The following is a 144,179-nucleotide window of genomic DNA, read 5'->3' on the forward strand; positions in this document are numbered from 1 at the left end:
GTGACTATGCATGGATAACAACAAAGAGTAGCAGCAGTGTAAAATAGAGGGGGGGGGCAATTGATTAGATGTTCAGGAGTCTTATGGCTTGGGGTAGAAGCTGTTTAGAAGCCTCTTGGACCTAGACGTGGCGCTCCGGTACGCTTGCCGTGCGGCAAGCAGAGAGAACCATCTATGACTAGGGTGGCTGGAGTCTGACCATTTTTATGGCCTTCCTCTGACACCGCCTGGTATAGAGGTCCTGGATGGCAGGAAGCTTGGCCTCAGTGATGTACTGGGCCGTTCACACTACCCTCTGTAATGCCTTGCGGTCGGAGGCAGAGCAGTTGCCATACCAGGCAGTGATGGAACCAGTCTCGATGGTGCAGCTGTAGAACCTTTTGAGGATCTGACGACCCATACCAAATCTTTTCAGTCTCCTGAGGGGGAATAGGTTTTGTCGTACCCTCTTCAAGACTGTCTTGGTGTGCTTGGACCATGTTAGTTTGTTGGTGATGTGGACACCAAGGATCTTGAAGCTCTCAACCTGCTCCTCTACAGCCCCATCGATGAGAATGGGGCGTGCTCGGTCCTCTTTTTCCTGTAGTCCACAATCATCTCAGTATGTACATATAACTACGAATAAAGTGAGAGATGGTAAATTGTAGCAGCAATGTATGGGATGAGTCAAAGTTTGTGCAAAAAGGGTCAATGCAGATTGTCCGGGAAGCTATTTAATAAACTATTTAGCATTCTTATGGTTTGGGTGTAGAAGCTGTTTGGCCCCAGTGACGTACTTGGCCATACGCACTATCCTCTGCAGCTACTTGCGGTCAGATGCCAGGCAGTTGCCATTCCAAGCAGTCAACATCAATGTCATTTGGCAGACACACTTATCCAGAGCGACTTAGAGGAGCAATTAGGGTTAATTGCCTTGCTCAAGGGCACATTGACAGATTTGTCACCTTTCCTTTACTGGCCCAATGCTCTTAACCGCTAGTCTACCTGCCTCCCAGAAGATGCTCTCAATGGTGCGGCAGTAGATCTTTTTGAGGGTCTGATGGCCCATGCCAAATCTTTTCAGCCTCCAGAGATGGAAGAGGTGTGCTCGACCCTCCGTTTCTTTTTCCATGATCCTTTGTCTTGTTGACGTTGACAACAACCTCGCCCTCAATGTCAACAAGACAAATCAAATTTTATTTGTCACATGCTCCGAAAACAACAGGTGCAGACCTTACCGTGAAATGCTTACTTACAACCCCTTAACCAACAATGCAGTTCAAGAAAGAGTTTAAAAAAATATTTACTAAATAAACTAAAGTTAAAATAGTAAAATACAAATAAAAAGTAACACAAAAATAACGAGGCTATATACAGGGGGTACCGGTACCGAGTCAATGTGCAGGGGTACAGGTTAGTTGAGTTATTTTGTACATGTACTGTAGGTAGGGGAAAGAAATAACTGTAGAAGCAACATTATGTACAAAATAAGTTACAAACAATGTGAAAAAACAAACAAAATAGCACAGTTGGTTAGGAATCCATAAAACGGCAGCCATCACCTCCAGCACCATTATACAAAGGAGCTGATCATGGAGAAAGAAACAGAGGGCCGAGCCTGCCTCTTCCATCTCTGGAGGTTGAAAAGATTTGGCATGGGCTCTCAGTTCCTCAAACAGTTCTACTGCTATAGGCTGTCTCATTGTTGTTTGTGATCAGGCCTAACACTGTCCTGTCGTCAGCAAACTTAATGATGGTGCTGGAGTCGTGCACGGCCACGCAGTCGTGGGTGAACAGGGAGTACAGACGGGGACTAAGTATACACCCCTGAGGGGCCACCGTGTTGCGGGTCAGTGTGGCAGATGTGTTGTTGCCTGCCCTCACCAGCTGGGGGAGTCCCGTCAGGAAGTCCAGGAACCAGTTGCATTGGGAGGTGTCCAGTCCCAGGGTCCTTACCTTAGTGATGGACTTGGAGGGCACTATAGTGTTGAACGCTGAGCTGTAGTCAATGAACAGCATTCTCACGTAGGTGTTCCTTTTGTCCAAGTGGGTAAGTGCAATAGAGATTGCGTCATCTGTGGATCTGTTGGGGCGGTGTGCGAATTTGAGTAGGTCCAGGGATATCTGTGATGATGATGTTTATATGAGCTATGACTAGCCGTTCAAAGCATTTCATGGCTACAGATGTGAGTGCTACGGAGTGATAGTCATTTAGACGGTTACCATGGCTATTTTGCGCACAGGGACTATGGTGGTCTGCTTGAAACATAGGTATTACAGAGAGAGGTTGAAAATGTAAGCGAAGACACTTAGAATAAAAATAATTTTATTTTATATGTTAGTATAGCCAGGAAACCTTTCCTACCTTGGCTGACATTAATCACAGTGATTTAGAACGTTTAAATAATTATAGAACCAGTCTAGAATATCACTGCAGACCAGTCATTTCCCCAGTTCCTTTTTTGTTCCCGCTATGGGTGGCGCTGTTTCCTTGTCTCTGGATTTTGGAGAAGACGAAATGCAACTGAATTGAATCTATCTGAAGGAGGTGGAGTCTGAGGTGGGGAGGGAGAAGAAAGAGTGAGGGAAAAGGAGAAAAAAAGGAGAAAAAGCACACAACAGAAAAGGGGAGGACATCGGTGCAATTGCGTGAATATTGGTTGAATTACATTGAAGAAAATAGTTGCAGAGAGGAAGAAACCAAGATGATAACGCCCTACTTCCTACAGAATTTCTGGGTAGGTTCTGCTTTTGTTTATTTTCTTTAGCCGGGTTAGTAGGCTAAATTGTTTAGCTCAAATCCCCTATCAGTCCCGCAAGTGGATGTGACAACCGGACATTGAGACCTATTCCACAATTCGCTTAAACCCGATTCATGTGGGATCTTGCTGGTGAAATAGAAGTATCTGGGTCAACACAATGTGTTAACCCATTGCCCAGCTACTTTTCTCGGCGAATATTATTTTGCCCCCTGGATTGGGCCTCTGTGAATGCCATTTTACACGAGTGCTGAATTGAATCCACCCCTCGTCCGGTCAATTGGTTGAATGGCTGTCACGGAGTGTCTTGAAATGTTTATGTATTTTCTTCCGTGGAACCCATTGGGGGTTTGTAGTTGTCATTCATAATCTCTACGTGTCAATTTCTTCCGTAATGAAGTTTTAGTGAGAGTCCAGACGTTTTAGCAAGTGTGAGGGGGGGTTTATGCTAGTTGATTGTAACAGTGTTGCAACATTTGCCAGAATAAGAATGGCTACTTGTATTCAGCAACCCAACAGCAGACTAAAAACTATGGGTGACAGGGTTTTCAGTTGTGTGGCTCCTTCCAGTTACTGTCGGGGCTGCTGTCTCTGGCCTCGTTGGAAGCACAGCCTGTGGCACAGCTAAAGACTGAGCTGTTCAGAAAACTTTTAAGGCCATATGCTAATTATGTTCTCTGTCAGATCTTGTTGTGTGCTCTTGTTTTTTGGGGGATTATTTTTAGTATTATTATAATATTTGTTTTTTTCTTCAGTACTTTGGGCGTGAGAAGCGATTTTCAAATTAAATGTAGTATTGTTATTATGTAGACATTTTACTGTAACAATGTTGCAGTTTGCGTTACTGTGGAATGTCAGAACAATCAGAATGCATTCTCTCTTAGTGATCAGTTCTTTGTGGCTAAATTGTGAATGAACCTAGTTCCACTTAATTGATTATGTCATATGAAGATCTTTCCCATAATGTTATTTTGCATGTCAAGTGACATGGTTTAATTAGTCACTTGTTAAAATGTAACCGCATTCTAAATGTTACTGAATTACTAATTTACTCCCACTTTCGAGGCTTACTAGATAAGTAGTTGAAAGGATAGGCCTATTTTCCTTTACTACAACGCTATCTGTGTTCAAGATATTATGATATACAACTGTGTAAATTCAGTCTCTGGGTATTCTATTTTACACCATGGGTCAACCATTTGCCAGATAACTTAAAATCTTGAATCCATATGTTAACTACTATTTGGTATTATAATGACTGCTTAGGCCCTAGGTGTGTACTAGGTGTGCTGCAGCCACCTGCTGCTTTATTGACAGCCTAGTCTTTATTACAATGGACTTTGACAGGTTCTGATTCATGACAAATTTACATCATATACAGTAGGCCTACCATAACATGACGTTTCCCTGACTGAAGGACACAGACAGAAAAGTAGACAGATGGATGGACGGACAGACAGTGCATGTCGGCAGGTAGCCTAGTAGTTGAGTGTTGGACTAGTAACCGAAAGGTTGCAAGATCAAATCCCCGAGCTGACAAGGTCAAAATCTGTCGTTCTGCCCCTGAACTGGCAGTTAACCCACTGTTCCTAGGCCGTCATTGAAAATAATAATTTGTTCTTAACTGACTTGCCTAGATAAATAAAGGTTAAATAGAAAGAAATGTCATGGTGTGTAATCACAGGTGGTTGTTCTTGCATTCCACAGACGTTATCTTGAGATCATACGGAAGTGGCAGCCATGTCATGCCAGTGTTAATGCCCTCTGTTATGTTTCATAACAATCATAACAGTCAGTCAGCTGGACTAACCAGACCCAGAAATGAGGTCCAGCTGAGGTGGAACTGTACAGTGGAGAGGAAGGAGGCCCAAAGTATGGGACACAGCACTGTGATTAGTCTGTGGTACAGTAAGCTATGACTGTAGTTGATCACTATCAATAAGGCTTAATTCATGACAATAGAACTAGGCCTAATCTCGATGAAGATAATGTAGACACAAACCACTGACTTCATGAAGACCTTTTTAAATATATTTATTTCTGTATTAGAGGAACCGGTATATGATACAAGGAAATTATTTTCAGAGAGAAGAGGAGAGCACAAGGTGTATTTTTACTCCTTACCAAGTTACAGTACATGGAAAGGAAGGAGGAAGAGTTCTAACTGTTATTAGCCTAATGTGTAATAGCCTACTACACTGACTGTAGGCTACACAACTGATTGATCACTATCAAGTTTCTTAAGACAGTTGCCCTTATCTTGATGTAGATAAAACAAAAATATATATATATATATTTAGGCTAAATAAATGCCACTGACTTGTTGAAGACCTCTTCTGAAATATATTTGTACTGGACTAGGGAAACCGGTATATGATAGGAGGAAATTAAGTGAAGACAGAAAGCCACAAGGTGTGTTTTTACTCTGACACATCACAAGCACTCTGATGTTCTCAAGTTTATGTTCTCAGGGAGAAAGGATTTGATCATGTCTGGTCACACAATCAAAATAAAAGTCCAGCCTTGATCTCTTCAGAAAACATTAGGCCTAAGCTTGAATGTCTGTGTGTTCTGGTTAGTTGTATTTGTTTACTCTTGAAAGGCTAAAGGTCACAGATGTCTACTATATAATTTAGCCACAGCTAGCCAGTAAAATATAGGGCCTCTTTACCTAGTTTACTGAAATAAGCTCTGTGTCCAGAGAAACGCCTCTTAGTTCATTTTTTTTAATGAAGACTGACTGCACATTAATATAGTGCCTACCTCTTGTATAGTTCATCTAATTTAATAAGAGTGGTATCGTTGCAAAGCTTAAGCCATCTAAGTAAAAAGGGAGAGAAGATGTGATGTAGTGCATGTACTGTATCTTGAAGGCTGAGAGAGACTAAGAGCCCTGCTATCCTCTCATCTCTCAACCTACCCTCTGTTCTTAGATACAAGCCCCAAGATCACAGTGGAAGCAGAGATCAGCTGTGTGGTTAAGATGCAGGACGCACACACCCTCTCATATACACATTTTACTGAATTTCAAATGTGGACACGGCAGCATCTCTTCCCTCAGCTAAATAGTAACGTAGAGCTGTCATGGTACAACAGGATGCGTGAGATAATTAGTTCTAGAATTTTGTAAAGCCCATATACTCTTCGTTCCAGTAACATGGATGGACCCAGAACTTAATTGAGCATCTGACCAATTACACAATACTTTAGTTTTGGGTTAACCTATATTACCCTCAGCTGAACAAACAATTGTTTTAGGAATGAAGGAACACGGTCTCTGTGTGTTGCATCACTTGCTGTGTCACTGCTATGCTTCCCCTTCAATGGATGTGTTACCCACACACAGCAAGGACCTGTGTTTTAATCTGTTACCTCTTTCTATTCTGATTTGTAATCTTTTCTCTATATTCCCAGAAGGTTGGGTTGAGAGAGCACTACAGTGTTGTGTGTAGGCAGGGCCTGTGTGTGTGGTGAACTGTCTGTCCCCCTCAGTGTTTCATGGGAAAATAAGATGGCAGTGTGATAAGCAAATAGAGCGAAGAAGTCCAGCATCCCGGAGTCGCCTCTTCACTGTTGACATTGAGACTGGTGTTTTGCGGGTACTATTTAATGAAGCTAGCTGCCAGTTGATGACTTGTGAGGCGTCTGTTTCTCAAACTAGACGCTCTAATGTACTTGTCCTCTTGCTCAGTTGTGCACCGGGGCCTCCCACTCCTCTTTCTATTCTGGTTAGAGCCAGTATTCTTTGTTCTGTGAAGGGAGTAGTACACAGCTTTGAACGAGATCTTCAGTTTCTTGGCAATTTCTCGCATGGAATAGCCTTCATTTCTCAGAACAAGCATAGACTGATGATTTTCAGAAGAAAGTTATTTGTTTCTTGCCATTTTGAGCCTGTAATTGAACCCACAAATGCTGATGCTCCAGATACTCAACTAGTCTAAAGAAGACCATTTTTATTGCTTCTTTAATCAAATAAGAAAAACCTCCTTCACTCATGCTGCCAAACACCCTCGTAAAACTGACTATCCTACTGATCCTTGACTTCGGCGATGTCATTTACAAAATAGCCTCCAACACTCTACTCAGAAAATTGGATGCAGTCTATCACAGTGCCATCCGTATTTGTCACCAAACCCCATATAATACCCACCACTGCGACCTATATGCTCTCGTTGGCTGGTCCTTGCTACATATTCGTCGCCATACCCACTGGCTCCAGGTCATCTATAAGTCTTTGCTAGGTAAAGCGCCACCGTATCTCAGCTCACTGGTCACCATAGCAACACCCACCCGTAGCACGCGCTCCAGCAGGTATATTTCACTGGTCATCCCCAAAGCCAACACCTCCTTTGTCCGCCTTTCCTTCCAGTTCTCTGCTGCCAATGACTGGAACGAATCGCAAAAATCACTGAAGTTGGAGATTTATATCTCCCTCTCTAACTTTAAACAACAGCTGTCAGAGCAGCTTACCGATCGCCGCAGCTGTACACAGCCCATTTGTTTTGTTTTGTTTGTTTTTCTGCTCTTTTGCACACCAGTATTTCTACTTGCACATCCTCATCTGCACGTACAGTTGAAATCGAGAGTTTACATACACTTAGGTTAGAGTCATTCAAAAAAAATTCAACCACTCCACAAATTTCTTGTTCACAAACTATAGTTTTGGCAATCGGTTAGGACATCTACTTTGTGCATGACACAAGTAATGTTTCCAACAATTGTTTACAGACAGATTATTTCACTTCCAGTGAATTGTATCACAATTCCAGTGGGTCAGAAGTTTATATACACTAAGTTGACTCTGCCTTTAAACAGCTTGGACAATTCCAGAAAATGATGTCATGGCTTTAGAAGCTTCTGATAGGCTAATTGACATAATTTGATTCAATTGGAGGTGTACCTGTGGATGTACAGTGCCTTGCGAAAGTATTCGGCCCCCTTGAACTTTGCGACCTTTTTCCACATTTCAGGCTTCAAACATAAAGATATAAAACTGTATTTTTTTGTGAAGAATCAACAACAAGTGGGACACAATCATGAAGTGGAACGACATTTATTGGATATTTCAAACTTTTTTTAACAAATCAAAAACTGACAAAATTGGGCGTGCAAAATTATTCAGCCCCTTTACTTTCAGTGCAGCAAACTCTCTCCAGAAGTTCAGTGAGGATCTCTGAATGATCCAATGTTGACCTAAATGACTAATGATGATAAATACAATCCACCTGTGTGTAATCAAGTCTCCGTATAAATGCACCTGCACTGTGATAGTCTCAGAGGTCCGTTAAAAGCGCAGAGAGCATCATGAAGAACAAGGAACACACCAGGCAGGTCCGAGATACTGTTGTGAAGAAGTTTAAAGCCGGATTTGGATACAAAAATATTTCCCAAGCTTTAAACATCCCAAGGAGCACTGTGCAAGCGATAATATTGAAATGGAAGGAGTATCAGACCACTGCAAATCTACCAAGACCTGGCCATCCCTCTAAACTTTCAGCTCATACAAGGAGAAGACTGATCAGAGATGCAGCCAAGAGGCCCATGATCACTCTGGATGAACTGCAGAGATCTACAGCTGAGGTGGGAGACTCTGTCCATAGGACAACAATCAGTCGTATACTGCACAAATCTGGCCTTTATGGAAAAGTGGCAAGAAGGCCATTTCTTAAAGATATCCATAAAAAGTGTAGTTTAAAGTTTGCCACAAGCCACCTGGGAGACACACCAAACATGTGGAAGAAGGTGCTCTGGTTAGATGAAACCAAAATTGAACTTTTTGGCAACAATGCAAGACGTTATGTTTGGCGTAAAAGCAACACAGCTCATCATCCTGAACACACCATCCCCACTGTCAAACATGGTGGTGGCAGCATCATCAGGTTTGGGCCTGCTTTTCTTCAGCAGGGACAGGGAAGATGGTTAAAATTGATGGGAAGATGGATGGAGCCAAATACAGGACCATTCTGGAAGAAAACCTGATGGAGTCTGCAAAAGACCTGAGACTGGGACGGAGATTTGTCTTCCAACAAGACAATGATCCAAAACATAAAGCAAAATCTACAATGGAATGGTTCAAAAATAACCATATCCAGGTGTTAGAATGGCCAAGTCAAAGTCCAGACCTTTATCCAATCGAGAATCTGTGGAAAGAACTGAAAACTGCTGTTCACAAATGCTCTCCATCCAACCTCACTGAGCTCGAGCTGTTTTGCAAGGAGGAATGGGAAAAAAATTCAGTCTCTCGATGTGCAAAACTGATAGACATACCCCAAGCGACGTACAGCTGTAATCGCAGCAAAAGGTGGCGCTACAAAGTATTAACTTAAGGGGGCTGAATAATTTTGCACGCCCAATTTTTCCGTTTTTGATTTGTTAAAAAAGTTTGAAATATCCAATAAATGTCGTTCCACTTCATGATTGTGTCCCACTTGTTGTTGATTCTTCACAAAAAAATACAGTTTTATATCTTTATGTTTGAAGCCTGAAATGTGGCAAAAGGTCGCAAAGTTCAAGGGGGCCGAATACTTTCGCAAGGCACTGTATTTCAAGGCCTACCTTCAAACTCAGTGCCTCTGCTTGATATCATGGGAAAATCAAAAGAAATCAGCCAAGACCTCAGAAAAAAATAGTAGACCTCCAGAAGTCTGATTCATCATTTTGGGGCAATTTCCAAACGCCTGAAGGTACCATGTTCATCTGTACAAACAATAGTATGCAAGTATAAACACCATGGGACCACGCAGCTGTCATACCATTCAGGAAGGAGACGCATTCTGTCTCCTAGAGATGAACGTACTTTGGTGCGAAAAGTGCAAATCAATCCCAGAACAACAGCAAAGGACCATGTGAAAATGCTGTAAGAAACAGGTACAAAGTATCCATATCCACAGTAAAATGAGTCCTATATTGACATAACCTGAAAGGCCGCTCGGCAAGGAAGAGGTCACTGCTCCAAAACTGCCATTAAAAAGCCAGACTACGGTCTGAACTGCAAATGGGGACAAAGATTGTACTTTTTGGAGAAATGTCCTCTGGTCTGATGAAACAAAAGTAGAACTGTTTGGCCACCATGGCCATCGTTATGTTTGGAGGAAAAAGGGGTAGGCTTGCAAGCTGAGGGGGGGTGGCTGCGTCATGTTGTGGGGGTGCAATGCTGCAGGAGGGACTGGTGCACTTCACAAAATAGATGGCATCAAGAGAAAAGAAAATTATGTGGATATATTGAAGCAACATCTCAAGCCATCAGTCAGAAATTTTAAAGCTTGGTCGCAAATGCGTCTTCCAAATAGACAATGACACCAAGCGTACTTCCAAAGTTGTGGCAAAATGTCTCAAGGACAACAAAATCAAGGTATTGGAGTGTCCATCACAAAGACCTGACCTGAATCCAAAATAAAATTTGTGGGCAGAACTGAAAAAGCATGTGTGAGCAAGGAGGCCTACAAACCTGACTCAGTTACACCAGGTCTGTCAGGAGGAATGGGCCAAAATTCACCCAACTTATTGTGGGAAGCTTGTGGAAGGATACCCTAAAAGTTTGACCCAAGTTAAACAATGTAAAGGCAACACACTCAATTATTATTTGGTAGCATGTAAACTTCTGACCCACTGGGAATGTGATGGAAGAAATAAAAGCTGAAATAAATCATTCTCTCTATACTGACATTTCACATTTTTTAAATAAAGTGGTGATCCTAACTGACCTAGAACAGAAATTTTACTAGGATTAAATGTCAGGAAAAGCTGCATTTAAATGTATTTGGCTAAGGTGTATGTACATTTCCTACATCAACTGTATATCACTCCAGTGTAAATTGCTAAATTATAATTACTTCGCCACTATTGGCGTATTTATTGCCTTACCTCCTTCACTTGCACACACTGTATATAGATTGTTCTATTGTGTTATTGACTACGTTTGTTTATTCCATGTGTAACTCTGTTGTTTTTTCCGTACTGGTTTGCTTTATCTTGGCCAGGTCGCAGTTGTAAATGTGAACTTGTTCTCAACTGGCCTACCTGGTGAAATAAAAAAATAAATACAAATATTGGTCACATACACATGGTTAGCAGATGTTAATGCGCGTGTAGCGAAATGCTTGTGCTTCTAGTTCCGACAGTGCAGTAATATCTAACAAGTAATCTAACAATTTCACAACAACTACCTTACACACACACACACAAATGTAAAGGGATGAATAAGAATATGTACATATAAATATATGAATGAGTGATGGCCGAACGGCATAGGCAAGATGCAGTAGATGGTATAGAATACAGTATATACATATGAGATGAGTAAATGTAGGTTATGTAATCATTATATAAGGTGGCATTGTTTAAAGTGACTAGTGATACATTTATTACATCCAATTATTAAACTGGCTTGAGATTTGAGTCAGTATGTTGGCAGCAGCCACTCAATGTTAGTGATGGCTGTTTAACAGTCCTGGAGGGCAGGTAGTTTGCCCCCGGTGATGCTTTGTGCAGACCTCACTACTAGAGGTCGGCCGATTATGATTTTTCAACACCGATACCGATTTATTGGAGGACCAAAAAAAACGATTAATCTGACAATTATGTATTTTTTAATTTTTTTAAATGTATTTATTTGTAATAATGACAATTACAACAATACTGAATGAACACTTATTTTAATGTAATACATCAATAAAATCAATTTAGCCTCAAATAAATAATGAAACATGTTGAATTAGCTATAAATAATGCAAAAACAAAGTGTTGGAGAAGTAAAAGTGCAATATGTGCCATGTAAAAAAGCTAACGTTTGAGTTCTTTGCTCAGAACATGAGAACATATGAAAGTTGGTGGTTCCTTTTAACATGAGATATTCCAAGATAAGAGGTTTTAGGTTGTAGTTAACTTAAAGTATAGAGGGCAGCATTTCCACTTGGATAAATAGCGTGCCCAATTTCAACTTCCTGCTACTCATGCCAAGAATATAAGATATGCATATTACTCATAGATTTCGATTGAAAACACTCTGAAGTTTCTAAAACTGTTTGAATCATGTCTGTGAGTATAACAGAACTCATGTAACAGGCAAAACCCCGAGGACTAACCGTTCAGAATTGTTGTTGTTGTTGAGGTGTCTGTCTGTTCAGTGAGTTCTCATTGGGAAACGATATTTCTTATGAACTTGTTTTCAGTTCCTACCGCTTCCACTGGATGTCACCAGTCTTTGGAATTTGGTTGAGGTTATTCCTTTGTGCAAGGAAGAAGTAGGGCCAACTAGGAACTGCGTAACACTGAGAGTTGCACAAGACTTGAAAAGTAGCTTGGTTTCTTGTCTTCCTGTATTGAACACAGATAGACCCGTCTTCAATTTGATCGATTTATTAACGTTTAAAAATACCTAAAGTAGTTTTAAATGTTTTGGCAATGTTTTAAATATTTTGTAGTGACGTTGCGCAGTTTTTTTCTGGATCAAACGCGCCAAATAAATGGACATTTTGGATATATATGGATGGAATTAATCGAACAAAAAGACCAATTGTGATGTTTATGGGAGATATTGGAGTGCCAACAAAAGAAGCTCATCAAAGGTAAGCCATGTTTTATATTTTATTTCTGCGTTGTGTAGCGCCTGCAAGGTTGAAAAATGCTACCCTCTTTGTTTACTGTTGTGCTATCATCAGATAATAGCTTCTTATGCTTTCGCCGAAAAGCCTTTTTAAAATCTGACACGTTGGCTGGATTCACAACGAGTGTAGCTTTAATTTAGTATCTTACATGTGTGATTTAATGAAAGCGCTGCATTTTCCCTGGCTTTTGGCCAAGTGGGACGCAAGCATCCCCTAACCTATAAACAACAGCCACACTCGAAGCAGCGTTACCCATCGCTCCACAAAAGCCGCAGCCCTTGCAGAGCAAGGGGAATAACTACTCCAAGTCTCAAAGCGAGTGACGTTTGAAATGCTATTAGCGCACACCCAGCTAACTAGCTAGCCATTTCACGTCGGTTACACCAGCCATTAGGCTGATAGGCCTGAAGTCATAAACAGCGCTGTGCTTGCGAAGAGCTGCTTGCAAAACGCATGAAAGTGCTGTTTGAATGAATGCTTCCGAGCCTGCTGCTACCTACCATCGCTCAGTCAGACTGCTCTATCAAATCATAGACTTAATTATAACATAATAACACACAGAAATATGAGCCTTTGGTCATTAATATGGTCAAATCCGGAAACTATCATCTCGAAAACAAAACATTTATTTTTTCAGTGAAATACGGAACCGTTCTGTATTTTATCTAACGGGTGGCATCCCTAAGTCTAAATATTCTTGTGACATTGCACAACATTCTTAACAACTTAACATATGTCATAATTATGTAAAATTCGGGCAAATTAGTTCGCAATGAGCAAAGGCAGCCCAAACTGTTGCATATACCCTGACTCTGCGTGCAATGAACGCAGGAGAAATTACACAATTTCACCTGGTTAATATTTCCTGCTAACCTGGATTTCTTTTAGCTAAATATGCAGGTTTAAAAATATATACTTCTGTGTATTAATTTTAAGAAAGGCATTGGTGTTTATGTTTAGGTACATTCGTCCAACGATTGTGCTTTTTTCGCAAATGCATTTTTGTTAAATCATCCCCCAGCATTGCATCGATTTATATGCAATGCAGGACACGCTAGATAAACTTGTAATATCATCAACCATGTGTAGTTATAACTAGTGATTTATATTAGATTTTTTTTTTTATATAAGAAGTTTAATGCTAGCTAGCAACTTACCTTGGCTTCTACTGCATTTGTGTAACAGGCAGGCTCCTCGTGGAGTACAATGAGAGGCAGGTGGTTAGAGCGTTGGACTAGTTAACTGTAAGGTTGCAAGATTGTATCTTCTGAGCTGACAAGGTGAAAATCTGTCATTCTGCCTCTGATCAAGGCAGTTAACCCACCGTTCCTAGGCATTCATTGAAAATAAGAATGTGCTCATAACTGACACTCTAGTTAAATAAAGGTATACAATTGCTGCACAAAAATACCGATTTCCGATTGTTATGAATAATTGGGGCCGATTTCAAGTTATTGGCCATTCCGATTAATTGGTCGACCTCTACTCACTACCCTCTAAGAGATTCCTGCGGTTGTGGGCGGAGCAGTTGCCGTACCAGGTGGTGATACAGCCTGACAGGATGCTCTCAATTGTGCATCTGTAAAAGTTTGAGTGTTTTCTGTGACAAGCCAAATTTCTTCAGTATCTTGAGGTTCAAGAGGCGCTATTGCGCCATCTTCACCACGCTGTCTGTGTGGGTGGACCATTTCAGTTTATCAGTGATGTATATGCCGAGGAACTTTACACCGTCTCCACTACTGTCCCGTCGATGTGGATAGGGGGGTGCTCCCTCTGCTGTTTCCTGAAGTCCACGATCATCTCCTTTGTTTTGTTGACATTGAGTGAGGTTATTTTCCTGACACCACACTCCGAGGGCCCTCACCTCCTCCCTGTAGGCTGTCTTGTCGTTGTTGGTGATCAAGCCTACCACTGTAGTGTCGTCTGCAATCTTGATGATTGAGTTGGAGGCGTGCATGGCCACGCAGTCATGGGTGATCAGGGAGTACAGGAGAGGGCTGAGAACGCACCCTTGTGGGGCCCCAGAGTTGATGATCAGCGGGGTGGAGATGTTGTTTCCTACCCTCACCACCTGGGGGCGGCCCGTCAGGAAGTCCAGGACCCAGTTGCACAGGGCGTGGTCGAGACTCAGGGTCCTATGGTGTTAAATGCTGAGCTGTAGTCAATGAACAGCATTCTTACATAGGTATTCCTCTTGTCCAGATGGGTTAGGGCGGTGTGATTGCATCGTCTGTGGACCTATTGGGGCAGTAAGCAAATTGGAGTGGGTCTAGGGTGTCAGGTAGGGTGGAGGTGATCTGGTCCTTGACTAGTCTCTCAAAGCACTTCATGATGACAGAAGTGAGTGCTATGGGGTGATAGTTGTTTAGCTCAGTTACCTTAGCTTTCTTGAGGACAGGAACAATGGTGGCCCTCTTGAAGCATGTGGGCACACCAGACTGGGACAGGGATTGATTGAATGTCTGTAAACACACCAGCCAGCTGGTCTGCACATGCTCTGAGGACGCAGCTTGGGATGCCGCCTGGGCCAGCAGCCTTGCGAGGGTTAACACGTTTTAAGTGTTTTACTCACGTTGTCCACGGTGAAGTAGAGCCCACAGGTTTTCGTAGCGGGCCGTGTCAGTGGCACTATATTGTCCTGAAAGTGAGCAAAGAAGTTGTTTTAATTTGTCTGGGAGCTCCCGGGTGGCGCAGTGGTTAAGGGCGCTGTACTGCAGCGCCAGCTGTGCCATCAGAGTCCCTGGGTTCGCGCCCAGGCTCTGTCGTAACCGGCCGCGACCGCACAATTGGCCTAGCGTCGTCCGGGTTAGGGAGGGATTGGTCGGTAGGGATCTCCTTGTCTCATCGCGCACCAGCGACTCTGTTGTTATGATTGCACCACGAGTCGTTAATCATAAGGCATACAGAGAGATGATTGTTTCTGGCAGCGGGATGAAACTGGGTGGCTTTATGGATTCTGATAACATATCCCGAGTGAGCCATGTTTCTGTGAAACAAAGAATGTAACGATCTCTCTGGAAGATAACCCTTGCTCGAATTTCGTCTACCTTGTTGTCAAGAGACTGGCGAGTAGTATTCTCGGGAGCGGTGAGCGGTGAGACGGAGCCTGACGAGAAGACCACTCCGTCTGCCCCTTCTGTGGCGCCGTTGTTTTGGGTTGCCTACTGGGATCAGATCTATTGTCCTGGATGGTGGTCCGAACAGAGGATCCGCTTAGGGAAAGTCGAATTCCTGCTCATAATTTTGGTAAGTTGACGTTGCTCTTATATCCAATAGTTCTTCCTGGCTGTATGTAATAATACTTAAGATTTCCTGGGGTAACAATGTAAGAAATAATACATTAAAAAAAACTAAATACTGCATAGTTTCCTGAAGCGAGGCGACCATCTCTGTCGACGCCAACAGTTTTCAGCTGTGCTAACATAATTGCAAAAGGGCTTTCTAATGATCAATTATCCTTTTAAAATGATAAAATTGGATTAGCTAACACGACGTGCCATTGGAACACCAGAGTGATGGTTGCTGATAATGGGCCTCTGTACGCCTATGTAGATATTCCATTTTAACAAATCAGCTGTTTCCAGCTAAAATAGTCATTTACAACATTAACAATGTCTACAATGTACTTCTGATCAATTTAATGTTATTTTAATAGACAAAATAATATGCTTTTCTTTCAAAAACAATGATATTTCTAAGTGACCCCAAAGTTTTGAATGGTAATGTAAATGCAACATGCGTTAACAGAGTTACAGTTCATATAAGGAAATCTGTCAATTGAAATTAATTCATTAGGCCTTAATCTATGGATTTGACATTACTGGGAATACAGATATGCATCTGTTGGTCACAAATACCTTTAAAAAAAAAAGTAGGAACGTGGATCAGAAAACCAGTCAGTATCTGGTGTGACCACCATTTGCCTCATGCAGCTCAACACATCCCCTTCGCATAGAGTTGATCAGACTGTTGATTGTGGCCTGTGGAATGTTGTCCCATTCCTTCAATGGCTGTGCGAAGTTGCTGGATATTGGTGTGAACTGGAACACATGTTGAACACGTCAACCCAGAGCATCCCAAACATGCTCAATGTGTGACATGTCTGGTAAGTATGTAGGCCATGGAAGAACTGGGACATTTTCAGCTTCCAGGAATTGTGTACAGATCCTTGCGACATGGGGCCGTCCATTATCATGCTGAAACATGAGGTGATGGCGGCGGATTAATGGGTCTCAGGACCTCTTCACGGTATGTCTGTGCATTCAAATTGCCATTGATAAAATGCAATTGTGTTTGTTGTCAGTAGCTTATGCCTGCGCATACCCTGACCCCACTACCACCATGTGGCACTCTGTTCACGACATTGAAGTTTCCTAAAATGAGGCTGGAGGCGGCTTATGGTAGAGAAATGAACATTCAATTCTCTCGCAACCGGTGGACATTCCTGCAGTCAGCATGCCAATTGCATGCTCCCTCAACTTGAGACCATCTGTGGCATTGTGTTGAGACAAAACTGCACATTTTAGAGTAACCTTTTTATAGTCCCCAGCATAAGCTGCACCTGTGTAAGGATCATGCTGTTTAATCAGCTTTTTGATAATCCGTCCACCTGACAGGTGTGGCATTTCTTGGCAAAGAAGAAATGCTCACAAACAGGGATGTATACACATTTGTGGCTAAAACTTGAGAGAAATAAGCTCTTTGTGTGTTGGGGAAATTTCTGGGATCTTTTATTTCAGCTCATGAAACATGGGACAAATACTTTAAATGTTGTGTTTTTATATTTTTGTTCAGTGTATTAGACACACACACACACACACAAACAAACAAGGCATAGCTACAGTACCATAGCCTCTGCCCTCTTCCTCTCTGTAAAGAGCCACTGTCCAAATAATAAGGGCTGCCTTTGTTTGTCTTGCCTTTTATTTGTTCTCCTCCACTGAGCATGGACTATGTGGTCATCACAAAATATCATGGCAGACATCGGATAGGATAGCTCCTCTCTCTCCATGCTACTGTATTCGACACATGACAAATAAAATGTGATTTAATCTCTAACTCTGTAGAAAGGAATAGCATGTTTTTGTTTTGGGTTGTAGCCATGAGGTTGAGTTGTGAGGTCAACCGACATGGGGCCTAGCCATGTGAGAGGAGAGCTGGAGGAATCTCTTCACTCTCCCCTGGCATCTGTGGTTGGGAGGTTTAGGTCAACATTGAGTTGGGTAACTTGGGTTACATGGGAAAGGCTACTTTCGGAGTTGAGTCAATTGATATTTTACCTCGTAAGGTCAATAACTAGCCAGAGTTTCTACTGGTCAGGTCACGTTGTTAAGGAAGCTCCTGGCCCAAGACAATTGTATCTGGGAGCACCTTGGAAAATCAGCTATTCATCTAATGACAGAATGGTTGATTTATGGGGGTGTTGTAGAGACGGTGTTAAAATATATAAGCCTAGAATGGAAGGAGCTACATGATCATGTTGTGAATAGAGTACAACGAGGAGGAGGCCTCGCCCATAGACCAGCCTTCTGTTTCAGACAGGGGGGTTAGCTCAGTTTGTTCACAATGCCTGTAGGAGAAGTAGAGATGTCCTGTTTTTGTAGTGTGGCTAGATGGTAGTTGTACTTGCCATGATTATTGTATATGCGTAATAATGTTAATATGCCTCGCAGACATTCTGTCATCACACGACCATCGGCAGGCAGACATTCTGTCATCACACGACCATCGGCAGGCAGACATTCTGTCATCACACGACCATCGGCAGGCAGACATTCTGTCATCACACGACCATCGGCAGGCAGACATTCTGTCATCACATGACCATCGGCAGGCAGACAGACATTCTGACAGTGTTATAAAGGCGTCTTGGTTTACACATGTTGTGAAAAGAGCCGAAGTTGTTAAACAATTTGTATGTTGATGTAGTGCCCATCACTTACTAATGTTTAAACCTCTGTGTTGAGAAGTTGTGTTTTTACTGCTGTCCCAGACACGTTTTTGTTTTTGTCTACTCAACGCTTGTTTCTGACCAGGTTAAAGACTCAATCTGAGGGCTTCTAATCTCATTTTTGAGCAGTCCCAGTTGTTTTCAAACAGGTTTGATTTTATTGACACAATCTGCAATGCTCTTGTGTGAGATGTGCAATGACAAGTTTTCAGAACGTGATCAGCAATAGCCAATGAGAGCTGGCCAGAGAAGAAGCCAGTGAGATGCTGACGTATCACATCACCCAGAATGTGTAGACTCTGGAGAAGGAGCTATGACTACTACTAGTATGTGTATTGTACTTGCCTTTAACCAAAGTGTCAAATCGTTACAGCTCTGAAGTTCACAAGCAATGTTATCCAATTCAAAACATTGGCTAGATCTTTCAACTCTGTATGGCAAGCGTGAATGTCTAACTGAACCTTTATGAGGCTGCTTTGAGCCACAGCTCGTAGCTACGTTAAATCGTATCACATCATTGTTTGGTATAGAGAACCCTCACGACCAAGTGAAGAATCGTATTATGTGTGACACGTCTGTGGCAGATGGTTAGCTTGCGCAACACTATGTTGGCAACACAAAACAACTACAGGAAAGACAGTTGTTCAATGTGAGAGGCTCAGTGATGTTAGGATTTTGAAAGTCCTGCAGTGTACACTGGGCTTTTCTGCCACCACAGAAACTGACCCTGGGCTTGTTCTAACATGAGCACCTGCGAATCTAAGGCCATGCTTGTGCTGCTGTTGTGGGAGTGGTAGCGAAGCAGCCTTTAATTTGCATGAAATTAACATATATTAATATGAGCAATTCCATGTTAACAGAATTACGCTTTGACTCAGCTTTTTCACTTTAAAATGTATACCAAACAAAAGCCATTGATTTCATATAGGGCTGTCCCCTACGTAAAAAATAATTGGTCAACTAAAAGTCGTCTGTTCTTTCTTCGACTAACTTCCTAACAACCAAACAATCGATCAGTTGACTAATTGCAGTCAGCCCTAATTTCAAAGTTTAATTCTATGCTCAAGGACTACCTTTAACAATTTCCACAGAAAAATGTACTATAACTCATTTAGTGGAAGAACTGTGCAGATGCAAACTTTGGAAACGGAATTACGTCAATCTCTCACGTTTTTAGGTGACCACATTTTCCAAAAACTCAGCTCTGAATTAAGATTCAAAGATGTCTTTAAAAGAACGGGGTGTCTACTATGACATGGCACCTTGTGTTTTGAAAAAAAATCTGTTTTGGTTATTAAACTAGGCCTGCAGGAAGTGAAGTGGATTTAAACCTGGTAACAGAATTACATCATGGGTCTGTGATCTGTACAACACAGAAATGCATAAGTATGGATATGAATGTCATTTCTCTTCATGTTTTAATACGTTTGGACATCACATTGCTGCACAGTAGAGTGCGGTACAATACAGAACAATATACTGTACTATACTATATTTGTCTATACTGTACTGTACTCTAATGTGCTCGGCATACTGTACTGTGCTATCCAAACTTGTGAAACGTGTTTATGATGGGTTCAGATTTGGTCCAGTCCGGTCCATCTGTAGACATTAACATCAAGGGTGGACTGACCAAATTTCAATGACTTTTCAATGTCCATGGATGTTAATAAATGGAAGGAGAAGGCTCGTGGGTAGGTGTCAGTAAGAACTGGGAGAGGCTGTCCAGACTGTTTTAAGACAGGAAGAGGGGAAGAACATGTTATGAGCTGAACACTATGCCAGTGGAAGGGAAGACAGTAGCAAGTCACCCAACTGGTTTGTGACTTCCCATAGTAGCCAATTCAGTTGCAGTAATTCCGTAACTGATTTGGTAACATAATTACGAGTTTTAATTACGTAATTCGTAAACAGTAATATCACTATAACTAATTGGTAGGTCTACCATTACTTGTTACTTCTGTGAACTTTCAATATCCTCACTTCTCACGAGGGAGAGACATTCAAAAATATCTTCAAGATATGTGGGGTTTAGGTAAAGAGAAACAATTTCTCCAAAACTAATATGTGTTGATATTAGTTGACATGGGTCTTTACGTCAACATTATTTTGTTGTGATGTATTTCAGATACCGTAAGACTTTAATGTAGATGTTTTCTAATTTCCTAAAAATAAAGACTAATGACTTTCATTTTAAACCCAATTTGATGTGCTCCTATGAACCTCACGTGTTGGTGCTCATGGGTCCTTTTTAAAAAGTTTATTTTTTTTCCATTTCTCCCCAATTTCATTATATCCAATTCTCTTGGCGGAATCGGGAGAGGCGAAGGTTGAGAGCCATGCATCCTCCAAAACATGACCTGCCAAGCTTCACTGCTTCTTGACACACTGCTTGCTTAGCCAGCCGCACCAGTGTGTCGGAGGAAACACTGTCCAACTGACAACCAAGTCAGCTTGCAGGCGCCCGGCACGCCACAAGGAGTCACTACGATGAGACAAGGAAATCCCGGCCGGCCAAACCCTCCCCTAACCCGGACGTTGCTGGGTCAATTGCGATACAGGTGGCATTCTGTCCCTGCTCTTCCAAAGAGAAAGTTTTGCATTTTTTTTGTTCACTGCAGCAATAGAGCGGTGTTTGAACAAGGGCTTCGTACATTTTGTACAGACAAGGATGTTTTCCCATATCCTTCACTTGGTCAGTGTGGGACTGTCCACCTGGGTTTCAAGTACCGTTTGTCAACTGCTCTAAGGCTTCTTTTGGGTTCGTCACTGAATCACTTTCCACTACTGAAGAATCTCTGATCTGATGTTATCTGATCTAAATGTACACAAAAACAAGAATGCTCCTGGCCAAGCTCTAGCCTAGCGAGAGCGAAGAGAACCGGAGATTGCATTCTTGGCCTCTTATGGGGCAATATTTATTTACACAGTGATGGGCATTGATGATTCAGGGAGTTTCCAAGGACTGTAGCGCTATTTATTTTCATGTGAAAAATAAACCATGTTTTGTTTTTCCACATCTTACAAATCAAATCATGAAATTTGGACGAAGATTCATCTTCCGTTCTGCTGGCTAATGTGCTCATTAGTCTGGTTGCTATTGCTAATTTTCTCTTATATTTTAGTTTGTCTGAGTTTCAAAGCTACCCTTTTCTGGTCCGGGGCTATAGTTCTGCTCTGCACAGCAATTTCCTGTTTTCCTTTGTTTTCCTTTGTTTTCACTTGTTTTCACTTGCCAAATCCATTTTATTCGCCATTGTGTACATTTCATGCTTGGCTCAAATGGTTGCTGCTATTGATGCTATTTGATGCTATTTCCCATAAATCAAATTTTGCATCATTTTTCGACCTAAAGCAAACGGAACAATTAACACAATGTTAGTGTTGCTCAGACAGATAATTGCTAAGACCAGAGAGAAAAGCCACAGGCCACCTCTTGTTAACTAAAGCATGTTTTGTGACTGGAATTAGTGTAATCATCAGAGTTCAGTTCTGTACTGTCTCTCTCACAAGGCATTGCCAAACCACTGTACCACCAGGTTTGGTACATACATAGGCGTGCACACACACAGTAGGTAGAGAAAAGGTATACTGTAGCGTTATTGCAGTAGGAGGGGAAAGTGGAATAGACCAGTTCTAATCCCATCAATTTACATAAGCAGCAATTCATCCATAAAGTAATAACTTCCACAGGATATGGAAAGTTGTAGTCTTATTGCTGACTACATGTGGTTATATTGGCATAGAATGGATGCCTCTTATTGGCATAGAACCCTGGCATAGAATGGCCTCTTTTCACAGGACATGGAGCAGCGTGGTGGTTGTTCCTCCCAGCCTTCAGTTAGATTTAGGATTCTGTCATATACCTTAGTGTTGTGGACAGAGTGGTAGGACATTTTGATACACTACCGTTCAAAAGTTTAGGGTCACTTAGAAATGTCCTTGTTTTCCATGACAACATACATGAAATGAGTTACAAAATGAATAGTAAATATAGTCAAGATGTTGACAAGGTTATAAATAATGAGTTTTAATTGAAATATTAATTGTGTCCTTCAAACTTTGCTTTCATCAAAGAATCCTCCATCTGCAGCAATTACAGCCTTGCAGACCTTTTGGCATTCTAGTTGTCAATTTGTTGAGGTAATCTGAAGAAATTTCACCCCATGCTTCCTGAAGCACCTCCCACAAGTTGGACTTGCTTGATGGGTACTTCTTACCTACCATAAGGTCAAGCTGCTCCCACAAAAGGGTTGAGATCCGGTGACTGTGCTGGCCACTCCATTATAGACCGAATACTTTGGTTGCTTTGGTTCATTGTCCTGTTGTAGGAAGAAATTGGCTCCAATTAAACGCCGTCCACAGGGTATGGCATTGCAAAATGGAGTAATAGCCTTCCTTCTTCAAGATCCCTTTTACCTTGTACAAACCTCCCACTTTACCACCACCAAAGAAACCCCCAGGCCATCACATTGCCTCCACCATGCTTGACAGATGGAGTCAGGCGCACCTCCAGCATCTTTTAATTTTTTCTGCGTCTCACGAATTATCTTCTTTGTGATCCTAACACCTCCAACTTAGATTTGTCTGTCCAAAACACTTTTTTCCAATCTTCCTCTGTCCAGTGTCTTTGTTCTTTTGGTCATCTTAATAATTTTCTTTTTATTGCCCAAATAGAGCGAATAAGCAAATAGAGCGAAGAAGGCCAGCATCCCGGAGTCGCCTCTTCACTGTTGATGTTGAGACTGGCGTTTTGCGCATACTATTTAATGAAGCTGCCAGTTTAGGACTTGTGAGGCATCGGTTTCTCAAACTAGACACTGTAATGTACTTGTCCTCTTGCTCAGTCCCACTCTGCTTTCTATTCTGGTTAGAGCCAGTTTGTGCTGTTCTGGGAAGGGAGTAGTACACAGCATTGTACCAGATCTTCAGATTCTTGGCAATTTATGGCATGGAATCGGTGTGTTGGGTCATTGTCCTGTTGAAAAACAAATGATATGCTGGTTAAGTGTGCCTTGAATTTGAAATAAATCACAGACCATGTCACCAGCAAAGCACCCCAAGACCATCGCAACTCCTCCTCCATGCTTCACTGTGGGAACCACACATGTGGAGATCATCCGTTCACCTTCTCTGCGTCTGAAGCATTTATTTGGGCTGCAATTTCTGAGGCTGGTAACTTTAATGAACTTATCCTCTGCAGCAGAGGTAACTCTGGGTCATCCTTTCCTGTAGCGGTCCTCATGAGAGCCAGTTTCATCATAGCACTTGAGGGTTTTTGCGACTGCACTGGAAGAAACTTTCAAAGTTCTTGAAATTTTCCAATTGACTGACCTTCATGTCTTAAAGTAATGATCGACAATATGGACTTGTTTTTTTTACCAAATAGGGCTATCATCTGTATACCCCCCTACCTTGTCACAACACAACTGATTGGCTCAAACGCATTAAGGAAAGAAATTCCACAAATTAACATTTAACAAGGCACACCTGTTAATTGAAATGCATTCCAGGTGACTACCTCATGAAGTTAGTTGAGAATGCCAAGAGTGTGCAATGCTGTCATCAAGGCAAAGGGTTTCTACTTTGAAGAATCTAAAATATATTTTGCTTTATTTAACACTACCATATGTGTAATTTCATTTATGTTTTCACTATTCTACAATGTATAAAATATAAAAAATAAAGAGAAACCTTTGAATAGGTGTGTGCAAACTCTTGACTGGTACTGTGTATTTGCAAACTTTGTGGTTGGAATAATATTGTGAAAGTTATGACAATGCCCTTTTAGTGTAAGAGTTGTTTTAAAAGACCACCTGAAATGTCAGTTTATTTTGTTGGGATGGAGTTTTGGCCTGCATGGTGACATCAACATATATTGGTTAATTGTCCAATAAGAGTTCCTAACCTCTCTGTCAATATCAGTTTTCTCCTCCCCACTAAGACCACTCCCAGACAGCCCTAGCTAAATTCTTTGCTAAGAAGCTATTTTTGACCATTTTAATTGAAAACAATCACAGTAAGGTACTTAATTGTTACATATAAGTAGCATAAAAATAGCATGATGTTGTATTGTGGTATAAAAATAGCATGATGTTGTATTGTCAGTAGTGAGCGATTAACATTTTGACTCCAAGTGATCTTGACTCAGAAAAGGTTGGTGACCACTGCTCTAGAGATATTAAATCCAGAACTATGTGGGACACTGGGTTGAAGGAACTTGTAGTTTTCATTAAGCAAATATTCAACAGTTCAGCGCAGACATGTGGTTATCAACTGTAATGATCATCGATTGCACGTGTTCTTTCCGGCTTCGACCACTAAGGTACAGCATAAGGCTCAGACAGAGACAGATACACTTTTTATGCCCACAATGTTAGGTAAGGTACACTCAGACCGCATGAGAGAGCAATGTACACAACGATGAGAGGGATAGAGACAGTCTGAAAGTATGCCTTATCTACTTTAAAGAAGTAGTAAAATGATTTCGTCAGACAGCTCTGCAGAATACTTAGGCAGGCTGGCTAAATAGGATGAATAAAGACCACACAGTATGGGGAGCACAAAGATAACATTAGATTGGCTGGCTGGCTGGCTGGCTGCTACTGCCTGCTCAGTGATGAGGCGATGGCTTTAAGAAATGAAAAATAGTTTTTATTTGATAACTTTATTAAGTAATGTACACAACTGAAATGTTTGGTAATTTCCTATTTTTCTCTTGATGTCTACCCAATGTGGACAGAGACAATGGAATATTTCCACTGTTTTTGGCTTTGTAATTTCGTTAAAAAAGCTAAAATAATTTTAATATCACTTCATAATGCATTTAATGTAAAACATTTTTTACCGAAATCGAAAACTTTATTTTGTACTAAGGGCCGACTTCAAAAAGCTCACCACTATGTACTGTGGTATACAACTGGCATGTTGTTGTACTGTGGTTGTATTGTGGTATAAAAGTAGCATGTTGTTGTACTGTGGTTGTATTGTGGTATAAAAGTAGCATGTTGTTGTATTGTGGTATAAAAGTAGCATGTTGTTGTGGTATAAAAGTAGCATGTTGTTGTACTGTGGCAGTTGCTAATCATCAACACAACTTAAATAGGCCAATTGATTCTATTTGGGTAAATGAGCACAGTCATTCAGATTCCCATGTAAAATAGCCTTTTAAGTGACTAAAATATCACCCAAAATATTTTGAGGATAGAAATCCTACATTTAAAAAAAATAACTAACAGAAAGTTTGAAAAGTCTGGCTGAGTGGGCCAGCTTATATTCATGAGCACGCCTTGACTGACCGCTCTTTAAAAAGGTCTATGTTAAGAAACTTGGATGCAGTAAAGTCATCTCAAGCTAATTTGGTGATACACAAAGCAACTCAAACAGCAAGGAAATGGCATCAATGATGTCATTTCTTTTTTATACATACTCTTGTGATGCGGTTCACAGCAGCACTGAGGGATGTGTTGAAATGACAACTGCGTCAGAGTTTTGAACGACACTTTCCCTCCCTTTTGTTCCATGCTGGCTGAAGTCCTAGCTAGCCAATAACTAGCTAACACCAGACACAGATGAAGTCCTAGCTAGCCAATAACTAGCTAGCACCAGACACAGATGAAGACCTAGCTAGCCAATAACTAGCTAACACCAGACACAGATGAAGTCCTAGCTAGCCAATAACTAGCTAACACCAGACACAGATGAAGACCTAGCTAGCCAATAACTAGCTAACACCAGACACAGATGAAGACCTAGCTAGCCAGTAACTAGCTAACACCAGACACAGATGAAAGGGGAAACATATGTGTGTTTGCCAGAGATAAATAGTGTAAACTTTTAATTATATTTGCTGACACCCTACAGTCAAATTTCGGCACCCGTCAAGTAGCTATCTAGCTATATAAATCACGCCCCTCTGCAAACAAGCCTTCTCAGATGTTGGTTACAAGGCGGTACTTATTTAAATTGGGTCAGATAATATCATGTTACCAATAATTTCTTAATCTGAGTTAGGGTGACATCACCCTATTTCTTTAGTAATCCCGCCTCCTGAATTCAAGTGTTTGACATGGGAGAAGGGACCAATAACTTCTATGATTAAACTTGATCAATGCAGAAACAGGTCATTTAAATCCTTATACAAACTTCTTGCCACTAACATAATGTTTTATGCCCCATTTCACACACACTCTCTCACACTCACTCACTCACTCACTCACTCACTCACCCACTCTTTCTCACACACACACAGAGCTCGGTCACAGGTTCAGGAATGGTTAAATCACAACATTCACTTAAAATGAACCTTACAAATAGCAGTGTTGTGTGATCTGGAAAGCCATAGTCAGTCAATAAATTATATAATAATACTCGTAGGAAAGGTTTTCATCTTTAGCTCACAATCTGTGGATACAAATGTATGTAAAACAGCACAGTTGAAATATGGCACCAAACGAGATGGGTCTCTGGTGATGGGCTGAGGGTGGTCTCTGGTGATGGGCTGAGGGTGGTCTCTGGTGATGGGCTGAGGGTGGTCTCTGGTGATGGGCTGAGGGTGGTCTCTGGTGATGGGCTGAGGGTGGTCTCTGGTGATGGGCTGAGGGTGGTCTCTGGTGATGGGCTGAGGGTGGTCTCTGGTGATGGGCTGAGGGTGGTCTCTGGTGATGGGCTGAGGGTGGTCTCTGGTGATGGGCTGAGGGTGGGATTAAAGAGTTTATATTCAGTCATGTATTATTATGTGATTTCTTTATATAAAATCATCATAAAAGTATGAAAGTATGTATGGAATATGTAAAATGTATACACAACCATTCCAAAGTTTGGAGTCACTTAGAAATTCCCTTGTTTTTGAAAGAAAATCACTTTTTTTTTTGTTCAATAAAATAACATCAAATTGATCAGAACTACATTGTAGACATTGTTAATGTTGTATGTGACTACTGTAACTGGAAACGGCTGATTTTTAAAAATAAAATAAAAAAATGGAATATCTAAATAGGTGTACAGAGGCCCATTATCAGCAACCATCACTCCAGTGTTCCAATGGCACCTTGTGTTAGCTAATCCAAGTTTATCATTTTAAAAGGCTAATTGATCATAGAAAACCCTTTTGCAATTATGTTAGCACAGCTGAAAACTGTTGTGCTGGTTTTAAAGAAGCAATACAACTGGCCTTCTGTAGACTAGTTGAGTATCTGGAGCATCAGCATTTGTGGGTTCGATTACAGGCTCAAAATGGCTAGAAACAATTTAAGCCTGTAATCGAACCCACTTTGGTTATCATACTTTGATCTGGTTTCAACCAAATTTCATCAAAAACATAATTTTGACTGTTCATGACCTTTAAGTTACCGCTCCCCCTCTCTCTCCGGCTATCTCTCTCTCCGGCTCCCTCTCTCTCGACTTCCGCTCTCGTTTTCTCTCTCTCTCAGCTCTCTCAGTTCTTGGGAAGCTTTGAGCTCTTTCAATTGGACATTGTGAGCATCTCTCGTCTCACTCCACAGAGGAGTGGATTGATATGCTCGCCCAACCCCTCCACATGTTATCTCTCACTGGGGTGGAGGGCACTGCATTCTTAAACAGGCCACTCACTGCCAGGCCAAGAGTAATGACTGACTGGTCTTGAATTTCACAATGTGTGGTTAGAATATTAATCACTTGGTCAATGAATCTCCAAAGGGTGCATTTCAAGTCAAGAGCCATGTGGCACTTCTAGTACCACTCACTTCTTTATACTGTTCCCTTTTCAACTCTGAGTAGTGATATAACACAGCATGGTTGGTTTTCAGACTCAAAACCACGAAAGCTGTTGTCTTGTATAGAATGTGTCTTTATCTGTTCTTCACAAGTTGCTATGGGGCATTGTACTGGTGGGGTGGAAAAAGCCACAACGCCCAGACCTGTTTCCTGCCTTTTTTATTTTTTTATTTAGCTTTTGTATTGAATTTATTTTATATTGCTGCATTCCAAAAGCACAGAATATTAGCCCTTCCTGTTTGGAGTTGTATTTTGTCTCAGACTCTCTGTCTCTATTCCTCTGTCTGTTTCTCTCACTCCGTCTCTCACTCTCTGCAGCTTCCCTGGTATCTAGTTATTGCAGTCAGTGACTGAGGTCTGTGACAGCCATGGTCTGTACAGTAGTTAGCAGACGGGACAGAATTTGCAGCTGTTAGCCTAGGATAGCCTATGTGATGCATGTTGTGTGAGTCATGTGCTAAAGCTTATGTCACACTATTGATTATAGCCACAGAGTTGAGGCATGGGCTGTGTCTGAAATAGAACCCTATTCCCTATAGTGCAATACTATTTAGCAGAGCACTGTGCGGCCCTGGTCAAAAGTAGTGCACTATATAGGGAATAGAGTGCCATTTGGTATTTTTAATTTCGACACAGTCTGGACTGTTTTCTAAATAACCACACTCTGTAATAGGAAGTCTATTCTATACCATTACTGTTCTGTCTGGCTGCAGGAAATGACTTTTCTGCTTTTCCTCTTTCTCTAATAATTTTTTCTTTGCCCTGCAAATATCTATCGTAATTTGCACCAGGCTGTAGGTTTGTTTGGCGTGACCCTCCCCTGACCTCTTGGATGAACCCATGTGTTAAATGAGCACAGCGGGGTGTGATGATGTTGTATGGTACCGATACAAATTGCTGACTGTGGAAGCGACCAGGAAGTGGCTGTGTGGCAGTCACGGGTTGGTTCAGTTGACATGGTGAACCACAGCGTCCTGCCAGGGTTTTGTCCCTTTATTCATCCCGTTGCTATTGTGTATCAAAGCTAGTTTTGTAGGATGTAGCAGTCAGTCATTTGTACTGAAGCTATCATAGTACAGTAATACATTGATTGTTTAATAATACAGTAATAACTATTGATTGTGTTTCATAGTACAGTAATAACTATGGATTGTGTTTCATAGTACAGTAATAACTATGGATTGTGTTTCATAGTACAGTAATAACTATGGATTGTGTTTCATAGTACAGTAATAACTATGGATTGTGTAATTTATTCATGTAAGAGGAACATTTGGTATTTGTTGGCTTGTGATCTCTGTTTCCAGGGCCACATGCTAAAGAGGAAGTCAAAGGTTGAGTAGTTGTGGAATTAGTTTCCTGAGTTTCCCTTGAGTAGGCCTGATAAACCAGGTTGGAACCAGGTCAGTTACTATGCGCTTGCTCATTTCTTCCCCCTGTTGGACATACCTAGGCTCTGCCACAGGGCAGCCCTTTGCTGCTGGAGGAAGTAGCCTCTAGGTATCAGCATGCTTCAGTTGGGCTGGAACTTGGCTAGGCCAACCAAACGAGTGTGCTCGTATACACCCTTAAAATACCTTTGCTTGAAACACGAGAATAGTACTGTTTGTCCATTTTGGGATGCTGTAGCCAGTATACATTTACTCAAAATAATCAGAATTAATCAAATATAACAAGAAATCTCTCATTAATTTTGGCGTTTTTACATCTAAGATTTGGTGCAGTATTTCTCAATGAAAAAACTGTGCATGAAAACAAATCGGGCTTGTGTGCCCGGACAGCAGAAGTCCAAAACGAACAAAAACGTCACAAAATGTCGTCATAATATATGCAAAAATTCTTCTGAACTGTTTCTGGTGGGAAGCATGCGGACACCTAAACTGATCTTAGGTCAGTTTTGTGTTTGACCTCAATGTGTAGGAGTCAGATCAGGGCACTGTAAGGTATTCCTCAAACGACCTTTGAACTTCCCTAACGCATAGCCTACGATTCAAACAGAGAGCCTGAGGTCAGGAAAACGAGTCTGAGTACCAGTCTGTTTAGCTATCATTCCACTCCTGGCCATTCCTGTCATATTAAACAACTTTGGCATGACAAGGAGAACAAGGAGTGGAATGTGTGCTAAAGAGACTGGTACAGAAAAGCTGCTGTTTGTATTGTGGTTTGGTAAAGTTTGTGTATTTTGGCTCTGTGAAGTTTGTTGTGTATGTCTCAGTGAAGTTAATATTTCTAAGGAAGGAGGTGAAGAGTAACAATCTAGTCTCAGTTCCAGTTTCTGTAGAACTAGGACAAGGAGGGATGTGGAACTCAACTCGAGATGAGCTCAACAGTTGAAGAGAAGCAACCTCTGGGAAGGGGCCAGAGGACTTAGGCAGGCTTGACAATACCAGTAATAGGAACAGACTGAGTTCCTGCCTAGCAACAGAGAACGAATGTTTATCTTGGACATGCAAGGAGGTGACTGCCTAGTCAGAAGGTATAAATATGTGCTTGTATGTTGTGCTTGCAGCTGAGGCACCCAGTGGGTTGAATAAACTTGGTTTGGGTTTTTACTTAGGTTCTGAACAAACAAACACTAGCCAAACTTCAGACAGTTTTACACATGTCCATGGCATATGAATTATTGAGTGGTGGGTGGTGTATGCATTTTGTTTAACCCACTGTTGCAACTGGACACCAATCCAGAGTAGTGATGGTTACTGCCACACAAACACACAGAATAGTGGTCTATAGTCAGTACTGTCACAATCTACACAGTCTCTGACTGTTGAAGACCCATCTTCAACCTGCTCCATTAATGTTATTCAGGACATTCTGAGTTGTATAGGGATTGTAGAACTGTTCCAGGGAGCATAGAACCATATAGAGACCGTTGAAACCGTTTTAGGTAGCATAAAACCACATAGGGACCACAGAGAGCATAGAACCGTACATGGATTGTTAGAACCATTGTAGGGACCATAGAAACGTATAGGGAGCATTGTAGAACCTAAACACTATGGCCAGGATGACTATGGTGGACCAGTCGAGGCTGTTGGCGATGCAGACCTTGAGGAGGCTCATAGTGGAGAAGGCCAGGGCAGTAAAGCATGAAGGAAACACTTTCATCCTCGACCGGTTTTTCAGTTGACTAGGCTAATCATCTCTTCTTTTTTCCCCTCAGGGTGAAAAAAACAATGGATTTGATGTTCTCTACCACAACATGAAGCATGGTCAAATCTCCTCCAAGGAACTTACAGAGTTCATCAGAGAAAGGTAAGTTGTTGGTAGCCTGGTTCTGGATCTGTTTGTGCTGTGTCATGTGCTAACTATTATGTTTGTAACCAGGCAATGCCATTTGGTGTTTCCTTAGTTAAACCTCCACTCACCCTTGTTTTGAGGGTTCCGTTTAACCCAACGCTGTTCTCATCATAGAGGTGAATTCGAGACTTACTTTAAAAGTTACTCAACACCAATTTTTCTGGTTAACCTAAAAGTTGACCTTCCATTAAAGGTCATGCACAGTCAAATTGGGTCAGGTGTGGAGGATGCCAGCTGATGGTACAATCGATAAAGTGACACATGCTGGCTCATTGGTAAAGCCCAATGTGAAAATGCCTTGCTTCCCCTTCTGTCAAACCACCACACTTCACAGTAGAGATGGTATTGGCCAGGTAAAGACCAGTGCCTGGTTTCCACCAGTCGTGACCCTTGACATTCAGGCCAAAGAGTTCAATCTTGGTTTCATCAGACCAGAGAATCTTGTTTCTCATGGTCTGAGAGTACTTTAGGTGCCTTTTGGCAAACTCCAAACGGGCTGTCATGTGCCTTTTACTGTGGAGTGGCTTCCGTCTGGCCACTCTACCATAAAGGTCTGATTGGTGGAGTGCTGCAGAGATGGTTGTCTTCTGGAAGATTCTCCCATCTACACAGAGGAACTCTGGACCTCTGTCCGAGTGACTGTCGAGTTGTTGGTCACCTCCCTGATCAAGGCCCTTCTCCCCCGATTGCTCAGAGTGGCCAGTGCTAGGAAGAGTCTTGGTGGTTCCAGACTTCCATTTAGGAATGATGGAGGTCACTTTGTCCTTGGGGACTTCAATGCTGCATAAATGTTTTGGTAACCTTTTGACACAATCCTGTCTATGGAGCTCTATGGAGAATTCCTTTGATCTCATGGCTTGGTTTTTGCCGTGACATGCATTGTCAACTGTGGGACCTTATATAGACAGGTGTGTTGCTTTCCAAATCATGTCCAATCAATTTAATTTTACCACAGGTAGACTCCAATGAAGTTGTAGAAACATCTCAAGGATGATCAATGGAAACAGGATGCACCTGAGCTCAATGTCTAGTCTCATAGCAAAGGGTGTGAATACTTATGTTAGTAAGGTATTTCTGTTTATTTTCTACACTTTTTGTTGCTTTGTCTTTATGGGGTTTTGAATGTAGATTGAGGCATTTTTTAAAATGTTATTTCACAATTTTAGAGTAAGGTTGTAATGTAGCTAATGTGAAGGTCTGAATACTTTCCAAATTCACTCCACAGTATAAAGGGAATCCTTATTTGCCTACCAATCAATGGTCTCCCACGGCATAGGGGTTGGCTCACTGTCTTCCATGCCGATAAGTGTTGCCAATTTAGTCACCTTGTCGCTATATTAAGAACGTTTTCAGACCGCTCCAGTTACTTTTATTGTTTAGTGACAAATTCTACTTTTCAGGCTGCCTTTGGGGAGTTTTGCCACCTAAAGTTTCTGTGATTTTAATAGCATTTAGCAACTTTTCCCACTCAATTCTGCTGCAAATGAGAGTGGGAGTGGGAGAAGTCACAGCAACGGCGCACACACAGGCAGAGAAGCACAAGTTGAGGGGTGTAAGGCGGATGAGGGGGCGAAAATGCTATATATCTCTCTGTGTTTTGAGGATACAGTATCTGGTCTGTAACTGATTGATTGATCTGTTTTGCTCTTCTCAGCTGTATAACTTAGCAAGCTAGTTACAGTAGCACTCACAGCTAGAATTGAAGATAGCTAAGCTAACTAGCACTCCCAGCACACCCAGATTTGAAGACAGGAAGGCTACATCCAGACATAGTATGTGCTTATCAAATCACCAGTTGGCAACCCATCCCTTATGGGATTAATTAACACATAACAAACATTACAATAATTCACTATGATAATTGAGTGTTAAAATTCTGAATCATGATGTTAAATTTGATACATTTGTCAATCTCTTTTTTTTTTTTTATGATTTCTTTTTTAACCTTTATTTAACTAGGCAAGTAAGTTAAGAACAAATTCGTATTTACAATGACGTCCTACCAAGAGACAAAAGGCCTCCTGCGGGGATGGGGGCTCTCCAGCCATAGACCGGGAATCAGGTTCATGCTGAACGGCCTACAAGTAAACACAGGAGTATGTGACGGGGCAATTATGAGCGTGTCAATCAGAGATCATTATAATATGGCACATTTAACATGCTGATAGAAATGAGGTAAAACTGATGAGTTTCCCTGCATTAAAGTCCCCGGCCACTAGGAGCGCCCCCTCTGGATGAGCGTTTTCCTGTTTGCTTATGGCGGAATAAAGCTCATTGAGTGCGGTCTGCGGTGGTACAAAAAATATAGATGTAAACTCTCTTGGTCAATAGTGCGGTCTACAGCTTATTATGAGAGACACTACCTCAGGTGAGGTAAAACCTTGAGACTTCCTTAGATTTCGTGCGCCAGCTGTTTACAAATATGCATATGCCACCGCCCCTTGTCTTACCAGAGGCCACTGTTCTATCCTGCCGAAAAATCTTAAAACCAGCCAGCTGTATGTTAATCATGTCGTTGTTCAGCCACGACTCATAGAAACATAAGATACAGTTTTTAAATGTCCCGTTGGTAGGATATACATGCTCGTAGTTCATCTATTTTATTATCGAGTGATTGTACGTTGTCTAATAGGACCGATGGTAAAAGTAGATTACCCACTCGGCGACGGATCCTTACAAGGCACCTGGACCCTCGTCCACGATATCGCTGTCTTTTCCTCCTGCAAATGATGGGGTTGAGGGCCTTGTCAGGTGTCTGGAGCAAATCCTTCCCGTCTGACTCGTTGAAGAAGAATTCCTCCAGTACGGGGTGAGTTATCGCTGCCCTGATATCAAGAAGCAATGTTTGGTCATAAGACCAGAGAGAGACATTATATACAAAATAAGTTACAAATAACACAAAAAAACATGCACAATTGATTATGGGATCGTAAAACGGCAGCCATCTCCTTCGGCGCAATTATTATACCAGGAGCCAACAGTTTGATTAATCCAACCTAAGGAAATCCTGTCCTCTTTCAGCCCTCCTTAACAGAGAGAATTAACTGTGGAACGAGCATGTGGTGTAGCCTACTCTCCCAGGCTTAGGCCTGATTAGCACACCTGAACACTCCATAGACTGTAAAACTCCTTGGCAGTAGACTGCATACCTGTAGCCTCTCAGCCATAATAAGGAGCTTAATCATACCTCCTTTAGAATTCCTCTCACGCCTTGATGTCTTTCATTGTGTTTGAGGTCTATTTTTGTAACCTCGTCTGCTCAAGGTCTCCTGTTGGAATTCAGGATGGGCTGGCCCACACAAAAATGTGCTCATCACTCAAACAGACACTGCATTTACCACACTATGCTTTGCCACAGACTGTAAATATTAGGCTACCACACAAACAGTAACGTTTCCACAGCTTGCAGTTTGCTTTGACACTGTGGGTAAGGAAGCTCCTGTTAGTGGAGGCGTAGACTTGTCCTATAGCGTATTTTTTTCCAGTCTGTGGTGTAGATGGGTCACAGGTAGCTTACTAGCTTACATCTCAGGGTTAGGCCTATATCGTTACTGTTCGCTGTAACTGACACTCAACTTGCACACCTACCTACCCATCAGAGGCGCAGCGGTCTAACGCACTGCATCTCAGTGCTAGAGGCGTCACTACAGACCTGGTTCGATTCCAGGCTGTATCACAACAGGCCGTGATTGGGAGTCCCATAGGGCAGTGCACCATTGGCCTAGCGGTTGCCGGGGTTGGCCATCATTGTAATTAATAATTTGTTCTTAACTAACTTGCCAAGTTAAATAAATGTTCAATAAAATGTAAAAAATCTGAATCTCTGTTCCCATGGTTTTCTGTGTCCCTTTTGAGGAAGTCTCTCATACCGCAGAAACGTTGCATTGTGGCTCCCTCTGGTGGCCAGAAACGGACCATGCACCTACAGTACTGTACCATGTGTTTTATATAGGCCTAATGTAACACACAGCCAATATTCGTCCTGCAGGCAGTTGTTCACTAGCATCTATATAAGTCAAATAGAAATAGATTTGAGCTGCGTTTCGTCTGTAACGTTGAATCTGTGAGTGTTTTGAGTGTGAAGCGGAGCAGGCAGGTCTGTGTTAGTTAGGAGAGGAGAGCTGTCTCGGCCCAGAGTGTATTTACACACTTGGAGAGCTTTTACTCTCTGGAGTTATGGCTGTGTGTGTGTGTGTGTGTGTGTTCAGGGGGAGAAGCCTATTGGCCGAATGAACCACGTCACCTGTTCAGAAATGTGCATATACCAATGCGAATCCTTATTTGCCTTTAGTTGTGGTTTTGGGAACTGGACGATGTAATTTTCCTGTGATGAGGGTGTTACAAATGATGATGACAAACCATGGTAACTTGCCATGGTAACCTGTCAAGAAGAACTTATACAAACCTTTGGTAGAGTTCCGCTGCATCTACACTGATATCAGTTAGTAAAGTGAGCTAGAACCCATGTGTACATGTAAGTTACACTGATAGAACCCATGTGTACATGTAAGTTACACTGATAGAACCCATGTGTACATGTAAGTTACACTGATAGAACCCATGTGTACATGTAAGTTACACTGATAGAACCCATGTGTACATGTAAGTTACACTGATATCAGTTAGTAAAGTGAGATAGAACCCATGTGTACATGTAAGTTACACTGATATCAGTTAGTAAAGTGAGATAGAACCCATGTGTACATGTAAGTTACACTGATAGAACCCATGTGTACATGTAAGTTACACTGATAGAACCCATGTGTACATGTAAGTTACACTGATAGAACCCATGTGTACATGTAAGTTACACTGATAGAACCCATGTGTACATGTAAGTTACACTGATAGAACCCATGTGTACATGTAAGTTACACTGATAGAACCCATGTGTACATGTAAGTTACACTGATAGAACCCATGTGTACATGTAAGTTACACTGATATCAGTTAGTAAAGTGAGATTGTGCGTTCATTCTGTATTTGATTGTGCTTGTGCCTCCCTGTGAATGCGTGAGTGTGTGTGCTTGCCCCTGGTTGTCCCTGCCTGACCCTCCTGTGGTGACCTGACTGCAGTGGGAGGTTAAGTAAATCATATGCATTATTCAGGCCTCCACTAAAACAGTGTTTTAAGATTTTACTTCTGTCACTTCCATGCAGGAGAATGTGGGGATGACGAGGGATGGGATGGCGAGGGATGACGAGTGATGGGATGGCGAGGGATGACGAGTGATGGGATGGCGAGGGATGACGAGTGATGGGATGACGAGGGATGACGAGTGATGGGATGACGAGGGATGGGATGACGAGGGATGGGATGACGGGGGATGGGATGACGAGGGATGGGATGACGAGGGATGGGATGACGAGGGATGGGATGACGAGGGATGGGATGACGAGGGATGGGATGACAAGGGATGGGAAGGAATCTCTTCTCTGTGCTTCGACATTACACTAAATGGGAGACCTTGATGAACAGAGCTCTCCACTTGGTTGGGCTTTGCTTTGACTAATACTCAAACGTTTATGTTCCAAGTGTTTGTGAGTGTTCAGTGGGTGTGGAGTTGTCTTGGGCCTTGACTTACATGTATAGTACTTGTTGTAAACACTCAATGGAACCCCTTCCAACCGGTAGATGATTTGAGGGTTTTAGTGCTGTGTTGATGGATTTATTATGGTTGACCTGATTCACTAGAGGAAAGTTGAATCACAAATGTCCCTCGTCAAAAGTAGTGTGCTATATAGAGAATAGGGTGTCATTTGGAATGCATAATGAATGAGGTTACTGATTCAATAGGTAAAAATTATTAAGGTAATGACGTTCTGTGCTTTGACCCTCTAGGGCTACCATAGAAGAGGTCTATGCCAGGTCAATGACCAAACTTGCCAAGTCAGCTGGCAACTTCTCTCAGCTCGGGTAAGACACACACACACACACACACACACACGCTCGTGCGTCAGGTGAAAAGAGAAGTTTGTGTCCCATATCAACCCTCCCTATTTAATGATAAGACCAGTCTTCACAGAATGAATGATCTACTGATCTCCAGTTAATAAAGTCTGTGCTGCAGGACGTTTGCCCCGGTGTGGGATGTGTTTAAGACGTCCACAGAGAAGCTGGCCAGCTGCCACCTGGAGCTGGTGAGGAAGCTACAGGAGCTTATCAAAGACGTGCAGAAGTACGTGGATGACCAGGCCAAGGCCCACAAAAAGGTGCGGGACGGAGAACCAGACACCACACATCACATTGTTTCCTTATAACAAGCCCCACAAACAGCCCGGCAGGCAGAATCACACAACACAACACGCCACTTTGTTCCTGTAGGCATTACATTTGACATTTGAGTTATTTAGCAGATCCTCTTATCCAGAGCGACTTACAAGAGCCATTAGGGTTAAGTACCTCGCTCAATGGCACATCGACAGATTTTTCACCGTCAGCTCGGGGATTCCAACCAGCGTCATTTTGGTTACTGGCCAAACACTCTTAACCACTAGGTTACCTGCTGCATCAACTAGTCTGTCCTTGCTGGTGTTTGTGCTCTGCCTGTGTAGGCTGCTGCTAGTGATAACCTATATATATACCCTCTGGAGCTCAATAAAGTAGACTTCTTTCAGTCACTGCTATGGGGAAGAGTTTCTGTAGAGTGATTCTACTGATGGATTCTGGAGAGAATGTGTGTGTTCTCTATCCTGCCTGCAGTAACCAGCGGAGCCTCACCTCCTATGGCATGTATGTGTCAGCAGGTCTAACTAACCAAACACTACCTGGGAATTAGAGTTGGGTTTGAGCTTTCAGCATAACAAAAAACGCTTCCACACAACACTGTCTCACTCACTCACACTTACACACACACACACACCTACACACAGCTAAGCTACTTTCTACCATTATAATGATCTTTGCTTCCATTTAGTGGTTTAAATCATGGGCTTTTCATACGAGGACAGTAAAATGAATGTGTTTGTTTCAATGGTTGCTGTCTTCCTCTGTCCTACTCAGACCAAGGAGGAGGTGGCGTCCACACTGGAATCAGTCCAGACCATACAGACCACCGGAGTAGCCTTACAGAAGTCCAAGGAGAATTACAACGCCAAAACTGTGGAGCAGGAGAGACTCCGCAAGGAGGGAGCAACACAGAGAGATGTGGACAAGGTACTGTACACTAGACTAAACTACACTAGGAGAGAGCAACACAGAGAGATGTGGACAAGGTACTGTACACTAGACTAAACTACACTAGGAGAGAGCAACACAGAGAGATGTGGACAAGGTACTGTACACTAGACTAAACTACACTAGGAGAGAGCAACACAGAGAGATGTGGACAAGGTACTGTACACTAGACTAAACTACACTAGGAGAGAGCAACACAGAGAGATGTGAGGTGGGAGATCACAGGTACAGCTGTAGATGACCTATCACTATCCCGTTCTCTATCTCCATATCTTACCACCCATATCACCTGTCTGTCATTACGTAGATGAGTAGTAGTACTTCATGCCAGAATAAATGTATATTTTTTCCTCAATCTGTTTCTGAATCACATGGGTGTCTGCTCGGGTGAGATCTGGTGCTCCATAGAGGACTGTGTGACTGAGGCTGATGGTGACACGTGAAAACAGATGGCCATTTTCCTGTTGTCTGTCTGTCTCTGATCTCTGCAGGCTGGAGTGAAGGCCAAGAAAGCCACGGAAACCTACAAGGGCTTTGTGGAAAAATATGCCACAGCCAAGTCCGAGTTTGAACAGAAGATGGCTGAAACTGCACAGGTGTGGGTTTGTGTGTTGGTATTCCATCCACTTTCTAGTACCACAGGACAATGTGTTTCTGTGTTGGTATTCCATCCACTTTCTAGTACCACAGGACAATGTGTTTCTGTGTTGGTATTCCATCCACTTTCTAGTACCACAGGACAATGTGTTTCTGTGTTGGTATTCCATCCACTTTCTAGTACCACAGGACAATGTGTTTCTGTGTTGGTATTCCATCCACTTTCTAGTACCACAGGACAATGTGTTTCTGTATTGGTATTCCATCCACTTTCTAGTACCACAGGACAATGTGTTTCTGTGTTGGTATTCCATCCACTTTCTAGTACCACAGGACAATGTGTTTCTGTGTTGGTATTCCATCCACTTTCTAGTACCACAGGACAATGTGTTTCTGTGTTGGAATTCCATCCACTTTCTAGTACCACAGGACAATGTGTTTCTGTGTTGGTATTCCATCCACTTTCTAGTACCACAGGACAATGTGTTTCTGTGTTGGTATTCCATCCACTTTCTAGTACCACAGGACAATGTGTTTCTGTGTTGGTATTCCATCCACTTTCTAGTACCACAGGACAATGTGTTTCTGTGTTGGTATTCCATCCACTTTCTAGTACCACAGGACAATGTGTTTCTGTGTTGGTATTCCATCCACTTTCTAGTACCACAGGACAATGTGTTTCTGTGTTGGTATTCCATCCACTTTCTAGTACCACAGGACAATGTGTTTCTGTGTTGGTATTCCATCCACTTTCTAGTACCACAGGACAATGTGTTTCTAGCTTTGTGTGCATGTTTTAAGGCTCTTGTGTGTGCGTGTTTACTGCTCAGTATTCCATGCTGTGTGTGTTCTGTGCTCGGCATCGTCTCAGCTTGTGTTATTTCCTCACCAACGGAATCATTGTGGAAAACTCTGATTGGAACCATCTGAACGACTGATTAGATAAACTCTAAATGCAAATCAGACAACAGAATTTGACCGTTCGTATCCTGCACTGTAGCGAGCCACACGGACAAACTGGTTTGAGTTAGGATTTTCTGTTTTCCCCCAGAGACAACAGCAGTCTATGGCTCCTCTCAAATTCAGCATATGTGAACATGAGTTTTAAACATGGCACAGGTGCACGTGTCTTCTGTGAAATCACTTGTGTGTGTTTCAAGTTTGTGTATTGGCCTGGCGGTTGGCCGGGCGGTTGGCCTGGGGGTTGGCCTGGCGGTTGGCTGATGTGAATGTTGAGGTTTACGCAAGTGTGCTCGCCTGTGAATGTACTCTGTGTGTCTCGTGTTTGAGTGTGTACACTAGCTGTGGTAGTGTTTGTTGGAGCAATCATGGATGTTTGTGTGTAAGAGATTGCCTATATCCGTGTGTGTGTTTATGCAGTCAGTCACACTCCTCTTCCTCTCTATCCACGCTGTGATTTTCCAGCTTGTGATTATTTATAGTCCTTCTCCTTGGTTTACCCAAAACTCTCCCCAGCCAAGGCCAGCCTTGGATGGGAGTAAACATCATCGTTTAGAGCCCAGACACACACACACAGACCGCTCCAGAGCCCAGAGATGAGCCCTGTTCTGTGTATCTCATGGCTGGCCCACCCTGGATAATTAGCACCTTGTGCTGCAGTGGGATCTGTGTGCTGGTGTGCCTTCGTTTCTAGACCACCCAAATAGAGACGACACACAGGAAGGAAGTGGTTAGGGCACAAAGGAGAAGTTTTTCTCTTTTAGGGAAATGTATACATGTGTTTTTATCAATCCAAGACGGATCTTTCCGCCCAGTGTTTCTCCTACATCGGACACGGTGCACATGTTCTGTTGTACACATTGGACTCTCTGAAATCCTTCCCCATGATAGAGCCCAGAGGTTTCCTGGCCTGACCAGAAACTCTTTGTCCTGGTTCAATAGATGACAGCTTATGTCCAGAGTTGTTCCTGATCAGCTCAGGGAAAACTCCAGGTCCTAAGTCTACTACTGGCATATTTGTTTTGCTCTGGTTAATGTCTCCTCAGGGGAAATGGATTATGTGCTGCATATGTACTCCTGTATGTTTTCTCTCTGTGTTCCAGAAGTTTCAGGACATCGAGGAGAGCCACATCGTCCACATGAAGGATATAATTCAGTCATACACACAGTCTGTTGACGAGACGCACGTTCAGATCGGAGAGGTGAGTCGGCGCACACACACACTGCACGAATGCACACGCAGACGCTCACACACGCACACACACACTGCACGAATGCACACGCAGACGCGCACACACACACACACACACACACACACACACACACTGCACGAATGCACACGCAGACGCTCACACGCACACACACACTGCACGAATGCACACGCAGACGCTCACACGCGCACGCACACACACACACATGGGGTGGGGCGTGTGTCCTGTCCCAGTGCTCAGTGGGTTCACTGTGTGTCAGATGAATTAGTGTAGTCTTTGATCACTCTAATAGTTTCACTGAGAACCAGGAAGCCTTCCATTCAGCCGTTTTATAGCAACCAATTAAAAACTGATCAAAACTCCCTCTCGACCAATCGAAAACACCTTCAACATACAATCAGAGGCACAGCATGCCAACTGACTAGGCATCTCGCTCTGTGTGGATATGTTACTGGACTTTACTATGTTCTGCTGTACATAACTCACTGATCATTACAATGTTCATCTTCCCACTTCCATCATTATATTATCACTTTTTTTTTTTTTTACATCTTCAGTGTATATATAGATATTGTTCTCTCATAGATATTGTTCTGTTACAAATATTCTAGATGTTCTAGATGTTTTACTACATGACAGAATAGACAACGAAAAAGAAACTCTGCTCCACTGTGTGTAGTTGCTGCTGCAGTCCCAGCAGTGTCCACAGGGGGAGCCACAGCCCCACTCTCTGCTCTAAAGCTCCAGTGTTACCATGCATCTGAACAGGAGAAAGACCTCACTGCCTGTCTCTGTCTCAAAGGGTACCCTATTTCCTACAATATGCCCTGGTTTTGACCAGGACCCATAGGGCTCTCTATAGGGAATAGGGTTCCATTTGGGACGCATCCTATGGTTTAGTGTTAGCCTGGCTGGGCTTTAGTAAAATAGAGCCTAAAGGTGGGTGAGTGCTCTCCCAAACAGCTGGCAAAGTGTGCGCAGGAAGCCCACGTAGTGATGAATACCCTTTTAAACCAGGCTGTGTGAGCAAGCGAGCACCATGCCAAGTAGTAGGGAGGGAGGGGTTACACTGCTTCATCAGTTAGACCACAGACATGCAAACTCGGCCCATACACACACACCGTACACCTAATGTACCAGCACTATAGACTAACAAATATACACACTGTCAATGTACTGTACACACTCCGACATTGCACTGTACACACACTGTCACTTAAAATAATCCATATTGTCCAAGCACATCAACACACTTACATCTGTCTATCCATATCAAATCAAATTTGATTTGTCACATGTACTGAATACAACAGGTAGACCTTACAATACAAATAGTCTGGGTAGCCATTTGATTAGCTGTTCAGGAGTCTTATAACTTGGGGGTAGAAGCTGTTTAGAAGCCTTTTGGATCTAGACTTGGCACTCTCGTACCGCTTACCGTGCGTTAGCAGAGAGAACGATCTATGGCTAGGATGGTTGGAGTCTTTGACAATTTTTAGGGCCTTCCTCTGACACCTCCTGGTATAGAGGTCCTGAATGGCAGGAAGCTTGGACCCAGTGATGTACTGGGCCGTACGCACTACCCTCTGTAGTTCCTTGCGGTCAGAGGCCGAGCAGTTCCCATACCAGGCAGTGATGCAACCCGTCAGGATGCTCTCGATGGTGCAGCTGTAAAACCTTTTGAGGATCTGAGGACCCATGCCAAATCTTTTCAGTCTCCTGAGGGAGAATAGGTTTTGTCATGCCCTCTTCACGACTGTCTTGGTGTGCTTGGACCATGTTAGTTTGTTGGTGATGTGGACGCCAAGGAACTTAAAGCTCTCAACCTGCTCCACTACAGCCTCGTCGATGAGAATGGATGCGTGCTCGGTCCTCCTTTTCCTGTAGTCCGCAATCATCTCCTTTGTCTTGATCACGTTGAGGGAGAGGTTGTTCTTGCACCATACTGTCACGTCTCTGACCTCCAACTTATAGGCTGTTTCATCGCTGTCGGTGATCAGGCCTACCACTGTTGGGTCATCAGCAAACTTAATGATGGCGTTGGAGTTGTGCCTGGCCGTGCAGTCACGAGTCAACAGGAAGTACAGGAGGGGACTGAGCACTCACCTCTGAGGGGCCCCAGTGTTGAGGATCAGCGTGAAGGATGTGTTGTTAGCTACCCTTACCACCTGAGGTGTTGTCCCAGGGTCCTTAGCTTAATGATGAGCTTGGAGGGTACTGTGGTGTTGAACGCTGAGCTGTAGTCAATGAATAGCATTCTCACATAGGTGTTCCTTTTGTTCAGGTGGGAAAGGGCAGTGTTGAGTGCAATAGAGATTGCATCATCTGTAATTTAGCTCGTCTGGTAGGCTCGTGTCACTGGGCATCTCTCGGCTGTGCTTCCCTTTGTAGTCTGTAATAGTTTGCACACCCTGCCACATCCGACGAGCGTCGAAGCCGTGTAGTACGATTCGATCTTAGTCCTGTATTGACACTGCCTGTTTGTTTCATCGGGGGACATACCAGGATTTCTTATAAGCTTCTGGGTTAGTCCTGCTCCTTGAAAGCGGCAGTTCTACCCTTTAGCTCAGTGCGAATGTTGCCTGTAATCCATGGCTTCTGGTTTGGGTATGTACGTACAGTCACTGTGGGGAAGACGTCATCGATGCACTTATTGATGAAGCCAGTGACTGATGTGGCGTACTCGTCAATGCCATCGGAAGAATCCCGGACCATGTTCCAGTCTGTGATAGAAAAACAGTCCTGTAGTTTAGCATCTGCTTCGTCTGACCACTTTTTTATAGCCCGAGTCACTGATACTTCCTGCTTTAATTGTTGCTTGTAAGCAGGAATCAGGAGGAGAGAATTATGGTCAGATTTGCCAAATGGAGGGCGAGGAAGAGCTTTGTACATGTCTCTGTGTGCAGTAAAGGTGGTCTAGAATTGTTTTCCCTCTGGTTGCACATTAACATGCTGATAGAAATTAGGTAAAACTGATTTAAGTTTCCCTGCATTAAAGTCCTCAGCCACTAGGAGCGACACCTCTGGATGAGCGTTTTCCTGTTTTTAAAAAAAAAAATATTTCACCTTTATTTAACCAGGTAGGCAAGTTGAGAACAAGTTCTCATTTACAATTGCGACCTGGCCAAGATAAAGCAAAGCAGTTCGACACATACAACGACACAGAGTTACACATGGAGTAAAACAAACATACAGTCAATAATACAGTATAAACAAGTCTATATACAATGATACTATATATAGTATATACAATGTTTGCTTATGGCGGAATACAGCTCATTGAGTGTGGTCTTAGTGCCAGCATCTGACTGTGGTGGTATGTAGACAGCTACGAAAAATACAGATGAAAACTCTCTAGGTAGATAGTGTGGTCTACAGCTTATCATGAGATACTCTACCTCCTGCGAGCAAAACCGTCAAACTGTCTATTCAAACACACACACACACACACATAGATACATTATCCGGCCAGGCAAACACACTGTTTGGCTATTGGGCATTGAAGTGTAGTTTTATGTTAAGCTGGGACTGAGGATGGGCCTGGGGCTGGGTTTAGGTCTGGGTCTAGGACTGGGCCTGGGTCTAGGGTCTAAACAGTGGCTTGGCAGTCTGCATGGCTCTGCCGTTATCTAGTTAGCCTAGCTCTCTTCTCTCTTGTGTTCTTTCTGCTCTAGTCTGGACATGAATGGAAACCACTAAAGACCACAGCATGAGGGAGGAGAGGACATTTAGGGAGAGAGACCTGCGTGGGAGTGAGGGAAGAGAACAGGAGGTATAGAGAGACTGCGTTGGGAGACGGGAGGAAGGCGGGAAAAGAGAGCGAAGGGAGAAAGATGAGGGAAGACTGGGGGGGAGAGAGGGGAGGAAGAGGAGAGGGGGGTGACGGGAGGAAGAGGAGAGGGGGGTGACGGGAGGAAGAGGAGAGGGGGGTGACGGGAGGAAGAGGGGAGGGGGGTGACGGGAGGAAGAGGGGAGGGGGATGACGGGAGGAAGAGGGGAGGGGGATGACGGGAGGAAGAGGGGAGGGGGATGACGGGAGGAAGAGGGGAGGGGGATGACGGGAGGAAGAGGGGAGGGGGATGACGGGAGGAAGAGGGGAGGGGGATGACGGGAGGAAGAGGGGAGGGGGATGACGGGAGGAAGAGGGGAGGGGGATGACGGGAGGAAGAGGGGAGGGGGATGACGGGAGGAAGAGGGGAGGGGGATGACGGGAGGAAGAGGGGGATGACGGGAGGCAGAGGGGAGGGGGAAGACGGGAGGCAGAGGGGAAGACGGGAGCAGGGGGTGGAGAGGGGGGAAAGAGGAGGAACAGGAGGGAGGAGGTATGAAAGGGGTGGCGAGAGGTATGAGAGGGGTGGGGAGAGGTATGAGAGGTGGTGGAGAGGGGGATGAGCGAGGGATGAGCGAGGTGGAAAGAGGTGGGGGGGTAGAGGTGGGGGAGGAACAGGAGAGGGGGGAAAGAGGTGGGGGAGGGGGAGGAACGGGAGAGGGGGGAAAGAGGTGGGGGAGGAACAGGAGAGGGAGGAAGAACAGGAGAGGGGGGAAAGAGGTGGGGGAGGAGGAGGAACAGGAGAGGGGGGAAAGAGGTGGGGGAGGAGGAGGAACAGGAGAGGGGGGAAAGAGGTGGGGGGGAAGAGGAGCAGGTGGTGGAGAGAGGGAAAGTAAAGAGACTGCATGTAGCCAAGAGAGGTTATCTAAATGCATTCTCCTCTGAGAGGAGTATGTGGTTGTCTTTAGCTCAGCTGGTGAGGCATGGTACTTGCAACGCCAGGATAGTGGGTTTGATTCCTGGGACCACCCTTAGTGCAGAATGTGGATCAAAACATCTTCTAAATGACATATATTATTATATTATATTAATTTATATTAGAATGTATATAATTTATTAACTGAAAGTAATATTATTATTATTATTATTATTATTCTGGTTTAAAATCTTTACGACAATATGCCTGCATGCTGTGCAGAGTCACTGCAGGTTGTGTGTGTGTGTGTGTGTGTTTGTGCATCTGTAAAAAATCACTGCGGGTTGGAGCAGTTGTGTGTGTCTGGGTGTGCGTGAGACACGCAGGCAGGTGTGTCTGTCTGGGTGTGTGTGAGACACACAGGCAGGTGTGTCTGTCTGGGTGTGTGTGAGACATGCAGGCAGGTGATGACATCACAGCACGTTCCCTCATGGCAGCAGGATGCAGCAAGCGGCTGGCTGGCTGCAGCCACTGACAGATTGCGTGTGCTGGAGTGAGCATTCTACCTTGCCACGGCAGCCCACGCCCAACCCCCACCCCCATCCCCCCGCGAGGCGTAGGGGGCTAATGCACCTTGCCTTGCTGGAGGGGTCGGGGGAGCTGCCACAGTGTGTTTTTATGATAGTGAGTGGACATACTGTAAACACAACAGCGTATCACGCACATCTGAATCGTTTGGCGAGATGGCACAGCCAGTCGGTCCCTGTTTGTCATCTATCTGGACCCTCTCCCCCGACAGACACACACTCACACTCTGACACACACGCCACTAACATCCAAAGTAAACAAACACCATCCTTCCCGTGATAGCACCCAGAGGGCATCAGGAGACCGCTCTGTCCACAACAATAAAACCATACCATTATGTAAGCCAGTCTCCACAGGCCTTAGAGACACATTGTACAGAGAATAGTTTTAAACGAGAGATAATTAACTGTTGGGTAGTCCAGTCCTTTAGAGGGAGAATTGTAGTAAAGTAGTCTAGTCCTTTAGGGGCTCCTGAGTGGCGCAGTGGTCTAAGGCACTGCATCTCAGTGCTAGAGGCATCACTACAGACCCTGGTTTGATTCCAGGCAGTATCACAACCGGCTGTGATTGGGAGTCCCATAGGGTGGCGCACAATTGGCCCAGCGTCGTCCGGGTTTGGCCGGGGTAGGCCGTCATTGTAAATAAGAATTTGTTCTTAAGTGAAAAGCACAAAGCCATATTGCATTTGTCAGTCCTCCTGAGTATTCTAAAAACGAGGCACCCAGAGAGCAGTCCCCAAGGACATGAGCTGTCACTCTCACAAGCTATCACACACACAGCAGACACACACACACCCACACACACACACTGCGCCATGTTTTAATCACAGAAGTACCTCCCAGTGGTCCTACCACATTGTGATTCCTCAATGGACTCAATGACTGTCCAGCAGCTCAGCTCAGCCCAGCAGCTCAGCCCAGCCCAGTGACTGTCAGACCAGCCCACAGCACCAGAGAGAAGGGAGAGGGCCCTAGGCGCACCAGTTAAAGTGTGTCTGAATCCAAGTGTCTGCCACTCTGCCATCAGTTCTTCTTTCTTTAATGTAGGCTAATCCATTCTGATGCCTCACTGTACTGATGCCAGACCTGGGTCAAATACGTCAGAATGCTTGAGCTGCACTTGATTTACAGCAGTTTGCCCTGTACAATGGAACCAATGGAATCGTCCCAAAAGTGCAACCCCAAGTTAAACGAAGCGCACCTCATGACCCTGTGAGTTTGTTGTCCCTCTGCAGGTCCGTATAGAGTTTGAGAGGAACATGGAGAACACCTCTGTTGAGGGCTTGATACAGAAACTGTCTGACAGTAAAGGAACGGGCAAAGAGAGACCAGGTAAGATTCCCCATACGCAGACACACCTGCCATGATAGGCAAATCACGTCTACAGATCAATGTATTACACATATGCTAGTGTGTATGACTGGTGAAGCACTTCAGTGGTTAGTGGCAACTTATGTAACTGTAAATCACATTGTAGGATTTTTTATGAATTTTTTTGCAATAAGTATTTGGTCAATAACAAAAGTTTATCTCAATACTTTGTTATATACCCTTTGTTGGCAATGACAGAGGTCAAACGTTTTCAGTCTTCACAAGGTTTTCACACACTGTTGCTGGTATTTTGGCCCATTCCTCCATGCAGATCTCCTCTAGAGCAGTGATATTTTGGAGCAGTTGCTGGGCAACACGGACTTTCAACTCCCTCCAAAGATTTTCTATGGGGTTGAGATCTGGAGACTAGCTAGGCCACTCCAGGACCTTGAAATGCTTCTTACAAAGCCACTCCTTTGTTGCCTGGGCGGTGTGTTTGGGATCATTGTCATGCCGAAAGACCCAGCCACGTTTCATCTTCAATGCCCTTGCTGATGGAAGGAGGTTTTCAAAATCTCACGATACATGGCCCCATTCATTCTTTCCTTTACACGGATCAGTCGTCCTGGTCCCTTTGCAGAAAAACAGCCCCAAAGCATGATGTTTCCACCGCCATGCTTCACAGTAGGTATGGTGTTCTTTGGATGCAACTCAGCATTCTTTGTCCTCCAAACATGACAAGTTGCGTTTTTACCAAAAAGTTATATTTTGGTTTCATCTGACCATATGACATTCTCCCAATCTTCTTCTGGATGATCCAGATGCTCTCTAGCAAACTTCAGACGGGCCTGGACATGTACTGGCTTAAGCAGGGGGACACGTCTGGCACTGCAGGATTTGAGTCCCTGGCGGCGTAGTGTGTTACTGATGGTAGGCTTTGTTACTTTGGTCCCAGCTCTCTGCAGGTCATTCACTAGGTCCCCCTGTGTGGTTCTGGGATTTTTGCTCACCGTTCTTGTGATCATTTTGCGTGGAGCCCCAGATCGAGGGAGATTGTCTTTCATTTCCTAATAATTGCTCCCACAGTTGATTTCTTCAAACCAAGCTGCTTACCTATTGCAGATTCAGTCTTCCCAGCCTGGTGCAGGTCTACAATTTTGTTTCTGGTGTCCTTTGACAGCTCTTTGGTCTTGGCCATAGTGGAGTTTGGAGTGTGACTGAGGTTGTGGACAGGTAAGTTACAGGTCTGTGAGAGCCAGAAGTCTTGCTTGTTTGTAGGTGACCAAATACTTATTTTCCACCATAATTTGCAAATAAATTTATAAAAAATACTACAATGTGATTTTCTAGATTTTTTTGTCATTTTGTCTGTCATAGTTGAAGTGTACCAATGATGAAAAGTACAGGCCTCTCTCATCTTGTTAAGTGGGAGAACTTGCACAATTGGTGGCTGACTAAATACTTTTTTGCCCCACTGTACCTACTCCCTAAATATGCCTGAATCTGACCCTGTATCAGTGGTTACTTAGGGTAACTTTCTTTAAAGTTACTTCTTGTCTTTAAGATGGGGACAGGCCTATAAGAGAGATTTAGCCAATGAGAGAGCAGTAACAAAAGGTGGTAGAAGGCCATCAGACTCAGTAGCTGTAATCTGCTGTAAAGGTAGGCAGGTCAGGCCGGACATTCCAGTTAGCATGTGACACCATGCAGGCCAGTACAGGGTCAGGGTGGCTTTGCTATACGCACGCACATGCATACACACTCACGCATACACACTCACGCGCATGCATACACACACACGCATACACACTCCCGCGCATGCATACACACTCCCGCGCATGCATACACACACACACGCGCATGCATACACACGCACGTGCATACACACACACGCATACACACACAAACACACTCTTTGCTGTGTTTAGGCTACAGACTGAACTAAGCAGCCAGAAGCGAGCTCTTTTGGGGATGAAGAGCTCAACAGTGACTGTGTAAACTATGACATGCTACGGTAAGCAAGGGAAATCTTACAATATATATAGTGTTTTCCATTGTGGCTTTCCCTGGGGCTCGCACCCCATCACATCAGGTAGGCGACACAAAGGGGTGTGTTTGTGTGTATACAAACGGTGACCCCTGACCCCTGTGTCCAGATGGGGCGTCTGAACAGCGCCGGCCTTCATTTGTTTTGACAGCAGAATTAATTGAGGGCTGAAAGCAGTTGTAGAATTCCTCCCCGTATCAAGCTGTTCATTAGAGATCTCACCGCGGCCTAGGCCATGTCATAACAATAACCTGCCTGTCCCTTGATGAAATAGCTGAACGGATGGCCGATCCTGCGCCTTTAGAGAGAGAGAGGTTGAATAAACTTTCTACCACAGAAACAGTCTCAAAGTGACACGCTGCTAGGCAGGGGGGTTCGTAGTGTTCACTGATATCCAGCTGAGCTGTCAACTGGCAGCGAGCCAGACACGCAAACCCCTTCGTTCCTCTTCCTCCCTCTTTCCCGCTCTGAGCTCCATGTGAAGCATATGCAATTGAAAAAGCCATCCTCCGCTCATGCGTGACTGCTTCCCTCACAGAGAGAGGAATGAGATAAAATAACCTCTACATAAACAGTCATCTGTCTGTTTATGAAATGTTTAAACAGATCCTAATGCCAACTGTGCAGGTTTAGGTAAGATTGGCATGTCTGGTGTAGGTTTTCTGCTGTAGTCAGTGTGTGTAAATATTGTCAGCTGTAGGATGCTGTCAGCGAAAGGTTCCTGCCCTGTGCTTACATTTTTGTTGCCCGTTTTGGTCAGTCTTCATGTGGAGGAGCCTAAGTATGGTCTTCAGACATTATTACTCAAATATGTTTATTATTATTGTTTTAGAATTGGTGATTATGGGGATTTAGCAACACCAGCAACTGCTGACTACTGTAGGAGGTTATGGTTCCCTCTTCACTTAGTTAACTATACCTGCTTGTTGTCAATGCTGTGTGGATTAGGGATGGCGCAGTGGGCAGGTCTCTCTCTCGCTCGATCTCCTTCTCTCTCGTGAACTAGTTATTTGATGAGCGTGGAATTCTTTTTTAATTGGAACGGAACACGCACACACAAACAGCAGTCACATCAGTGTGTGTTCGCCGGCGGTGAAAAGCTAACCAGAGAGGGCCTGATATTGCACAGTAGAGTAGATTGGTGTACTTCATCGACGTCACTTTGTGTACTTTTTCGACGTCACTTGGCGTGATGCGTGCCTCTCGTGACTTACCGCTTCCCTGAGCTTCTCCAAGCGCTGCGCATGTCGAACGATGCATTTTGCCCACAACTGACATTCTCTGGGACTGCATCGAACTGCTGTTGCCATATACACTGCACTAATATATCATTAGCTTTGTTTTTTCAGGTCAAGACATTTTAGTGCCAAGGAAATAAAATCTTGCCCGAGGCTGGCCTACTCTCTTCTCTCCCTCCATGGTCTGCCATGGAGGGAGACGTCGTGTCCTGGTCGTGTCCTGGTCGTGCCCTGGTCGTGCCCTGGTCGTGTCGTGTCCTGGTCGTGTCGTGCCCTGGTCGTGTCCTGGTCGTGCATTAGCTTTTAAGAAGATAAACGCTCAAAAGGGAACTTGGAACAGATCTGTGTTGTGATGAAGAGGCTGTGTATTCACAGAACCCCTAGCTTTCTATATCAACAGACAGAATAAATAACGTAGTTAACAAAATAATATTCATTCCATGTATTATAGACGCTACCACTCTAACCGTGTATTCAGAGGAATTTATTTATTACTCATTGATTATTCATCTATTTTTATGTTTTCACTTAAAACAAAGTAAAAGTCCTAATTTCCCCGCTCATCGTCTTACTATCTTTACTTAATAACCATAAGACAATCTCTTTTCTAACCGTAGAGATCTCTTTTCTAACCGTTGACTCTAAAATCATATGGGGTCCATTGATTGACACGTATATTTTCCGCTGCTTTTTCAGTAGCGTGTTTGTGTGTGTGTGTGTGTGTGTGTGTGTGTGTGTGTGTGTGTGTTTGCGTGTGTGTGATAATGCATATCCGACCTTATGAAAACCCCTCGTTAATGTGTTCTCCAGACGCTCTCGAAGCGAGGCATTCCAAGTGCAAGAGCTCGGAGGTAAATATGTAGAATTGATGAACATTAAATTAAGCATGATCTTTGTTGTTTTTCTTTAGGTTCTTTCTCAATTTCTATATAAATAATTGCTGTTGTTCTTGTGAAAATCAGCGTCTGGTTCGGCTCCAGATTAGACCAAGGGCATTCCTCCCAGCAGATTTGGCAATTTCTTGTTTTTAAAACATAGCCTAGTGTATGGGTGTAGTGTAGCCTAGTGTGTGTGTGTTTTTACTCAGTGTGTGTTTACTCAGTGTAGTGTAGCCTAGTGTGTGTGTGGCCTTATGAGCCATTCTGTGTGTACTGAAGGGCAGGTCAGGTCAGTGGGTTCTGTCTGTCCACCTTAGTTGATTGGTTGTTTTAGAGCGGTTTGGTCTCTGTTGTGCAGGTTTACAGTAGGCCTATGTAGAACTTAAATTCTGTCTCTGAGATCTGTGTCCGTCCATGAGAAAGTGTATGTGAGAGAGAGGAATAGTTTGTGTGTGGAACATGCTGTAGTGTGTGTGTGTGTGTGTGTGTGAGTGAGAGAGAGAGGAAGTGACTGAGGAATAGTTTGTGTGTGGAACATGCTGTAGTGTGTGTGTGAGAGGAAGTGACAGGAATAGTTTGTGTGTGGAACATGCTGTAGTGTGTGTGTGTGTGTGTGTGAGAGAGAGGAAGTGACAGGAATAGTTTGTGTGTGGAACATGCTGTAGTGTGTGTGTGTGTGTGTGTGTGAGGAAGTGACTGAGGAATAGTTTGTGTGTGGAACATGCTGTAGTGTCTGTGTGTGAGAAAGGAAGTGACTGAGGAATAGTTTGTGTGTGGAACATGCTGTAGTGTGTGTGTGTGAGAGAGAGAGAGGAAGTGAATGAGGAATAGTTTGTGTGAGGAACATGCTGTAGTGTGTGTGTGTGTGTGGAACATGCTGTTGTGTGTGTGTGTGAGAGAGGAAGTGACTGAGGAGTAGTTTGTGTGTGGAACATGCTGTAGTGTGTGTGTGTGTGCTACACTACACTACAGTGTATCTTGTGTGCTGTAGTATTTTCCCCTGGTTCAGGATAGAGTCACATCTTGCTGATGGCTACCAGACACTGTGTTGACTCTGCCATTGACCATGTCTGCCCTCTGGGTTCAGCAGAGACCACTTAGTTTAACATGTGTGTGTGCCAAGCTGGACCCTCTGTTCCTGCCAAGTCGTGTGTGTGTGATAGGTTGTGTGTGTGCGATGCGTTTAGGGCACTGCCAGCAAATGAACCTAAATTAGGTTTTCTGTATTATCAGGTCCTATTGAGTTTGAAGAATGCAACACTGCCATCGCCACTGAAGGTAAGTCACACACACACACACACACACACACCGCGCTTGTGCACTTATTTTCTATAGTTTATTCTCTCCTCAATGGAAAAAAACAGACCAACAGAAAACAGTGTGAAATTTCATAAAAGTCGGACTTGATATTTTTCACACCTAAATGTGTGGGAACATTTTAAGTCTAAACGTTTTAAGTTGTCTGGCCACTTCTCCAGCTCTGCTGCAGAACATCTAAAGAAGTCTAAACGTTTTAAGTTGTCTGGCCACTTCTCCAGCTCTGCTGCAGAACATCTAAAGAAGTCTAAACGTTTTAAGTTGTCTGGCCACTTCTCCAGCTCTGCTGCAGAACATCTAAAGAAGTAAAAGTGTTTCATAAAGGGATTTGATTTATCCGATTTTCTTTTTGGTTTGGAGTTGTCATATTTGTCTAATAAAATTGAAGAAATCTATCAGACATTTCTCACATACTTCTCTGGTGTGTTACTAGGAGCCAAACCCAGAAAGAGGAAAACATTTGCCATCCGCCGGAAAGACAACAAGGACACAGACTCGACGTTAGTAGCTTCTACTTTTAAACTTGATTTATAAAGGACGTATAAGTAGTTTATAAACTGTCCATTTTAATGATTTACTTTCCACTGCCTGGAACTCATTTAAGATGGCTTAATGAACAGTCTCTAAATTCGGTTTCAAATCATCTAAGATTAGTATAAATCATGTTTAGTTTTATTAGGGTTGTCTTGATGATAAATATTAATTCTGCATCATTGGCCTGAATTCAGAGAATATTAAATTAGTCTGAAATGAAACGTTGTTTCTTTTGGTGGGTCTCAGGGAGTCGACAGAAGTTGAACCTGCTGTGAGTATATTTCTAGTTACATTTATTTGAATCATATTAATTTAATACTATAATGTGAATCCCAATTTTATTGGGAATTACTTTGTAATATTATGCAATAGTATTGCAATTATTATTCTCAAGTACAAGTAAAACAGTATGATAGCTAAACTGCCATGTTTCCTTTCTCTCTCTCTCTCTCTGTTTCTCTCTCTCTCTGTTTCTCTCTCTCTCTGTCTCTGTTTCTCTGTCTGTTTCTCTGTCTGTTTCTCTGTCTGTTTCTCTGTCTGTTTCTCTGTCTGTTTCTCTGTCTGTTTCTCTGTCTGTTTCTCTGTCTGTTTCTCTGTCTGTTTCTCTGTCTGTCTCTCTGTCTGTCTGTCTGTCTGTCTGTCTCTGTCTGTCTGTCTCTCTCTCTCTGTGTGTCTGTCTCGGTCTCTCTGTGTGTCTGTCTCGGTCTCTCTGTGTGTCTGTCTCGGTCTCTCTGTGTGTCTGTCTCGGTCTCTCTGTGTGTCTGTCTCGGTCTCTCTGTGTGTCTGTCTCGGTCTCTCTGTGTGTCTGTCTCGGTCTCTCTGTGTGTCTGTCTCGGTCTCTCTGTGTGTCTGTCTCGGTCTCTCTGTGTGTCTGTCTCGGTCTCTCTGTGTGTCTGTCTCGGTCTCTCTGTGTGTCTGTCTCGGTCTCTCTGTGTGTCTGTCTCGGTCTCTCTGTGTGTCTGTCTCGGTCTCTCTGTGTGTCTGTGTCTCGGTCTCTCTGTGTGTCTGTGTCTCGGTCTCTCTGTGTGTCTGTGTCTCGGTCTCTCTGTGTGTCTGTGTCTCGGTCTCTCTGTGTGTCTGTCTCGGTCTCTCTGTGTGTCTGTCTCGGTCTCTCTGTGTGTCTGTCTCGGTCTCTCTGTGTGTCTGTCTCGGTCTCTCTGTGTGTCTGTCTCGGTCTCTCTGTGTGTCTGTCTCGGTCTCTCTGTGTGTCTGTCTCGGTCTCTCTGTGTGTCTGTCTCGGTCTCTCTGTGTGTCTGTCTCGGTCTCTCTGTGTGTCTGTCTCTCGGTCTCTCTGTGTGTCTGTCTCTCGGTCTCTGTGTCTCTACTCTCTCTGTGTGTGTCTCTCTGTGTGTCTCTACTCTCTCTCTGTGTCTCTCTCTCTGTGTCTCTCTGTGTCTCCTCTGGGCTGTAGAACAATACCAATGGAGTTCCTCCTGGATACTATGGCACCATAGACTTCCAAAACGCTGTGAGTCTCACACACACAGCAGGAAATGCTTAAGTGCATTACTAAGTGATGCATTACTGTTGTTGTGTTTGTTCTAGAATGTCCCCACGGTTGATGAAGATGGCTTCTGCATCAGACCGGAAGACCGCAACCAAAATGATATCCTTCCTCAATACTCACACTTTAACACTGTTAACCTTCCAACACTGTCTTCAAACTCTTCTTATCATTCCTTCATCTGCTGGGGTTGTGATGTCCTCTGTTGGCCTTGTTACCATATTGCCATACTGTATAGCCACTAATCTGGCATGGTGTTATAATCAGTTCTGCTTCCTTAATCCGTGATCCACATGCCAAAGAGAACTCGTTCTATTCGTCGAGTGACTCGGAGGACGAGGATGAACCCAGGAAGTTCCGTGTGGAAATCAAGCCGGTGGCGCCCAACAACAGGACGCAACAAAGCCGAGCCACCATCGACCAACTCAAGGCCTCCATTGGAAACATCAGCCTATCGCCACCAACCTCGGTACTTCAACTCCGTACGACTTAATTTGATAGAAACCTGTTGCTCCACAATTCTGTCAGATTGCCAGAGATTCCAAGCACACATTGGAGAGTAGACCAGACACACAAACTATCTGATCAATATAACAATCAATACTTCCTCACCTCCCACCTTGGTGGAGGAGTCCTTCACACTTGTATATTGGATACACACTTGGATAAGGTTCAAATCCTGTATCCTACAACATTAATATAGAAAGTTGCATAAACATCACTACCACAGAAATACATCTGTAAGCATGTAGAAAGAGATCAACGTTCTGATGTATTCTGTCTCTAAAGATGTTTCCTCCGTACACTTCAGCTACACCCATTCACTAACCTTAGTCTACTCTCTCTCTCTCTGTTTGTCTGAGCGGCAGTTCCCCGTCAGTCTGTCTGTCCCTTCTCCTCTCTAACACTAGAGGGCAATAGTACATTGAATTTCCACTGTAAGATCTGGGAATGGGTACTTGGTCATAAAGCCCTCTACCAGAATCATTAGACGGTATCATACATATTTGAATGTCATTTTTGCCTTATTCTGTTCTTTAGCCTGTTTGAACCATTGTCTCAACTGTCTAAGATGAGTCACTGTGGACAGTAGGAGTGAGTGAGCTCATTCAGAAGGTTCAGTTGGGAGTTTTTCTTTAAAGATGGAGATTTCAATGCATGAGTCATAATTCAAACATCATTTTGTATTTGTTTTTCTGTGTTTGACCGGTAGGGTAAAAATGTATCACAAATAGTCTTCGGTTTTGGTCACTTGTTTTCTCTCTTGCTGTACTTGAACACAACGGTTGGCGCAGGTGGAATGGCCTTGTCTCTAGGTTCTGAACCGTCTGTTTAAAAGCGGTGGTACCACTGCTGTACAACTAGTTGCATGGTGTTACAGTAGAGTCAGTAGTCACACCCCAGTTCACCCTGCTGTCACGTAATGGGATGAGATGGCATGCAGAGCCTGTCAGAGCTCCAGCACGCAGAGCCTGGCCTGACCTTTAGGCCTGGAGTTGACCTCTCCATTCAACTTTGACTGACTGACTGACTGGCCATATCATCTCTAAATCTCTGAGCCGCGCTCTCTGTCTGCCTGCTCAGGGTGGAAATAGCGCCTGCCGTTAAACTTTAAAACAGTAGTGTGTGTGAACAGTCCGTGTGCTGCTTCAGGAGGTGGTTGTGTGAGCTCCCCCATTTCAGCTAGAGGAGTCCTACCACTCTAAAGGGCTCTCCCCCTCGGTCTACCATGCTCTCTCTATCTCTCTATTGGTATTTACTCTTGTTTTATTAGGGCATTTTGCTGCTGGGTTTGGACATTACTTGTATGTGATTCTTTATGGGGTTAGTCGACCATTACATTATGGAGAATTTCTTTGTCCTTTTTGAAGGATTAAGAAGTTTCTTGAGGAAAAACATTCTCTGGCTTTTCCAAGGCCTGAAATTCGGATTTGGTTCATTACAAATGAGTTTTTTCTCGACAGCAGGACTTAACATTTCAAATATTTTCTCAGTCCAACGACAAACAGCAGCAACCTCTACTGTTTCTTCTGTTTGGACTTTCACCTAAGTACCGGAATATTCCCTCCGTTTTAGTTTATTGCTCCCTCCTTCAAATCTTAAGTATTTTATTTCCACCTTAATATTGACAGAAATGTTCTGCGCTAAATGTTCTCTAGTTAAAAAATCTAGGCGATAATGAACGTTGCATCAATTTCTTGCCATTTTGTCTTTCTCCTTATCAGTTCCCTCCTGTGCTGTTAGTTCCTTTATTGAAACAGCAGTGGAAGCCGGAATGGTTTATGTGTGACTGTGTGTGGAGATCTGTAGTGTGTGTGTGTGTGTGTGTGTGGAGATCTGTAGTGTGTGTGTGTGTGGAGATCTGTAGTGTGTGTGGCGATCTGTAGTGTGTGTGTGTGTGTGTGGAGATCTGTAGTGTGTGTGTGTGGAGATCTGTAGTGTGACTGTGTGTGTGGCGGGCTACAGCCGTAATTGAACCCATTTGTTGCTTAGTGCCTGTGGGACTAAACCCAGGCCTCACAGCACCACGGCGCTTTGACGCTTCAGCTGCCTCCCTCTAAACCCCTTCTGTTCCTCTCCTCCTTCTTTCTCCCTCTCCTTTTTCAGTGTGTCAATAAAGGCTTTATTGGAATTGATGGTCTTAGTTTCCATTGGGTCACACAGAAGTACATCAGATCTTCTGTTGGTTGCCTCTGTTAGTGTTTGAATATCTCTCTCCCTCTCCTCTCTCCTCTCTCGCTCATACCTGATTGATGGCAGTGCGGGGTTAGATACTGTGTCCTGTCTGTTCTGTGCGGCTGCATTTTTCACCCTAGGTTTAATGTCTGGTATGTGTCTGAGAAGCTTAATCCTGTGATTTACTGTCTCTTTAAAATTGATGTGGAAAAGGCCTCTCCTCAGGGAATAGTTAATAATACGCTTTTCAACATTTCCATGTATCAATTCTATTTTAGTTCGGGACAGTTTTTTGGTATTGTGAGTACCGTACCCCACCTGATAAATGTAGCCTGTATTGTGAGTACCGTACCCCACCTGATAAATGTAGCCTGTATTGTGAGTACCGTACCCCACCTGATAAATGTAGCCTGTATTGTGAGTACCGTACCCCACCTGATAAATATAGCCTGTATTGTGAGTACCGTACCCCACCTGATAAATATAGCCTGTATTGTGAGTACCGTACCCCACCTGATAAATATAGCCTGTATTGTGAGTTCCGTACCCCACCTGATAAATATCGCCTGTATTGTGAGTACCGTACCCCACCTGATAAATATCGGCTGTATTGTGAGTACCGTACCCCACCTGATAAATATTGCCTATATTGAGAGTACCGTACCCCACCTGATAAATATCGCCTGTATTGTGAGTACCGTACCCCACCTGATAAATATCGTCTGTATTGTGAGTACCGTACCCCACCTGATAAATATTGCCTGTATTGTGAGTACCGTACCCCACCTGATAAATATTGCCTGTATTGTGAGTACCGTACCTCACCTGATAAATATCGCCTGTATTGTGCATATCTCTGTTTTTAGAAAGTGTTATTCAGGAAGTAAGTTATTACACAAGTGTTGATTCTGAAAGAGTAACACATTGAGGAATGTTGAGCTGTCATCTTAAATAGGTGTAGTTCGAGATACTGTGTACAGGCAGAAGTGAATTGACCCTGCACTACTGAAGATTGGTTCCATCTAGGACCTATGCCAAATCACCTACTGTCTGTTATAATAAAGGCATCCAAGTACTGACGAACATTCCAGATACAACCATGTTTTACATACATTTACTTCAAATGTACTTTTCTCTGATATTCATTTTGTCTTTGTACAGTAAAGTATGTTTTGGGATTGTGGAGGATGAGGGCTGAAGTTCTGTGTGTCTTATCCTATCTGTAGTTAATTAATGTGTGTTTATATTCTCAGGGTCAGATGCGAAGGAACCAATCCAGTGAGTATTTTATTTGACACCCCCTCCCCCACCTCTCCTCCTCCTCTGTTTGATGGCTGCGACCATTTCTGACTTTTTAACTTCATTTTTCTTGCCTCAGGTCATTCTTAAAGAAAATAAAAAATCCTAGCAACCTCGCCAAAACCAACATATCCCCAGCTAAAGTAAACTTAGTTAGTTTTTTATATGTGTGTATTTGAGAGGGGACTCCTGTTCCTCCTCTAAGCTATGAGTAAGATTGATTGCTTAATTGCTTGTTTTTATTTTGCATGTCAGAAATTATATTTTTCCTCCTGAGTTTTTGGCTACAATTTGAATATTTTGCTGTGTTTGATTTTCTGCTCGAACAAATGAATTAGTTGTCTATAAAGGAATGCAACAAGTCACGGAACTGTCTCAAACTGTGAACTACTAGTGGATGTTAGCAAGTAAACCATGAAGAAATAAATATATCACAAATATATTAAGTAGCATTATACACAGTTTAAATAACATCACTTTATTATCCTTTGATATTCATATTACCATCATATCAAGTTATAGTTTTAAAGTATTTTATCAATTTGATAGAGCTAATACTGATAATGCAACTTTTTGATAGAGTTTAAGGCTGATACTATGTATATTTGGTAGAGTTAAGAGATTCATAGCCATGTGTTTTAAACATGCTCAGGGCTGTCAGGAATGCATTCCCACTCAGCGATAGGCTCTCAGGTGCTAGGTGAGTACTATACGTACCTCTCTAGTCAGTCTGCCCCCCCCAAAACCACCACCACACCCACCAAACATGCCATGCCAAGTAGACCTCCACACCCCCACCTCAGCTCCCTGTGGTTAATACTGTACTCTACAGCTAAAGCTAACACAAACGAACATGCAAGCTAATAAAGCAGTGCTTAAAAACAATGATCTTCAGCATTTAACAAAGCTTTTCTAACACTATCTGTTTGCCACAGTCGCAAGGAGCTACGTAGTTTAATGTAGATCTGAAAATAAAATGGGTTATATTTGGGACCAATCGAGGAATGTCTTGCTGGGTGGGGAACCTCTGCTACTGTACAAATAACACATTAACACACTAGTGTGAGCCACACAGAGAGCACTGCAGCCCTATCCTGTAGCATGTGCTCTCTTGCTCCCTACAGTGTGTGTTTAAACGCCTGTCTGGGTGGTGGGGGGGTATGGGACAGGATGTTCCCTCCACCTATGTAACCTTGCTGAGGTTAAGGTTGTTATTTGTATGTTCTCTTCTCAACCAGGTGATGAGTTGGGAAAGGCCAGGATGTCAACATATTTCAATGAGTAAGTACAGGATAAAGATTCTCCTAACTATTACAGATACAAATTGGCTCAGAAACACTTGATACACACACTTGATTGCCCTACTCTCACTGTTTAGTAATTGCTCTCATTTCCACATCACTTTCTCCCCCTTTCTCTATCCATCCCTCCTCTCTCTCTCGCTCTCTCAGCAGTAGACCTGCTCTCAATAATGACCTTCTCTCACTGGATCCGTTCTGTCCCGCCCCCACCCTAAGAGGCTCCTCCTCCTCAGTGTCCTCATCAACAGGTAAGCCCCGCCCTTCAAGCGTAACAGAGTGTTTCAATGTATTCCTATGGGTGGCTGAGTGAGGTCGGTGCCGACCATGATGGGGTTCTGTCTGGATAATGAACTCTCTTTATAAATGGCTTTGGTTTTCACTATTACCTCAAACTACTACTGATACAGACATGACCCCACATAGTTAAATAAAGGTTAAATGATATTAAAATTGTAAAAAGCTCCACATGTAGGCCAGGTAGTCCCCTGCACAGCTCAACAACAGTAGTAAGCTCCTACTGTACACATTGACAAGAAAATAAATGGTATTTTATTACATTGAGACACTCACATATGTCTATTTTATCTGTGGGAATATTTTGGAACAGATTTCCTAAATCAAACCCATTTTTTGCAGAATTCATGGTAATTTTACTGTTTACTTTATTTTTGCGGGCTGGTTTTGGATGCTCACTCCCAACCTAAACGGAACGTGTGTGTCTGTGTCACTGAACATGTTTTGTTTGTGTGTTTATTGTTGATATGACTTTCTAATAGGTCATGTAACCTGTAACCTTTTTGCTTATTTTTTTGCAAGTTTGACATCAAGTGTCGTGTGGGTTTTGCCCATTTACTTTATTTTATTTACAGTTTATTTTATTTACAGTTTTGTTATTTGTTATTTATGTCTTTTAAGCTTTGTTCTTTTATTTGATGAAGAATTATTGTTACAGTTTGATTAGTATGCATTTGGCTGTGTGTGTGTGTGTGTGTGTGGGGGGGGGGGGGGGGGGGCTTTATTTGCATTTGGCTGTGTGTGTGGGGGGCTTTATTTGCATTTGGCTGTGCGTGTGTGTGGGGGGGGGCTTTATTTGCATTTGGCTGTGTGTGTGGGGGGGGGCTTTATTTGCATTTGGCTGTGTGTGTATGTGGGGGGGGGGGCTTTATTTGCATTTGGCTGTGTGTGTGAGGGGGGGGCTTTATTTGCATTTGGCTGTGTGTGGGGGGGGGCTTTATTTGCATTTGGCTGTGTGTGTGTGGGGGGGGCTTATTTGCATTTGGCTGTGTGTGTGGGGGGGGGGCTTTATTTGCATTTGGCTGTGTGTGTGTGGGGGGGGGGCTTTATTTGCATTTGGCTGTGTGTGTGTGTGGGGGGGGGGGGGCTTTATTTGCATTTGGCTGTGTGTGTGTGTGTGTGGGGGGGGGGGGGCTTTATTTGCATTTGGCTGTGTGTGTGGGGGGGGGGGGCTTTATTTGCATTTGTAAGTACACGTGTGTTTAGTTTATTTTCATTTCCTTTACATCCCTCTTTCTCTCGTTCACACTGTCCTGCCTCTCACTCCAGTACAGATATGTGAGAAGATGGTTTCAGTGCCAAGGGTTATGTAGTGTGGAGTCTCTGTGTGACTGACTGACTGACTGACTGTGTGTTGAAATAGTTACGTTAGCACTGACCCATTGCCTGGGTTAATCGTAATCCACAGTTAATTGGCACCTAGTTTGGGTCAGAGGGTTGGTGATAAGGCCTATTGGCATGTATGTTGTCAAACACTATCTCGTTATTGTCAAAAGTTCCTCCTTAAAAGCCAAAAAATCAGTGTAAAGTCCTCTGGTTAGGATACTGTGATGACTCTTAAGTCCTTTAAAGACCTGTTTAAGCTCTCTGTAAAATACAGGCATTACCAGCCATTAATACACACATACAACACATTCATCTGGCCCTGACTGAACTGCAAACATGCATCTGCTTTGGAGTCAGTCATTTGGCAAGCCTGAAAGAGATGATTAGGCTCTAGTTTTGTGATTATGTAGGGCTTTCTGACTTTGTTCTTTTGCAGGTAGTTATTTTAGCCTATCTCTGTGTGTTAACCCTCCTTTCTCCCCCTTTCCCCCCGCCTCCTCCTCCAGACATCGACTCTCTTTTCCTCTCCATTCCTCTATGTCCTCTACACATTAACGAGTCCCCTGTGTTTCTGCCAGGGGAGGCAGGTAAAATGTTTGCCCTAGCTGCACCCATTTACACCAGTGTTTTCTGTGCGGTTGCGCTGTACTGAATCAGTGTCCAACTATCTAACCTCCGTTACAAAAACCCTTAACATTGCATCCAATGTCTTATTCAGTTGCTTGTTGGTGTTTGGTGATTATTTTACTCCAATCCACTCTTTTATTGTAGGATTTCAGTGATGGACTGTTAGTTGTAGTTGTGTATACTTTGTTCAACCAATCCAATGAGGAAGATGGATAACTGAATTAGTGTTGGATTGAGAGCCCTGCCTAGATAAGCTGAGAGCGCTGTGTGGCTCTGCGTGTCTGCGTGGTGTGAGGACCTAACACTCCAAGTCAGAGTAGCTGATATCCTCTCAACCAGCTGTAATCCTCTAACACTATTTATTACCAGTTAAGACTGAAACATGCCAGGCATTCATTCCTGTCACAGCCCGACACTCGCATTGCCTAATGTTGCTCAGAGATTGCATAGGATTGCAGTTCACAGTGAACTATGCCTACACCTGGCTGTTCCATAGATGGAAACTATAGTTTCATTATAGTAGATGGGCATCCCCAAGCCTTGTTCTTTGAGTGAAGAAAAAAAAAATTACTAGTTCAGTATAATGCAACAAAAATCATTATATGACGTAGGAATGTAAAGATGTTTGCATGAGTATCTTTGTAAATGTTAGCTAGTATGGTTCCTCCTTACTCTGTGGTATAGGTTCATCACTCTGCCCTGCCCTGGACTATCATGTGCCATCAACAGATGAGGGGGTGTTACAGCAGGAGTTCTCCTCTCCCCCACTGGCAGACGGCCTGCAGCAGGCCAAAGGAGAGGTCACCCCTCTACCTTCCTCCACCACCACTACTACCACCACTACTACCACCACCACCTTCTCTCCATGGAACTCACCAGCTGACCCCTTTCTGGCCCTGAAGCCCATCCCAGCCCGGGCCCAGAGGACCCCCATCACCCGGCAGGATGAGCCCATAGAACCAACCCCAGGCCCAGACCCAACCAGCGTGCCTCAGGGAGAGAACCAGTCTGCCTTTACCAGGTCCCAGAGCCAGTGGATCGACGTCAACCACGACTTTGTGCCAGTCCGACGCCAGCAGAGCTGCTGTCCGGGTACAGGTCCGGTCAACCGCGACCGGACCCAGTCTAACCCTCCTACCGGCAGGCCTCAGTCTTGCCGGTCCATCTGTTTCTTCTCTGATGACCCCGCTGATCCCTATAATAAGATGGTGCTGAGCAGTGGGGTTGTGGAGGTCAGCACCTCCTCTGTCCCTGAGGTCTTTTCAGCACTGACAGTGGGGGTGGCAGCAGCAGCTAGCCAAGCACACAATGGTAACCTCTAGCATGGCATAAACTAGTAGTGTCAAGTTCTGCCTTTGCCATTTTTCTCTTTTGTACTACTTTTTAAAACCATTTTTTTCAGTTTCCAGCTTTTATAACTATTATTTTATTTCAACCTTATTTACAATATGTTTGGTTGTATAATGTATTTTTTATTTAATGTGTGTTTTTGTTTTGAGGGGCATATGCTTGTCTGCCTTAGAGAATTGTTAACACAGTTTTGTGAGTGATCGGAATTTTGTTCTGTATTTTATGTTTCAGAATTTGTGCATGTCTTGACTTCTGTGTTGATGAGTGATGTTTAAAAAGTAAAAAATGCACGGAACCTGTTAAGAATTGTATCAGAAGTATATTACATATAGTGCAGCATGTTTTACCTTATCATACCCTGGATTCTTAGTCCTTTCCTTTTTGTCTCCCCTCCTCCCTGCAGTGCCTGCCCTGGCCAGACCCACTACCCCTCAAACTGGGGCCATGGTGGCTCCTCCACGACCCTCTTCCAGACCCAAACTACCCACAGGAAAACTCACAGGAATCAATGAAATTGTGAGTACCCTCCCAGTATCAATCTCAATTCAGAGTACCTGCCCAGCGTCAATCTCAATTCAGAGTACCTGCCCAGCGTCAATCTCAATTCAGAGTACCTGCCCAGCGTCAATCTCAATTCAGAGTACCTGCCCAGCGTCAATCTCAATTCAGAGTACCTGCCCAGCGTCAATCTCCACCGAGAGTACCTGCCCAGCGTCAATCTCCACCGAGAGTACCTGCCCAGCGTCAATCTCCACCGAGAGTACCTGACCATCGTCAATCTCCACCGAGAGTACCTACCTGCCCATCGTCAATCTCCACCGAGAGTACCTACCTGCCCATCGTCAATCTCCACCGAGAGTACCTACCTGCCCATCGTCAATCTCCACCGAGAGTACCTACCTGCCCATCGTCAATCTCCACCGAGAGTACCTACCTGCCCATCGTCAATCTCCACCGAGAGTACCTGCCCAGCGTCAATCTCCACCGAGAGTACCTGCCCAGCGTCAATCTCCACCGAGAGTACCTGACCATCGTCAATCTCCACCGAGAGTACCTACCTGCCCATCGTCAATCTCCACCGAGAGTACCTACCTGCCCATCGTCAATCTCCACCGAGAGTACCTACCTGCCCATCGTCAATCTCCACCGAGAGTACCTACCTGCCCATCGTCAATCTCCACCGAGAGTACCTACCTGCCCATCGTCAATCTCCACCGAGAGTACCTACCTGCCCATCGTCAATCTCCACCGAGAGTACCTACCTGCCCATCGTCAATCTCCACCGAGAGTACCTACCTGCCCATCGTCAATCTCCACCGAGAGTACCTACCTGCCCATCGTCAATCTCCACCGAGATTACCTACCTGCCCATCGTCAATCTCCACCGAGAGTACCTACCTGCCCATCGTCAATCTCCACCGAGAGTACCTACCTGCCCATCGTCAATCTCCACCGAGAGTACCTACCTGCCCATCGTCAATCTCCACCGAGAGTACCTACCTGCCCATCGTCAATCTCCACCGAGAGTACCTACCTGCCCATCGTCAATCTCCACCGAGAGTACCTACCTGCCCATCGTCAATCTCCACCGAGAGTACCTACCTGCCCAGCGTCAATCTCCACCGAGAGTACCTACCTGCCCAGCGTCAATCTCCACCGAGAGTACCTACCTGCCCATCGTCAATCTCCACCGAGAGTACCTACCTGCCCATCGTCAATCTCCACCGAGAGTACCTACCTGCCCATCGTCAATCTCCACCGAGAGTACCTACCTGCCCATCGTCAATCTCCACCGAGAGTACCTGCCAACTATCTGATAGAGAATCTGCAGTATCTTCACTAGACTTAGAGAACCTAAACTGTGGGCATCAGAGTATTGATTTGTGGAACCATTCTCTATTGATTCATGATAATGGACTACATTTATTTTTTTGCTCTTGTTATTTACACTGTATGGGGTTAATTAGTGGAACCCATTACCATTGGTTGATTTCTGGGTTTGTGCTGTCCAACCAACCAGGTGCAGCCGTTCAGCCCGACCAAGATGTTGTCCAACGCCAGTCCTCCTCCGGCTGCTCCCCTGGCCCGGGCAGAGAGCTCCTCCTCCCTGTCCTCTACCGCCTCTCTCAGTGCCTCCAACACACCCACAGTGGGTAAGGATTAAGGACATAACCAAGCTCCATCACCTCCTCTCTCTATGGTCATCTCTTCACTTCTCCTCTTTTACAGTCTTCTTCTCTCCATTCCCCTCTTCTCCTTTCACCCCGTCTCCCTCAATTCATATTTCTTTACTACTTCCTCTCATCCCTCTTCTCCCTTGTATTCCCTTTCCTCTCCTCCTTCCTCTTTTATATAGTCCCTCTCCTCCCTCTCGTATTTCCTTTCCTCTCCTCCCTTATATATTTCCTCCCCTCTCACCTAACCTAAACCCACTTCTTGTCTTTAAACCTTATTGGGTTTCTCTCCTTCTCTCACTCCCCTCCTCCTCACAGGGCCTGAGCGTATCTTCCGTCCCTCCCTCTCCTCTCCGGAACCAGAGTTCCTCCTTTCTCCCTGTCCTCTGTTTCTCCTCAGCCAAAGTGAGTCTCCTCTCTTCCTCCTTCTCCCTCTTCTGCAGTGGTTCCTAACCAGGGGTACTAGGACCTGGGGGTACTTGGTCTATCCACAGGGGTACTAGGACCTGGGGGTACTTGGTCTATCCACAGGGGTACTAGGACCCCTGGGGGTACTAGGTCTATCCACATGGGTACTAGGACACCTGGGGGTACTAGGGCTATCCACAGGGGTAATAGGACCCCTCGGGGTACTAGGTCTATCCACATGGGTACTAGGACACCTGGGGGTACTAGGTCTATCCACAGGGGTAATAGGACCATCTCACCTGCCCAGTACCATCTCACCTGCCCAGTACCATCAATCTCACCTCATCTCACCTGCCCAGTACCATCAATCTCACCTCATCTCACCTGCCCAGTACCATCTCACCTGCCCAGTACCATCTCACCTGCCCAGTACCATCTCACCTGCCCAGTACCATCAATCTCACCTCATCTCACCTGCCCAGTACCATCTCACCTGCCCAGTACCATCAATCTCACCTCATCTCACCTGCCCAGTACCATCTCACCTGCCCAGTACCATCTCACCTGCCCAGTACCATCAATCTCACCTCATCTCACCTGCCCAGTACCATCTCACCTGCCCAGTACCATCTCACCTGCCCAGTACCATCAATCTCACCTCATCTCACCTGCCCAGTACCATCTCACCTGCCCAGTACCATCTCACCTGCCCAGTACCATCAATCTCACCTCATCTCACCTGCCCAGTACCATCAATCTCACCTCATCTCACCTGCCCAGTACCATCTCACCTGCCCAGTACCATCTCACCTGCCCAGTACCATCAATCTCACCTCATCTCACCTGCCCAGTACCATCAATCTCACCTCATCTCACCTGCCCAGTACCATCTCACCTGCCCAGTACCATCTCACCTGCCCAGTACCATCAATCTCACCTCATCTCACCTGCCCAGTACCATCTCACCTGCCCAGTACCATCTCACCTGCCCAGTACCATCTCACCTGCCCAGTACCATCTCACCTGCCCAGTACCATCTCACCTGCCCAGTACCATCAATCTCACCTCATCTCACCTGCCCAGTACCATCTCACCTGCCCAGTACCATCTCACCTGCCCAGTACCATCTCACCTGCCCAGTACCATCAATCTCACCTCATCTCACCTGCCCAGTACCATCTCACCTGCCCAGTACCATCTCACCTGCCCAGTACCATCAATCTCACCTCATCTCACCTGCCCAGTACCATCTCACCTGCCCAGTACCATCAATCTCACCTCATCTCACCTGCCCAGTACCATCAATCTCACCTCATCTCACCTGCCCAGTACCATCAATCTCACCTCATCTCACCTGCCCAGTACCATCAATCTCACTGCTTTCTGTGACTTTTTGGTTTCTTTCCTATTTTTCTTTCGTTGGGCCTTTTAAAGAGGATGATGGTTTCATCGGGAAGCTGCCCACCTTTGAGAAGTGCTGTGAAACGCCTGCAGGTAGGGCGTGTGGTCAATCAGCCCGGACACGCGCCTATTTGTGACACACTAACAACGGCCACTCGGATTTGCTGTGTGCTCGCCAATGTCTGCCTGCTCATGAAAAATATATCTTGTTAAAGTGTCTCTGTCAGCGTAATCAACATAATAACGAGTTCAGCATGGTCGTGTTCTGTTCAATAACAAATAACAAGTTGGAAGGTAGGAAGTTCATTCCAGTATTTAACGTTCTTACTCAAAGATCCCTAACAGTTATTCATTCAAGTGATGAATGGTAACCTGACTTAGTAATACCTCCTCTTTTATTCAAACAAAATGTAATTCCTAGACAGGTTTGATTATTTTTGCATGTAATGCCTTGGATATTTTGAAATGGAATTGTTCCTCATTTTCTTCGTAATGACTGACCTTATTTGGTAACTTAACTGTGTGATGCTTTTGATGTTGAATTTATGTACTCTTCAGTAATAATAACAGTACACTCATTCCATCTCGTTTGGTCTTACTCTCTCTTCCTCTCAACCTGTCCCGCTCCCTCTTTACCTCCCTCTCTCTCTACCTCACTCCATTTCACCCCCCCCCCCCCCTCATTCTCTCCCACTCTCAGGGACGTCTCGCGGTCCCAGCCCAGTGACCCTGGCGTCCCAGGATGCCTTGCCCATTGCTGTGGCCTTCACAGAGTCTGTTAATGCCTACTTCAAAGGAGCTGATCCCGCTAAGTGAGTCTCACATGACCACGTACAGCTCAGAGAGCTGGCCCCAGCCTGGGTCTGACACACTGCACGCAAGCCAACATACACCTCACACGTACAGTACCAGTCAACATTTTGGACACACCTACTCATTCAAGGTTTTTTTTCTTTTTTTCTTCCTGTTTTATACATTGTAGAATAATAGTGAAGATGTCAAAACCATTAAATAACACATATGGTATCATGTGGTAGCCAAAAAAGTGTTAAACTAATAAAAATATATTTGAGATTCTTCAGAGTAGCCACCTTTTGCCTTGATGACAGCTTTGCACACTCTTGGCATTCTCTCAACCAGCTTCACCTGGAATGTTTTTCTAACAGTCTTGAAGGAGTTCCCACATATGCTGAGCACTTGTTGGCTGCTTTTCCTTCACTCTGCATTCCAACTCATCCCAAACCATATCAATTGGGTTGAGGTTGGTGATTGTGGAGGCCAGGTCATCTGATGCAGCATTCTATCACTCTCCTTCTTGGTCAAATAGCCCTTACACAGCCTGGAGGTGTGTGTTTGGTCATTGTCCTGTTGAAAAACAAATTAACTAAGCTCAAACCAGATGGGATGGTGTGTGCCTTGAATGATGTGTGCCTTGGGATGATTAAGTGTGCCTTGAATTCTAAATAAATCACAGACAGTGTCACCAGCAATGCACCATCACACCTCCTTCTCCATGCTTCACGGTGGGAACCACACGTGCGGTTGGAACCACGTGGTTTCTTTGCAGCAATTTGACCATGAAGGCCTGATTCCTGCAGTCTCCTCTGAACAGTTGATGATGAGATGTGTCTGTTACTTGAACTCTGTGAAGCATTTATTTGGGCTGCAATCTGAGACTGGTAACTAATGAACTTATACTCTGCAGCAGAGGTAACTCTGGGTCTTCCTTACCTGTGGCGGTCCTCATTAGAGCCAGTTTCATCATAGCGCTTGATGGTTGTTGCGACTGCATTGACTGACCTTCATGTCTTAAAGTAATGGACTGGCATTTCGATTTTCTTATTTGAGCTGTTCTTGCCATAATATGGACTTGGTCTTCTACTAAATAGGGCTAAATTCCACAAATTAACTTTTAACAAGGCAGGGTTGATTACTTTTTTGGTTACTACATGATTTCATATGTGTTATTTCATAGTGTTGATGTCTTCACTATTATTCTACAATGTAGAAAATAGTAAGAAATAAAGAAAAACACAGGAATGAGGTGGTGTGTCCAAACCTTTGACTGGTACTGTAAACACACATACCACTACACACACACCGTGAACAGCCATTGGGGCATACACTGGGCATATACTAGAAACACCTTCCTAATATTGAGTTGCACCCCCTTTTTCCCTCAGAACAGCCTCAATTTGTCAGGGCATGGACTCCTGTCTCCTATTCCTGTCAAGCATTCCACAGGGATGCTGGCCCATGTGACTCCAGTAATTCTGACAGTTGTGTCAAGTTGGCTGGATGTCCTTTGGGTGGTGGACCATTCTTGATACATACGGGAATCTTGAGTGTGTTGCAGTTATTGACACACTCAAACCGGTTCGCCTGGCACCTACTACTATACCCCATTCAGGCACCTAAATCTTTTGTCTTGCCTATTCACCCTCTGAATGGCACACACATACAATCCATGTTTCAATGGATTAAAAGGCTTAAAAATCCTTCTTTAGGCCTCCCGAGTGGCGCAGCGATCAAAGGTGTCATTACAGACCTGGGTTCGATCCCGGGGTCTATCACAACAATAAGGCATCATAGTATTCACCTGGTCAGTCTGTCATGGAAAGAGCAGTTCTTAATGTTTTGTAAACTCATACTGCATACTGGTATTCAACTCGTCCATACACATAATATGTTTCACAAATAATTACACAGGCTAAACTTTGCTCCATATTTCACACTTATCTTACCCAAGCCTGACGAGCCGCTGGCCCTCTCTGTCTCTCGGTCTCTCTGTGTGTGTGTGTGTGTGTGTGTGTCAGGGTTTCCGTTAGGAAAATGTGGTGCTGGACATTTAACCGGCAGCATTTTAATTTACCAGACATTTAAGAAATGTACTGGACCCATGTGCATTGGCTGAGTAACCTGATTAGGACGTCCCCCCCACAGGACTCAGAATGACAGAAATCACATTTACTTTATGGTATTTCATCTTAACACAACATGCAACTCAACGATGGAATGGTTTGCGTCCTCCTTACTGATTTCCAAAGCGCAGTTTGAAGATGTAAGAATAACTGTCCACATATACTTTTCCTCAGCCAACAAGATGAGTAGCGAACAGCAAAATCACTGCCCTATGTCAATCTACTATCCCCCGTAGTAAAAACGTTGACATATCCTATTGGTCATCTTGCCATTCTGTGTGAGAAAATATATATTTATAAGTGCAGCAATGTGCACAATGCAGTAGACTACGCGCACATGTGAGCGGTTTCATGAGATGAAAATATCTGAGAAATTTAGAGAGAGGGAGAGATCTAAAGACTAGCATGGATTACGAATATGACTAGGATTGTGCCTTTGGCTACTGGCCAATTAAATACATTTGATTTGAAAAGCAATAGAATGTGAGAAATAGGCTACTGGTTTCAATGGCACATGGAAGTCTTTATAAAAGAATTGCCTGCGTGTTTGGTGGGATTTTTGCTAGGCTATTTTGAAGCAAGGTAAGAAATTCCACGTAATATGTAGTAAAATGTTCAAGTTTAAAGTAATTAAAGCATATGTTTTTCAAAATGCATACTACCTCCAGCTCATTGAAAAGTGGTGTGTGATGCGCTGAAGCCTGCCTAGTTGCCTATGCACTTGAATGGGAAGTACACTTAAATGACCAGAAAAAAAAAAAAATAGTAGCTCTTTTTAATCGTGGCCATTGTTTTTAACACGCAATTGCATTTAGAATTGCTGCTCAATTATTGGGCTTATAAAAGTTTCACTCCAGCAGCAACAAACAGCTGTTTGATGAGCTGTAGCAGCTCTCGTGCTACATCGTATTTCAATCAATTAATAGGCTGAAATGCCCCTTTTCTTTTCTCCCTGACAATTGGCTGGCGCCAATTTGATTTGTTTCATTTTATATTTGGGGGGTCAAAATCCATCTATTAGCGGTTAGCGGAAACCCTGGTGTGTTCATGTGTGTGTCTGCCTGTGTGGAATGTTTTAGATTTTGGTAGGCCGACACCATTCTTTCAGAGTGGATAACCCACACGGGGTAGATTATAGTCTGGGGCAGAGAAAACATACACCCCTTTATTGGTTAACTGCTGTTAAATTGCTGCTGTGCAAAAGGCTTATTTTTGCAGGGATTAGCGAAGGGAACATTTCATAAGCACTGCAGCAGACACACAGGGCAGGGTTACAGCTTGCACATGGACCACACTGCAGCAGACACACAGGGCAGGGTTACAGCTTGCACATGGACCACACTGCAGCAGACACACAGGGCAGGGTTACAGCTTGCACATGGACCACACTGCAGCAGACACACAGGGCAGGGTTACAGCTTGCACATGGACCACACTGCAGCAGACACACAGGGCAGGGTTACAGCTTGCACATGGACCACACTGCAGCAGACACACAGGGCAGGGTTACAGCTTGCACATGGACCACACTGCAGCAGACACACAGGGCAGGGTTACAGCTTGCACATGGACCACACTGCAGCAGACACACAGGGCAGGGTTACAGCTTGCACATGGACCACACTGCAGCAGACACACAGGGCAGGGTTACAGCTTGCACATGGACCACACTGCAGCAGACACACAGGGCAGGGTTACAGCTTGCACATGGACCACACTGCAGCAGACACACAGGGCAGGGTTACAGCTTGCACATGGACCACACTGCAGCAGACACACAGGGCAGGGTTACAGCTTGCACATGGACCACACTGCAGCAGACACACAGGGCAGGGTTACAGCTTGCACATGGACCACACTGCAGCAGACACACAGGGCAGGGTTACGGCTTGCACATGGACCACACTGCAGCAGACACACAGGGCAGGGTTACAGCTTGCACATGGACCACACTGCAGCAGACACACAGGGCAGGGTTACGGCTTGCACATGGACCACACTGCAGCAGACACACAGGGCAGGGTTACAGCTTGCACATGGACCACACTGCAGCAGACACACAGGGCAGGGTTACAGCTTGCACATGGACCACACTGCAGCAGACACACAGGGCAGGGTTACAGCTTGCACATGGACCACACTGCAGCAGACACACAGGGCAGGGTTACAGCTTGCACATGGACCACACTGCAGCAGACACACAGGGCAGGGTTACAGCTTGCACATGGACCACACTGCAGCAGACACACAGGGCAGGGTTACAGCTTGCACATGGACCACACTGCAGCAGACACACAGGGCAGGGTTACAGCTTGCACATGGACCACACTGCAGCAGACACACAGGGCAGGGTTACAGCTTGCACATGGACCACACTGCAGCAGACACACAGGGCAGGGTTACAGCTTGCACATGGACCACACTGCAGCAGACACACAGGGCAGGGTTACAGCTTGCACATGGACCACACTGCAGCAGACACACAGGGCAGGGTTACAGCTTGCACATGGACCACACTGCAGCAGACTGGGATGGACTTAGACCAGTTGGGCTTGTTTAGATCTGGACTAAGGTAGCCTTGGACTCGGTCTAATTTAGACTTTGGGCTCTATTTAATAGATGTAAAGGTAATTTCGAATTTGAGCTGATAATGATTTAATAGAGCTCTTGGACTGAGTTGAACTGGCTCTAATTTAGACTTGGACTGAGTTCTATCTGGATTTCTATCACTGGACTAACTAAAACTGAGACTGTGTGAACTGCTTCAGGCTATAGCACTCTGTGGTAGACTGGACTAGTGGACAGAGGTTTAAAAACCCTTTGTGTGCTGCTGTGCCCCGGCATAGGGAATGTCACGTTTAACCCTTAATGTGCTGTCACTCCTTTACTCTATAGGTGCATAGTGAAGATCACAGGTGACATGACCCTGTCCTTCCCCATGGGTATCATCAAGGTGTTCACCAGTAACCCCTCCCCTGCTATGCTCACCTTCAAACTGAAGAACACCTCCAAGCTGGAGCAGATCCTCCCCAACCAGACACTACTGTTCAGGTGAGTGGAGAAATTAAAATGTTCAATTAATGTTTTATTCACAGTTGAATGGTTAAACACTCAGACAATGTTTGAATTAACCTGATGGATGTGTAGTTACCATACAGGTGTGTAGGACCACAGAGAAACATTCAGCTAATGATTAGTACTTATTCTATATCAGTAAAGACCGTGTGTGTGTGTGTGTGTGTGTGTGTGTGTGACGAACCTAAGGAAGTCAAACACTGTTTGAAAACCAAACTGGAGCATGTCAGTCTATCAGGGAGCCAGCCAGTAGGGAGAGATGGGATGAGAGGGACAGAACGGAGGGTGGGGGGGATTTCATCAGTCATAAAGCTATCATTTTCCTGACAGGGAACTATTTTCCACCATTCCTCCTCAGACATTAGTTTCATAACAAGAGTGTTGCATCAACTTTAAACAAGCTATCACCTCATTCTCCACACGCTATCACCTCATTCCCCACACGCTATCACCTCATTCCCCACACGCTATCACCTCATTCCCCACACGCTATCACCTCATTCCCCACACGCTATCACCTCATTCCACACACGCTATCACCTCATTCCACACACGCTATCACCTCATTCCACACACGCTATCACCTCATTCCACACACGCTATCACCTCATTCCACACACGCTATCACCTCATTCCACACACGCTATCACCTCTCAGTTAAAGCTTCTTGTTGTGTTTTCTCTGGGATATCCAGCATGTATCTTGCCATATCCATCTGTATTAGCAGTGAATTGTCAGTGTGAAAGTTTGAGACGTCCACCTAAGTTAGACTCTCTTTGAAGAATGGATTCCTTTTCTTCCCTCTTTTCTTTCTCTCCTTCTTGTTCTGCTTTCTCTGGGTAACCCTGAAACCACATAGCTGGACTAATTGAATCAAATTGAATTCATGATTTAATAGCTGGGTGGCAATAAAAGGGCAATTCTTTCTGAACTATTGGAGCTCTGTACACACACAGAGCCACCAAGCAGAGCAATGAATAATTGAGTCATCGTTTTCCCATGTGTGTGATCCAGTGATCCCTCGCAAAGTGATGCTCATACCAAGGACTTTTGGTTCAACATGCAAGCTCTCACATCGTACCTCAGGAAAGCCTCAGAGCAGAACCCTGCTGCATCCTACTACAACGTTGACATCCTCAAATACCAGGTTGGTCCCAGACTAAACGAAACCATCGTTAGTATACTGTGACCCCTATACCATACACTTACTATTGTAGTAATAATGCAAAAGTAAAATGTTTTTTGACTCCAAATATGACACACTTATTACCATCACTTTTGAATTTGTGAATGTATTTAATGTATTGTGAATGTATTAATTGTTTTTGGTATCACATCTTCCTTTCAATCATATTGTCATGTTGGTATGAATGATTTGGGAGACAGGCACAGGAATGTGTAATAGTTTTTTTTATTTCTTACCCAAATTACGGCGTGCCGTGTAAAGGCACGGGGACGATGACCAAACAAACACCGTACAAAACACAGGGTAGGAACCCAAACAAACACCGTACAAAACACAGGGTAGAAACCCAAACAAACACCGTACAAAACACAGGGTAGGAACCCTAACAAACACCATACAAAACACAGGGTAGGAACCCAAACAAACACCGTACAAAACACAGGGTAGAACCCAAACAAACACCGTACAAAACACAGGGTAGGAACCCAAACAAACACCATACAAAACACAGGGTAGGAACCCAAACAAACACCGTACAAAACACAGGGTAGAACCCAAACAAACACCGTACAAAACACAGGGTAGAACCCAAACAAACACCGTACAAAACACAGGGTAGGAACCCAAACAAACACCATACAAAACACAGGGTAGGAACCCAAACAAACACCATACAAAACACAGGGTAGGAACCCAAACAAACACCGTACAAAACACAGGGTAGAACCCAAACAAACACCGTACAAAACACAGGGTAGGAACCCAAACAAACACCATACAAAACACAGGGTAGGAACACAAACAAACACCATACAAAACACAGGGTAGGACCCAAACAAACACCATACAAAACACAGGGTAGAACCCAAACAAACACCATACAAAACACAGGGTAGGAACACAAACACTGTACAAAACACAGGGTAGAACCCAAACAAACACCATACAAAACACAGGGTAGGAACCCAAACAAACACCGTACAAAACACAGGGTAGGAACCCAAACAAACACTGTACAAAACACAGGGTAGGAACCCAAACAAACACTGTACAAAACACAGGGTAGGAACCCAAACAAACACTGTACAAAACACAGGGTAGGAACCCAAACAAACACTGTACAAAACACAGGGTAGAAACCCAAACAAAAGAGCGAGGAGTACCTCAAATAAATAACACAAGCGCACAATGATTAACACACGGGACGAGACCCCTAATTATCTGCGCAATCCACAATGGCATGAAATCCACAGCACAAGTACTCACATGAACCAACGGACATTGTAACAATAATCGACAGCACAATGGTAAACCAAGGTCACACTATACAATTACTAATCACTGGGAATAGGGGCCAGGTGGTAATGAAAGTTCCGGAGGGATCCGTGACACATGATATTTGCCATTTACCCTCTGACCTCATGCTGTGTCCCTGTGTGTGCAGGTGTCCTCTAAAGGAATCGCATCGACCCCTCTGAACCTGGCAGTGTACTGGAAGTGTGACCCCGCCACCACTGACCTGAGGCTGGACTACCACTACAACCCAGAGTCCATGCTCTGTCCCGGCCCTCTCTCCAACGTACAGGTCCTAGTGCATGTAGATGGAGGGGTCACCAACATGCAGTCCCTGCCTAATGCTATCTGGTGAGAGAAACAACCAGAGAACATGTGGACATCAGTACTTTTTAGTTATTGATGCTTTGAATGATTGATTGACTCGTATCGACTGATTGATATGTATATTTCCATTACTAAAGTAGTGATAGTGTATCTATGATTTACATGTCTCTGCGACAGAGAGTGGTAGTACAACTACTTGTGTAAGCTACATATTCACAAGTCTTCTTTTGTCTCTTTCCACCAGGAACTCAGAGCTGAACAAGTTTCTCTGGAAGCTGAACGATATCTCTGAGAAGTCTGATAATGAGGGCTCGGGGTCTCTGAGGGCTAAGTTTGAGCTCTCCGACGGCCCGTCCACCCCAACCACCCTGGCTGTGCAGTTTATGAGTGAGGGGAGCACGCTGTCTGGGGTGGACATAGAGCTGTTGGGAACCGGGTACAGACTGTCCCTCAACAAGAAGAGGTTTGCCACAGGTAGGACCAAAACCTAGACACAAAATCTGACAACTGATGAAGGCTTGTGCAGCTGAAACATATGGGTGCAGGAATGAAGCAGAGCAGTATAAACTGTGAATGGGGTTTATTTTTCCCTACTCGCCACACGATCTTTTGTTACCTAGGTAGACGTGATGAGCTACAGATAATACATATGAACTTGTCACCTGTTGTTTCAATGTTCATGTTGTGGCTTGAGGTGAAAATACTTTTCCCTTTTGGTTAGTCAAATGTGAATGATGTGGTCTGTATTGTTGTCTAACCTGAGTGGTCCATGTTTGTGTTCCTTCTCCTAGGTCGTTACATGGCAGACTGTTGAGGGCATACCGTCCTGGACCCCCAAGCACAACGACTTTATAGAACATTTATTTTCAATATTTGAGTCCTTTTTGTCTTATTTATTAAAGGGGAGGTGGAGACGTGACGCATCCAAACACTTTGCATTATGTCCCAATGTACCCTGTCTGTCTCGAGCAGAGATCTCCTCAGTACAGTAAAGCAGCGCTGAGTATTGAACACTGTTTAAAAAGAATAATAATACATTAAATAAAAAATTAAGTTGAGCTGTCAGGAAATGGAAATGTATAGATGTTGAGAAGTGTAATGCTTTCTGATCAATTCAGACTTTTATAAAGTCAGGACCGTAGTGTTTCGTTATGTAACAATGTATGGATTATATATAAATACATATTATATACAAAAAAAAATGTACAAATGAAAACAATCTGCACTAACAATCTAAAAATATATTTGTTCTCTCCTTTGTAAATTGTGTATGTATTCCACTGAAGCTCTTGTAGTAACAAAGATTCTGGGTAAAACAGTGAGAAAAGAGAAGAAAGAGGAGAGGAAATGCCACACTATCCTCCCTCATCCCGCTCTCCTTCTCTTCTCAATTGCAAGTACGATCACTGAGTATTTTACTTTGTGAGACTCAAGTCGTGTTTTTTTCTGATTTACCTTTATTTCCTGGGTTATTTTTATTCTGATCATGTGCAATGAAGAAATGAAGGTATAAGCTGTGTTTTTTTTTTTTTTAACTAAACAGATTCTCTAAAATGTTATCATGGCACAACATTAATCGGTTGTCCTGTCGCTTCTGACAACTGGTAATAACAAAAGGTCAGCTCTCTTTCAAAAGCAAAAAAACTCAACTTAACTGACCTCAGTGCCTCTTTCTTTCTGTGGATAAATTGATTGAAAACGTAGCTACTTTTCTCTAAGCCCTTTTGTATGTTCAAAAGGCACCGCTAACAAAAAGAAAAAACACCAACCTTGTGCAAGTTGTTGTTTTATAATCTTGTTTTTGGATGTTGAAGGGAAAATGCGTCCAGTTTCTACACCAGTCAATCCAAAAGGCATCTGTCTTCCAGAAACTGCTGATCCAGTGGACTCACTGTCTCAGTTCTGTGTCTTTGCTATGATGTTGTCTTTTCTACTGGGGTATTTTTTCTATATTTGATCCGATAGTGATTTTTGTTCCCAAACCGCCTTCGGTCTATTTGAGAGCACTGGACAGCCTACTAGCCGAGCATCTTTATCACAATCTAGCCAAATCAATTCTAGAAATGCCTTAAGAATATATACCTTGTCATCTTTTGATAATGGTAATAAGATGCTATCCAGTTGTGATAGGCTACATTTCTGCCGTGTTTGCCTGTGAGGAGAGAGACAGACAACAGTTTTTGGTGCTGACTCGATTTCATACAGAGAGGTTCATTCTTGCCTTGTATACCAATGGAGGACCAGTATCTAGAAGGGCTACATATCCTAGATGGAGAGATGCCTACACCTTATGTAGCAGTTCTATCAATATCACTAACGCGTGTTTTTGACAACCTTTTCCAATGCCTTCTCCCCAAAACCACAGTTTTGATAGTATAGATAATGATCACTGTACTGTATTTTCATTACAAACATTGATATGGGCACACCAGTAACACTGTGATTGTGGACTGTTAGTGTTCCATCATGTATGTGGCCATCTGAACACTGTATGCTTGTAAACTCCTGGCCCATATCCACAAAGCGTCTCCGAGTAATAGTGCTGATCTAGGATCTGGCCATATAATACGATCAATTATGAACTAAAAGACAACTGATCCTATATCGGCACTCTTACACTGAGACGCTTTGTGGATAACGGACCCTGGTATTTGGTACAGTTGATACTGTTAACGTTCTCGCTGCTTCTGAAATGGCACCCTATGCCCTACAATATATAGCGCAATACTTTTGATCAGTAGTAGTGCACTATGGAATAGGATGCCTTTAAAGAGGCACTATTTGTAGATATGGTTAATCGCATCGCTTACTAGTAAACGTGATCTGACCAAACCTCAATATATAACTTTTCAACACAACAAAACACCTAGTCCATGTGGCCAGTCTTCTAGAACTATGAGAAAGCACCTAGACCATGTGGCCAGTCTTCTAGAACTATGAGAAAGCACCTAGACCATGTGGCCAGTCTTCTAGAACTATGAGAAAGCACCTAGACCATGTGGCCAGTCTTCTAGAACTATGAGAGAACACCTAGTTCATGTGGCCAGTCTTCTAGAACTATGAGAAAGTACCTAGTCCATGTGGCCAGTCTTCTAGAACTATGAGAAAGCACCTAGACCATGTGGCCAGTCTTCTAGAACTATGAGAGAACACCTAGACCATGTGGCCAGTCTTCTAGAACTATGAGAAAGCACCTAGACCATGTGGCCAGTCTTCTAGAACTATGAGAAAGCACCTAGTCCATGTGGCCAGTCTTCTAGAACTATGAGAGAACACCTAGACCATGTGGCCAGTCTTCTAGAACTATGAGAAAGCACCTAGTCCATGTGGCCAGTCTTCTAGAACTATGAGAGAACACCTAGACCATGTGGCCAGTCTTCTAGAACTATGAGAGAACACCTAGACCATGTGGCCAGTCTTCTAGAACTATGAGAAAGCACCTAGTCCATGTGGCCAGTCTTCTAGAACTATGAGAGAACACCTAGACCATGTGGCCAGTCTTCTAGAACTATGAGAAAGCACCTAGACCATGTGGCCAGTCTTCTAGAACTATGAGAAAGCACCTAGACCATGTGGCCAGTCTTCTAGAACTGAGAGAACACCTAGACCATGTGGCCAGTCTTCTAGAACTATGAGAAAGCACCTAGACCATGTGGCCAGTCTTCTAGAACTATGAGAGAACACCTAGACCATGTGGCCAGTCTTCTAGAACTATGAGAAAGCACCTAGTCCATGTGGCCAGTCTTCTAGAACTATGAGAAAGCACCTAGACCATGTGGCCAGTCTTCTAGAACTATGAGAAAGCACCTAGTCCATGTGGCCAGTCTTCTAGAACTATGAGAGAACACCTAGACCATGTGGCCAGTCTTCTAGAACTATGAGAAAGCACCTAGACCATGTGGCCAGTCTTCTACGACTATGAGAAATGTGATTATTGTTTAACAATGTTGATCGAGATGTATTTGTGAAGTCAATGTCTAAAATAGGATTTGTTTTGTATACAGTACAATAAATCAGAATTATGTTTTGTAAGGCATGGATTAATCATCACGGTTTGAATTATTGGTCCTGTTTTATTTGTATGTATAAGGTTTTTAAGGATGATATTTGTTGAAGATACAGTTTAAGACTCCACCTTCAGTAGAATTGTAGAGGCAAATACTAACTTTATTTGAATGAGGGGTAAAATTATACACAAATAATATTTTCCAGAACACTTTTTATATGGCCCAACCAAATAATGTGTGACTATCCGAATGGAGTTGGAGTTTACTAAACTAAAGCGTTATCATGGAAATCCAACATAGCATGTAAGGAACGTTTAGAGGGGAACAGCGTATCAAAATCAGATTTTTTTATTTTTATGGAGTTCTCCTTAAAATATCATATCAACAGCGCCGGCTACTCTCGATCCACCCACTAAGATCAGAGAAACCCCCACACAGAAACTGAATATATATGCAAAGTATATTTAGCGAGCTGGTTCTTGCTGTCTCTGCATAGCATCCAGTGATTCTTTTTTTTTTCTTTCTTGGAGCTTGTCATTATGATTTTTGTTTGTTTATATGTCTATGTCAAAAGGAGAGTTTAGTTTAATTTCTCATCAAATGTAAATTTTTACAAATATCTCAGCCACTTTGTTTTTTCTGTTCACTTTATGATCCATCTCAATGTGCCTGTATTAAATGTATAATATATGATTATATACCTATATATAAAAATGACTACTTAAAATTGTCTCCTGTATGTTTTTCTGTCCAGTTTGTTTTTTCTTACTGTGTACCTGTGTGAATCATTTAGATTCTGGATCCTAGATTCTAGGATCATTGCTTCTATTAAATCATGATATAATATTGTCAAGGGGAGATCATTCAGATATCATGGTCTTGTCTAATAATTTTCAGACATGAACCCTATGTCAACTAAAGTTCTTGGCTCCATATTTAGGCCACTATGTGCAAGAACGATCTGTAAGGGACACACTTGCATAGCGTTGCATTTTAAACGATAGAGGTCAATTTCTGGGTCGGATTCTCGAGTTAGGCATGATTTTGTTTGGGGACTGCAACAAGCTCAAGCTCTGAAGGGAAACCCGAGTGTGCGTGCCGAGGCTGAGGAGACTTTGTCACAGTACTATGAACCCTATGTTACAGCAGTGCCGTTTTGCTTCAATAACAAACCCAAGTGGAGAGTTTTACCTATTGACCTCCCAGAGATCTCATTAAATTCAACTGACTGGCTTTTGCCTCTACTCTCCTGGCTCTGCTTCATTCAGCACCACAGAGGTCTATGCGAACTCCTTCAGAGTTAAGTCAACAAATGACAGGTTATGCTTAGGATGACTATATTCTCTTGAGTTGTGTAATTTTTTGCATGGGGGGAAAGGACTTGGTGTGGAGTAAATAGGAGATCCTGGTAGACTCACTGCTCATATGAACGTTCCTGTCTGAGTTAGTTTTTCTTCAGGGAGGCTGCGTTGGCCTTCTGAGACTGACACATCACAATAATTTAATATGAACACACTGGTACACCTTTAGCCTCATTTATACAGATAAAATGTGTTCAATCTTGAGACATAATTGGGATTGAATATTCAATATACTGGTACAGTGTGTACTGTATGCATTGCTTCATTTTCCTCAATGTCTGACCATTTTGTTGAATTATGTTCCATACGGCCACTCTTTTATTCAAGATATATCATTCTGAACATTTCATAACGAGGGCATCGAAGCTATTTCACACGTGATGTAGTGTATAACCAGTGGTGAGGGAGAGAATGTGTCGCGGGAGACTAGACGAGAGTGTCAGGCTTTGAGGCTGAGGTAATGGCGTGTGTGTGCTGGCACTACATCTCCTTGTGCGTATTTACACAGCCGGTCATGCCTTATGTCACAGCTACTCCACTTCCAGACCACCTTGCTAATTGAAATAAAGCTTCTCTGAGCCACCCTGTCAGTCCACAAGCACATGTGAACCATCAGTGTGTTCACTTCCCTCTCTCCCTGTCCACCTCACTCAGACCTCTGGCTGTGGCGTGTGTGTGATCTGGGCATGGGCTCTGTGTGTGTGTGTGCACACATTCAACTCTACTTTTTTGTGGAGCTGTGTGGCTAATCCACTGACAGCATTGATCTGGATGATCAGAGGATCTGGAGTCTATTGAGAGGGTCTAAGAAGGTGGTGTTGGTTGAGAAAATATATTTCAGTTATAGATTGAAAGATGATAGTGTATTCTTAGACTATACTCATGAAGGTCTGTGAATCTGGTATGGATTAAGAGGGTCTGTGTCTGTAGTATTTAAGGATCTGTGTCTGGTATAGATTGAGGTTCAGTGTAGTAAGTGTTCTGGACTTGTTTAGCACCCCCTAGAGGCAGTTTAAGTACAGCAGCTAGAATTGACCTGTTTGTGTCATGTGACAGGAAGCCGTTTCAGAAGAAGTAATGTGTAAGATTTGCAGGTGTGACAGAGTAGTAATGTGCAATGTGTGTAAGTACATTTGTTTATTAACACATGTTTCTATTTCTCCCTATGGACAACTAGCTTAGCAATATCAAGCATACAGTTGCATTCTAGTAACTTTATTTTATTTTTGACTCTAGATTGAGTACTCTTATTGCTCATTTTGTACATTTATTGCAGTTATAGTGGAAGACATTCTGTGCTCTATACTACTGTAACTGAAAACATGTACTTTTGTGTTTGTTGCAGTTTCAGACTGTGATTCAAGTAAACTTCCAAAACGGCACCATGCTTCTCACAGATTATTATTATTTAAATGAATGTTTATCTAACTGGATAAGGGCTACTGTACATTTAGCGAGCCCAATATAGTAAGACTTGTATGCCTCCACTCCTATAGAAATCAGAAAGGAGAAATTAAAACGGTAATACTTTGTCAAAATCAGGCAATACTAGCCAACCATGAATTACTTTACCCTCCTCACATCCCTTTGCAAGACTTTGGCAACTTGCCAGTCAGAGCTCCAGTGGAAGAGGTCCTGGTACAGCCCCAGGAGAGGGTGGAGGAGATGTTAGCTGTCAACAACCAGAGCATCAACAGAACTTTCAAAGTATATCTCTCCCCCCCCCCCCCCCCCCCAGCAGATTATGTTGAAAAATGTGTCTTAAACAGAACCGAACAAAGCGGGGAGGGACCTACCTGAATTTGTTCAATAGAAACTTTAATTTTCATTGCAAAACGCAACTGTTTGGACTACTGATTACACCTCGGGTTCAGGTGGCAGTATGCCCACAAACTATTTCCACACGACATTGACCTCTACATTGCATCGCTGACCTCGTGCCACAGCGGGCTTCTGTGATGATGGTCCCCATGGTTGTGCATCACACAAACAAACAAATACAACAGCCACAACTAATATATCACAACTCCATAATATAGCCATATTCGCAAGCTGACCACAAAACACTCACAAACATAATTTTTGCTTCTGAGTTGGTTATATTCTGAATTGTGTTAATTTGTGAGTTACTCCACCCACTTGTTAGGAGTGGAACGGCCCTGTGGCATTTAGATAAACTCTACTCTCAGGGGAGAGCACAGAAATAGATTGTGTAGAATTCCACATTATAGTGTGGCACCATTAAAGTAAGCAACCACTTATTTGGATTTCTCATACATTCTATTTCTATGGATGATATCTCTGAGCCTTTGTTTATTTTTATTTTTGTCTCCGCTGAGAGGAATCAAGAATCAATTGATTTGATTGAGTTGGAAAATCTCTTGAACTGAAAAAATGCAGGGACAACTTATTTGATCATTTGGTTCCATAAATTACATTTGGCAATAGGGGAGGGATTCTTTTTAATATTAAGGCTGAGTGCAACAATTCAGCCTTATCCAACTAGGCCTAAGTGTAGCTGTGTAAGGAAAATACAATCCCTTCTCGCAAGATTATCTCTACTGGGTCATCCAAAGACAAGTGGGGGTCTAAGTTCTTGTCAGACTGACCCACAAGGTAAAGTAACAATATTTGTCTCATTGCCTGAGACATTCAAATGAATGTACATATTTGGGGTAAACATACTGTACCAGTCAAAGTTGGGACACACCTACTGATTCAAAGTTTTCTTTATGTTTACTATGTTCTACATTGTAGAATAATAGTGGAGACATCAACACTATGAAATGACACATATGGAATCATGTAGTAACCAAAAAAGTATTAAACAAATCAAAATATATTTTATATACTTCAAAGTAGCCACCCTTCGCCTTGATGACAGCTTTGCACATTCTTGGCATTCTCTCAACTAGCTTCACCTGGAATGCTTTTCTAACAGTCTTGAAGGAGTTCCAATGTATGCCGAGCACTTGCTGGCTGCTTTTTCTTCACTCTGTGGTCCAACTCATCCCAAACCATCTCAATTGGGTTGAGGTCAGGTGATTGTGGAGGCCAGGTCATCTGATGCAGCACTCCATCACTCTCCTTCTTAGTAAAATAGCCCTTACACAGCCTGGAGGTGTGTTGGGTCATTGTCCTGTTGAAAAACAAATGATAGTACCACTAAGCGCAAACCAGATGGGATGGCGTATCGCTGCAGAATGCTGTGGTAGTCATGCTGGCTAAGTGTGCCTTGAATTCTAAATAAATCACAGACAGTGTCACCAGTTAATCACCTCCACATCATCATACCTCCTCCTCCATGCCTCACGAAGGGAACCACACATGCAGAGATCCTCTGTTCACCTACTCTGTGTCTCACAAAGACACGGCGGTTGGAACCAAAAATCTGAAATTTGGATTCATCAGACCAAAGGACAGATTTCCACCAGTCTAATGTCCATTGCTCGTGTTTCTTGGGCCAAGCAAGTCTCTTCTTATTGGTGTCCTTTAGTAGTGCTTTCTTTGCAGCTATTTGACCATGAAGGCCTGATTCACAGTCTCCTCTGAACAGTTGATGTTGAGATGTGTCTGTAAACTTGAACTCTGTGAAGCATTTATTTGGGCTGAAATTTCTGAGGCTGGGAACTCTAATGAACTTATCCTCTGCAGCAGAGGTAACTCTGGGTCTTCCTTTCCTGTGGTGGTCCTCATGAGCGCCAGTTTCATCATAGCGCTTGATGTTTTTTTGCGACTGCACTTGAATAAACTTTCAAAGTTCTTGAAATTTTCCGCATTGACTTACCTTCATGTCTTAAAGTAATGATGGACTGTAATTTCTCTTTGCTTATTTGAGCAGTTCTTGCCATAATATGGACTTGGTCTTTTACCAAATAGGGCTATATTCTGTATACCACCACTACCTTGTCAAAACTGTCATGTACTGTCATGTTGTCTTGTCTCTGTCCTTTCCCTTCACCCTGTCTCCCTCTGCTGGTCGTGTTAGGTTACCTTTTCTCCCCCGCTTTCCCCCAGCTGTCCCTTGTCTCCTCTAACTACCCATTCACCCCGTTCCCCACCTGTTCCCTTTTTTCCCTCTGATTAGGTCCCAATATCTCTCTCTGTTTCTGCTCCTGTCCTTGTCGGATTCTTGTTTGTTTGTGTCATTCATGCCTGAACCAGACTGTCGTCATGTTTGCTGTAACCTTGTCCTGTCCTGTCGGAATCTGCCGGTCCATCTGAGCCTACCTATGTTTGGTAATTAAAGAAGCTCTGTTTAAGTTGATTCGCTTTTGGGTCCTCATTCACGCACCGTAACAGAAGAATCCGACCAAGAATGGACCCAGCGACTTCGGATCCTCTCCACTCAGCCGTCGAGATCCAGGGAGCAATGCTAGGCAGACACAAGCAGGAATTGTCTGCTGCTCGACATGCCGTTGAGACCCTGGCCACCCAAGTCTCCAACCTCACAGAACAGGTTCACCATCTCCGCCTCGATCCACCGGCCACTTCCAGGGCTTTCGAATCTCCGGAGCCCAGAATCAATAACCCGCCGTGTTACTCTGGGGAGCCCACTGAATGCCGCTCGTTCCTCACCCAGTGTGATATTGTGTTTTCTCTCCAGCCCAACACTTACTCCAGGAGCACTGCTCGTGTCGCCTACGTCATATCTCTCCTTATTGGACGGGCTCGTGAGTGGGGCACGGCAATCTGGGAGGCAAGGGCTGAGTGTACTAACCAGTATCAAGACTTTAAGGAGGAGATGATACGGGTTTTTGATCGATCTGTTTTTGGGGAGGAGGCTTCCAGGGCCCTGTCTTCCCTATGTCAAGGCAATCGATCCATAACAGACTACTCTATTGAGTTTCGCACTCTTGCTGTCTCCAGTGGCTGGAACGAGCCGGCCTTGCTCGCTCGTCTTCTGGAGGGTTTCCGCGCAGAGGTAAAGGATGAGATTCTCTCCCGGGAGGTTCCTTCCAGCGTGGATTCCTTGATTGAACTCGCTATTCGCATTGAGCGACGGGTTGATCTTCGTCACCGAGCTCGTGGAAAGGAGCTCGCGCTCTCCGTCGCCTCCCTCTCCGCATCACTACCATCTTCCTCTGCCGGCTCGGGTGCTGAGCCCATGCAGCTGGGAGGTATCCGCATCTCGACTGAGGAGAGGGAACGGAGAATCACCAACCGCCTCTGTCTCTATTGCGGTTCCGCTGGTCATTTTGTCACTTCATGTCCAGTAAAAGGCCAGAGCTCGTCAGTAAGCGGAGGGCTACTGGTGAGCGCTACTACTCCTGTCTCTCCTTCAAGATCCTGCACTACCTTGTCGGTCCATCTACGCTGGACCGGTTCGTCAGCTTCCTGCAGTGCCTTAATAGACTCTGGGGCGGAGGGCTGTTTTATGGACGAGACCTGGGCTCGGGAACATGACATTCCTCTCAGACAGTTAAAGGAGCCCACGGCCTTGTTCGCCCTGGATGGTAGTCCTCTCCCCAGGATTCAGCGTGAGACGCTACCTTTAACCCTCACTGTTTCTGGTAATCATAGTGAAACCATTTCTTTTTTAATTTTTCGTTCACCTTTTACACCTGTTGTTTTGGGCCATCCCTGGCTAGTTTGTCATAATCCTTCCATTAATTGGTCTAGTAATTCTATCCTCTCCTGGAACGTCTCTTGTCATGTGAAATGTTTAATGTCTGCTATCCCTCCTGTTTCCTCTGTCTCTTCTTCACAGGAGGAGCCTGGTGATTTGACAGGGGTGCCGGAGGAATATCACGATCTGCGCATGGTGTTCAGTCGGTCCAGGGCCACCTCTCTTCCTCCACACCGGTCGTATGATTGTAGTATTGATCTCCTTCCGGGAACCACCCCCCCCCGGGGTAGACTATACTCTCTGTCGGCTCCCGAACGTAAGGCTCTCGAAGATTATTTGTCTGTAGCTCTTGACGCCGGTACCATAGTCCCCTCCTCCTCTCCCGCCGGAGCGGGGGTTTTTTTTGTCAAGAAGAAGGACGGGTCTCTGCGCCCCTGCATAGATTATCGAGGGCTGAATGACATAACAGTGAAGAATCGTTATCCGCTTCCTCTTATGTCTTCAGCCTTCGAGATCCTGCAGGGAGCCAGGTTTTTCACTAAGTTGGACCTTCGTAACGCTTACCATCTCGTGCGCATCAGGGAGGGGGACGAGTGGAAGACGGCGTTTAACACTCCGTTAGGGCACTTTGAATACCGGGTTCTTCCTTTCGGCCTCGCTAACGCTCCAGCTGTCTTTCAGGCATTAGTCAATGATGTCCTGAGAGACATGCTGAACATCTTTGTTTTCGTTTACCTTGACGATATCCTGATTTTTTCACCGTCACTCCAGATTCATGTTCAGCACGTTCGACGTGTCCTCCAGCGCCTTTTAGAGAATTGTCTTTTTGTGAAGGCTGAGAAGTGCACTTTTCATGCCTCCTCCGTCACATTTCTCGGTTCTGTTATTTCCGCTGAAGGCATTAAGATGGATCCCGCTAAGGTCCAAGCTGTCATTGATTGGCCCGTCCCTAAGTCACGCGTCGAGCTGCAGCGCTTTCTCGGCTTCGCGAACTTCTATCGTCGTTTCATCCTTAATTTCGGTCAGGTGGCAGCTCCTCTCACAGCCCTTACTTCTGTCAAGACGTGCTTTAAGTGGTCCGTTTCCGCCCAGGGAGCTTTTGATCTCCTCAAGAATCGTTTTACATCCGCTCCTATCCTTGTTACACCTGACGTCTCTAGACAGTTCGTTGTCGAGGTTGACGCGTCAGAGGTGGGAGTGGGAGCCATCCTTTCTCAGCGCTCCCTCTCTGACGACAAGGTCCACCCATGCGCGTATTTTTCTCATCGCCTGTCGCCGTCGGAACGTAACTATGATGTGGGTAACCGCGAACTGCTCGCCATCCGGTTAGCCCTAGGCGAATGGCGACAGTGGTTGGAGGGGGCGACCGTTCCTTTTGTCGTTTGGACTGACCATAGGAACCTTGAGTACATCCGTTCTGCCAAACGACTTAATGCGCGTCAGGCGCGTTGGGCGCTGTTTTTCGCTCGTTTCGAGTTCGTGATTTCTTATCGTCCGGGCTCTAAGAACACCAAGCCTGATGCTTTGTCTCGTCTCTTCAGTTCTTCAGTAGCCTCCACTGACCCCGAGGGGATTCTCCCTGAGGGGCGTGTTGTCGGGTTGACTGTCTGGGGAATTGAGAGGCAGGTAAAGCAAGCACTCACTCAAACTCCGTCGCCGCGCGCTTGTCCTAGGAACCTTCTTTTCGTTCCCGTTCCTACTCGTCTGGCCGTTCTTCAGTGGGCTCACTCTGCCAAGTTAGCCGGCCACCCTGGCGTTCGGGGTACGCTTGCTTCCATTCGCCAGCGTTTCTGGTGGCCCACCCGGGAGCATGACACGCGTCGTTTCGTGGCTGCTTGTTCGGTCTGCGCGCAGACTAAGTCCGGTAACTCTCCTCCTGCCGGCCGTCTCAGGCCGCTTCCTATTCCCTCTCGACCGTGGTCTCACATCGCCTTAGATTTTGTCACCGGACTGCCTTCGTCAGCGGGGAAGACTGTTATTCTTACGGTTGTCGATAGGTTCTCTAAGGCGGCTCATTTCATTCCCCTTGCTAAGCTTCCTTCTGCTAAAGAGACGGCACAAATCATCATCGAGAATGTTTTCAGAATTCATGGCCTTCCGTCAGACGTCGTTTCGGACAGAGGTCCGCAATTCACGTCTCAATTTTGGAGGGAGTTTTGCCGTTTGATTGGGGCTTCCGTCAGTCTCTCTTCCGGCTTTCACCCCCAGTCTAACGGTCAAGCAGAACGGGCCAATCAGACTATTGGTCGCATCTTACGCAGTCTTTCTTTTCGCAACCCTGCGTCTTGGTCAGAACAGCTCCCCTGGGCAGAATACGCCCACAACTCGCTTCCTTCGTCTGCGACCGGGCTATCTCCTTTTCAGAGTAGCCTCGGGTACCAGCCTCCGTTGTTCTCATCTCAGTTCGCCGAGTCCAGCGTCCCCTCCGCTCAGGCTTTTGTCCAACGTTGCGAGCGCACCTGGAAGAGGGTCAGGTCTGCACTTTGCCGTTATAGGGCGCAGACTGTGAGAGCTGCTAATAAGCGTAGAACTAAGAGCCCTAGATATTGTCGCGGTCAGAGAGTTTGGCTCTCCACTCAGAACCTTCCCCTTAAGACGGCTTCTCGCAAGTTGACCCCGCGGTTCATTGGTCCATTCCGTATCTCTCAGGTCATTAATCCTGTCGCAGTGCGACTTCTTCTTCCGCGATATCTTCGTCGCGTCCACCCGGTCTTCCATGTCTCCTGTGTTAAGCCCGTTCTTCGCGCCCCCGCTCGTCTTCCCCCCCCCCCCCATCCTTGTCGAGGGCGCACCTATCTACAGGTTCCGTAAAATCTTGGACATGCGTCCTCGGGGCCGTGGTCATCAGTACCTAGTTGACTGGGAGGGGTACGGTCCTGAGGAGAGGAGTTGGGTTCCCTCTCGGGACGTGCTGGACCGTGCGCTGATTGATGATTTCCTCCGTTGCCGCCAGGTTTCCTCCTCGAGTGCGCCAGGAGGCGCTCAGTGAGTGGGGGGGTACTGTCATGTACTGTCATGTTGTCTTGTCTCTGTCCTTTCCCTTCACCCTGTCTCCCTCTGCTGGTCGTGTTAGGTTACCTTTTCTCCCCCGCTTTCCCCCAGCTGTCCCTTGTCTCCTCTAACTACCCATTCACCCCGTTCCCCACCTGTTCCCTTTTTTCCCTCTGATTAGGTCCCAATATCTCTCTCTGTTTCTGCTCCTGTCCTTGTCGGATTCTTGTTTGTTTGTGTCATTCATGCCTGAACCAGACTGTCGTCATGTTTGCTGTAACCTTGTCCTGTCCTGTCGGAATCTGCCGGTCCATCTGAGCCTACCTATGTTTGGTAATTAAAGAAGCTCTGTTTAAGTTGATTCGCTTTTGGGTCCTCATTCACGCACCGTAACAAAAACACAACTGATTGGCTCAAACGCATTTTAACAAGGCACAACTGTTAATTGAAATGCATTACCTCATGAAGCTGGTGGAGTAAATGCCAAGAGTGTGCAAAGCTGTCATGTAAATATAAAATATGTTTATATGTTTAACACTTTTTTGGTTACTATGTGATTCCAGTGATTCCAGTATGTGTTATTTCATAGTTTTGATGTCTTCACTATTATTCTACATTGTGGAAAATAGTAAAAATAAAGAAAAACCCTTGAATGAGTAGGTGTATCCAAACCTTTGACTGGTACTGTACATTGGACATGTATTTTGGAATAAACCTCTTTATTATGTCCTTGTCTAGAGATTAGAGTACATTTTAAAACATGAAGCAACTTTATGTGACATACCACTGACTACAAGAGGACTTCGGCCCTACATACATAATTAACCTGATTTATATTGTCTCTTATATTATATAACAATATGAAAGTTCAGAGTCTACTGAGTCATCAGTGCGTCACCCATACGTATACTGAGTATACAAAACATTAGGAACACCTTACTAATATTGAGTTTCACCCCTTTCTGCCCTCAGAATAACCTCAATTTATCGGGGCATGGACTCTACAAGGTATAGAAAGCGTTCCACAGGAATGCTAGCCCATGTTGACTCCCATGCTTCCCACAGTTGTTTCAAGTTGGCTGGATGTCCTTTGGGTGGTGGATCCTTCTTGATACACACGGGAAACTGTTGAGCGTGAAACACCCAGCAGTATTTCAGTTCTTGACACACTCAAACCAGTGCAACTGGCACCCAACTGGCACCTACTACTATACCACGTTCAAAGGCACTTAAATCTTTTGTCTTGCCCATTCACCTTCTGAATGGCACACATACACAATCCATGTCTCAATGGATTAAAAAGGATTACAAATCCTTCTTCAGCCTGTCTTCTCCTCTTCATCTACACTGATTGAAGTGGATCTATCAAGTGACATCAATAAGGGATCATTCTGTAGCTTTCACCTGATTCACCTGAGCAGGAAAGAGGAAAGAGCAGGTGTCCTTTCATTACTAACCCTCATTACGTACTTGAAATACAAATAAGTGAATAATAATCAGCTTTCCCCAATCATCAACTAATTCTTGAGCCATTTGATCACTCTAGATGAAGTAAGTCTATGCAGAATAACATTATCATTACATGACATCTCTATGATGGCCCATACTGGCCTTTTCTGATGGCTACTTCATTGAGGATAAATGTACGTTCTATGACTGTGATATGTTTATCCCACCTCTTAAGATGAATGCACTAACTAACTGTAAGTCACTCTGAGTAAAGGAATCTGCTAAATGACTTAAATGTAAATGTAAAATATATGGTGTCAGCATGATCACTTGGTCCCCATAACGTGTCCCCAGAGTACTGAGGTTATGATGTGGCAGTAGGAGTGACAGGAGGACATACAACAGGGCACTCAGTCCTGGACTTTGTTCTTCACTCCAACTCACAGCCCCCTATATATACTCCCAGCCCTGACACCTGCAGTACACACCCACTACCAGACACAAGGACAAGACACAAGCTATCTTAAACAGGTAAGTCACTAGCTGACTCTAGTCACATAGGCTACAGTATATCATGAATGAGAAACTGACTTAAATCTTTTCTCCATGAACAGCCTATATAGCCTGGTCATGAAGGTCCTCGTGGTGCTTGCGCTTGCTGTTTTCACTGGTGAGTGGAGAAGAAGTTTTTCAATACAGTCTTTTATTTTTACAGGACTAAAGTAGAAAATTAATCATGTTACATACACTCTAGTGTTATATTAATGACAGGTGCAAACGTTTCATCTCAAACACCGTCTAGACTGTAAATAAAATGATCCACGGTCTCTCCTACAGGCTGCGATGCCAATGTTCTGTGGCAGGACCAGTCTAAGCAACAGCTGGACATTGTGAAAGACGCATTCTGGGACTATGTTGCCAAGGCAACACTCACGGCTGACGATGCCCTGCAGAAGATCAGACAGTCAGAAGTGGCACACGAAGTCAAGTAAGTCTCAATATGTAGAAAATAACACAATATAATAGAGTTTGAAACCTACTCAACCAACTACCTGTTTGTTCACCTGAATGACTTGGCTTCTGTATTGACCTTTCTCTCGCTGTTTCCATAGCACCATGATCACAGAGAGTGCTGATGCTGTGAGCCAGTACACTGTGGCCATGCGTGGTCAGGTGACTCCTCTGACTCAGGACCTGCTGGCCAAGCTTTCCCAGGAGGCTGAGCAGCTGAAGGCTCGTCTGGAGAAAGACCTGAGCGCCTTGACAGCCAAGCTGCAGCCCTACTCTGACGAGCTGAACGCGGACCTCCAGAGGCAGCTTGAGGAGATGAAGAGGGACGTGACCACCTACGCAGAGGCCCTGGACTCCGACGCGCTGAAGGCCTCTCTGCTCCAGAAGAGTGAGGAGCTGAAGGGAAGCCTGGAGAAGAGTGTGCAGCAGCTGCAGGCCCAGCTGGGCCCCTACACTGAGGAGCTGAAGCAGAAAATGGACCAGAACCTGGAGGAGTTCCAGAGGAGCATGATTCCTCTGACCCAAAGCTTCCAGACCCAGCTGACCCAGAGAACCCAGGAGGTCCAGCAGAACCTGGCCCCCTATGGAGAGAAGCTGACGAAGCTGGACCCATTAGCCCAGGACCTGAAGGCCCAACTGGCTGTTCTCTGGGACTCCTTCACCAAGAAGATCCAGTAATCGGACTGATTATACTTGGTCTCCTAGTCATTTTCCATCAAAGTCCAAAAGGGGCAATATGTAAATGTACTGGTACATACCACTACTGGGTTGTTTCACTGTATCAGTTATGGGACTCTCCATCTCCTGACCAATATTGACATGTGACTCAGGACTGTATTACAGTATTAACGAAGATGTTAGAAAAGAAATGTAGGATTCTATCAACAATAGATTATTCACATCTGGTGTTGCTCTCTTGAGAAAGGTCTCAATTTCTTCAAGCAAACTTTCTCATATCTCAGCATATTTATTTATTTATTGTCGGTATTATGTGTGATTTCAATAAATGAAACTCAAGAATCTGAATGTTTTTCATTTCATCAATTGAAACAATTAATTCAGTCAATGTAGGCTACTGTCAACTATGAGTAGAGAATTGAAGCAATAAGACACAAAAGCAATTCTCTCCATGTTTTGTAAGAAATGGCATGTATCCTTTTGCCAATATAAAGTGCATTCGGAAAGTCTTCAGACCCCTTGACGTTTTCCACATGTTTGTTACGTTACAGCCTCTAAAATAGATTTTTAAACATTTAAACTACGCAATCTACACACAATACCCCATCATGACAAAGTGAAAACAGGTTTTTAGATATTTTTGCTAATTTATTCAAAGTAAAAAATAGAAATACTCTATTCAGACCCTTTGCTATGAGACTCGAAATTGATCTCAGTTGCATCCTGTTTCCATTGATTATCCTTGAGATGTTTCCTCTTGATTTGAGTACACCTTTGGTAAATTAAATTGATTGGAATTCAACATGATTTGGAAAGGCCCCACAGTTGACAGTGCATGTCAGAGCAAAAACCAAGCCATGAGGTTGAAGGAATTGTCTGTAGTGCTTCGAGACAGGATTGTGTCGAGGCACAGATCTGGGGAAGGGTACCAAAAAATGTCTGCAGCATTGCAAATCCCCAAGAAAAATCCCAAATCCCCTCCATCATTCTTAAATGGAATAAGTTTGGAACCACCAAGACTCTTCCTAGAGCTGGCTGCCCAGCCAAACTGAGCAATTGGGGTAGAATGGCCTTGGTCAGGGAGGTGGCCAAGAACCCCATGGTGAATCTGAAAGAGCTCTAGAGTTCCTCTGTGGAAATGGGAGAAACTTCTAGAAGGACAACCATCTCTGCAGCACTCCACCAATCAGGCCTTTATGGTAGTGGCCAGACGGAAGCCACTCCTCAGTAAACAGCCCGCTTGGAGTTTGCCAAAAGGTACCTAAAGACTCTGACTTGATGAAATCAAGATAGAACTCTTTGGCCTGAATGCCAAGTGTCACGTCTGGAGGAAACCTGTGACCATCCCTACAGTGAAGCATAGTGGTGGCAGCATCATGCTGTGTGGATGTTTGTCAGCGTCAGGGACTGGGAGACTAGTCAGGATCGAGGCAAAGATGAACGGAGCAAAATACAGAGAGATTCTTGATGAAGTCCTGCTCCAGAGCACTCAGGACCTCAGACTGGGGCGGAGGTTCACCTTCCAACAGGACAATGACCCTAAGCACACAGCCAAGACAATACAGGACTGGCTTCTTTGACACTTCTCTGACACTTGTCTGTTTTCTCAATGCCATTCAAATCCGTTTTGAAAAATGGTGCAAGTTTAAGTTTGTTCCACCTGTGCGAGTCTGACCACAAGTCAGAGACCACTATGATGACACACCAAATGTGTTTGATGAATAGTTTTTGTAGGCTACAGTCCAAGCTATGTCTCAAGATGATCCATCTTGAATAAACGCTTGGAGGTGAGGAGGACAGCAGTGGTGTCGTCTACGGCGATACGGATATCACTTATTATTGATCTACATAGCGCATTGATGTGAATCACACTGCTGCTCTCTCATTTAGCTATCTGCACCTTACGGATTGTGGTTGTTGTGGATGGCTGTTCACACATCTGAATGTGTATTTGAACCCAATAATGGTTGAATTCAAGAAGTTTAAGTTGCCTATCAATCATTGTTTTTCAACCAGTGGACAGCCAGTGAATTATGTGCTCTTGCAACAGCTGCATAGTGCGGATCCCAGCCTATGGAATAAAAGTGGGGCTTTTATTGCTCAATCTAATTCATGCTGATACATTTTTTTTATCCATAGGCCTAATGGAGACATGCTCAAACTCCTACACTTTTGATAGACTTAAAGGGGCAATCTGTAGTTGCTACATAGATTTTTGGATTTATAAATTATAAGTATTAATGTAAGGATATCATTTAATCGTACTCTTATATTTAGTAGGAAGCGTTGGGTTAGAAGAAGCCTACATAACCAACCCATAAAGTTAAATTCAACATCCATATATGGCCAGCTATGTAAACTTTAACATTGATTTATTCTGCAATAGTTAGTTCAATTGGTAACATACATTTTTGTCTTCTTCTAATGCCTCTTAAGGGGAAAGTAATCTTAAAAAGTAACTGAATGTAATCAGATTACGTTACTGACTTTGGGTAATCCAAAGGTTACGTTACTGATTACAATTTTGGACAGTTAACTGTAACGGATTACATTAGCATAAGTATATAAATAACTTTTTTTCTTTGTCATTATGGGCTATTGTGTGTAGATTGATGAGGGGGAAAAAACAATTAAATCCATTTTAGAATAAGGCTGTAACGTAACAAAGTGGAAAAAGTCAAGGGGTCTGAATACTTTCCAAAGGCACTGTATACAGTTGAAGCCGGAAGTTTACATACACCTCAGCCAAATACATTTAAACTCAGTTTTTCACAATACCTGACATTTAATCAGAGTGAAAATATCCTGTTTTAGGTCAATTAGGATCACCACTTTATTTTAAGAATGTGAAATGTCAGAATAATAGTAGAGAGAATGATTTATTTCAGCATTTATTTATTTTATCACATTCCCAGTGGGTCAGAAGTTTACATACACTCAATTAGTATTTGGTAGCATTGCCTTTAAATTGTTTAATTTGGGTCAAACATTTCGGGGAGCCTTCAACAAGCTTCCCACAATAAGCTGAGTGAATTTTGGCCCATTCCTCCTGACAGAGCTGGTGTAACTGAGTCAGGTTTGTAGGCCTCCTTGCTCACACACGCTTTTTCAGTTCTGCACACAGGATCTTTAGGATTGAGGTCAGGGCTTTGTGATGGCCACTCCAATACCTTGACTTTGTGTTCCTTAAGCCATTTTGCTACAACTTTGGAAGTATGCTTGGGGTCATTGTTAATTTGGAAGACCCATTTGCGACCAAGCTTTAACTTCCTGACTGATGTCTTGAGATGTTGCTTCAATATATCCACATAATTTTATTTTCTCATGATGCCATCTATTTTGTGAAGTGCACCAGTCCCACCTGCAGCAAAGCACCCCCACAACATGAAGCTGCCACTCCCGTGCTTCACAGTTGGGATGGTGTACTTTGGCTTGCAAGCCTACCCCTTTTTCCTAAAAAAATGACGATGGACATTTCTCCAAAAAGTACGATGTTTGTCCCCATGTGTAGTTAAAACCGTAGTCTGGCTTTTTAATGGCGGTTTTGGAGCAGTGGCTTCTTCCTTGCTGAGAGGCCTTTCAGGTTATGTCGATATAGGACTCGTTTTACTGTTTTAAATGATATAAACGCTTTAGAAGCTTCCGATAGGCTAATTGACATAATTTGAGTCAATTGGAGGTGTACCTGTGGATGTATTTCAAGGCCTGTTTCCTCCAGCATCTTCACAAGGTCCTTTGCTGTTGTTCTGGGTTTGATTTGCACTTTTCTCACCAAATTATGTTCATCCTGAGTGGTATGAAGGCTGCGTGGTCCCATGGTGTTTATACTTGCGTACTATTGTTTGTACAGATGAACGTGGTACCTTCAGGCATTTGGAAATTGTCCCCAAGGATGAAGGATGAACCAGACTTGTTGAAGTCCACAATTTTTTTTCTGAGGTCTTGGCTGATTTCTTTTGATTTTCCCATGATGTCAAGCAAAGTGGCACTGAGTTTGAACGTAGGCCTTGAAATACATCCACAGGTACACCTCCAATTGACTCAAATTATGTCAATTAGCCTATCGGAAGCTTCTAAAGCGTTTACATTTTCTGGTATTTTCCAAGCTGTTTAAAGACACAGTCAACTTAGTGTATATACTTCTGATCCACTGGAATTGTGATACAGTAAGTGAAAGTGAAATAATATGTCTGTAAACAATTGTTGGAAAAATGACTTGTGTCATTCACAAAGTAGATGTCCTAACCGACTTGCCAGAACTTTAGTTTGTTAACAAGACATTTGTGGAGTGGTTGAAAAACTAGTTTTAATGACTCCATCCTAAGTGTATGTAAACTTCCGACTTCAACTGTATATAAGGTATTATATATGGTTTGCTCCATTATAGAAAAAGATGAGGAAACTGAACAAAACCGATTTATGAGTGACATTTGCCTGCCCTCTGTCTCCCCAAACCTGTTCCTACCCTCAAAACAAACATGAGCACAGACATTTTCCTTTACTTTATTTTTAGACAAACCAAACAGTACAAAAATGAATTTTAAAAATGTAACATTTAACGGAGTTAAACAACAGCTGGCAGACACTGACCTCAAAACAAAAGTACTGTAATTTGATAGCTTCCTAACAACAAATGTGTTTGTCATGTTGTCTTGTCTCTGTCCTTTCCCTTCACCCTGTCTCCCTCTGCTGGTCGTGTCAGGTTACCTTTTCTCCCCTTCTTTCCCCCAGCTGTTCCCTGTCTCCTCCTAACTACCCATTCACCCCTTTCCCCACCTGTTCCCTTTTTCCCTCTGATTAGGTCCCTATATCTCCCTCTGTTTCTGCTCCTGTCCTTGTCGGATTCTTGTTTGTTTGTGTTTCATGCCTGAGCCAGACTATCGTCATGTTTGCTGTAACCTTGTCCTGTCCTGTCGGAATCTGCCGGTCTATCTGAGCCTACCTATGTTTTGTTATTAAAGAAGCTCTGTTTAAGTTAGTTCGCTTTTGGGTCCTCATTCACTCACCATAACAGAAGAATCCGACCAAGAATGGACCCAGCGACTTCGGATCCTCTCCACTCAGCCGTCGGGATCCAGGGAGCGATGCTAGGCAGACACGAGCAGGAAGTGTCTGCTGCTCGACATGCCGTTGAGACCCTGGCCACCCAAGTCTCCAACCTCACAGAACAGGTTCACCATCTCCGCCTCGATCCACCGGCCACTTCCAGGGCTTTCGAATCTCCGGAGCCCAGAATCAATAACCCGCCGTGTTACTCTGGGGAGCCCACTGAATGCCGCTCGTTCCTCACCCAGTGTGATATTGTGTTTTCTCTCCAGCCCAACACTTACTCCAGGAGCACTGCTCGTGTCGCCTACGTCATATCTCTCCTTATTGGACGGGCTCGTGAGTGGGGCACGGCAATCTGGGAGGCAAGGGCTGAGTGTACTAACCAGTATCAGGACTTTAAGGAGGAGATGATACGGGTTTTTGATCGATCTGTTTTTGGGGAGGAGGCTTCCAGGGCCCTGTCTTCCCTATGTCAAGGTAATCGATCCATAACAGACTACTCTATTGAGTTTCGCACTCTTGCTGCCTCCAGTGGCTGGAACGAGCCGGCTTTGCTCGCTCGTTTTCTGGAGGGTCTCCGCGCAGAGGTAAAGGATGAGATTCTCTCCCGGGAGGTCCCTTCCAGCGTGGATTCCCTGATTGAACTCGCTATTCGCATTGAGCGACGGGTTGATCTGCGTCACCAAGCTCGTGGAAAGGAGCTCGCGTTCTCCGTTGTCCCCCTCTCCGCATCACTACCATCTTCCTCTGCCGGCTCGGGAGCTGAGCCTATGCAGCTGGGAGGTATCCGCATCTCGACTAAGGAGAGGGAACGGAGAATCACCAACCGCCTCTGTCTCTATTGCGGTTCTGCTGGTCATTTTGTCACTTCATGTCCAGTAAAAGCCAGAGCTCATCAGTAAGCGGAGGGCTACTGGTGAGCGCTACTACTCCTGTCTCTCCTTCAAGATCCTGCACTACCTTGTCGGTCCATCTACGCTGGACCGGTTCGTCAGCTTCCTGCAGTGCCTTAATAGACTCTGGGGCGGAGGGCTGTTTTATGGACGAGACCTGGGCTCGGGAACATGACATTCCTCTCAGACAGTTAAGGGAGTCCACGGCCTTGTTCGCCCTGGATGGTAGTCCTCTCCCCAGGATTCAGCGTGAGACGCTACCTTTAACCCTCACTGTTTCTGGTAATCATAGCGAAACCATTTCTTTTTTGATTTTTCGTTCACCTTTTACACCTGTTGTTTTGGGCCATCCCTGGCTAGTTTGTCATAATCCTTCCATTAATTGGTCTAGTAATTCTATCCTCTCCTGGAACGTCTCTTGTCATGTGAAATGTTTAATGTCTGCTATCCCTCCTGTTTCCTCTGTCTCTTCTTCACAGGAGGAGCCTGGTGATTTGACAGGGGTGCCGGAGGAATATCACGATCTGCGCACGGTGTTCAGTCGGTCCAGGGCCACCTCTCTTCCTCCACACCGGTCGTATGATTGTAGTATTGATCTCCTTCCGGGAACCACTCCCCCCCGGGGTAGACTATACTCTCTGTCGGCTCCCGAACGTAAGGCTCTCGAGGATTATTTGTCTGTAGCTCTTGACGCCGGTACCATAGTCCCCTCCTCCTCTCCCGCCGGAGCGGGGTTTTTTTTTTGTCAAGAAGAAGGACGGGTCTCTGCGCCCCTGCATAGATTATCGAGGGCTGAATGACATAACAGTTAAGAATCGTTATCCGCTTCCTCTTATGTCTTCAGCCTTCGAGATCCTGCAGGGAGCCAGGTTTTTCACTAAGTTGGACCTTCGTAACGCTTACCATCTCGTGCGCATCAGGGAGGGGGACGAGTGGAAGACGGCGTTTAACACTCCGTTAGGGCACTTTGAATACCGGGTTCTTCCTTTCGGCCTCGCTAACGCTCCAGCTGTCTTTCAGGCATTAGTCAATGATGTCCTGAGAGACATGCTGAACATCTTTGTTTTCGTTTACCTTGACGATATCCTGATTTTTTCACCGTCACTCCAGATTCATGTTCAGCACGTTCGACGTGTCCTCCAGCGCCTTTTAGAGAATTGTCTTTTTGTGAAGGCTGAGAAGTGCACTTTTCATGCCTCCTCCGTCACATTTCTCGGTTCTGTTATTTCCGCTGAAGGCATTAAGATGGATCCCGCTAAAGTCCAAGCTGTCATTGATTGGCCCGTCCCTAAGTCACGCGTCGAGCTGCAGCGCTTTCTCGGCTTCGCGAACTTCTATCGTCGTTTCATCCGTAATTTCGGTCAGGTGGCCGCTCCTCTCACAGCCCTTACTTCTGTCAAGACGTGCTTTAAGTGGTCCGTTTCCGCCCAGGGAGCTTTTGATCTCCTCAAGAATCGTTTTACATCCGCTCCTATCCTTGTTACACCTGACGTCTCTAGACAGTTCGTTGTCGAGGTTGACGCGTCAGAGGTGGGCGTGGGAGCCATTCTTTCTCAGCGCTCCCTCTCTGACGACAAGGTCCACCCATGCGCGTATTTTTCTCATCGCCTGTCGCCGTCGGAACGTAACTATGATGTGGGTAACCGCGAACTGCTCGCCATCCGGTTAGCCCTAGGCGAATGGCGACAGTGGTTGGAGGGGGCGACCGTTCCTTTTGTCGTTTGGACTGACCATAGGAACCTTGAGTACATCCGTTCTGCCAAACGACTTAATGCGCGTCAGGCGCGTTGGGCGCTGTTTTTCGCTCGTTTCGAGTTCGTGATTTCTTATCGTCCGGGCTCTAAGAACACCAAGCCTGATGCTTTGTCTCGTCTCTTCAGTTCTTCAGTAGCCTCCACTGACCCCGAGGGGATTCTCCCTGAGGGGCGTGTTGTCGGGTTGACTGTCTGGGGAATTGAGAGGCAGGTAAAACAAGCGCTCACTCACACTCCGTCGCCGCGCGCTTGTCCTAGGAACCTTCTTTTCGTTCCCGTTCCTACTCGTCTGGCCGTTCTTCAGTGGGCTCACTCTGCCAAGTTAGCCGGCCACCCTGGCGTTCGGGGTACGCTTGCTTCCATTCGCCAGCGTTTTTGGTGGCCCACCCGGGAGCATGACACGCGTCGTTTCGTGGCTGCTTGTTCGGTCTGCGCGCAGACTAAGTCCGGTAACTCTCCTCCTGCCGGCCGTCTCAGGCCGCTTCCTATTCCCTCTCGACCGTGGTCTCACATCGCCTTAGATTTTGTCACCGGACTGCCTTCGTCAGCGGGGAAGACTGTTATTCTTACGGTTGTCGATAGGTTCTCTAAGGCGGCCCATTTCATTCCCCTTGCTAAGCTTCCTTCTGCTAAAGAGACGGCACAAATCATCATCGAGAATGTTTTCAGAATTCATGGCCTTCCGTCAGACGTCGTTTCGGACAGAGGTCCGCAATTCACGTCTCAATTTTGGAGGGAGTTTTGCCGTTTGATTGGGGCTTCCGTCAGTCTCTCTTCCGGCTTTCACCCCCAGTCTAACGGTCAAGCAGAACGGGCCAATCAGACTATTGGTCGCATCTTACGCAGTCTTTCTTTTCGCAACCCTGCGTCTTGGTCAGAACAGCTCCCCTGGGCAGAATACGCCCACAACTCGCTTCCTTCGTCTGCGACCGGGCTATCTCCTTTTCAGAGTAGCCTCGGGTACCAGCCTCCGCTGTTCTCATCTCAGTTCGCCGAGTCCAGCGTCCCCTCCGCTCAGGCTTTTGTCCAACGTTGCGAGCGCACCTGGAAGAGGGTCAGGTCTGCACTTTGCCGTTATAGGACGCAGACTGTGAGGGCTGCTAATAAGCGTAGAACTAAGAGTCCTAGATATTGTCGCGGTCAGAGAGTTTGGCTCTCCACTCAGAACCTTCCCCTTAAGACGGCTTCTCGCAAGTTGACCCCGCGGTTCATTGGTCCGTTCCGTATTTCTCGGGTCATTAATCCTGTCGCAGTTCGACTTCTTCTTCCGCGATACCTTCGTCGCGTCCACCCGGTCTTCCACGTCTCCTGCATTAAGCCCGTTCTTCGCGCCCCCGCTCGTCTTCCCCCCCCCCCCCCCATCCTTGTCGAGGGCGCACCCATCTACAGGGTCCGCAGGATTTTGGACATGCGTCCTCGGGGCCGTGGTCACCAGTACCTTGTCGATTGGGAGGGGTACGGTCCTGAGGAGAGGAGTTGGGTTCCCTCTCGGGACGTGCTGGACCGTGCGCTGATCGAGGATTTCCTCCGTTGCCGCCAGGTTTCCTCCTCGAGTGCGCCAGGAGGCGCTCGGTGAGTGGGGGGGTACTGTCATGTTGTCTTGTCTCTGTCCTTTCCCTTCACCCTGTCTCCCTCTGCTGGTCGTGTCAGGTTACCTTTTCTCCCCTTCTTTCCCCCAGCTGTTCCCTGTCTCCTCCTAACTACCCATTCACCCCGTTCCCCACCTGTTCCCTTTTTCCCTCTGATTAGGTCCCTATATCTCCCTCTGTTTCTGCTCCTGTCCTTGTCGGATTCTTGTTTGTTTGTGTTTCATGCCTGAGCCAGACTATCGTCATGTTTGCTGTAACCTTGTCCTGTCCTGTCGGAATCTGCCGGTCTATCTGAGCCTACCTATGTTTTGTTATTAAAGAAGCTCTGTTTAAGTTAGTTCGCTTTTGGGTCCTCATTCACTCACCATAACAGTGTTTTACTGAGTCCCATTTCTGTCTGTCTATGTTGATCTCTGTAAGTTAGTCTTTGAAATACAGTGCATTCGGAAAGTATTCAGACCTCTTCCCTTTTTCCACATATTGCTACGTTACGGCCTTATTCTAAAATGGATTAAAATATTTTATTTTTGAGATTCTTCAAAGTAGCCACCCTTTGCCTTGATGACATCTTTGCACACTCTTGGCATTCTCTCAACCAGCTTCATGAGGAATGCATTTCAAATAACAGATGTGCCTTGCTAAAAGTTAATTTGTTGGATATCTTTCTTTCTTCATGTGTTTGAGCCAATCAGTTGTGTTGTGACAAGGTAGAGGTGGTATACAGAAGATAGCCCTATTTGGTAAAATACCAAGTCCATATTATGACAAGAACAGCTCAAATAAGCAAAGAGAATCGACAGTCCATCATTACTTGAAGACATGAAGGTCAGTCAATCCGAAAAGTGCAGCCATCAAGCTTTATGATGGAACTGGCTCTCCTGAGGACCGCCACAAGAAATGAAGACCCAAAATTACCTCTGGGGCAGAGGATAAGTTCATTAGGGGCTCCCGAGGGGCACAGCGGTCTAAGCCACTCCATCTCAGTGCTAGAGGCATCACTACAGACCCTGGTTCGATTCTAGGCTGTATCACAACCGGCACTGATTGGGAGTCCCATAGGGCGGCACACAATTGGCCCAGTGTCGTCTGGGTTAGGGTTTGGCTGGGGTAGGCCGTCATTGTAAATAAGAATTTGTTCATAACTGACTTGCCTAGTTAAATAAAGGTTAACAAACAAAAAAAATGGGTTATCAACCTCAGAAATTGCAGGCCAAATAAATGCTTCACAGAGTTCAAGTAACAGACACATCTCAACATCAACTGTTCAGAGGAGACTGTGAGAATCAGGCCTTCATGGTGAAATGTCTGCAAAGAAAGCACCACCAAAGGACACCAATAATAAGAAGAGACTTGCTTGGCCCAAGAAACACGAGCAGTGGATTGGTGGCAATCTTTCCTTTGGTCTGATGAGTTCAAATTTCAGATTTTTGCTTCCAACCGCAGTGTCTTTGAGACGCAGAGTAGTTGAATGGATGTTCTCCACATGTGTGGTTCCCACTGTGAAGCATGGAAGAAGAGGTGTGATGGTGTGGGGTGCTTTGCTGGTGACACTGTCTGTGATTTAGAATTCAAGGCACACGTAACCAGCATGGCTACCACAGCATTCTGCAGCAATACGCCCTTGCATCTGGTTTGCTCTTTGTGGGATTATCATTTGTTTTTCAACAGGACAATGACCCAAAACACACTTCCAGGTTGTGTAAGGGCTATTTGACCAAGAAGAGTGATGGAGTGCTGCATCAGATGACCTGTCCTCCACAATCACCCGACCTCCACCCAATTGATATGGTTTGGGATGAGTTGGACCGCAGAGTGAAGGAAAAGCAGCCAACAAGTGCTCAGCATATGTGGGAACTCCTTCAAGACAGTTGGAAAAGCATTCCTCATGAAGCTGGTTGAGAGAATGCCAAGAGTGTGCAAAGCTATCATCAAGGCAAAGGGTGGCTACTTTGAAGAATCTCAAATATAAAGTATATTTCGATTTGTTTAATAATTTTTTGGTTACTACATGATGTGTAATTTCATAGTTTTGATGTCTTCACTATTATCCTACAAGGAAGAAAATAGTAACAATTAAGAAAAACCCTTGAATGAGTAGGTGTGTCCAAACCTTTGACTGGGACTATATGCAAATGTGATATCTCTGTTTTGTAATTGATTATTTTTTCTTCTTTTTTTTTCTCCAAAAAACGGTTTTTACTTTGACATTGTGCGCTATTGTGTGTAGATTGATGAGGGGGAAAAACAATTTAATCCATTTTTGAGCAAGGCTGTAACGTAACAAAATGTGGAAATAGTCAAGGGGTCTGAATACTTTCCGAATGCACTGTATATATCCACTGTCCAATCTCATCACCACATTGTCCTCAAACTCTGACCCATCATGTTTATTTGATTTATTATTTTAGTCCTAAAGATAACATTTTTATTTACATATCTTTGTTTCACCTTTCTATAATTCTATAATTTAAGAACATATTATTTAGGAAATGTGATACTTTGAAAACCAACAACAACAATTAACTTCTGTGTTTCTGGTGTAGATTGAGAGGGTCTGGGCCTCAGATGGAGCAGTTGGCCTTTGCTGGCTGCCGTCTCTCTCACACACACACACATAGGCACACACACACATACACACACACACACACATACACACACAGACAAAGTCATGTTTGTCCGGAGGCCCTGAGGAGCCATAGACATGCTTTATTTTACAAGCCATGGGACGAGAGCCACATCAGTAACATTTATGGGCAGTTTGTAATTGATGTGCTTTTTTGATCTCTCAGTCGAACACGAGGAAAACCATCTGAACAAACAGGAATGGTGTAAGTTTATTACATTAATATGGATTCCTCTCCTCCTTCGCTCAGCTCTAAAGCCCAGAAGACCTCAACTCAGAGCCTGAAGCAGTCAGCTTTACATCCAGGGGAATGATCTTGCATCATATTTTCCTTTGGAAGAGTAGCACAAGCCTTATGTACATCTCAAATGGCATCCTATTCCCCATGTAGTGCACTACTTTAGACCAGAGCCTAAAAGTTTCTGGTCAAAGGTAGTGCACTATAATAGGGAATAGGATGCCATTTGAGACACATAGTCTGAACTATTCATCCCCCTTCATGATAATAGGAACATATGAACAGGTTTCAGGACCTTTCTTTCCAATGAGACATAGAACATTTATCTCTCTAGCTACTATTCAGTGGCAATTTCAATTTCACGATGCAGTCACTGACTCAAATACTTTGGCGCATGAAGAAAGAATTTCATAACCAGTTGTGTCTTCTCAATTGGTATTCTATTCTGCATTTGTGTATTCCACAATAGACACACACATATGTACGCACACACATACCCTCCCTTAATCTTTGGCTTCTGAGCTTTCATTGTGATGTCACAGTGTCATTTGTCACTTCCTCTGGTAATGACTGCATAATCAGATTTAATTAGAGGGTCTCCCCTCTGGCCCTGAGAGTGTGTGTGTGTGTGTGTGTGTGTGTGTGTGTGTGTGTGTGTGTGTGTGTGTGTGTGCGCGCGCGCATGCGTTCGTGTGTGTGTGTGCCGCTCAAACAAACCAGTAGACTGAAGGGTTCGTTCCCCCGGTCTTGCTTCGATTCTGTGCATGAAGGCTGGCCCAATCCATTTAGAGGCTGGAAGTGATACAATTGGCCATCTGCCAAGGGGAATTAATCTGGGCTCTCTGATTGGCTTGCTTTCGAAGCCGGCAGCTGTAGAGGCAGAAGCCTCTCTCTCCATCCAACAACCCCCCGAACAACCCCACTTCTGTTTGTATCTCTCGTTCTCTCCTCCACTCCTCTTCTCCTCTCCCCTTCCTCCTCTCCCCTTGTATTTTTAGGCTGGAAGAGATAATTCACCCAAACTACAAAATGACACATTGGTTTTCTTACCCTGTAAGCAGTCTGTACAAGATATGACTGCAATCCATGTTTTGGTTTAGCTTCCCTGGCTAGAAGTGGCTAGCACTGTTTCCAAATCTTATTTAAGTCACAAGACCCATGTTAGCATTTTGGTGAGCTTCACAATAGATTTGAGATACTTTTGGATGATAATATCCATCCCATGACTTGAATGGGATTCGTGCCACAAAGGCTAAAATGTTAGCCAGTGAATTTAATTTAATTACATGTTTTCTTTAACCTTTATTTAACTAGACAAGTTAGTTAAGAACAAATTCTTATTTACAATGACGGCCTACACCGGCCAAACCCTGCACTAACCCGGACAACGCTGGGCCAAAGCATGGAAACTAAACCAACGCATGGATTGCTGTCATACCTCGTCCATAGACTTCTTACAGGGTGAACTATCCCTTTAAGGGCTGTAGATAAGGTCGGGCTTGAGGTCAAACAGTGGATTGAGACAGTTATGTCTATTATTTCCTTCTTTCTTTTATTTGGGTGGGGGGTAGGGGGGTACTCTTCAAATCATATTAAACAAACCAGGACTTCTGTATTATGTAACAGATCTAATAACTGTCTTCAACATTGTCACCTATTGCCATCCTTGCTGTTAAGGGAAACACTGGTGTGTTGAGATGTAGTGTGTTGAGATGTAGTGTGTTAGGGGAAACACTGGTGTGTTGAGATGTAGTGTGTTGAGATGTAGTGTGTTAGGGGAAACACTGGTGTGTTGAGATGTAGTGTGTTAGGGGAAACACTGGTGTGTTGAGATGTAGTGTGTTGAGATGTAGTGTGTTAGGGGAAACACTGGTGTGTTGAGATGTAGTGTGTTAGGGGAAACACCGGTGTGTTGAGATGTAGTGTGTTAGGGGAAACACTGGTGTGTTGAGATGTAGTGTGTTAGGGGAAACACCGGTGTGTTGAGATGTAGTGTGTTAGGGGAAACACTGGTGTGTTGAGATGTAGTGTGTTGAGATGCAGTGTGTTAGGGGAAACACTGGTGTGTTGAGATGCAGTGTGTTAGGGGAAACACTGGTGTGTTGAGATGCAGTGTGTTAGGGGAAACACCGGTGTGTTGAGATGCAGTGTGTTAGGGGAAACACTGGTGTGTTGAGATGTAGTGTGTTAGGGGAAACACCGGTGTGTTGAGATGTAGTGTGTTAGGGGAAACACTGGTGTGTTGAGATGTAGTGTGTTAGGGGAAACACTGGTGTGTTGAGATGCAGTGTGTTAGGGGAAACACTGGTGTGTTGAGATGTAGTGTGTTGAGATGTAGTGTGTTAGGGGAAACACCGGTGTGTTGAGATGTAGTGTGTTAGGGGAAACACTGGTGTGTTGAGATGTAGTGTGTTTGGGGAAACACCGGTGTGTTGAGATGTAGTGTGTTAGGGGAAACACTGGTGTGTTGAGATGCAGTGTGTTGTGATGCAGTGTGTTAGGGGAAACACTGGTGTGTTGAGATGCAGTGTGTTAGGGGAAACACTGGTGTGTTGAGATGCAGTGTGTTAGGGGAAACACTGGTGTGTTGAGATGCAGTGTGTTAGGAGAAACACTGGTGTGTTGAGATACAGTGTGTTAGGGGAAACACTGGTGTGTTGAGATGCAGTGTGTTAGGAGAAACACTGGTGTGTTGAGATGCAGTGTGTTAGGGGAAACACTGGTGTGTTGAGATGCAGTGTGTTAGGGGAAACACTGGTGTGTTGAGATGCAGTGTGTTGAGATGCAGTGTGTTAGGGGAAACACTGGTGTGATGAGATGCAGTGTGTTAGGGGAAACACTGGTGTGTTGAGATGCAGTGTGTTAGGGGAAACACTGGTGTGTTGAGATGCAGTGTGTTAGGGGAAACACTGGTGTGTTGAGATGCAGTGTGTTAGGGGAAACACCGGTGTGTTGAGATCTAGTGTGTTAGGGGAAACACTGGTGTGTTGAGATGTAGTGTGTTAGGGGAAACACTGGTGTGTTGAGATGCAGTGTGATGAGATGCAGTGTGTTAGGGGAAACACTGGTGTGTTGAGATGCAGTGTGATGAGATGCAGTGTGTTAGGGGAAACACTGGTGTGTTGAGATGCAGTGTGATGAGATGCAGTGTGTTAAGGGAAACACCGGTGTGTTGAGATGCAGTGAGCAGACCTGTAGAGTTCTGTGTTCAAGGACGGCGCTCCACTCTAAGGGAGTGAACGTTATTTATAATAAGAGTTACATGGAGAACATCAGGCCTCTCTGAATTGAAAATATATTTTACCTAAGCCCTTGAAAAAAACATTACATGGCAACGCAGGGCTGCGGGCCAGAAGGTTGTGGGTTTGCAGACCAACGTGAGCAAGAGTAGGGGTGGAAAGATGTCCTTTATAGTAAAAGCATTGCATGAATCTATCATCGTATTCTATATTCTTATTTTATAAGCATTTCATGCAATTCTACATAATTGTACATATTAGCAGAATGTTATTTTTACTGAAATTACAGGTTAATCTTATCATATTTCTCCAATTCCAAATCATCGTGTTTTGTTTGCAACAAAACTGTCCCTGTTTGCAGGAATCTGAGCATGGTACTATGAAAAGTTAGGTATACCTTTCCACCCCAGACAGAGTAAGCCCACTGACACAGAAAAATGTACAGTATACTTTAACTGCTGGCTACTGTACTTCCATGTCTTAATCTAATGAGAGAAGGTAACACGTGTTCACCCTTAAAGCTGTCTGGGTTAAACTTCTTCTACTGTACAGAAAGTGAGTAGCTTAATCAATTGATAATGACAGAATTAGATTACTTCCCAAGCAAAGTAAATGTTTTGTCTCATCTGCTACAGAAAGTTGTAGCTCAACCTCTGAATGTCAAAGAAATTAAACAATGATATCCTATACGCATCAGAATCCCGCCTTTAATGGATATTTAACAGCTTGTTTCTAGCATAAAGCATTGCAGACCAAAGCACTGTTATAAATCACTTTATTGAATTGGATCTGTTTTATTTTAAGCTAGCAAGGGGTAGGCCTGTGCTTTTTGACATTTTCTTTAATAAAAAGTAGGCCTATCACATACCCTTTTATACCCCCTCAATTTGAGTCTTGGTTTTAATGTAACAGTCCTTCACTGACATGGAGGTAGGCTATATAAAGAGTGCATGGTGGGTGGAGGAATTGTACAGCCATTGGTTAAGCAGCACATAGAACCGTTTTGGATGAGCAAGTGCAGAGCAGGCCGGGGCTCAGGGTTGGAATATCCATTGCAGTGTGTAATGTAGGCTAGTTAAATTTACACCATCCCAGCAGCTATCTTAGAAATATAACTTTGCTCTATGCTTCTCCGAGCATGCACTTCATAGCCTATAGGCTATGGATCATTTGATTGAGACCACACTAAATAGCTTATATTGCGCACCCAGCAGAGAATTAGAGATGAGGGGATGCATCGGCACACATCGATATGTAGCCTAATAATCAACTCATTCTAAAACTCTGAGAAATATAGAAATGTTCTCAATTACAAATGACATGACCCTCCCCTGGACTAGATAAACAAAATACTAACCCCTCCCCTTGACTGAAATTGGAACAACATGACCCTCGCCCATTTCCCGCCAGGTACCCATTATGTAAATGTCAATCCATCCCTAAAGACAGGCTAAACTCTGTCCTCTCTAAAGGCAGGCTAAACTCTGTCCTCTCTAAAGACAGGCTAAACTCTGTCCTCTCTAAAGGCAGGCTAAACTCTGTCCTCTCTAAAGACAGGCTAAACTCTGTCCTCTCTAAAGGCAGGCTAAACTCTGTCCTCTCTAAAGGCAGGCTAAACTCTGTCCTCTCTAAAGGCAGGCTAAACTCTGTCCTCTCTAAAGGCAGGCTAAACTCTGTCCTCTCTAAAGGCAGGCTAAACTCCCCCTGATCAGCTCTAGAGAGAGAATGAGTGAGTGGACCTTCCATGCCTGGTTAACAGAGGCACGTCACAGATTATTTGTCATGAGTCTGTGTGCGTGTGTGTGAGCGTGTGTGTACGTGCGTGTGTGCATATGTGTGTGTGTGTCGGGGGAAGGGGTGGTTTGACAGAGAAACAATCACATCTTAAGTCTCATAGTGCTTGTGGGTCTCCTCCCCATGGGTCAGGTCTAGGCTCTCTGCACTCCTTTGTACGCCCTAGCACCCTCTGACCTCACAGACAAACAGCACAGCAACGACTGACCTGTTCCTCTAGTCTAGCCCCTCCTTGTGTGCTTACAGGGGTCTGAAGGGAGACTTTAATGTAAAAATAAAACAAGGACTGACTCAGTCATTAGAATTGTGGGTTGGGAACATTCAAGGTATTATACTGTACATTGGGTATTATAGTAGGGAGGTGTTTAGTGGGTGCGGTTAATATAGGAAGTGGATGGTAAAAGCAGGGTGTGTTGGTGAATCAGAACAGTGCTCCATGGTCAGACACCACTCCCCCTCCGTCCATTTGTCAGTCTAGCCTAGCGTGCAGATACATACTGTGTGCTGCTGAACATGAGAAAGAAGGAGAGGGATATAGGAGAGGGGGGGGGGGTATAGTGGAGATAGAGAGTTATAAACCTCCAGAATATTTGTCTCTATTTAATTACAGATTGTAATACTAGTCTAGTATGCCTTTACTCTATTATTTTTTTCACAGATGGTGCAGATTTAGGGAAAGTGGGAAGTGAAGCAAGAACACAGTGAATCGATTTGAACTCACTGGCTCCAGAGAGGAGAGGAAATGTTCTGATTATAAATATTTGGACTTTTTCTTAATTGAAAGAATGTGCAGAACTCCTATTCTGAGGGGTTCTTTTAAACACTCTGTGTTCATCTGGATTGTTTCTATAGTCATCAGCCCCTGCATTCATTAGTGTCTGCAGTTGTAAAAACCCAACCACATTCAATTTACTGCAGGGCAGAATACACACACACACACACACACACACACACACACACACACACACACACACACACACACACACACACACACACACACACACACACACACACACACACACACACACACACACACACACACACACACACACGCACACACACACACACACACACGCACACACACACACACAGACATGAATGATAACACACACAGAGAGGTGATCCACCGTCCTTGACTGTTGACAATGTTGAGTGGTTTAGAGTTGGTGTTTTCTCTATAAGGTCCTTTTGTTTTGTTGGGCCATAAGTCACGCCTGGCCTGTGTGAGTGATGATGAGGCTGCTCTTCGCGCTTCGATCAGTTGCCTGGCCAGTTACACACTGTCTGAGCCTAATGCGCTTTTACGATCCCCGGGGAGGGGAGCAGACTGCTCAGAAATTCAACTGAAAAACATGTTTGCATGTCAATGTGTTTGCATTGGGTATGAATAATCCAGGAGGATAGGTGTTTTTACCACGGTGCAGACACATGACTGACTGATCTGCAGATGCAGACGTACTGCTCTCTCTGCTGGAGCCTATGGAGAAAGAGACACTCTGGTTTAGTAGTCTGATCAAATCAAATCATTTGTAATTTTTTCACATGCGCCGAATACAACGGGTATAGACTTAACCATGAAATGCTTGCTTACAAGCCCTTCCCAGTGATGCAGAGTTAAAAATAATAATACAAATAAAAATAGTAGCACAAGGGATAAAATCCATATGAATGGAGCTATATATTCCAGTACCAGATCAATGTGCAGAAGTAGGAGGTGCTTGAGGTAGATACACTACATGACCAAAAGTATTTGGACACCTGCTTGTCGAAAATCTAATTCCACAATCATGGAGTTGGTCCCCTCTTTGCTATTATAACAGCCCTTCTAGGGAGGTTTTCCACTAGATGTTGGAAAATTTCTGCGGGGACAGGAAAGTGTCTTCCCCAAACTGTTGCCACAAAGCAAGAAGCACAGAATCGTCTAGAATGTCATTGTATGCTGTAGCATTAATATTTCCCTTCACTGGAACTAAAGGGCCCGAACCATGAAAAACAGCCCCAGACTATTATTCCTCCTCCACCAAACTACAGTTGGCGGATTGGGGCAGGTAGCATTCTCCTGGCATTCGCCAAACCCAGATCATCCGTCAGGATAGATAGAGTCAAATAAAGAAGAGAGTAGCAGCAGCAGCAGATGGTGAGTGTAAAAGTGTGTGTGTGTATGTGTGTTTGTGTTTGTGTTGTGTCGGTATGCGCATGTTTGTGTATGTGTGTTTATGTTGTGTCGGTATGCGCGTGTGTATGTGTGTTTGTGTTGTCGGTATGATGCAGTAGCAAGGCCTTGGTTATTTAGTAGGGCTTTGCTAGAGTATGACTTGGGTATGGGTTTGGTATCTTTTTCATCCCTAGATTTTTGTTAATGAAACAGTACATTCAATAAATAAACTTCCCTTTTTACAAACATGAAAATCACAATAAGTCATTTCCATTCATGTAACACAGTAGAGTGTTTTCTCTGTACTTTTCCGTCACACTTTTCACTGTGTGATTCCATTTCTCACAGTTCCAGAACAGAGCCGTCATCTTGCCTTGGTGAGCCGCCTCTCCTCTGGCACCTTGGGTTAAGTGGTTAGGAGGCTGTCTGTTAAGAGTTAGGAGCTGTAGGGCTGTAGCAGGCAGCCTGCGTGTTTAATGCTGGTTTTTACCCAGCTCTCAGCTCGTTACCCATTTCCCGGGGACACGTATTGCGTGATGCCTGTGTTTTTAAAGCCCCTCCACTTCACATGCTACACTGATTGTTCAACTATTGCAGTATGGGGCTGACAGTGATAAGTTATGTATAACAGTGCGGTTCCAGACACGACCGTGTGAAATTATACTTGACAAGGTGGATTGCGGCTCGCGTTCCATGGTCTGTGCGTGCAGGAGGATACCTCCCTTTCTACTTCTACTTCTTCTCCCTCCCTCTCCCCTTCTCTCTCTCCCTCACTCTCTCCTTCTCTCCTTCCCTTTCTCCTTCTCTCCCTCCCTCCCTCTCTCCTTCTCCTACCTCCTTCTCTCCTTCTCTCCCTCTCCTCCTTCTTCTCCCTCCCTCTCTCCTTCTCTCCCTCCCTGTCTCCTTCTTTCCCTCCCTTTATCTTAAACCTTGAACACTCCTGTGTGGTCAAACGCAACACTCCTCTCTCGAAATCTCCGTGCCTTGTCGTTCTCTCTTGGGTATTGAGATGTGGCTAACAACCGACTCAAATATTCATTCCAAACCCGTCGATTGGGTTTGCTTTTATCTCTGTCAATGAAATATGAGTTGTAGTCCAATTAGAATGGTTGACCACACAGGAGTTGCTGTGTTAGTGGTTGACCACTAACACAGCAACTTCCATAACAACAACAACTTCCATAACAAGCACAGCGGGAGCTATGTGAGGTCATGAACTTAAAGAAGCCAAGTTGTGATCGTGCTTTCTGAACCTCCATTATAGCCTACTGTGTCTGCAGGTTGTTATTATTGTTTGACCTTGTGTAATAACTCTTGATGGGTTAGGAGGACTTAATTAATCATTCAGATCACTGAAGCTGTCCAAATAGGCTGGCAGTATATTAAAATGTTGAGTCATGAATGGTCAGGAGATAACACTTCTGTCTGCTCTGTACTGTACAGGTCCAAACTCACATGGTTTTGAGGGGTTAAACTTGTGAACAGACACACAAACCAACAATAATGCGAGAAAACATACACTTGAGAAACAAAATCCAAGAGTGTATATTAACCAACAACCTGCCACAGAACCTGTGGTGGAGACATGGTGGTAACTGGCACTAACGTTACGACCACCTTTACGACCATCTCAGAATGTGGTACCTATCCCTCTCAGACCCATCCCTCCTCTGAGCCAGCCAGACAGCCACATGTCGGTCCGGGGCTACCCTAATGTTCTCGGGGATATTCCTGGGTCTGGTGGGCATGACTTTCACAGACATGGGCTGGCTCAAGTATAGTGTCAGCTGCAGCTTCAAGTGGACCCAGCTGCTCAGCCCCATTCTGCTCTCTGTAGGAGGCACCTTCATCCTAATCAGCATCTGTAAGTTCAGGATGCTCTCCTGCCGGGCATGTAAGCAGAGCGATTATGACAAAGACCTGTCTGAGTCGCTGAAGATCCCAGGGTCTGGCCAATCATTTGTGTTCAACGGGATCAATCAGCCAATCATGTTCCACGGAGCTACGGTGGGGCAGGATATCCCGGCGCCGTACGGATCAGTGACAGGAAGTGAATCTAGCCAATGGGTTACAGCCAATGGGGTTTCCAGAAACTTGCCACCTCAATACTGCAGAAAACACCCCAGACATAGCAGGTAGGCAGATATGAATGAAAGTACAGACCAGGGTAGGCCTGTTTCAAAGTCTATTTGTTTTCTTTTTCAACCTGGACTCAGGGGTAGACGTAACATAGTAAACTGAAATTCGGGACAGTCAAATTAATACGATAGGTTACGTTTGGTATGGCATGTATTCATTTGTGGATATCTAGCATCCATTTGGTATGATATGTTCTGAATAAAAATATGTATGATACGTTACGAAATACAATTCGTATGATATTTTATGAATTGCAATTTATAAAATATGTTATGAATTTGCAATATGTATGGTATATTTCGAATACCTGTTTTTGTGGCTAACGTCAGCTAAGTGACTAACGCTAGCTAGGCTAGGTATTAAGGTTAGGCTTAAGGTTAGTGTTAGGTTAGGTTTTGGAGTTAGGTTAAAGGGTTAAGGTTATGTCTTTTCAATACTTTGAGTGCTTGATTGGGCCTGTCTAGAGTGCCACATGGGCAGGGTTTGTTGGCATGAATGGGACTATTCCACTGGTTCCATCGCACCAGGCAATCACAGTGTTTGGAATATTTGTCTGTGTGACTCTTTAACCTGCAAGACTGCACAAGGCACTTAGGTGGATGATAATGCATAGATAACAAGTTAATGTTTGTTGGGAGTCCTAGAGAACAGAACGATATGGAATAGTTCACAGCCTGTTGACAGTGGAATATACTGTGGAATAATGGTTTGGTTGTCAAGCTTGAACCAATTGACTCTCACCTGTTCTCTCCTTACTATACTGTCCTTTGAGGATAGGGTCCTATTGTATTGAACTACAGTCAATAGAGGAAGATCACATGGATCCCATTACTCTAAAGTGAGTGTGTTATATGCCATTATCTAGCTATACTGAACAAAAATAGAAACAACATTTAATGTTGGTCCCATGTTTCATGAGCTGAAATAAAAGATCCCAGAAATGTTCCATACACACAAAAAGCGTATTTCTCCTGAATTTTGCACACACATTTTCATCCATGTTAGTGAGCATTTCTCCATTGCCAAGTAAATCCATCCATCTGACAGGTGTGGCATATCAAGAAGCGGATTGAATAGCATGATCATTACGCAGGTGCATCTTTTGCTGAGGACAATAAAAGGGCACTCTAAAATGTGCGGTTTTGTCACACAACACAGATGTTCCAATTTAACTAGGCAAGTCAGTTAAGAACAAATTCTTATTTACAATGACGACCTACCCCAGTCAAACCTAGACGCCGCTGGGCCAATTCTGCACCGCCCAATGGGAGCCCAATGGGACTACCAATCACGGTTGGATGTGATACAGCCTGGATTTGAACCTGGGACTGTAGTGACACCTCTTGCACTGAGATGCAGTCCATTAGACCACTGCACCACTCTGGAATGGCCACTGCAGGAATATCCATCAGAACTGTTGCCAGAGAATTTAATGTTAATTTCTAAACTATAAGCCACCTCCAACATCCTTTTATAGACCTGCATACTCACCAGACATGTCACCCATTGAGCATGTTAGGGATGCTCTGGATCAGCGCCTATGACAGTGTGTTCCAGTTCCCACCAGTATCCAGCAACTTCACACAGCCATTGAAGAGGAGTGGGCCACAGGCCACATTCAACAGCCAGATAAACTCTATGTGAAGGAGATGAGTTGCGCTGCATGAGGCAAATGGTGGTCACACCAGATACTGTATGGTTTTCTGATCAATGTCCCCTCTTTTATTTAAAGATATCTGTAACCAACAGATGCACATCTCTTTCCCCAATCATGTGAAATCCATAGATTAGGGCCTAATGAATTCATTTCAACTGACAGATTTCCTAATATGAACAGTAACTCAGTAACATCTTTGCTACATGTTGCGTTTATATTTTTGTTCAGTGTATATGGTCTAACACTTACTCTGCATTATATCAATGAAGTCAGGTTCACAAAAGTGGAAAATTCATTTGGGTTTACTTCACAGTAGAACAAAAACTTTTCCTATAACCCCTCCTGTTTCCTATAACATATGTCCTTTAACATTTTTGACAGGCTAGTAGTGAGGATGGAGCACCCAAACGATGGAAAAGGATCTGAGGAGGAAAACAGTTCTACCGAGCCTTGATCACCTCCCTCAGCCCACAGAACCATTTACCCCTCTCTAACTGACATTTTAGGGTAACAGTATGACAGCTCAACCTGATGCTTCCTACCACTACCGTAAAACAACAACAGAAACAGTTTCCCCCATAATGCCGGCTACTGCTTTGGAGTTTCATGAGACGCTTTTACTATGAAAAATCTGGGCATATAGTTGAGTAAATTCTGATTGGTAGGCCTACATGCCGCGTGCACATACATTTGAGTTGATGCGCATCCACCTGAGTTGACGCGGTCTTGCTTGACTATGGCCATTTGAATAAAATAATATGAATCCAAAGCAAATCAAATCAAATTTTATTTGTCACATACACATGGTTAGCAGATGTTAATGTGAGTGTAGCGAAATGCTTGTGCTTCTAGTTCGGAGAATGCAGTAATATCTAACAAGTAATCTATCCTAACAATTTCACAACAACTACCTTATACACAAAAGTGTAAAAGAATGAATAAGAATACAGTGCCTTGCGAAAGTATTCGGCCCCCTTGAACTTTGCGACCTTTTGCCACATTTCAGGCTTCAAACATAAAGATATAAAACTGTATTTTTTTGTGAAGAATCAACAACAAGTGGGACACAATCATGAAGTGGAACGACATTTATTGGATATTTCAAACTTTTTTAACAAATCAAAAACTGAAAAATTGGGCATGCAAAATTATTCAGCCCCTTTACTTTCAGTGCAGCAAACTCTCTCCAGAAGTTCAGTGAGGATCTCTGAATGATCCAATGTTGACCTAAATGACTAATGATGATAAATACAATCCACCTGTGTGTAATCAAGTCTCCGTATAAATGCACCTGCACTGTGATAGTCTCAGAGGTCCATCAAAAGCGCAGAGAGCATCATGAAGAACAAGGAACACACCAGGCAGGTCCGAGATACTGTTGTGAAGAAGTTTAAAGCCGGATTTGGATACAAAAAGATTTCCCAAGCTTTAAACATCCCAAGGAGCACTGTGCAAGCGATAATATTGAAATGGAAGGAGTATCAGACCACTGCAAATCTACTAAGACCTGGCCGTCCCTCTAAACTTTCAGCTCATACAAGGAGAAGACTGATCAGAGATGCAGCCAAGAGGCCCATGATCACTCTGGATGAACTGCAGAGATCTACAGCTGAGGTGGGAGACTCTGTCCATAGGACAACAATCAGTTGTATATTGCATAAATCTGGCCTTTATGGAAGAGTGGCAAGAAGAAAGCCATTTCTTAAAGATATCCATAAAAAGTGTTGTTTAAAGTTTGCCACAAGCCACCTGGGAGACACACCAAACATGTGGAAGAAGGTGCTCTGGTCAGATGAAACCAAAATTGAACTTTTTGGCAACAATGCAAAACGTTATGTTTGGCGTAAAAGCAACACAGCTTAACACACCATCCCCACTGTCAAACATGGTGGTGGCAGCATCATGGTTTGGGCCTGCTTTTCTTCAGCAGGGACAGGGAAGATGGTTAAAATTGATGGGAAGATGGATGGAGCCAAATACAGGACCATTCTGGAAGAAAACCTGATGGAGTCTGCAAAAGACCTGAGACTGGGACGGAGATTTGTCTTCCAACAAGACAATGATCCAAAACATAAAGCAAAATCTACAATGGAATGGTTCAAAAATAAACATATCCAGGTGTTAGAATGGCCAAGTCCAGACCTGAATCCAATCGAGAATCCAATCGAGAATCTGTGGAAAGAACTGAAAACTGCTGTTCACAAATGCTCTCCATCCAACCTCACTGAGCTCGAGCTGTTTTGCAAGGAGGAATGGGAAAAAATGTCAGTCTCTCGATGTGCAAAACTGATAGAGACATACCCCAAGCGACTTACAGCTGTAATCGCAGCAAAAGGTGGCGCTACAAAGTATTAACTTAAGGGGGCTGAATAATTTTGCACGCCCAATTTTTCAGTTTTTGATTTGTTAAAAAAGTTTGAAATATCCAATAAATGTCGTTCCACTTCATGATTGTGTCCCACTTGTTGTTGATTCTTCACAAAAAAATAGTTTTATATCTTTATGTTTGAAGCCTGAAATGTGGCAAAAGGTCGCAAAGTTCAAGGGGGCCGAATACTTTCGCAAGGCACTGTAGGTATTCCTCTTGTCCAGATGGGTTAGGGCAGTGTGCAGTGTGATTGCGTCGTCTGTGGACCTATTAAGTAAGCAGATTGGAGTGGGTCTAGGGTGTCAGGTAGAGTGGAGGTGATATGGTCCTTGACGAGTCTCTCAAAGCAATTCATGATGGCGGAAGTGAGTGCGACGAGGCGGTTGTCATTTAGCTCATTTCTATTTTTATTTATTTATTTCACCTTTATTTAACCAGGTAGGCGAGTTGAGAACAAGTTCTCACTTGCAACTGCGACCTGGCCAAGATAAAGCAAAGCAGTTTGACACATACAACAACACAGAGTTACACATGGAATAAACAAAACATAGTCAATAATACAGCAGAACAAAAGAAAACAAAAGTCTACATACAGTGAGTGCAAATGAGGTAAGGTAAGATTAGGGAGTTAAGGCAATAAATAGGCCATGGTGGCGAAGTAATTACAATACAGCAATTTAAACACTGGAATGGTAGATGTGCAGAAGATGAATGTGCAAGTACTGAGATACTGGGGTGCAAAGGAGCAAGATAAATAAATAAATACTCTATGGGGATGAGGTAGGTAGATAGATGGGCTGTTTACAGATGGGCTATGTACATGTGCAGTAATCTGTGAGCTGCTCTGACAGCTGGTGCTTAAAGCTAGTGAGGGAGATATGAGTCTCCAGCTTCAGAGATTTTTGCAGTTCGTTCCAGTCATTGGCAGCAGAGAACTGGAAGGAAAGATGACCAAAGGAGGAATTGGCTTTGGGGGTGACCAGTGAGATATACCTGCTGGAGCGCATGCTACGAGTGGGTGCTGCTATAGTGACCAGTGAGCCGAGATAAGGCGGGGCTTTACCTAGCAGAGACTTGTAGATAACCTGTAGCCAGTAGGATTGGCGATGAGTATGAAGCGAGGGCCAACCAACAAGAGCGTACAGGTCGCAATGGTGGGTAGTGTATGGGGCTTTGGTGACAAAACGGATGGCACTGTGATAGATTGCATCCAGTTTGTTGAGTAAAGTGTTGGAGGCTATTTTATAGATAACATCACCAAAGTCGAGGATCGGTAGGATGGTCAGTTTTACGAGGGTATGTTTGGCAGCATGAGTGAAGGATGCTTTGTTGCGATATAGGAAACCGATTCTAGATTTAATTTGGGATTGGAGATGCTTAATGTGAGTCTGGAAGGAGAGTTTACAGTCTAACCAGACACCTTGGTATTTGTAGATGTCCACGTATTCTAAGTCAGAGCCGTCCAGAGTAGTGATGCTGGACGGGTTAGCAGGTACGGGCAGGGATCGGTTGAATAGCATGCATTTAGTTTTCCCTGCGTTTAAGAGCAGTTGGAGGCCACGGAAAGAGAGTTGTATGGCACTGAAGCTCGTCTGGGGTTTAGTTAACACAGTCTCCAAAGAGGGGCCAGAAGTATACAGAATGGTGTTGTCTGCGTAGAAGTGTACCAGAGAATCACCAGCAGCAAGAGCAACGTCATTGATGTATACAGAGAAGAGAGTCAGCCCGAGGATTGAACCCTGTGGCACCCCCATAGAGACTGCCAGAGGTCCGAACAACAGGCCCTCCGATTTGACACACTGAACTCTATCAGAGAAGTAGTTGGTAAACCAGGCGAGGCAATAATTTGAGAAACCAAGGCTGTCGAGTCTGCCAATAAGAATGTGGTGATTGACAGAGTCGAAAGCCTTGGCCAGGTCAATGAATACGGCTGCACAGTAATGTCTTTTATCGATGGCGGTTATGATGTCGTTTAGGACTTTGAGCATGGCTGAGGTGCACCCATGACCAGCTCTGAAACCAGATTGCATAGTGGAGAAGGTACGGTGGGATTCGAAATGGTCGGTAATCTGTTTGTTAACTTGGCTTTCGAAGACCTTAGAATGACAGGGTAGACTAGATATAGGGGTGGCAGGGTAGCCTAGTGGACTAGGTTGCAAGTTCAAACCCCGGAGTTGACAACCTGTCGTTCTGCCCCTGAACTGTTCCTGGAATCTCAGACGATACAAAAGAGAGATTGAACAGGCTAGTAATAGGGGTTGCAACAATTTTGGCAGCTCATTTTAGAAAGACAGGGTCCAGATTGTCTGGCCCGGCTGATATGTCTGGGTCCAGATTTTGCAGCTCTTTCAGAACATCAGCTATCTGGATTTGGGTAAAGGAGAAATGGTGGGGGCTTTGGCGGGTTGCTTTGGAGGGTGCCGGGCAGTTGACCGGGGTAGGGGTAGCCAGGTGGAATGCATGGCCAGCTGTAGAGAAATGCTTATTTGAAATTCTCAATTATAGTGGATTTATCAGTGGTGACAGAGTTCCCTAGCCTCAGAGCAGTAGGCAGCTGGGAGGAGGTGCTCTTATTCTCCATGGATTCTCTCTTATTCTCCAGTGTCCCAGAACTTTTTTGAGTTAGTACTACAGGATGCAAACTTCTGTTTGAAAAAGCTAGCCTTAGCTTTCCTAACTGCCTGTGTATATTTGTTCCTAACTTCCCTGAAAAGTTGCGTATCACGGGGGCTATTCGATACTAATGCAGAACGCCACAGGATGTTTTTGTGCTGGTCAAAGGCAGACAGGTCGGGAGTGAACCAAGGACTATATCTATTCTTAGTTCTAAATTTTTTGAATGGGGCATGCCTTACCTTTCTTGAGAACAGGAACGATGGTGGCCCTCTTGAAGCATGTGGGAATAGCAGACTTGGATAAGGATTGATTGAATATGTCCGTAAACACACCAGCCAGCTGGTCTGCGCATGCTCTGAGGACGCGGCCGGCGATGCCGTCTGGGCCTGCAGCCTTGCGAGGGTTAACACGTTTAAATGTTTTACTTATGTTGGCTGCAGTGAAGGAGAGCCCGCAGGTTTTGGTAGCAGGCTGTGTCAGTGGCACTGTATTGTCCTCAAAGCGAGCAAGAAGTTGTTTCGTTTGTCTGGGAGCAAGACATCCTGGTCCGCGACGGGGCTGGTTTTCCTTTTGTAGTCCGTGATTGACTGTAGACCCTGCCACATACCTCTCGTGTCTGAGCCGTTGAATTGCGTCTCTACTTTGTCTCTATACTGACGCTTAGCTTGTTTGATTGCCTTGCGGAGGGAATAGATACACTGTTTGTATTCGGCCATGTTTCCGGTCACAATTGCCCTGATTAAAAGCAGTGGTTTGAGCTTTTAGTTTTGAGCGAATGCTGCCATCAATTCACGGTTTCTGGTTGGAGAATGTTTTAATAGACGCTGTGGGTACAATATCACCGATGCACTTTCTAATAAACTCCCTCACCGAATCAGCGTATTCATCAATATTGTTATTCGACGCGATGCGGAACATATCCCAGTCCACGTGATCGAAGCAATCTTGAAGCGTGGAATCCGATTGGTTGGACCAGCGTTGAACAGACCTGAGCACGGGTGCTTCCTGTTTAAGTTTCAGTCTATAGGCCGGGAGCAGCAAAATGCAAAAAAGAGTCGTGTAGACTGTTTGAGGCTGTGTATCTTCTGATGGTATATGTCTTTGATGGCATATTAAATCAGGGGCACAACTTTGGTTTTGGAAGTGGAGGGGACTTTTTTTTTTCTCCAGTCGGATAAACACTCCAAACAGCCTACCCAACCACTCGGAAGCGTCCGCATGGTCCTTAAGCACACCGTTGACTCGTTTTGTATCACATTCCAATGTAAATGTGGGGGGGACATGTCCCCCGTCCCCAGTGGAAGTTGCACCCCTGTATGAAATTCCCGCAGCCAACAGTGGGACAAAAACTAGTTGGAACTGATAATATAATTATTTAATAAAACTCAATAAAAAAACAGTTTAGTATCTATTTTCATGAATCTTGCCATGGAAGCAGCTCTGCAGAGTGGTCACTAGCTGGCACAGCCACAAAGTCAAACTATTTTAAACCTAACCCTAACCTTAACCCTGACCTTAAATTAAGACCAAAAATCTTTTTGTATGAATATTTACGATATATGCCATTTTGATTTGTAGCTGGCCCATCTAGCGGAAATTGTTCAATAAATGACAATAAACGTCAACCTGCAACAAAAAAAGAAGACCCTGGGATTCAATAAAATTCACCAATACACACATTTTCCAAGCGCTTTCTATTTCGCCCAGGTCCCAGCTCTCCCTCCTTAGAGTAGTATAGGTAACTGATCCCATCCAGTAGCTTTTTGAAAGTGGTCTGGCGCCCGGTGGCTGTTTATTTTACTTGAGGGCCTGAGTGGAACACAAACTCCACGTTGTTGGCTATGTTCCTCTAGTCTAGGATCTGTAACCTTCTCTTTAGAGGGATAACTAATTTGAACGTGCCCACTGTCAGACGCGAGCGTTTGTCTCGAGCCCCGAGCCTTGAGCCTCGGGTGAGTCAGTGCCCTCATATGAGATCAGGGCGTAGCCGGTTAAATGCAAGTGTTGCTTAACCACATGGGGGCGGAAAACACTGAGGGAATCAATATAGCCTCTGTCTGTCTGTCTGTCTGTCTGTCTGTCTGTCTGTCTGTCTGTCTGTCTGTCTGTCTGTCTCTAGGTCAGGTCAGACAAGTCTGGTATCAGACGGCAGGGCAACTCTGACTACTGGCTGGCTGGTGGAAATACTGCTGCTGCTACTACTACTACTACTACAAATAATAATACATTTAACATTTAGTTACATTAAACTTTTAGCCTTCTAAAGAAATATCAAGTCAAACAATTAGAAAAATGCAACCAAAATATCAGCTAAATAAAATACATGCATTGTTTCCATAGAAAGAAATATAGTCCTCATCTGAGACATCAACGATAGATTTCACCAACGTCAGCTGTTCATCTGTGTCTTTATGATATTTTTGTTTGTAGGCTACCACATGTAAATTGCACCCCTGTTACATCTGAATAACAAATACATTTAGGCTGAAAGTTCAATTATGTCCAGTATGTTCAGTTAATCATATTGTTAATAATTTAAATGAGAAATAAAGATCATGCCACTGAGGTGTTTTGGAACATTGCCCAAATAAGTAATTACTCTAATTCTCATCAACACATTTCGACGAGTACATTTTACGTACCAACATGTGTTTCATACAAAATAGCCCGCTACGCTCACGTTGAATAATATTAGGCAACTCCAGCCATAGCGTGCCCCATTAAAACTTTAACACGAAAATAAATAAAAATCATGAATAATAGAAATCCTGAAAAATATTATAGTCTGACAACTCAATCTCACTCTCTCAAAAAACATTTATCTTTTATTCCATTATGATGAATCGGCACTTTTCTCGTGCGTCCAAAGTTTGGAAATTTAGTTTATCTTATTTGAAGTGCAATTTATTGGGAATTACTCAAAATTAAATGTGTCTCCAAGTGTAGACGTACATTTGGTAATTACGTCCCTACTTTGATTAAAAAACTATTTAAAAAAACATATGACTATAAATATATGCGGTCGAACAATGTATTAGTTTAAAGAACGTTTGGGGGTTTAATATAAGCTCTGTAGGTGTACTAGTCTATTGTTGTAAAAAAAAATCACAAATTGTAGGCTTAATCCAAATATAAGTGAGCAGCACCCATCATTAAATAAATCTATAATAGCCCCAACTGCATTCTGTTGCCAATAGGAACCTTTCATTCTAACACGGGAAATGCCATGTTGGTTGCATGTAATGCCAGCTATGCCATGACAACAATGGCGCTCATGCAGTATACTGTATATAGGCCTATCCACAGCCTTCTATTTGGCTCAGGACCTATTTACTAATGCGTTCGGAATAGGCTACTGGCAACTACACATCGCGTTACACTAAAGACGATTTACCCCTACTGTTAATACGCACAGGTGTGGATCTGTGCGTGGAAACCTCATGTGGCCTGTCAAATTAAAATGAGTTTTATTCACACTCCAGGCTGTTATTTAAAGACCAGAGGATTGAGAAGACAAGTGAGTCAGGCTATACTCGTTTTGGCAAGCATGCACCCCTAATTCAGTTGGCTTTAGCTTTGTGTGTTATAATGACTGCACAAATAGCACTTTCTGACTGCTTTTGAACCTTAAAGCGTTGAACCACAAAATCCCCCAAATTGAGATAGCCCTATATGGTTCCCACAAAAATAAGAGTTGACAAGTGCAAATTCTTTATTTCGAAAACAGTTTAAAACTGTGTGCAAAGTGGTGATTTTTGTCTTTGTAGATGTATTAACCCCAGCTCAATGTGACTTCCATTAATTTTACTGCACAGTAAAATGCGGGTGGCCGACAAGGCTCATTATTTTACAGCTTCGTAGCATTTGCGCTGTTTTATGAAAGCATTACGGAACACGTCAATCGTTTAAACAACTCTGAAATGAAAGAGGGCAAGAAAAGTGCACAGAACCGTTCACCACAAATCTCCTGAGGACTTCCGTATCGACAGGCGAGGAATGAGAAGGTAATGGTTAGGTATGTTCTAAGCATATAGGGTGAGCTACATGGGGCACAAGTGACTAACTCAAAGCAGACAACTTTTAAATCATAAACATCTGATTGTAATATCCAAGACCTGCTCAATTGCAGTTGTGATATCACTTTCAACGGGAATATAAGTAGGCCTGCTGTAGCTGGTAAACTGCTCCTATCAGCTATTACCACCACCATTGATAATAATATGATTCTTATTATTAATAATAATAATACTTGTATTTGATTATTAGATAATAGTTTCAGATGGAAGGAGTGACTTCTTTCTTATTTTCTACAGATAGGTTTGTAATTTATTAAGTGTATTGCAAAAGTTTTAAATCAGTAAAGTATTTAACACATGCATGAGTTAGCATGAGTTAAACTTATAACAACCCAGTCTGACTAATGTAGGCTTGACATGTTGCCTGAATACCTTAGGCCAGAGATTGGCATCTTCACTGAAGCACATGGACAGCATAACTGGTACATATAAATGGGAGTAAAGACCTATCTGAGTTACCGTAGGGCCCCATTTAAAAGTCACACAGTTATACTTTTATCCTAGGTGTATCTAAGGACATTAGATCCACCAAGTATAAAAGTGTGTGTGTGTGCGTGTGTGCGTGTGTGTGTGTGTGTGTGTGTGTGTGTGTGTGTGTGTGTGTGTGTGTGTGTGGATATATGGACAGGATTATTGAATGTTTGTGTGTGTATGTATACATTATGTATGTGCGAAATGTGTTTTTATGTAAATGCACACAAGCACATGCACACACAGACACCATTTCATTAAAATCACATTGCAGAGAGCACAGAGTTGCCATCATGCCATTGTTAGTAATTACTTGTGTTTGATTTGTCACAGGCTAAGGCAGATCTGACATTTGACAGTTATATTTCAGTCTCTTGGTCCCTCTGGACTATTTTTAGCTGCTGAAAGTTCCTGATGCTATATCAAAGTTAACCACGACCACAATCCTAGTGGTGGGCTAGGGCCAGCTCTGTGTGTGAGGTGCTACGTAACTCAACGTAACTACAGGGCATGGGGACGGGGGACAAATGGATTCCATGTTTGCAGGAAAACACGCTGGAGGCACAGGAAAACTTTGTTGTTTATGAAGAACACGTGAAACCAATCAAATGTGAATTATCTTCCTGTTGTTCCAGCTTTTGTCGTTTGTAGTTTTCAGTCCGTTTGCCAGGAGTGTCGCCACCCAGCAAGCAGATCTGGGTCTGTGTATGGATGGAGAGAGTATTGTACACACATACCGGTAGACATGCACACAGACCTACGCACAAACAAAAACTCACACACGTACGCACTCACAAAGACACGTGCAAAACAAACACATAGGTTACACACAGAGACACAGACACACACAGACACACAGACACACACACACACACACACACACACACACACACACACACACACACACACACACACACACACACACACACACACACACACACACACACACACACACACACACACACACACACACACACACACACACACTTCCCAAACTGTTTGTACGAGGAGCATCCGACAGTAAAGCTCAAGGGGATCTGATAAATAGTCAGCCCACAGGAAATGATTTGCAGGCCTGCTCAGCATAATAAGCTATTTACATACGCTTTCTCATATGGTGCTGGGCTACAGACCATACAGACCATACACACACACACACACACACACGCACGCACGCACGCACGCACACACACACACACACACACACACACACACAGATGCCAAGACTGCTTGCGTAACATATCTCTCTCTCACACACACTACAGATACTCTCGGACCACATGTACACACTCAAACACGTACAAACACGCACACACACATACAATCTAGACCACTTTATGGGTCCGGACCTGTTAGTGTACGGGTCGGGTCTAGGTCTAGTTCTCCTTGGATCCATTCGGGTTCGTGTCTGATTGTTCTCCGGTCCGTTCAGGTCCGGGTCAACTTTTTTGACCCGTGAAGACCTATAGTACAAACACTCATTTACCTAATCATCACATCAGGCAGGTCTGCTGTGATACAAGTCAGTACTCGAAGTCCATTCATGTCTGAGGACATCAGGAGATGATGTGGAAACTGGCCACTAGGGGCAACAGTGAGCGCTGTAACCTTCAAGTAGGTTTTGGTTTTGTGTTGTGGACATGGATAGTGGATGGGTGGAAGCATCTGCCTCTGATTCCAAAGGATGCAAGCTGAAATCCAGCGATAGAAAGTTGTTTTTGAGATGTTTGTTTTAAGCCTATCCAAACCTTAACCCTTACCTTAAACATTCAGAGTTAATCCCAAACCTTAACCCCTACTTTAAACATTCAGAGTTAATCCCAAACCTTAACCCCTACCTTAAACATTCAGAGTTAATCCCAAACCTTAACCCTTACCTTAAACATTCAGAGTTCATCCCAAACCTTAACCCCTACCTTAAACATTCAGAGTTCATCCCAAACCTTAACCCTTACCTTAAACATTCAGAGTTCATCCCAAACCTTAACCCTTACCTTAAACATTCAGAGTTAATCCCAAACCTTAACCCTTACCTTAAACATTCAGAGTTCATCCCAAACCTTAACCCCTACCTTAAACATTCAGAGTTCATCCCAAACCTTAACCCTTACCTTAAACATTCAGAGTTAATCCCAAACCTTAACCCTTACCTTAAACATTCAGAGTTCATCCCAAACCTTAACCCCTACCTTAAACATTCAGAGTTCATCCCAAACCTTAACCCTTACCTTAAACATTCAGAGTTAATCCCAAACTTTAACCCTTACCTTAAACATTCAGAGTTAATCCCAAACCTTAACCCCTACCTTAAACATTCAGAGTTCATGCCTAAACTTAATCTTAAACACTTTAACATTTGACGTTTGATAAACATGGATGAATGTCTAATTCTGGCGTGAGACTGTGAGAGCTGGTTGATGACATAGGGAATTTCACATCACTTGAGGGCTAGCTGATGGGGGCTAGTATGACAGTAGAATGGGACTGTTGAGATTAATGTATGGTTATCCATGGCAAACCCATCAGCAGTAGTCAGATCATTTTGCTCTCCCATTCACTCAGGCAGTGAGCCCTGAGAAAACCATTGACTGGGAGAGAGTCAGAAGGCAGGAGGCAGGAGTTCTCTCTGGAGCATATTACAGTGCTCCTCTTCACATCTTTTACTGCCTGAGGATGAGGATTGGGCCAGACTCAACATGTGTCCCAAATGGCACCCTATTCCCTATTTAGTGCAATATGTTTTCCATAGGGTTCTGGTCAAAAGGAGTGCACTATAAGGTAATAGAGTGTCATTTGTCCCTAGCTCAGTCTCATCCACAGAGTAGAGACTGGTGTAGACTGATATGGTAATGAGTAGGCCTATATGTGTTCCATACTGTATATGGCTGTGTAGGAGTCCATGTCATTTGTTCCCATGTATAACATGTGATGTACTGTATGTCTATGGTTTGTGTATTCACTGTTTTCTTTGTTATTCGGAGTTTGTTGTTAGGGGTTTCCACTTTTATTTGCATGTGATGTGTGGTAAATATATGTACATTATTATGTTGTTGTACCTATGTATTTTTGTGGGATTTTATTTGGCATTACTGTTATTTCAGTAAGTGTATTACCCTTTTCTCTGGTTAGATCAATGCCAGATGCACTGTAGATGAAATGAAATGGAAAAGTAGCTACGTTTGATGAGATGTCTGTTCATGCAGTATGTTTTACATACTCTATGCCATATATGACAGATTTTCCCAGTGCAAGAATTACCCAAAATGATCATGTATCAAAAGTGCATACAATAGGCTGAACTAACTTGATTGATCTGTGTGGCTGTAAGGCAGGGATCCCCACTGAAGGCCCGCAGGTGGTTTATTTGGCCCCCCATGCTTTCTGAGATTGAAAAAAAAAAAAGTATTTATTTATTTATTATTGGAACTAAAAGACGATAAAAACACCAAGAAATCAGCTCCAAGTGATTTTAATTTAAGAAATCTGTGACCCAAGTATTCTCACACATATAAAGAGACGTGATCGTATACAAAGGTAAGCAAGGTTTCAAAAACATTATATCTACGATTTGTAATTATGTTATGGCCCCTCCACAATCCGCTCAAGAAAAAATAGCCTTGCAGCTGAATCTAGTTGATGATCCCTGCTGTAAGGTATAGAGGGGGCTAGTTGTAGGGTATTAGTGAGTTTCTCAATGGGGATGTAAATCTTCTGGCAGGACTATGGTCTCATCAGAATATATCTGACTGAGAATTCAGATGATTAAAATCTCTCTCTCTCTCGCTCAAATCAAATTGTATTTATCACATGCTTTGTAAACAACAGGTGTAGACTAATAGTGAAATGCCTACTTACGGGCTTTCTCAACAATGCAGAGAGAGAAGAAGGAGAAATAATCGAAAAATAAAACGTAATAATAATTTTAAAAAATATATATACAATGAGCAATGAAAACTTGACTATATACACGGGGTACCAGTACAGAGTCAATGTGCAGGGGTACGAAGTGTTGTCGTGCTCTCTTCATGACTGTGTTGGTGTGTGTGGACCGTGATAGATCCTTAGTGATGTGGACACCGAGGAACTTGAAGCTCTCGATCCGCTCCACTACAGCCCCGTTGATGTGAATGGGGGCGTGCTTGGCTTGCTGACGTTGATGGAGAGGTTTTTGTCCTGGCACCACACTGCCAGGTCACTGACCTCCTCCCTATAGGCCGTCTCATCATAATCGGTGATCAGACCTACCACTGTTGTGTCGTCGGTAAACTTAATGGTGGTTTTGGAGTCGTGCGCGGCCATGCAGTCGTGTGTGAACAGGGAGTACAGGAGGGGACTAAGAATGCACCCCTGAGGGGCCCCCGTGTTGAGGGTCAGCGTGGTGGATGTGTTGTTGCCTACCCTCACCACCTCGGGGCGTCCTGTCAGGAAGTCCAGGATCCAGTTGCAGAGGGAGGTGTTCTGTTCCACGGTCCTTAGCTTAGTGATGAGCTTGGAGGGAACTACGGTGTTGAACGCTGAACTGTAGTCATTGAACAGCATACTCATGTAGGTGTTCCTTTTGTCCAGGTGGGAAAGGTCTGTGTGGAGTGCAATAGAGATTGTTTCATTTGTGGATCTGTTTGGACAGTATGTGAATTGGAGTTGGCCCAGAGTGTCTGGGATGATGGTGTTGATGTGAGCTATGACCAGCTTTTCAAAGCATTTCATGGCTACAAATGTAAGTGCTAAGGGCGTTAGTCATTTAGACAGGTTACCTTGGCGTTCTTGTGTCCAAACACGAGTTTTGAAGTTCTCCCCACCACCTCCCCACTGCTTCTCTCTGCTGAAATCTCTCCCCATCCCCTCCTCTACCTCCCCTCCTCTACTTCCCCTCCTCTACTTCCCCTCCTCTACCTCCCCTCCTCTACCTCCCCTCCTCTACCTCCCCTCCTCTACCTCCCATTCTCTACCTCCCCTCCACCTCCCCACTGCTTCTCTCTGCTGAAATCTCTCCCCATCCCCTCCTCTACCTCCCCTCCTCTACTTCCCCTCCTCTACTTCCCCTCCTCTACTTCCCCTCCTCTACCTCCCCACTGCTTCTCTCTGCTGAAATGTCTCCCCATCCCCTCCTCTACCTCCCCTCCTCTACCTCCCCTCCACTCCACCTCCCCACTGCTGAAATCTCTCCCCTCCTCTACCTCCCCTCCTCTACTTCCCCTCCTCTACCTCCCATTCTCTAGCCCCCCTCCTCTACCTCCCCTCCTCTACCTCCCCTCCTCTACCTCCCATTCTCTAGCCCCCCTCCTCTACCTCCCCTCCTCTACCTCCCCTCCTCTACCTCCCATTCTCTAGCCCCCCTCCTCTACCTCCCCTCCTCTACTTCCCCTCCTCTACCTCCCATTCTCTAGCCCCCCTCCTCTACCTCCCCTCCTCTACCTCCCCTCCTCTACCTCCCATTCTCTAGCCCCCCTCCTCTACCTCCCCTCCTCTACCTCCCCTCCCTCACCCCCCCTCTCTCTCTCTCTCTCTCTCTCTGTCTCTCTCTCTCTCTCTCTCTGTCTCTCTCTCTCTGTCTCTCTCTCTCTCTCTCTCTCTCGCACGCACGCACACACACACACACACACACACAGCATGGTCCAAACAGCATGGTGTAAGACTGGTCTCAAACTCCCAACCATCAAATTATGACACTTTCATGAACTGCACTTTTAAGTCACATTCCAAATGAATTTAACTTAAAGCCAGACTGAATCAATGAGATGAGTGTGGAACACATAGAACATAAAACTTTTATAGCTGGTTGCGTGTAGCTATCTTAGGCCACCTGCACACTAATCACTGATGGGATAATTGGGATGTAAGTTGAGGTGACATCCTAACACCTGTATGCCCTCTTAGACCTTAAAGAGTCACTCTTAGACCTTTAATCATGAACACTGCTTAGTCAAATCAATGGGCATAAGGCAATCAGTAACACTATCTTTAAAAAAAACGATGTACTCAAGAAACTGTTTTTAAAAGACCATTTAGAGATACTTTATTAGACTTGTGAAAACTGGAATAATCAGTTAACAAATCATGAAATCACTATTGGGATGTAGTGACAATTAGGTTTCACAGTAGTTTAAAAGCTTTGAGAGAGTCCTACTTATCTAGCCTTGCGACGTCCAACAGCATCAGTCATCAGTCCCCATGCCGTTTCCTCCCCTCCCTGTAGGTAAATACAACAGTAAGTATTACTTTTCACGCTCACAGAAATTGGGATTGAGGAGAAAAGTAAACATGGGAGATTTTGGGAGCAGGCTTATTTTGGAAAAGTAATCCTGTGTTTGCATTAATATTTTCCCTCTGGGAAAATTTCTGTCATTGTCAATTTGCTAGGGCATGCTGCCAATATTATGTCAATTTACCGTTCTAGAGGTATTTATGACTTTATTGAATTAGAGCAGAATATCAGTGGTGGGTCGACATGTGGGGGGTGGAGGGCCGCGGGGAGGGGCGGAAAATCCGGAGTTATTTTTGTTTCAAATGTGTATCTGTTCACATATGGTCCTTGTTTTGGCCTATATACTGGAACTCTCAGCAGTGACCCCTAACCTGCCTCCCCAGAGCGACATGATTTTGGCTGCCTCATTCTGAGTTCAGTTTGACCCACCGACCCCCAGGAGCTGAAGGGTCACCGCCAAGGAGCAGCAAATTAACCCAATGCGTCAACCCTGGCATGACACCATGTTCAGCAGCTCTCTATCATTCCGTTTTTGCGGATGGTTTCAAATCCCCACTCTCCTGCTAGTTTATGATGCGTATCCAACCTTCCCCCTCCTCAACCTCCCCTCCACCTCCCCACTACTTCTCTCTGCTGAAATCTCTCCCCTCCTCAACCTCCCCACTACTTCTCTCTGCTGAAATCTCTCCCCTCCTCAACCTCCCCTCCTCAACCTCCCTCCACCTCCCCACTGCTTCTCTCTGCTGAAATCTCTCCCCTCCTCAACCTCCCCTCCTCAACCTCCCCTCCACCTCCCCACTGCTTCTCTCTGCTGAAATCTCTCCCCTCCTCAACCTCCCCTCCTCAACCTCCCTCCACCTCCCCACTGCTTCTCTCTGCTGAAATCTCTCCCCTCCTCAACCTCCCCTCCACCTCCCCACTGCTTCTCTCTGCTGAAATCTCTCCCCTCCTCTACCTCCCCTCCACCTCCCCACTACTTCTCTCTGCTGAAATCTCTCCCCTCCTCAACCTCCCCTCCTCTACCTCCCCTCCACCTCCCCACTGCTTCTCTCTGCTGAAATCTCTCCCCTCCTCAACCTCCCCTCCACCTCCCCACTACTTCTCTCTGCTGAAATCTCTCCCCTCCTCTACCTCCCCTCCTCTACCTCCCCTCCACCTCCCCACTACTTCTCTCTGCTGAAATCTCTCCCCTCCTCTACCTCCCCTCCTCTACCTCCCCTCCACCTCCCCACTGCTTCTCTCTGCTGAAATCTCTCCCCTCCTCTACCTCCCCTCCACCTCCCCACTACTTCTCTCTGCTGAAATCTCTCCCCTCCTCTACCTCCCCTCCACCTCCCCACTACTTCTCTCTGCTGAAATCTCTCCCCTCCTCTACCTCCCCTCCACCTCCCCACTACTTCTCTCTGCTGAAATCTCTCCCCTCCTCAACCTCCCCTCCTCTACCTCCCCTCCACCTCCCCACTACTTCTCTCTGCTGAAATCTCTCCCCTCCTCTACCTCCCCTCCACCTCCCCACTACTTCTCTCTGCTGAAATCTCTCCCCTCCTCTACCTCCCCTCCACCTCCCCACTACTTCTCTCTGCTGAAATCTCTCCCCTCCTCTACCTCCCCTCCACCTCCCCACTACTTCTCTCTGCTGAAATCTCTCCCCTCCTCTACCTCCCCTCCACCTCCCCACTACTTCTCTCTGCTGAAATCTCTCCCCTCCTCTACCTCCCCTCCACCTCCCCACTACTTCTCTCTGCTGAAATCTCTCCCCTCCTCAACCTCCCCACTGCTTCTCTCTGCTGAAATCTCTCCCCTCCTCTACCTCCCCTCCACCTCCCCACTACTTCTCTCTGCTGAAATCTCTCCCCTCCTCAACCTCCCCACTACTTCTCTCTGCTGAAATCTCTCCCCTCCTCAACCTCCCCACTGCTTCTCTCTGCTGAAATCTCTCCCCTCCTCAACCTCCCCACTACTTCTCTCTGCTAAAATCTCTCCCCTCCTCAACCTCCCCTCCACCACAGAGATTTCAGCAGAGAGAAGCAGTGGGGAACTGCTTCTCTCTGCTGAAATCTCTCCCCTTTGTAAAACGCTCTCCGTATAATTTCTTTCTCACTTCCTTACCTCTCTCTTTTTCTCACTTCCTTACCTCTCTCTTTTTCTCACTTTCTTACCTCTCTCTTTTTCTCTTGAGCTTCTTTTCTTCCCTCCCTCACCCTCTCTCTCTTTCTCACTTCCTTACTTCTCTCTTTTTCTCTTGAGCTTCTCTTCTTCCCTCCCTCACCCTCACCCTCTCTCTTTTTCTCTTGAGCTTCTCTTCTTCCCTCCCTCACCCTCACCCTCTCTCTCTTTCTCACTTCCTTACCTCTATCTTTTTCTCTTGAGCTTCTCTTCTTCCCTCCCTCACCCTCTCTCTCTTTCTCACTTCCTTACCTCTCTCTTTTTCTCTTGAGCTTCTCTTCTTCCCTCCCTCACCCTCACCCTCTCTCTCTTTCTCACTTCCTTACCTCTCTCTTTTTCTCTTGAGCTTCTCTTCTTCCCTCCCTCACCCTCTCTCTCTTTCTCACTTCCTTACCTCTCTCTTTTTCTCTTGAGCTTCTCTTCTTCCCTCCCTCACCCTCACACTCTCTCTCTTTCTCACTTCCTTACCTCTCTCTTTTTCTCTTGAGCTTCTCTTCTTCCCTCCCTCACCCTCTCTCTCTTTCTCACTTCCTTACTTCTCTCTTTTTCTCTTGAGCTTCTCTTCTTCCCTCCCTCACCCTCACCCTCTCTCTCTTTCTCACTTCCTTACCTCTCTCTTTTTCTCTTGAGCTTCTCTTCTTCCCTCCCTCACCCTCACCCTCTCTCTCTTTCTCACTTCCTTACCTCTCTCTTTTTCTCTTGAGCTTCTCTTCTTCCCTCCCTCACCCTCTCTCTCTTTCTCACTTCCTTACTTCTCTCTTTTTCTCTTGAGCTTCTCTTCTTCCCTCCCTCACCCTCACCCTCTCTCTCTTTCTCACTTCCTTACCTCTCTCTTTTTCTCTTGAGCTTCTCTTCTTCCCTCCCTCACCCTCACCCTCTCTCTCTTTCTTGCTCTCTTTTTCTTTACTCTTCCTTCGTGGTTAAAGACATTCCAGTTCAGCTGTCATGAATTATGTTCGCCTGCCCAGCTGTCCAAACAGGGGGGTGTCCTTTTCATTCCACCTCACATATTACCAAAAGAGAAGAAGGGAGAAGAAGGGGGATGGAGGGAGGAGGGGGGATGAAGGGAGGGAGAGGAGGGCTTCAACACTCGTGTTTGGACACAAGCAATTATCTCTAATTATTGTTTTTCTTTTCAGTTTCCCTGTCCCGATGGAGGTCCGACCAAACGAACATGCAATAATCCGCCCCAGTCGTCCAGGCTCAGCGGGCCCCAGAGCTGCAGCCCTCGGTCCTGGGACTCCATGGCCTTTCATCTCAATGTGAGTCTAGAGTTGATTCAAATGCGGCGCGATGGGTGAATTAACCCCCAAGACCCAGCTTTCAATGGGCTCAGCTAAGAGATTATACGTGTTGATGGCAGGCTTTTATATGCACTGGGCTTTCAAAAGAAATTTCAGCTGTTAATTCAAGGCACCACAGTCGTGACCCTCCACCTCCTCTACATCTTCCATTTCTTGTGACCTTCTACTAGCTTTGTGTTTTTCTAGACTCCCATCTTTTTCTCTGCACTGTCAGAAGGAAAGTATTAGATGTGATGGATCTATGTTTGAGCTGAGAACTTCCTTATGGGGCTCATATGGGCCGTCCCAGTCCCAGAAGTTTCACTGACTATTGAGTTATCCTAAAAATGTGAATGCTCCAAATTACCGTGAGAGGTTCTGACCTGTATTCAACCAGAGGTTATGTTCAGTCACATTACATTTAGTCATTTTGTAAAGTTAATTTGTTCTCTTCGTCAATGTGATGATGCTAGACAGGACTGAAGAGATGTGTGGATGGTTTCATGTGTTGAACTACACACACACACACACACACGCACACACGCACACACGCACACACACACACACACACACACACACGCGCACACACACACACACACACACACACACACACACACACGCGCACACACACACACACGCACACACGCACACACGCACACACGCACACACGCACACACGCACACACACACACACACACACACACACACACGCACACACACACACACACACACACACACACACACACACACACACACACCACATGTTAAGTCTCTTTGGTACTTTCCATTAGTGGATGTCAGACAGTGAGAGAAAGTCATTGCTGATGAGTACAGGGATATTCATTGAGACTGGGTGAGAGATTGTAATTGATTTGAGGGACTTTTTCATCTTTGGTGGTCCCGGGCGGGGAAAACTGCCTCTAAAGCATGGAGAGGAAAACACCAAGCCGGCAGTTCAGTTCTCACAGACTTGTTCAAGATGTTGCATGGAAACGAAGAGATATTTTGGCACAACAAAAAGCTATAGCATCAAACGTCTCGTACGGCCCACAGTCAGTCGATATGAAAGAGAGGGATGAGAGGAGAAGAAAGGAGGAGAAAACAAATGAATAGTGGATGAATGAAATATAGAACCCTGAGACTCACTCTAGACACAGAATCCATCAGTGAATGAAATGAGGGATAAAACACATCCGGCCCTATGCCACCATTATCACAGTGTTGCAGAATTATCAGTCAACATGGTGGCCATCCCAGCCCGTTCTCTATTGGTCTGCCTAACACTTGTGCTCCAATCAAGAAGTACAGTAATTCTATTAGGTTATGTGATTAGGAAGAAATGTTCCTCCCTCTCTGGCCCCTCACCATCGAAGAACTGCTCCCTGTAGCGTCTGATCATACCTCTTAATTCTGCTCTGCTGCATGGCGATTCAGGTTGATTGCACAGCGTTTATCCAAGTAATTTCTATACATACCATGAAAGCGTGGGCCACCAACCAAAACATAAACAATGGAATAATAGGTTGTGTAAATACCTCATTAAGGTATTTACAAGCCATATTCTTCCAAATCAATTGGGGTATTTTATTTAATTAATTGAAATGAATGGACACCTCACCGACTGTGGCTTTAAAAAAGGACTAAAAACCATTCAATATGAGTTGGCCAGGGGGATGTTGGCTTTGTGAGGAGGTCTGCGTCTGACAACCTCAGAATCATAACTGGGTCTTATTATATGAGGTCTGTAAATGTAATGTAGCATTAATTAGACCACCAAGGCAAGCCCTCTGGAGCCTTCCCCTCATTCAATATAGAATATTCACACATGACCACTATATATGCTTCATTTGGCATGTGATCATTTTGTCTCTGTGAAAGTCATCTATATGATAGAAACCACTATGGCTGGTTTCATTGAGTTATGAGCTTTCCATGGGGTTGATGGATTAAGACCTAATTCCTCTCATCTCTCGCTCTCTCTCCTCTCCCTGCATCTCTCTCTCTCTCCTCTCCCTGCATCTCCCTCTCTCCTCTCCCTGCATCTCTCTCTCTCTCCTCTCACTGCATCTCTCTCTCTCTCCTCTCCCTGCATCTCTCTCTCTCTCCTCTCCCTGCATCTCCCTCTCTCTCCTCTCCCTGCATCTCTCTCTCTCTCCTCTCCCTGCATATCTCTCTCTCTCCTCTCCCTGCATCTCTCTCTCTCTCCTCTCCCTGCATCTCTCTCTCTCTCCTCTCCCTGCATCTCCCTCTCTCTCCTCTCCCTGCATCTCCCTCTCTCTCCTCTCCCTGCATCTCTCTCTCTCTCTCCTCTCCCTGCATCTCTCTCTCTCTCCTCTCCCTGCATCTCTCTCTCTCTCCTCTCCCTGCATCTCCCTCTCTCTCTCCTCTCCCTGCATCTCTCTCTCTCTCCTCTCCCTGCATCTCCTTCTCTCTCTCCTCTCCATGCATCTCCCTCTCTCTCTCCTCTCCCTGCATCTCCTTCTCTCTCTCCTCTCCCTGCATCTCCCTCTCTCTCTCCTCTCCCTGCATCTCACTCTCTCTCTCCTCTCCCTGCATCTCCCTCTCTCTCTCCTCTCCCTGTATCTCCCTCTCTATCTCCTCTCCCTGCATCTCTCTCTCTCCTCTCCCTGCATCTCTCTCTCTCTCCTCTCCCTGCATCTCTCTCTCTCTCCTCTCCCTGCATCTCTCTCTCTCTCCTCTCCCTGCATCTCCCTCTCTCTCTCCTCTCCCTGCATCTCTCTCTCTCTCCTCTCCCTGCATCTCCCTCTCTCTCTCCTCTCCCTGCATCTCCCTCTCTCTCCTCTCCCTGCATCTCCCTCTCTCTCTCCTCTCCCTGCATCTCCCTCTCTCTCCTCTCCCTGCATCTCTCTCTCTCTCCTCTCCCTGCATCTCCCTCTCTCTCTCTCCTCTCCCTGCATCTCTCTCTCTCTCCTCTCCCTGCATCTCCCTCTCTCCCTCTCTCTCTCCCTCTCTCTCTCCTCTCCCTGCATCTCACTCTCTCTCGCTCTCTCTCCTCTCCCTGCATCTCTCTCTCTCTCCTCTCCCTGCATCTCTCTCTCTCTCCTCTCCCTGCATCTCCCTCTCTCTCTCCTCTCCCTGCATCTCTCTCTCTCTCCTCTCCCTGCATCTCCCTCTCTCTCTCCTCTCCCTGCATCTCCCTCTCTCTCCTCTCCCTGCATCTCCCTCTCTCACTCCTCTCCCTGCATCTCCCTCTCTCTCCTCTCCCTGCATCTCTCTCTCTCTCCTCTCCCTGCATCTCCCTCTCTCTCTCTCCTCTCCCTGCATCTCTCTCTCTCCTCTCCCTGCATCTCCCTCTCTCCCTCTCTCTCTCCCTCTCTCTCTCCTCTCCCTGCATCTCACTCTCTCTCGCTCTCTCTCCTCTCCCTGCATCTCCCTCTCTCTCTCCTCTCTCCCTGCATCTCCCTCTCTCTCTCCTCTCTCCTCTCCCTGCATCTCCATCTCCCTCCCTCTCTCTCTCTTCTCTCCCTCCCTCTCTCTCTCTTTCCTCTCCCTCACTCTCTCACCTCTCCCTCTCTCTCTCTCTCCTCTCCCTGCATCTCACTCTCTCTCGCTCTCTCTCCTCTCCCTGCATCTCCCTCTCTCTCCTCTCTCCCTGCATCTCCCTCTCTCTCTCATCTCTCCTCTCCCTGCATCTCCATCTCCCTCCCTCTCTCTCTCTCTCTCTTCTCTCCCTCCCTCCCTCTCTCTCTCTTTCCTCTCCCTCACTCTCTCACCTCTCCCTCTCTCTCTCTCCTCTCCCTGCATCTCCCTCTCGCCCTCTCTCTCTCCCTCTCTCTGTACTCTCCCTGCATCTCACTCTCTCTCGCTCTCTCTCCTCTCCCTGCATCTCACTCTCTCTCGCTCTCTCTCCTCTCCCTGCATCTCCCTCTCTCTCCTTTCTCCCTGCATCTCCCTCTCTCTCTCCTCTCTCCTCTCCCTGCATCTCCATCTCCCTCCCTCTCTCTCTTCTCTCCCTCCCTCTCTCTCTCTTTCCTCTCCCTCACTCTCTCACCTCTCCCTCTCTCTCTCCTCTCCCTGTATCTCCCTCTCTCTCTCTCTCTCCCTGTATATCTCTCTCTCTCTTCTCCCTGCATCTCTCTCTCTATTCTATTCCTGCATCTCTCTCTCTCCTCTCCCTGCATCTCTCTCTCTCTCCTCTCCCTGCATCTCTCTCTCTCTCGCTGTCTCTCTCATTGCATCTACCTCTCTCTCGCTGTCTTTCTCCCTCTCTCTTTCTCTCTCTCGCTGTCTCTCTTTCTCTATCTCAGCCTCCTTCGTTGTGTGGTCACTTCTGACATGGCATTCATTAAGAGGACTGAAGACAACTCTGAAAATAGGTCTGATCTCCAGAAAGAAAATATCTCCTCTCAAAAATGTGTGTTATTTTCAGACAACATGCAGGTACAGTAAAGGATTAAAGACAAACTGCCATGCTTATTCCAGCAGAAAAGTGTCAAGTCTGAAGTAGCCTATTCACAATGACAAACCTAGCCATCTAGGAGAAGGACATACCTTTAAGGCATAATGATAAACTCCCAGCAGTACCATCGTCTTGAGTGTTGCTGATGGACCCTAGAAAAAGTCTCTGGCTTGTCCTGCACTGTCAGAGATCCCCTTATCCCACCTTAACATCAAATCTGAAAACGAACTGAAACTAAACTGAATTTCGAACTAATAGAAATAAAAACGAATAGAAAATCACAAAACTATAATAATCTTGATGCACACACACACACACACACACACACACACACGCACGCACGCACACGCACATACCACCCCTCACTCAATCCCCTTGTCTGATACAACCCTTTGTCCTCCCTCCACAGTGGAGACATTGCATGGCAGCCAAATCCCCATTGTCCAGCCCCAATCTGTGTGTGTAATCTCGCTTGTCAAAGAGAATCTACTGCGATTAGCCTCAGTAAATTACCAGGGATGATCTGTGTGTCTGTCTGTCCCAGCCCATCCAACCACTCTCCAGCTTCCTCACAAGCACCACCACCCACACCACAGCCTCCGACCCTCAACCTCCAACTCCATCAACACAGGTCTGGCTCCTGACATTGTATTACACAAGGATTACACCAGTAACAAGATGGTTGTGGTCTCTAAATCCATGTCATTGTGTCACGATCGTCGTATTGTGTAGACCAAAGCGCAGCATGGTGTGAATGCATGATTTTAATGAAAGACGAAAAAACACTAACACTAAACTAACTAACTAACTAACTAACTAACTAACTAACTAACTAACTAACTAACTAACTAACTAACTAACTAACTAACTAACTAACTAACTAACTAACTAACTAACTAACTAACTAACTAACTAACTAACTAAAAACCACTGTGCTAACATGCAACATAACATAGACAATAACCCACAAACCCAAACTGGAAAATGGCAACCTAAATAGGTTCCCCAATCAGAGACAACGATAAACAGCTGCCTCTGATTGGGAACCAATCCAGGCCACCATAGACTTACAATATGCCTAGACTAGACACACACACCTAGACATCGCCCTAGATGAGACAGAAACACACATACCACCCTCGTCACACCCTGACCTAACCAAAATATATAAAGAAAACAAAGAATACTCAGGTCCGGGCGTGACACATTGTCAATGTGTTTTTACAAGAAACAACGAGAGTCACCCAACATTAATCCAGTAGATGCCTGAAGGCAGTTCTTCTATGGCTGTTTTATACAGCCATGTTGTAATGGACTCACGGATCTGAAGGAGACCTTTCTGCTGTATATATGTTTATTTAGCTGTGGGATTGCAATTTTGGGATATTGCAGAGTAATTCTAGAATAACTCAAATGTGATGCCATATGAACATAACTTTGTTGGACGCCGCTAAAGACCAAACAGTCTGGTTAACCAGAGAAACACAATGGAACAGACGAGTCAGGCAAACATCTGTCATGAATGACTTCCTGTATTGGTCAGCACATTTTTTACATGGATTTTGCACTTGGTTTGCAAAATAACACACAAAAGAATCATAAAAGAAGTATGTATTCATGTTTCGTTTCTGTTGTTGAGGGAGCCTGCATTGTGTGATAGGGGCTTGACATGGGAGAATTGGCTTGACATTGTGAACTAGTGTGAACCAATTTGAGCTGAAATGAACCGAAATGGTATTACAAAGTGTTTTTTTTATGAAGACTTGCTGGCCCTCCACACAGCTCTACTAACCACATCCTTAATTCATGTACATATTGGGTAAGGAAAGTGCGATTATGGGCAGACTTCTGACTTCATACGTCTACTCGTGATATTATGGACGAGACAGTATCACTGGTTAGATGGGTAGTGGGGGAATGTTCTTCAGCAGAGCAGAGAAATAAAAGAATGAAAAATAAGTAATTGAGTTACACCGTGGGCCTTGTGTATAATCTCAGGATCACCCATCCATAACACGTGTTGGACAAACTCAAGATCTTGTGATGGGGTGTAATATCTAGCAGATGGGCCAGGTCTGCAGGGGAGAGGAGGGGAGAGGGCGAGGGAGGGCAGATTTGTGTGTGCCCTACGGGCCCTGATCAAAAGTAGTGCTCTATATAGGGAATAGGGTGCCAATTGGGTTGCAGGCCCCAGAATGGGGTCCTCTATGGTGCTTCTGGCTGGTCAACAGGCCCTTCCTCTGGCCCATTAACCACCTGGGCCTGGTGTGTTTTGTCAGCTTTGCTCCTCAAGGCTTAGGTTTCATTTAGCTTCCTTTGTTCTTTGAAATCAGGCACACACGTTTGTGAGCTCACACACACATACCCACAATGCTTCTCTCACAAACAACCACACACATAATAGGCTACTCACTAGTTTCCCTTTCGCTCCAGCTCTCTCTGTCCCTGCCTTTCACTCCAGCTCTCTCTGTCCCTGCCTTTCACTCCAGCTCTCTCTGTCCCTGCCGTTCGCTCCAGCTCTCTCTGTCCCTGCCGTTCGCTCCAGCTCTCTCTGTCCCTGCCGTTCGCTCCAGCTCTCTCTGTCCCTGCCGTTCACTCCAGCTCTCTCTGTCCCTGCCGTTCACTCCAGCTCTCTCTGTCCCTGCCTTTCACTCCAGCTCTCTCTGTCCCTGCCGTTCGCTCCAGCTCTCTCTGTCCCTGCCGTTCGCTCCAGCTCTCTCTGTCCCTGCCGTTCACTCCAGCTCTCTCTGTCCCTGCCGTTCGCTCCAGCTCTCTCTGTCCCTGCCTTTCACTCCAGCTCTCTCTGTCCCTGCCGTTCACTCCAGCTCTCTCTGTCCCTGCCTTTCACTCCAGCTCTCTCTGTCCCTGCCTTTCACTCCAGCTCTCTCTCTCCCTGCGTTGGAAACAGACAAATCTAGAATTAATAGGTGCTCTAAATTGTCTCCCACACACACCATTCATATCCATACACATTTTATTTTCCCCAATGAAACTCACCGCTAAGACATTTAACATGAAGTAGAGCTTGCAGTGGCTAAAGCAGAGAATCTGAGAAGTCAACTGTGTCCCTTCAGAACTACCCACAGTGACCAGAGAGTCAATCTCTATCAGAGCCCACTTGTAAAACAAGGGGCCATCGTCCACCGTCCTGTAACATAAATGACTGAATAATCTTGACATAAGGGATGCATCTCATTAGTCTAAAAGTCTAAAGCAACTACCTTTCCTCTTTTCAATTTCATTAGTCCATTCTTCATTCAAAATAACTGGAATAGTGAAAGCATATTCACAAAAGGCACCCGCTATATTGTATATTCAGCTAAGTG

The 144,179-nt window shown here is 44.5% G+C and overlaps 2 protein-coding genes, 1 long non-coding RNA gene and 1 pseudogene across 42 annotated transcripts; 3 read left to right on the plus strand and 1 right to left on the minus strand.

The window, feature by feature from the left end:
• The first annotated feature begins 2,478 nt into the window (after window positions 1–2,478).
• LOC110523357 (F-BAR domain only protein 2) lies at window positions 2,479–79,125 on the plus strand. 40 transcript variants are annotated; one of them, XM_036976969.2, is made up of 30 exons: window positions 2,484–2,717; window positions 31,213–31,304; window positions 37,192–37,266; window positions 37,421–37,562; window positions 38,353–38,505; window positions 39,018–39,122; window positions 41,187–41,285; window positions 47,802–47,898; window positions 53,274–53,318; window positions 53,791–53,857; window positions 54,138–54,162; window positions 55,303–55,359; window positions 55,437–55,497; window positions 55,689–55,864; window positions 59,325–59,349; window positions 60,023–60,070; window positions 60,609–60,651; window positions 60,822–60,919; window positions 62,798–62,878; window positions 63,603–64,229; window positions 64,672–64,784; window positions 66,289–66,421; window positions 66,761–66,847; window positions 68,285–68,344; window positions 68,952–69,063; window positions 74,068–74,223; window positions 75,262–75,394; window positions 76,878–77,077; window positions 77,298–77,527; window positions 77,845–79,125. In XM_036976969.2, the coding sequence occupies exons 1-30, from the start codon at window positions 2,685–2,687 to the stop codon at window positions 77,865–77,867; spliced, it is 3,396 nt and encodes a 1,131-aa protein (XP_036832864.2). In that variant the 5' UTR covers window positions 2,484–2,684; the 3' UTR covers window positions 77,868–79,125. The 40 variants fall into 40 exon arrangements, with proteins under 40 accessions (XP_036832874.2, XP_090090179.1, XP_090090175.1 ...); XM_036976971.2 differs by lacking the exon at window positions 60,023–60,070; XM_036976972.2 differs by lacking the exon at window positions 60,023–60,070 and having other exon boundaries at window positions 60,825–60,919.
• Window positions 79,126–80,486: 1,361 nt separating this feature from the next.
• LOC149983185 (uncharacterized) lies at window positions 80,487–80,792 on the minus strand. Its single transcript, XR_016495912.1, has 2 exons — window positions 80,656–80,792; window positions 80,487–80,616 (listed from the first exon to the last, which is right to left on the minus strand). It is a non-coding gene; the product is annotated as an uncharacterized LOC149983185 (long non-coding RNA).
• An 11,992-nt stretch (window positions 80,793–92,784) lies between these two features.
• Window positions 92,785–94,463, plus strand: LOC110523359 (uncharacterized). The gene is made up of 4 exons (XM_021601985.3): window positions 92,785–92,961; window positions 93,045–93,100; window positions 93,268–93,418; window positions 93,543–94,463. Exons 2-4 carry the CDS (start codon window positions 93,061–93,063, stop codon window positions 94,117–94,119), a joined length of 768 nt encoding a protein of 255 aa, XP_021457660.1. The 5' UTR covers window positions 92,785–92,961; window positions 93,045–93,060; the 3' UTR covers window positions 94,120–94,463.
• Window positions 94,464–104,223: 9,760 nt separating this feature from the next.
• On the plus strand, window positions 104,224–141,585 carry LOC149983186 (uncharacterized; annotated as a pseudogene).
• Window positions 141,586–144,179: the final 2,594 nt, after the last annotated feature.

Source organism: Oncorhynchus mykiss, chromosome 5 (assembly GCF_057628025.1).
Source record: "Oncorhynchus mykiss isolate SJ-2025 chromosome 5, ASM5762802v1, whole genome shotgun sequence".
Lineage (NCBI taxonomy): Eukaryota > Metazoa > Chordata > Actinopteri > Salmoniformes > Salmonidae > Oncorhynchus > Oncorhynchus mykiss.

What these genes read in the sequence shown, in the direction of transcription:
- LOC110523359 (XM_021601985.3), top strand. Translation starts at nt 93,061, where the DNA reads ATGAAGGTCCTCGTGGTGCTTGCGCTTGCTGTTTTCACTG. An exon ending in TGCGCTTGCTGTTTTCACTG is followed by an intron (nt 93,101 to 93,267) that starts GTGAGTGGAGAA and finishes TCTCTCCTACAG; the next exon opens with GCTGCGATGCCAATGTTCTG. An exon ending in GAAGTGGCACACGAAGTCAA is followed by an intron (nt 93,419 to 93,542) that starts GTAAGTCTCAAT and finishes CTGTTTCCATAG; the next exon opens with CACCATGATCACAGAGAGTG.
- LOC110523357 (XM_036976969.2), top strand. Translation starts at nt 2,685, where the DNA reads ATGATAACGCCCTACTTCCTACAGAATTTCTGG. An exon ending in ACAGAGTTCATCAGAGAAAG is followed by an intron (nt 31,305 to 37,191) that starts GTAAGTTGTTGG and finishes TTGACCCTCTAG; the next exon opens with GGCTACCATAGAAGAGGTCT. An exon ending in AGCTAGCCAAGCACACAATG is followed by an intron (nt 64,230 to 64,671) that starts GTAACCTCTAGC and finishes TCCTCCCTGCAG; the next exon opens with TGCCTGCCCTGGCCAGACCC.